A 106,555-nucleotide genomic window follows, 5' to 3' on the forward strand; every position below is an offset into this window, starting at 1 on the left:
CATGCCGACTAGATATGCCAACCTAATAGAGTCCCATTTGCCAGCACTTGGCACACATCCCTCAACCCTTCCTATTCATATATCCATCCAGATGCCTTTTAAAATGTTGTAATTGTACCATGCACCACCCTCTGCGTGAAAAAGTTGCCCCTTAGCTCTTTTGTATCTTTTCCCTCTCACCCTAAACCCTCTAGTTCTGACTCCACCACGCCAGAGAAAAGATCTTGTCTATTTATCTTATCCATGCCCCTCATGATTTTATAAACCTCTATAACGTCATCCCTCAGCCTTCAGTGCTCAAGGGAAAACAGCCCCAGCCTGTTCAACCTCTCCCTATAGCTCAAATCCTTCAAGCCTGACACCATCCATGAAAATCTTTTCTGAACCCTTTCAAGTTTCATAGCATCCTTCTGATAGGAAGGAAACCAGAACTGCACGCAATATTCCAACAGTGGCCTAACCAATGTCCTTCTTAGACAAAATCAAGACCAATCCCATGTCCAGCTGATATATGATGACTGGCTCTTGATTTCAGGGCAGGTCCTCAGAACATAACATGCGAGAGAGGAAAGAAATGAGGGGAGAAACAACTCATCTGGAGGTATATCACTCAGCCTTTAAACAGGACAAATAGGCTTGCTGTCCATATGGTTCTTGTCAATTATGAAAATTATTCCAACGTGACAGCCCTTGTTCTAAATAAGAAAAACAGCAAGAGGTAGAAAGTTACAACCTGCTGTTTATCAAGGAGGATGGAAATGGAAATCATGAGAGAACAAGTAGGCGGAGGATGCGCTCCCCTACTTTTCTCTCCACTTCCTCCCTTCCCACCCCCTCTCCTCCCTACTACCCCCAACCTCCCTCACCCCCCTCCCCACTCCCACACTCCCCCCCCCACCCCCCCACTCCCCCCACCCCAACCCCCCCAATCCACCCCCACCACCCCACCCCACCCCCACCCCCCCACCCCCCACCCCCCCCACTCCCCACCCCTCCCCACCACCCACCCCACCCCCACCCCACCCCACCCCCCCCACCCCCACCCCCACCCCCCACCCCCACCCCCACCACCCCCCCCCACACCCCACCCCCCCACCACCCCACCCCCACCCCCCACCCCACCCCCCCCACCCCCACCCCCCCCCCACCCCCACCCCCCCACCCCACCCCCCACCCCCCACCCCACCCCCCCACCCCCACCCCCCCCCCCCCACACCCACCCCCCCACACCCCACCCCCACACCCCACCCCCCCCCCCACCCCCACCCCCCACCCCCACCCCCCCCACCCCACCCCCACCCCCACCCCCCCCCACCCCCCCCCCACCCCACCCCCCCCACCCCACCCCCCCCCACCCCCCCCCACCCCCCCACCCCACCCCCCCACCCCCCCCCCACCCCCACCCCCCCCCCACCCCCCCACCCCCCACCCCCCCCCCACCCCCCCACCCCCCCCCCACCCCCCACCCCCCCCCCCACCCCCCCACCCCCCCACACCCCCCCCCACCCCCCACCCCCCCCACCCCCCCCCCACTCCCCACCACCCCCCCCCCACCCCACCCCCCACCCCCACCCCCACCCCCCCCACCCCCACCCCCACCCCCAACCCCCCACCCCACCCCCCCCACCCCCACCCACCCCACCCCCACCCCACCCCCACTCCCCACCCCCACCCCCCACCCCACTCCCCACCCCCCCACCCCCACCCCCACCCCCCCCACCCCACCACCCCCACCCCACCCCCACCCCCCCCCACCCCCCCCAACCCCCCCCACCCCCCCACCCCCCCCCACCCACCCCCACCCTCCCCACCCCCCTCCCCACCCCCACCCCCACCCTCCCCACCCCCCCTCCCCACCCCCCCACCCCACTCCCCACCCTTCCCCACCCCCTCCCCACCCCCACTCCCCACCCTCCCACCCCACTCCCCACCCTTCCCCACCCCCACTCCCCACCCTTCCCCACCCCCTCCCCACCCCCACTCCCCACCCTTCCCCACCCCCACTCCCCACCCTTCCCCACCCCCTCCCCACCCCCCCACCCCCACCCCCACCCTTCCCCTCCCCCTCCACCCCCACTCCTCCCCACCCCCTCCCACGCCCCCCACCCCCTCCCCACCCTTCCCCACACCCACCCCACCCCTCCCCACCCCCACTCCCCACCCTTCCCCACCCCCACTCCCACCCTTCCCCACCCCTCCCCACCCTTCCCCACCCCTCCCCACCCCCACTCCCCACCCTTCCCCACCCCTCCCCACCCCTTCCCCACCCCTCCCCACCCCCACTCCCCACCCTTCCCCACCCCCACTCCCCACCCCCCACCCTTCCCCACCCCCACTCCCCACCCCTCCCCACCACCCCCACCCCACCCTTCCCCACCCCCTCCACCCCCACCCCCTCCCACCCTTCCCCACCCCCTCCCCACCCCCACTCCCCACCCTTCCCCACCCCCTCCACCCCCACCCCCACTCCCCACCCTTCCCCACCCCCTCCACCCCCACCCCCACTCCCCACCCTTCCCCACCCCCTCCACCCCCACCCCCACTCCCCACCCTTCCCCACCCCCTCCACCCCCACCCCCACTCCCCACCCTTCCCCACCCCCTCCACCCCCACTCTCCCCACCCCCTCCCCACGCCCCCCACCCCCACTCCCCACCCTTCCCCACCCCCTCCACCCCCACTCTCCCCACCCCCTCCCCACGCCCCCCACCCCCACTCCCCACCCTTCCCCACCCCCACCCCACCCCCTCCCCACCCCCACTCCCCACCCTTCCCCACCCCCACTCCCCACCCTCCCCACCCCCTCCCCTTCCCCACCCCCACCAGTTCCAAAACCGTACAACCCAGATGGCCTCCTTCTTCAAGGACCGCAATTTCTCACCAGACTTGGTCGACGATGCCCTCCACCGCATCTCTTCCACTTCCCGCTCCTCCGCCCTTGAGCCCCACCCCTCCAACCGCCACCAGGACAGAACCTCACTGGTCCTCACCTACCACCCCACCAATCTCCATGTACAACGTATCACCCGCCGTCATTTCCGCCACCTCCAAACGGACCCCACCACCAGTGATTTATTTCCCTCCCCTCCCCTATCAGCGTTCCGAAAAGACCACTCCCTCCGTGACTCCCTCATCAGGTCCACACCCCCCACCAACCCAACCTCCACTCCCGGCACCTTCCCCTGCAACCGCAAGAAATGCAAAACTTGCGCCCACACCTCCCCCCTTACTTCCCTCCAAGGCCCCAAGGGACACTTCCATATCCGTCAAAATTCACCTGCACCTCCACACACATCATCTATTGCATCTGCTGCACCCGACGTGGCCTCCTCTATATTGGGGAGACAGGCCGCCTACTTGCGGAACATTTCAGAGAACACCTCTGGGACACCCGGAGCAACCAACCCAACCACCCCGTAGCCCAACACTTTAACTCCCCCTCCCACTCCACCAAGGACATGCAGGTCCTTGGACTCCTCCATCGCCAGACCATGGCAACACGGCGGTTGGAGGAAGAGCGCCTCATCTTCTGCCTGGGAACTTTTCAACCACAAGGGATGAACTCAGATTTCTCCAGTTTCCTCATTTCCCCTCCCCCCACCTTGTCTCAGTCAAATCCCTCGAACTCAGCACCGCCTTCCTAACCTGCAATCATCTTCCTGATTTCTCCGCCCCCACCCCACTCCGGCCTATCACCCTCACCTTGACCTCCATCCACCTATCGCATTTCCAAAGCCCCTCCCCCAAGTCCCTCCTCCCTACCTTTTATCTTAGCCTGCTGGGCACACTTTCCTCATTCCTGAAGAAGGGCTTATGCCCGAAACGTCGATTCTCCTGTTCCTTGGATGCTGCCTGACCTGCTACGTTTTTCCAGCAACACATTTTCAGTTTTTAATTTCTGTGCCAACATGTTGTCTTTCACTGACTTGTGTACAAGGTCACCCAAGTCCCTTTGGACATCAACAATTTCCAATCTCTGCCCATTGAAGAAACATTTTTCATTTTTCCCACCAAAGTGGATAACCTCACATTTATCAACAGTATTATTTAATTTGCCATTCTCTTGACCACTCGCTCAGCCTTCATAATTCTCCCTTGAAGTATAGCACTGGATAAAGCACAGCAGGTTAGTCAGCATCCGAGAAGCAAGGATCCTGTCCAAAATGTTTGATTCTCTCATTCCTTGGATCCTGCCTGACCTGCTGTGCTTTTTCCAGTGCCATGCTTTATCAACACTGATTCTCCAGATCTGCAGTCCTCACTTTCTCCTAAATCCTTTTGAAGCTTCTTTGCATTCTTTTTACAGCTCACATTCCCACTCAGTCTTGGGTCATCTGCAAACTTGAAAACCAATAACTCACCAAAGGTTCCTTCTGCAAACCACAGCTTCTACCACTGGTAAGGAAATGGGCAGCAAAGCCAGTAAGAGGTAGAAAGTTGCAACCTGCTGTTTTATCGAGGAGGATGGGAAATGGAAATCATGAGAGAACAAGTAGGCGGGAGGATGGAGCTGAGGGGAGACTCACCGAGCAGCAGGAGCCGGTGGGTTTGCTTGTACTCGCGCTTCTCCGCCTTCAGGCTCTTGTCGATGCTCCGGCTCCGTTTCTTGTCGGCTTTGAGGCGGGCTTTCTCCTCGGAGCGGAGCCGCTCCCTCAGCTGGCCGTCCGGCTGCTCGTGTTGGCCAGCTTCGCCTTCCCCTCCGCCGGCGAGCGCGTTGGCCGGCCGGCCCCCGGAGTACGAGATGCTGGAGGCGCTGTGGGGACCGATGAGCCGCGACCTGAGGCTGTAACACGTCCCCATGGCTGTCACAATGTAACCGAGGAAATGGATACAAACAGCTCCCGGGCCAGGGGCAACCAGCAACTTCAGCGGCTGCCTGTCACCATCACAGCCCCTGCTCCCTCTCCTGAACACTAAAGGAATGGCCCAGAGATCCCCTGGCCTCGATTCCTCTACACACTTTCCCCACTCCTCCTCTGGCTTTTTTAAAAAAAATATAGAAAGATAACAGTTCCCTCACTGCCACGTGATCAGGAAATGGACCTTCTTTTAAAACACATTGCCGCAAATGACTGGCGCACCGAACTAGGTGGGAGGGTTCTGCCTCTCGTTGTGACTTCCCACGTTTTAAATCACCCCTTTCCCTATCAATATTTCCTTCCGATCTCCCACCCACCCAAACACCAACCTTTCCAGTTCAAGCAGGGGGTGGCATACTGCATTGGTCTTTCTTAAAAACTCTTGCCAGACCATAAAACGTGTGAGCTTTAAGGGCACGGCTCAGTATAACGCACTCCATTATTAATCTCAATTTTAAAATATTAAGACAGTAAGTGTACAGCCCAGGGAAGCGTTTACAAATCTTAACAATTCCTCAAAACAAGCTTCAGTCGCTGAAATCTTCAACCATAGCCTGGTACTGGATAGCAAGTTTCTCTCTTATGACCATTAGTTTTGAAAAAAAAATGTAGAGTTTCCATATCACTATTTGTGAAGTCCTGTCGCTGCTTTAATGTAGTGGATATGACCGCCCATCCGCGCCCGGCCGGCTCCCTCACACAGTACGGTATTCTGTTTACCGCTATAGACACTGTATTCTGTCAGGTTGATCAAGGGACAAATATTCGCAAGACACTGAGGGAACTCCCCTGCTCTCCTTCAAAAAAGGGGCGATTCATCACTTGAGAAGGTAGATGGGGCCCTCAGTTTACAATCTCATTCACAATCTCATGCATCTATGATTATTTACACAGGAACCAGAGTAAGCCATTCAGCCCCTCAAGTCTGTTCCATCATTCCAGATCACGGCCCAATATCTGCCTCAGCACCATTTTCCAGCACTGTCTTCACATTCCTTACGAGCAATCGAAATAACCGAGGAAGTTCACCGGACCCGAAACATTAGCTCTGATTTCTATTCACTGATGATGCCAGTCCTGCAGAGCTTTTCTAGCAATTTCTATCTTTATTTGATATTCCTTCAGCTCATTTGTACTTAGAAATCTAGCGACCTCAGACTCAAACATGCTCAACGATTGAATGTTCCTGCCCTCTGGAGTAGAAAATTCCAAAGATTCACAATTCTCTGAGTGAAGAAATTCCTTCTCACCTCTGGCTATAGTCATCCTCTTGTTCCGACACCATGTCCCCAAGATCTGAACCTCTCAGGAGAAGGGGAAGTATCTTTTCTGTACCTACTCTGTCTAGCCCTGTAATAATATTTTGATGTTTTTAGGAGATCAACTCTCATCTTAACCCTCTACCCAAATCTCTTACAGTAAAAGAGATTATTATTTGCCTTTTTAATTTCTGTGCCAACATGTTGTCTTTCACTGACTTGTGTACAAGGTCACCCAAGTCCCTTTGGACATCAACAATTTCCAATCTCTGCCCATTGAAGAAACATTTTTCATTTTTTCCCACCAAAGTGGATAACCTCACATTTATCAACAGTATTATTTAATTTGCCATTCTCTTGACCACTCGCTCAGCCTTCATAATTCTCCCTTGAAGTATAGCGCTGGATAAAGCACAGCAGGTTAGTCAGCATCCGAGAAGCAAGGATCCTGTCCAAAATGTTTGATTCTCTCATTCCTTGGATCCTGCCTGACCTGCTGTGTTTTTTCCAGTGCCATACTTTGTCAACACTGATTCTCCAGATCTGCAGTCCTCACTTTCTCCTAAATCCTTTTGAAGCTTCTTTGCATTCTTTTTACAGCTCACGTTCCCACTCAGTCTTGGGTCATCTGCAAACTTGAAAACCAATAACTCACCAAGGTTCCTTCTGCAGCACCTTCCAAACCACAGCTTCTACCACTGGTAAGGAAATGGGCAGCAGATGCAAGAGAACACCACCACCTGCAAATTCCCCTCAAATCACGCACCATCCTGACTTAGAAACATATCGCCATTCCTTCACTGGGTCAAAAACCTGGAACTCTATTTAGCACCCCCGAGGATGTCTCTACATCCCGAGGATAGTAGTGGTTCCAGAATGCAGTTCACTACAACCTTCTCCAAAACAATTAGGGATGGGCAATAAGTGTTGTAGCTAGTCAAATTACATTCCTTTCCGTGCTGTCTGACTCTATGACTGTATGCAAAAAAAATCACATTTGGTTCCCACTTCCTCAGTTCTACGCTGGAGCACCAAGTGTGAACCTTCATTTTTAGACTGTAAAACATAGGAGCAGATGTAGGCCATTCAGGCCATCAAGTCTTCTTCTCCACCCTTTAATGAGATTATGGCTGATCTCATAATCTTCAACCCCATCACCTCAGATTCCCTCGGTGATTAAAATTTTTCTATCTCAGCCCAGCCTCTACAGCCTTTTGCGGTAAAGAATTCCAAGGATTCACTACCCTCAGAGAGAGGAAATTTCACTGCATCTCCATCCCCTTACTCTAAGATTAAGCCCTCTGGTTCCTGACCCTCCCACAAACTGAAACAACTTTTCTGCCCCTACGTTGTCAAGCTGTCTAAGAATCTATGTTTCAATAAGATTGCCTCTCATTCTTCTAAAATTCCAATGATTACAAACGCAAAGCTAGTCAGACCTTCCTTGTAAGAGAATTCCTTCATACTTGTGATCAATCTAGTGCACGTTCCCTGGACTGTTTGCTATGCCAGTATACCTTTCCTTAGATGAGGGGGCTAGGAAATTGTTTCCGTTAGGCGAGGAGACTAGGACCCGTGGACACAGCCTTAGAATTAGAGGGGGTAAATTCAGAACAGAAATGCGGAGACATTTCTTCAGCCAGAGTGTGGTGGGCCTGTGGAATTCATTGCCGCGGAGTGCAGTGGAGGCTGGGACGCTAAATGTCTTCAAGGCAGAAATTGATAAATTCTTGATGTCACAAGGAATTAAGGGCGACGGGGAGAATGCGGGTAAGTGGAGTTGAAATGCCCATCAGCCATGATTGAATGGCGGAGTGGGCTCGATGGGCCGAATGGCCTTACCTCCGCTCCTATGTCTTATGGTCTTACGGTCTTAAAACTGTTCACAACATTCCAGCATTGGTCTAACGAGTGCCTTGTATAGTTTTTAACCTCCTTGTTTTTACACTTCATTTCCTTTGAAATAAAGGCCAAAATTCCATTCGCCTTACCAATTACCTGCTGCACATGTGTGATAGCTTGTTGTGATTTGTTCTTGGGGTCTCCCAAATCCCTCCACTGACCACCTGAGAGGATGGAATCCCTTCCATTGGAATAGGGGAAATAGGAGTAATATGAGATCACATGCGCCCTCAAACCTGCTCCACCATTCAACTAGTTCATGGCTGATCTTCTCCCATAACACCATTTTCCTGCACTTTTCCCATATCCTTTGAAATCATTATTGCTCAGAATGCTAATGTTCTCTGCATTAGACATATGTCAAGACTGAACATCTATAGGCCTCGGCGGTAGAGAATTCCAAAGATTTACCTCCTTCTAAGGGTAATATCTCAGTACTAAATGGCCTACTCCTTAGTCTGAAATTGTGTCCTTGTTTCTAGACCACAATCTCTTCCAGGCAACATATAAACATCCTTTCTGCACCCACCGTTTCAATCCCTGTGTGATTTTTGTTTGTTTTAATGAGATTACCTTTCATTCTTCTAATTCTAGAAAGTATAGGATCAGTTTCCTTGATTTCTCCTCAAAAGACAATCCCACCATCACAGGAGTCAGTTTGGTGAAACTTCATTACATTCTTTTTATTGCCAGTAAATCATTCCACAAGATGGCTTCATTAAAAGGAAATCAGGCCAGACAAATATATTAGAATTCTTTGAGGAGGTAGCAAGCAGGATAGATTAAGGGAAACCTGTAGAAATAATGTGTTTGGATTTCCAAAAGGTGTTTGATGAGGTACCTGATGAAAATGGCATTATGTAAGTGCAATCCCACCCAGCTGGAGAACACGAGAGAGGGATTTCACTCTAGACCAGCTGCTGTCCTTCTCTTGAAGGTTCTCATTAAGTCTACTATTCCAGGTCTTTTTTGCCGGCCACCTTGTTTGTTTCTATCTGGTGATATCCATTCTACAGCTGTTCTGCAGAGCATGCCTGTAGGGCAAAAAACATTGACACTGGTAAGGCTGCACCTGGGGTATTGTGTACAGTTCTGGTCACTGTATTATAGGAAGGATGTGGAAGCTTTGGAAAGGGTTCAGAGGAGATTTACCAGGGTGTTGCCTGGTATGGAAGGAAGGTGTCTGATGAGGAAAGACTGAGGGACCTGAGGCTGTTTTCGTTGGAGAGAAGCAAGTTGAGAGGTGACTTACAGGGAAAATTAGCCATTTGGATACAGAACTGGCTTAAAGGTACAAGACAGAGGGTGGTAGTGGAGAGTTGTTTTCAGACAGGAGGCCTGTGACCAGTGGAGTGGCACAAGGGTTGGTGCTGGGTCCTCTACTTTTCGTCATTCATATAAATGATTTGGATGCGAGCATAAGAGTTATAGTTCGTAAGTTTGTAGATAACACCAAAATTGGAGGTGTAGTGGACAGCGAAGAAGGTTACCTCAGATTACAACAGGATCTGGACCAGATGGGCCAATGGGCTGAGAAGTGGCAGATGGAGATTAATTCAGATAAATGCGAGGTGCTGCATTTTGGGAAGGCAAATCTTAGCAGGACTTATACACTTAATGGTAAGGTCCTAATGAGTGTTGCTGAACAAAGAGACCTTGGAGTGTAAGTTCATAGTTCCTTGAAAGTAGAGTCGCAGGTAGATAGGATAGTGAAGAAGGCGTTTGGTATGCTTTCCTTTATTGGTCAGAGTATTGAGTACAGGAGTCGGGAGGTCATGTTGCGGCTGTACAGGACATTGGTTAGGCCACTGTTGGAATATTGTGTGCAATTCTGGTCTCCTTCCTATCGGAAAGATGTTGTGAAACTTGAAGGGTTCAGAAAAGATTTGCAAGGATGTTGCCAGGATTGGAGGATTTGAACTATAGAGAGAGGCTGAATAGGCTGGGGCTGTTTTCCCTGGAGCGTCGGAGGCTGAGGGGTGACCTTATAGAGGTTTATAAAATCATGAGTGGCATGGATAGGCTAAATAGACAAGGTCTTTTCCCTGGGGTTGGGAGACCAGAACGCGAGGGCATTGGTTTAGGGTGAGAGGGAAAAGACTTAAATGGGACCTAAGGGGCAATGGTTTCACGCAGAGAGTGGTAAGTATATGGAATGAGTTGCCAGAGGAAGTGGTGGAGGCTGGTATAAATTGCAACATTTAAAAGGCATCTGGATGGGTATATAAATAGAGGGATTTAGAGGGATATGGGCTAAATCCTGGCAAATGGGACTAGATTCTGGTCTGGACAAGTTGGACCTAAGGGTCTGTTTCCATGCTGTACATCTCTATTACTCCATGACTCTATTACAGAAATTTCAACAGTATCAATATAGTTGGGTACAGTAACCATGCCTAAACACCACTTTGTTGTTTTAATGACGAGGGAAGTAATACCAATTCTTTTCATTTCTGCAAACGAGCTTCTCAACTTGCTTTATTAAGGGATGGGCTGCCTTCCTGAGTAATAAAAGCATAAGTGTTTCACCTTTTTCTTCAGTGTAATGCTGAATTCAGTTATTAACCTTTAAACAAATTGGAATGTACTTTTTCAAAGGAACTCTTTAGTTTGAGTTACTTACCTCTTCCACCTTTTGAATGAGATTGATGTCATTATGTGCCTTCTCCTCAGGAGTGAGAATGTCTCGTTGTGAAGTACATATAAGTTTTGTAGTACCTAGTACTCCCAATGTTGGAAAGTTTTATAATAAAGCTTTAACATCAATTATGATGCTCCCTGGACCATGTAGTCGAACTTCTGTCGGCTGTAAACAGTATTTTGTCAACAAAGATTTACTATTTGATAATATTGTGACACTAGCTTCTGAGGTATCTATTCACATAAATGATTGGTTCTCTAAGTGCTTGCCTGGCTCGCTGATGTTCCAAATGAAAACATTAGGCTTGTCTTTTATTGACCTTTCTACTTGTTTATCTCTTTGTATGGTTAGTTTTTGTTTTTTTTTGTTTTGCTTTTTTGTGACTGTGATGTGCTCTGACACATGTTCTGAAAGTATTCTATTGTTTTACAATAAAATCATTTGGTTCCAATAACTGGTCATTCTTCACATCGGTGAGGTTTCTTTGTTCCACAACATTGACAACTACTCTGGCAAGTGTTCAATGTCTGTGCTTCACACTGCATTGGTTTATTCAGAGTCTTTTGTGGTTTTCTACTATGAAAAATGAATGTATTCCAAAGATTCCTCCATCAGTCTGTTGAGATCATTAATGAAGTCATCAACTGATTCCCCTTGGCACAGTTTTCTTCCGTTAATCCATGATCTTTCAAGCATTTTATTTGTTCTAAGCTGAAAAGATTGTCAAGAGCTTTCAGACCACTTTGATTATATCTGTTGCTTATTTTACCTTTTACCTCTTGATGAGCAACAGCATCAACTGCTATACTCCCAGTTATATGTATTTACAGAAATGTGTTTACTTGTTCAGCTTCTGATTTAGTATCAGTTTAGAAGCTCTTCTAATTCAAGAACAGTTATCTCCATGATGTCCAATTTGTATTTTCTTCAGTGTTTCTCTGAAATTAAATCTTCCTGGCATACAATTTCTGATGTCCTAAAATAGTTTTTATTTTGTAGTAATAGTATTTTTTCTCTGCTTTGCTACTTTACTGATGGTTTTCCCTCTTTTTGTAGTTTAATGTAGTTTTTTACAACTTTCCTGGATGTAATGGAGTCTCACAAATTCAACTTGTTTGAGAACAGAATTGTTCAATTCTTTGAATTGTCTAACTCAATTCTACATTACGTGAGTGGATTCATGGTTTCCCCGTCTCACTGCTTCCAGATTCTGTGAAATTCTCCTTTGGCTTTGATAATTCCATTTTATTCCCCGAGCCATGACTTGTATCTGTGTCCAGTTGTGGTAATTGCTAATCTGAGCTGGAACTAACTTTTAAAAAAATTCTTGCCCTTTCAGCCTGAGTTACTGTGTTCAATAAAATTTCCCCTATATACCAGGGAATTTGAGTTTAGACTCACAGAGTCTCCAATTTGTGTTCATTCATTGGCTAAACTGGGACATGGAGCCATTCCCACAGACCACCACCTCTCAATGCAGCATGTACCTCTGCCCTGGAGCTGCAGATTGCTTCCAGTCCAGTGTATCTCTGATCAGGTCTGAAATGCTTTTGGTCATTTTTAAAAATGTACTTTTATTATTAGGTGGTTGGGCATGATTAACATGCTGGCTGCTGCAAATAGTCATTATTTCCTGTATAAGTTTTAGATGTCTCAATAACTTAATAAATCTTTTCCAAGAACAAAAACACATCTAATGTCAGACTTTGATACAGTCCACCAGTCAATGGGACGTAATGCCTACATAACTTGCATCAGGCTAGTATTGAAGTTCATACAACACATCACTCATGTGTAGTTGGCAAAATATCTTTTTCGCTTGATGGTTGTCAGTCGAGAAAACCACTTATGGATTTGTGTGAGACTATAATTTTACCTGTGGTTCAATTTTTTGAGACCCCTTCCCCTTCTGGTGTATTCTGAGGTAGAGAGGGCACCACTCAGGGCCAAAACTGGTGAAGAGAGACACTTTCTTGAGTTTTTGTGATATAAAGCAAGTGATGATTTGATCGCGGAGCCATCACACAGGATAGTTTTGTGTTACCCTATCTCAACATTGAACTTACATAGTAAGCAAATGGCTAGGGCCCTTTCATTCAAGATTGATCTTATGGCGGAACAATGTTTACTCTGATCAGTGAATGTAGGCTTTTGGTAGACAGTAGTTGAGAACCAAAAACAGAAGTTTCTGGGAAAGCTCAGCAGGCTGGCAGCATCTGTGAAGAAAAGTCAGAGTTAATGTTTCTACCTGGCGACCCTTCTTCAGTAGTTGTGAACCTATTGGTAGGTACCTTAACTAACACGTCGAGGAAAGGGAGCTTGTTTGATTACTGCATTTCACTGGTAAATTTCAGTACAAAATGGATCTCATTAAGTTGTGTAAAGAAATTCTTTGATGAAGCTGGTGATTTAAAGATTGTAAATGTGTCATCTATGAACTGGAAGTATGCAAAGGGTAGGAAGATTAATGCAGACACTGCAAACCATTTATTATTTTCAACTTCATACAAAGTTTAATGAAATGATCTTTGTGTATGCTATTATTTCCTTATACTTTTGTTATTTAACAAATATAACACTTTAAATCAACATCTAACAAAGTGTTATTCTGGTATCATTTGAAGACGGAGAACATCACATGAAGGCATGTGACTAAACCCAGCTGAGAAGGGTTTTTGTTTGATCCTTGAGTACACTAATTGATTGAATTAGCAGCAGAAGTGAAACTCCTTGGGACATGAGAAATTAAGGATCACTCTAATAGTAGCCTGAGATAGAAGCCAAGAATAAATTTAACATAAGAATGAAGATGCACCAAAGTTATAACAGTCTCGATGGCAACAATGTCCCTGATAGCAAGGTATTGCCTTCAACTCTTGAGTCATAGAAAGTAAGTGAAATTGGTTTGTGAGCTTTTCATTCATACAGAAACAGGAAAATGTATCCCCACAGTTGACTCTTAAGCTTTGCTTAGCTTTGGTCACATTGTAATCAGACTCATGTCTGTCACCAGGGCCTTGAGGACACTTATCATATAGAAAGTGGGGAAATAGATGGTGACATCTTGAAATATGTCCATATTACAGAGGAGGGAATGCTGGAAGTCTTGAAACACATAAAAGTGGACAAATCCCCATGACCTGATCAGGTGTGCCCTCGAACACAGCGGGAGGCAAGGGAAGTGATTGCTGGGCCTCTTACTGAAATATTTCTGTCACTGATAGTCACAGGTGAGATGCTGGAAGACTGGAGTTTGGTGAACATGGTGCCACTATATACAAAAGGTGGTAAGGACAAGCCAGGAATTAGAGACCAGTGAGCCTGATATCAGTGGTGGGCAAGTTGTTGGAGGGAATCCTGAGGGACAGGATGTACATGCATTTGGAAAGGCAAAGACTGATTAGGATAGTCAACATGGCTTTGTACGTGGGAAATCATGTCTCACAAACTTGATTGAGTTTTTTTGAAAAAGTAACAAAGAGGATTGATGAGGGCAGTAGATGTGATCTATATGGACTTCAGTAAGGAGTTCGATAAGGTTCCCCATAGGAGACTGGTTAGCAAGGTTAGATCTCATGGAATACAGGGAGAACTAGCCATTTGGATACAGAACTGGCTCAAAGGTAGAAGACACAGGATGGTGGTGGAGGGTTGTTTTTCAGACTGGAGGCCTGTGATCAGTGGAGTACCACAAGGAAGGGTGCTGGGTCCACTTCTTTTTGTCGTTTATATAAATGACTTGGATATGAGCATAAGAGATATAGTTAGTAAATGTGCACATGACACCAAAATTAGAGATGTAGTGGACAGCGAAGAAGATTACCTCAGATTAGAACGGGATCTTGATCAGATGGGCCAATGGGCTGAGAAGTGGCAGATGGAGTTTAATTCAGATAATTACGAGGTGCTGCATTTTGGGAAAGGAAATCTTAGCAGGACTTATAGACTTAATGGTAAGGTCCTCGGGAGTGTTGCTCAACAAAGAAACCTTGGAGTGCAGGTTCATAGCTCTTTGAAAGTGGAGTCGCAGGTAGATAAGATAGTGAAGAAGGCATTTGGTATACTATCCCTTATTGATCAGAGTATTGAGTACAGGAGTTGGGAGGTCATGTTGAGGCTGCACAGGACATTGGTTAGGCCACTGTTGGAATATTGCGTGCAATTCTGGTCTCCTTCCTATCGGAAAGATGTGAAACTTGAAAGGGTTCAGAAAAGATTTACAAAGATGTTGCCAGGGTTGGAGGATTTGAGCTATAGGGAGAGGCTGAATAGGCTGGGGCTGTTTTCCCTGGAGCGTCAGAGGCTGAGGGGTGACCTTATAGAGGTTGACAAAATTATGAGGGGCATGGATAGGATAAATAGACAAATTCTTTTCCCTGGGGTTGGGGAGTCCAGAACTAGAGGGCATAGATTTAGGGTGAGAGGGGAAAGATATAAAAGAGACCTAAGGGGCAACGTTTCCACGCAGAGGATGGTACGTGTATGGAATGAGCTGCCAGAGGAGGTGGTGGATGCTGGTACAATTGCAACATTTAAAAGGCATTTGGATGGGTATGTGAATAGGAAGGGTTTGGAGGGATATGGGCCGGGTGCTGGCAGGTGGGAGTAGATTGGGTTGGGATATCTGGTCGGCATGAACGGGTTGGACCGGAGAGTTTGTTTCCGTGCTGTACGTCTCTATGACTTTATAAGATAATCAGAGGGTTAGATAGGGTGGACAGTGAGAGCTTTTTTCCTTGGATGGTGAAGGCTAACACGAGGGGACATAGCTTTAAATTGTGGGGTGATAGATTTAGGACAGACATTAGGGAAATTTTCTTTACTCAGAGAGTTGTAGGGGCGTGAAATGGCCTGCCTGCAACAGTAGTAGACTTGCCGACATGAAGGGCATTTAAATGGGCATTGGACACACATATGGATAATAATGTAACAGTGTAGGTTAGATGGGCATCAGATTAATTTCAAAGGTCAGCACAACATTGAGGGCCGAAGAGCTAGTACTGCATTATAACGTTCTATATTCTATGTTCTATGTCATAGAATTCCTACAATGCAGAGAGACCATTTTGCCCACTGACCCTCCAAAGAGCATCCTAGCCAGACCCACCTGTAACTCCACATTTCCCATGGCTAATCCATGACACAGCTGCGTAGCATGGTGCCATACATCAACACATCCACTCCCTTTCGCTGATCACTACTGGCAACCAAAACAAGCTGCCTGGGTTTGTGTCTGCATTAAAAAAAACAAGGTAAGACAGAGTTATTGGGAGTCTTTGAGGCAGAGATTCTGTGAACATCCAATTAGGTGCAAAGAACTGAGAGAGCAAATAAGGAGCCTTGAGATACAACCTGGTCAGTCCCATTATCTCTCTGCATGCAAAGTGTCCTGACAGTAACATTACACTGAAAGTGTTTGTATGCTCACAGTGAAAAAACATATTGGAAATGGATAAAATCAGTGCCATGAGAATGCAGTGTGGCTGGCACATATCTAATGCCAACATCTGTGGATAGGGGTTTTTGTGAGGCTGCGGTGGTCGCTGTTACAGAGCGTACCTCTGAGATGTTGGGGACCGCAATTAAAGATGGAGGCCTCAAAGAGTTAGCAGTGAGCTGGAATCACTTGGTACCTTCTCTGAATTTCTTGCCAAAAATTGGCTTTCTGGCAGATGGGAGAATTTAAACTGCACATAAATGAGACATGATCAGGTCATAATGGCATGCTAATGCATGCAAATGGTTTCAAATAGGCCTCTTGCTGCTCACTAGCAAGATGCTTAACTTGCCATTCATATCATGGTTGGAGAATCAGACGTTTGTTCCCTCAACATAAAGAATCTAATTTCTACCAACCTCACCCTATGTTCCCAACTGATTTGTAAGTCAACATTATTCAGGGCTGGCAAGATTCTGCCCTCTTTATTTTTTAACAGTCAATTAACTTTCTATCCACACAGTCACATTCCCTTTTATGTTAGATGCTTATATTAGCAGGTTTTGAGAAGGTTCGTAGCTTAGGTTCAGATTCTAGATGTAAGATTGCTCTTTGAGCTGAAAGGTTCATCTTCAGATGTTTCATCACCGTACTAGGTAATATCATCTGTGAGCCTCCGATGAAGCACTGGTGTTATGGCCCGCTTTTTATTTATGTATTTAGATTGCTTTGTGTCAGTGATATAATTTCCTGTGGTGATGTCATTTCCTGTGGTGATGTTATTTCCTGTTGTTTTTCTCAGGGGGTGGTAAATGGGATCCAAGTCAATGTGTTTGTTGATAGAGTTCTGGTTGGAGTGCCATGCTTCTAGGAATTCTCACACATCTCTCTGTTTGGCTTGTCCTAGGATCAATGTGTTGTCCAGGTCGAAGTGGTGTCCTTCCTCATCTATATGTAAAGATACTATTGAGAGTGGGTCATGTCTTTTCGTGGCTAGTTAATGTTCATGTATCCTGGAGGCTTGTTTTCTGCCTGTTTGTCCAATGTAGTATTTGTTACAGTTCTTGCAAGGTAATTTGTAAATTACATTAATTTTGCTTGTTGTCTATATAGGGCCTTTCAAGTTCATTAGCTGCTGTTTTAGCGTGTTGGTGAGTTTGTGGACTACCTGTACTTACCTTGTAATTTAATCCTCTTACTAAGATGGCTTTTTCAGTGTCTGTTAAGGGTCAGTCAGATAAGAGGATTAAGTTACAACTTCCAGGATGCGGACAAGAAAGATTTTTAGCAGAATCAGAAACAACACTGAAAGACAATGAATTCACAAAAGAAACCCAGCAAGCCATCAGACAGACAGTTGCACCAACATTAAGCAGGAGAAAGGAAGGAAACACACTCAATACACAAGAAAGGAAAGCACAAGAAGGACTAAAAAAAAGATAAAAATATTGTTACCCTACCCATAGACAAAGGACGCTTGACAATCATTTTGAATTAAACAGATTACATTGAGAAAGCGAACACACTGCTTGCAGATACTAACACTTACCAACAAGTGGTAATAGACCTGACCCCACAAGTAGTGAACTGAATCACAGCCCTACTCAAAAAACTTCAGAAATCTGGAGAAATAAATAAGACCGAGTTCCAAAAATGAAACCAGACAGATCCAACACACCACGCTTCTACAGATTACCCAAAATTTGCAAAGCAGGGACACCCCTCACACCCATAGTCTTGCTACCTGGAACACCAATTTACAGATTAGCTAAGGAGCTGCACAAAAGACTAAAACACTGAGTAGAAGACACACGCCACCCCATCCACTCCACCCAAGAATTCCTGAAGACCATCAAAAACACCAAGATAGAAGAGGATGAAAGAATGGTCTCCTTTGATGTAACAGCCCTGTTCATATCTTGCAACATTAACCTGGCCAAGGAAACACTGGCTACACTATTAGAAGAACCAAAGACAAATATACCAAATACCACCAACTTCATGAGCAAGAACAATATCATCAAGCTAGTGGACCTATGCCTTAATACCCACTTCAACAACAAAACCTACAGAAAACCAACGGAACATCCATGTGATCTCTGATATCAGGATTCTTAGCACAGGCAGTAATGCAGATACTCAAGCAAACAGCTCTGCCAACCATCCAACCCAAACCTTGTCATCACTAAACAAAACAAATCAGAGGAGACCTTCAAGACCATCAATAATACCCTTACTGGCATAAAATTCAAAAAAGAGGAGGAAAACAACAAGCAACTGCCATTCCTAGATGTTGCAGTAGAGCGAACAGCCAATGGGGAACTTCAAACCAGCGTCTACGGAAAAACAACACATACAGATTAAATATTGAACTACAGAAGCAATCATCCCAACACCCACAAACGAAGCTGCATCAAAACATTATTTCAATGAGCTAGCACATACTGCAGCACAGAGGAAGTACGAAGAGTAGAGGGAAATCACCTATACTGTGTATTCAAGAAGAACAGGTACCCAGTGAACACAGTCTACTGATTTCTCAACAACAGACCCAAACAAGCAGACAAAACATATCCAGAAACCCTAACCACTCTCCCCTGCATCAAAGACATCTCGGAAATGACTGCCAGACTACTCAGACATCTTGGCATCATGGTAGCCCACAAACCCACCAATACACTAAAACAGCAGCTAATGAACTTGAAAGACCCTGTACAGACAACAAGCAAAACTAATGTCATGTACAAAATACTTTTCAAGAACTGTAACAAACACTACATTGGACAAACAGGCAGAAAACAGACCACCAGGATACATGAACATCAACTAGCCACAATAAGACGAGACCCACTCTCACTAGTGTCTTTGCATAGAGATGAGGCAGGACACCAGGCAACACATCCATCTGAAGAAAAGCCAAACAGAGACACGCATGAGAATTTCTAGAAGCATGACACTCCAGCAGAACTCTATCAACAAACACATTGACTTGGATCCCATTTACCACCCCGTGAGAAAAACAACAGGAAATAACATTGCCACAGGAAATGACATCACTGACCCAAGAAAAACTAAACACATAAGTAAAAAGCAAGCCATACCACCAGTGCTTCACTGATGTTACCTAGTAAGGTGATGAAATGTCTGAAAACAAACCTTCCAGCTCAGCGAGCTAACTTACATCCAAATGCTTATATTCTTGTGTAGAAGCATCCTGTCAATCATCTTATCAAATGCCATCTGAGATATTCATATTGTAATTAATAGTTGTCCTTTCTCTATCCAACTACTCCATCCCTTTAAAAATGTTTACATTTGGCCAGAGGTTCTTGCTGGTTATCCTGACTTCTCACAAAACACCTCAATGGGGCCTTGTATATTGGATTCTAAATGTTTTCCCACCATTGGCAATGAAAATAATGGTCTGTGACTATCCCATTAATCCTCTTTTCTGTTTCTGAACAAAACTCTGCTCCAGACTCCTGGCACAATCAGTATATTTAGAGACTTTCTGACCAGAAGCTGTGATATCTCCGTTCAATGTCTAGGGACAGCCATCATGATCTAATGACATAACTATATGAATTTCATTAATTTTTATCCTAAGTAAATTCTTTTGTACAAGTATTCTTTTCTGGGACATCTATGAACTTGCTTCCATTGAAACTTATAAAAACATAGGAAATAAGAGCTAGATTAGGCCATTCAGTTATTGAGCGTGGCATATCTTTCAACAAAGATCAGGTCTGACCTCCAACCTCAGCTACACTTTCCCACACAATTCCTATATCTTTAAATTTCATTAGTGTCCAAAAGTCCATCAATTTCTACTTTAAAATCACTCAATGACTAAGCATGTACAGCTTGTTTGGGCAAAGAATTCCAAATGTTCTCTAATTGAAGAAATTCATCCCCATTTCACTCCTAATTCACAAACCCGCCCATGTTTCAAATTTCCCAGCCAGGAAAAGCATTTTTTTTTCAAAACTGGTTTAGCAGCCTGGTGGCAGTGAAACAATCTGAGAAACAGTGAGTATGTGTAAATAAAATAGATCTCAAGCAAGCTGAAAAGAAATTTCACTCCATGCCAACCACTGGAGAAATGTTGCTACAACTTGCCAAGGTCTTTACAATCCTCAATGTAATGGATACTTGCAAATGGGCTTGGATAAAAGCAGCTGTTTTCTAACTACATGCCATTCGGGAGATGTAGATGGTGTGCATGCTGTTTGGCATTACCAGAAGAGTACTGATGCAGGCAGAACAAGACAAGTCAGTGATCGTCCCAGAATGGAATCTACTGTCGATGGCCTGCCTAAGGATGTGGAGGCACAATCACATATCATGACCAGGATCTACTGTGACTGGTAGCATATACTCAATAGATGAACCTGAAGCTGTATGAGAAAGATGTCCGAAAACAAATACACAGATCATGTACTAATAGTGAAAGGACTTTTCCTGGATCCTGACAAGGTTTCTTTTTAATTCATTCATAGATGAGATATACAACACGGAAACAGACCCTTCGGTCCAACCTGTCCATGCTGACCAGACATCGCAACCCAATCTAGTCCCAGCTGCCAGCACCTGGCCCATATCTCTCCAAACCCTTCCTATTCATATACCCATCCAAATGCCTCTTAAATGTTGCAATTGTACCAGCATCCACCACATCCTCTGGCAGCTCATTCCATACACGTACCACCCTCTGTGTGAAAAGGTTGCCCCTTAGGTCTCTTTTATATCTTTCCTTCTCACCCTAAGCCTCTGTCCTCTAGTTTCAGACTCCCTGAACACAGGGAAAAGACTTTGTCTATTTACCCTATTCATGCCCCTCATAATTCTATAAACCTCTATAAGGTCACCCCTCAGCCCCCGACGCTCCAGGAAAAACAGCCCCAGCCTGTTCAGCCTCTCCCTATAGCTCAGATCCTCCAACCCTGGCAACATCCTTGTAAATCTTTTCTGAACCCTTTCAAGTTTCACAACATCTTTCCGATAGGAAGGAGACCAGAATTGCACGCAATATTCCAACAGTGGCCTAACCAATGTCCTGTACAGCTGCAACATGACCTCCCAACTCCTGTACTCAATATTCTGACCAATAAAAGAAAGCATACCAAACGCCTTCTTCACTATCCGATCTACCTGCGACTCCACTTTCACAGGTGGTAGTGAGCTGCGTTCTTGAACCTCTGCAGTCTACATGCCGTAGGTTGACCCGCAATACCCTAAAGGGAGGAAATTCCAGGATATTGATCCAATGACACCGAAGGAATGACAATATGTTTCCAAGTCAGGATGGTGAGTGGCTTGGAGGGGAACTTGCAGGTAGTGGTGTTCCTACATCTGTGCTGCCCTTATCCTTCTAGATGAAAGTGGCTGTGAGTTTGGAAGGTGTTGTCTGAGGATCTTCAGTGATTTCTGCAGTGCACCTTATAAATAGTACACACTGCTGCTACTGAGCATTGGTGGTGGAGGGAGTGGATGTTTGTGCAGTTGTCATTTTCTTGATGACTAGTCTTGAATGTGTGCTAATCTATTATATACAATTCCACGAGTCCTAATGTTATGAAATGATCTCTCCTGAGGCACCTTAGCAACATTTTTTAAAAACTCACTGATCACTTGTTATGCAGAAAATTTGATAGAACCTTGAAATACTTTTATTCAATTGATTAAAACTTAATTTATCTTTTATAAACAGGCACTGAATATTTACCGCAAATCACCATCGTCTTGGATAGTCTAAAGCGCATTTTTCATTATTGAACAGTCCTACACTCCTTTTAATTTTGTTTTTAATTTTAAAATGCTTAAAGTACTTCTTATCTCCCATTATATGATCAGTGAATTATTTTTATATATCCGTGCTGAGTCTTTTTAGTTTTGTTCTTCATGATTTCCTTTTGTAAAGACCGTATATATTTATTTTTGTTATGTTTAAAACTGTGGACTGAAATCAAAACAAACTCTTTTGAAAGCCAGGAATTTAGAAGGATGACTGCACATTTTGAAAACAAGACATTTGATGACATTGTAGCTGTGTCAAGTATTGTATAGCTTGACCTGGTGCTGAGGAATTGCTTACAAGTGAATTGGTTTGTGGACTAGTGACCAGTTTAGGTTTAGATTTTATTATCAGGTATACTCAAGAACAAAAGTACAGGAGTACAGTGAAAAGTTTTCAATGTCGCCGCATATGACATTATCTTAGGTACAATTACCTAGGTACAAAAAAATTAAGAACAAGGTATAAAGAAATAAGGAACATAGAACATTACAGCGCAGCTCAGGCCTTAATGTTGCACTGACCTGTGGAACCTATCTGAAGCCCATCTATCCTACATTATTCCATTTTCATCCATATGTTTATCCAATGACCATTTAAATGCACTTAAAGTTGGCAAGTCTTCTACTGTTGCAGGCAGGGTGTTCCACGCCCCTACTACTCTCTGAGTAGAGAAACCACCACTGACATCTGTCCTAGATCTATCACCCCTCAATTTAAAGCTATGTCTCACCATGCGAGCTATCACTATCTGAGGAAAAAAGCTCTTACTGACCACCCCCATCTAACCCTCTGATTATCTTAAATGTCTCAATTAAGTCATGTCTCAACCTTCCTCTCTCTAACAGAAACAGTCTCAAATCCCTCAGCCTTTCTTCATAAGGTCTTCCCTCCATACCAGGCAACATCCTAGTAAATCTCTGAACCCTTTCCAAAGCTTCCATATCCTTCCTATAATGCAGTGACCAGAACTTTACGCAATACTCCAAGTGCGGCCGCACCAGAGTTTTGTACAGCTGCAACATGACCTTATGGATAAGTTTAAAGTTCAACATTACAGTCACTCCTAGTATAGTGTTAAAAAAAATAAAATTAAAGGCTGAACATAACTGTCCCTCTTCGTATTAAGTCAAAAAATAAAGAAATAAAGCCAAAACTTCAACTTCGCAGTCTTTCTTATATCAGAAGTGGCAACTGTTGCACATACTAGACTGTAGATCCTGAAATAACTCATACACTTAGAATTTATTGATGACAGTACACCATAACAATGATAATCATATGCCTCTTCCCAATACTGCAGGAAGGCACACCCAAGAAGCCACAATAAGTGGAAAAATATTACCATAACAAGGTATGTGGAAGGTTTAATATGAGAGCATCTTGATGGTACTTATCAGGAAAAATGCACCTCAGATTGCATTCTAACCCTGGGACTGCACTTCCTATAAGGACTCGATCGCTGTCACTTTGGCATGCTTTCCTCATGGTGATTCGGTGTCCTCTGGTCTCATAGTCACTTTAGATACTGGGGGGTTCCTCCATTGCCATGTGTGGACTCACTCCTGGGATTTCAGACCGCCAAAGTCCCGAACCGAGTGCCATCCGCACTGGACCTCAGCCTCGCCTTCGGTCTGAGTGCCGATCCTCGGTTTCACCTTCGGTCCGCCTGCAGGGCATTGGGAATTCACTGTGTTCTCTGGTCAGACCCCCATCCACTGCCTCACACTGGACATCCCAGCCGACTACCAAATTCAATGAGCCCAATACTGCCGCCGTGACTGCCTCTCTCTAGAAAGTAACTTAGTAGGGAAAGAAAACTAAGGAAATACTAAAACAATCAATGACAAACTTTCTCTGCTGCCAACATAAACTATGTCATTGGTTTTCAGGTAGCTGAACTGCTTGGGCTGTGAACAAAAGAGAGAAAAGCTCATTCAGACCAGAAGAGAAAAATGCTCTCCATTTCCTCCAGTTAGCTGTTTTAAGTATGAAGAAAAACAGCTTTTCTTTCCTTCAGCATATGCTGCAAGTTGTGATTTTGAATTGGATGAGTCACAGACTTTTGTTAAGAGAAACAACCCCTACCATGCCTCTTGCAAATCCATGGAAATATTGAGAAAAACGAGGATCAAGGAGGAACAGCCCAATGGATCTTGTGAATGAAGGCTATGGAACTGTTTTCCCAGCCTTTCCTCTGCCCACGTGTTTTCTTTCTCTGTTTCTGTTTGCCTATCTTTGTGTATGTGTAAAGGAGAGTTTATAAGGCGTTTAGAGTTTTAATTAGTCAAGTTTACTTAATTTAGTTTAACTGTTTACCTGCAGCTTGAATCTAATGACCAGTGATAAATAGTGATTTCTTGTTAAGAACAAAGCTGATCCATGCTCTCTATCAACCTGGGTCTGAAAATCAGGGAGCTTAGAGATTCTGCATATTTCTTTTAAACAATTAAAATTTATGATAATTCCTGGAATAACAGGATAACTTATCCATCAAGCTTATCCCTCCATGTGTTCCCATTTGTTTTTTGCAAATACATCTATTCTAAGTTAGAAATCACACAACACCAGGTTATAGTCCAACAGGTTTAATTGGAAGCACTAGCTTTCGGAGCGCTGCTCCTTCATCAGGTGGTTGTGTGGTTTTTAATTTTGTACACCCCAGCCCAACACCGGCATCTCCAAATCATGATATTTATTCTTAACCTTGTCCATTTCCTATTTAAATGTTCCCTGCTGCTGATCCATTATCTTGCTTGCTATCCTTTCTATGCATAATATGAGCCTATTTTGTTTTGTGAATCTTGCACCTTTCCTGCCCAACACTCTTATTTCTGACTGTGAAGTACCAGTTTCTATTTTTCTCTTTGAGCTGTTGCAGGATGCAGTTGCACTGCTTTCTCTCTCTTGTATTAACTATCTGTCCGACCTCATTTCTCTGAATGAAAGGAAGCATGAACCTAAAAGTGGATTCTCCACAGCAACCAACTGTTGAAGTGCTGCATTGCATGCAATAGGGTTAGAATGCAATCTGAGGTGCATTTTTCCTGATAAGTACCATCAAGATGCTCTCACAGTAAACCTTCCACATACCTTGTTATGGTAACATTTTTCCACTTATTGTGGCTTCTTGGGTGTGCCTTCCTGCAGTATTGGGAAGAGGCATATGATTATCATTGTTATGGTGTACTGTCATCAATAAATTCTAAGTGTATGAGTTATTTCGGGACCTACAGTCTCGTATGTGCAACAGTTGCCACTTCTGATATAAAAAGAAGAATTTTGTCATGTAAACAAGACATAGTTTATTGTATCTCTCCAACTATTTGCAGGTTTAGGAATAGACTGGACATTACTCTCAAGACAGTTAGGAAGTATATCCTTAGGTTCTGCATCCCTTGAGATCTTACTCTTATTTCCCACCCATTCTTTCTGACATCATTACATGGGTGGGGCTCATTGCACTCAATCAAGTGTAACCCGTTCAGATCTTTCCAGACCCAGGTAAAACATTCTCCCCCCCCAAAATTTTCTTTGATATCAATTGTCAGTTTATATAATTACATTTACACAGGTTCAATCAGCTCCCAAACTGATAAAAATATAGATGATTTTGGTGTTTTGCTATTCTTCCTGAGAGTGTTCTCTTTAGACTTGGATTGTATGTTGGGTGGGAAGTAGTTGCCTTGGTCTGTCTTTTGATGGCCTGAAGTCTGAGTTGCTGCTCTATTAGTTCCTCACAATCAAGCTTCTTCTTAAGCAGCCCCTCAAGATCAAGGATAACTTTCTTCCATTCCGGAGTTGTGAGTCCTGAAATGACTAAATTGTCCAATGCTGGATCTATATTCCCTGCCACATGTGAGGCAGATGGTGTTTGAAGAGGTTGGTGGGTCAAATGCCTGGGCATTTGCTGGCTCCGTCTACTGTTGTGCTTAGCCTCCATCTGGGCCTATCGGGGAGGTTTGAGAGGGTTGGCACTTTCATGGACACATCTTCTCCAGCGTGGGCAGTCTTGGGCAGGAGATTCTTACACGTCGGTGGGGCATGGATCTTGCATTTTTGCCATTCCAGTTGGGGTCAATCTAGTCAGATTCTGAGGATGGCCCAAGCATAATGGGAAAAGCTTCCAGTGGTTCCTTTGTATTTTCGCAGTGTGAAGGAATGTTCGATTTCCATTTGTTTGCACTTCCATGGACAATCATATCCTGTTTCTCTGCTTAAATTCCTGATCCCTTTCCGTTGCACTGTTCCTTACTCGGCATTATTGTAAACTGTTGATCATTGAGCACAATGAGATAGCCCTTCATCGTGTACTGCTTGGTGTTATGGACCAGACTAAACCCCTTCAAAATAAATAAGGAAATAGCCTGGACTGCAACATTTCTTATTTTTAAAGATAACTGAAAGGCGTTGTGTTCCGGATGCAATTTGATTGGTCAAACCACCAGGATTGAAGCAAAACACACTTTATTTTTATAATATAAGTTTAAAAAAAGTAATTGAAATAACTTTACTCTGGTGAAAAAAACTTAACAGAGTAATACATTATTTAGTTACTAAACAGCATCTATTTCAATATAGTAATATCCTATAAACACACCCTTGGTAAAGGCAAATTCAGTAACATAGATTGTAATTTAAACAGCAGAGAGAGAACCCAAGCTTAGTACACTATAATACGTATGCATTACATTGTCTCTAAGCATGCAAACACTCAATACTACAGTCTATTTCTGTCCACTTTTTTGCCTGTCACTGAACACCTCTATCTTCACTTACCAAAGTCGCAACAATTTGTTGGCAATTATGTTCTTTTGTATTGCCACACATAATTTTTAAATTGAATGGTTGCGATAATAAGCACCATCCAAGTAGTCTGGAAATTTTAATCCTTGATTTTTTCCAAAAGCCTTAAGGGATTGTGATCAGTACATACAATTGTCTCAGATCCATTACTGGCAATATAAATGTTGAAATGTTGCAACACCAACACCAAACCTAAGGTCTCTCTCAATTGCGGAACATTTCTGTTGATGAATATTTAGCTTTTTGGAAAAACACCCAACAGGTCTTTCTAGTCTCTCTTTGTCGCCTTGTCAGAGTACAACATTAACACCCACATCACTCACATAATCAGGCACCTTGAATAGTTTCTCATAGTTAGATGTGGCTAACGCTAGGGCAGTGGTTAAAGCAGCTTTCAGGCTGTCAAATGCCTTCTGACATTCTTCTGTCCTCTGAAATTTTCTTCAGTCAGTGGAGCAGCAACACTGCTAAAATCTGGTTCGAATTTACCAAATTTTGGTATGAAAACACTCAGTCCCAGGAATTGTAATACTTCCCTTTTCATCGATGGTATGGAAAATTTCTCAAAAGCCTTTGTTTTCACATCCCATGGGGCCATCTGTCCATGTCCAATGACCTTATTACCTGACACCTATGACACACCCTCCTCATTCCTGAAGAAGGGCTTATGCCCGAAATGTCGATTCTCCTGCTCCTTGGATACTGCCTGACCTGCTGCGCTTTTCCAGTAACACATTTCACACCCACAAAAGTCAACCCCATGCTAATGCTGTCCGGGCCAAATGAAATGTCGTTGTACTTTAGCTTTAGTTTTCCTTACTCTCGAATGACCTCCTACTTTTAATTCATGTGCCACCCACAACACTTCCTTTCTGTAACCCACTGATAATGCAACTTGATGGACTTCTGTCCATTTTTCATCTGGCTGAATATGTGATGGTCTCCATTTTCTCATCAAAACCTCATTTTAAATATAATAACACTCTGGGATATACTCAGATATTCTTCTGTGTATACGTTTTGATACAACTGCCTTAGTTTTTAATCTTTTTGTTGTAATTCAGCTAGCTTCCCTGAACTAAAAATATCCACTTTGTTCTCCACCTGTTCTTTTTATTTTCCCAACCATTTGATCAAGCATAGTTTCTGCTATGGAAGTACCAGCATTGGACTGGGGTGGACAAAGTTGTGACAATGCTGCCCTTTTAACAAGGTTATTTGGTCTTTAGATTTTTTCAAGAGCGCTTATAAAGTCAGTTGTGCTGAAATGGCCAACAGACTCTGCCTAAGTCAACAATCAAAGGAGGCCTTTAGGTTTTTTAAATCAATGAAAGGGGAATGGCCAGTACTCCCAGTTCAGATTGTTCCAGCAAACTTAAATGCCAAGCTATTGCTACAATTACATTTTATTTTCTCATGGATGAAGGTAACTCCATCAGATTGATGGTTTTAGCAGGCAGTCAAAAACTGCTGGGGACCTAGAGAAGCAGCTACAGTGGAAAGAGGTTCAATGCTTCAACAGATGTTTCTTGTCTGACATTCCTATTTGAAACCTCTCCTGCTTGTAAGAACCTGGATCTGAATTTACCTTTTGCCAAGGGATGTGTTTATGGGATGTTGTGGGAATTGGAACAGCTTTGTTAAGTTGCAATTTTGAGTGGATTGGGTTTTCAAATGATTAAGTTATTCTAAATTCTGTTTACTTTTGTTTGCGTTTCAACAATAGTGTGTAAATAAATTCTGTTTTGCTTGAAGCCAAGTGGTTTGACGAGCTGCATCACTCGGGCGGCACGGTGGCACAGTGGTTAGCACTGCTGCCTCACAGTGCCAGAGACCCGGGTTCAATTCCCGCCTCAGACTGTGTGGAGTTTGCACGTTCTCCCCGTGTCTGCGTGGGTTTCCTCCGGGTGCTCTGGTTTCCTCCCACAGTCCAAAGATGTGCAGGTTAGGTGAATTGACCATGCTAAATTGCCCGTAGTGTTAGGTAAGGGGTAAATGTAGGGGTATGGGTGGGTTGCGCTTCGGCGGGGCGGTGTGGACTTGTTGGGCCGAAGGGCCTGTTTCCACACTGTAAGTAATCTAATCTAATCTAATCTAATCACTCCTGGAATATGCACTTTCCATCTGCCTTTTGAAAAATAAAAGTTAGGGTCTGGGCTATCTTCTTAAAATATTTAGATGTGGTCTGGCCTGGTCCATAACAGATTGGGCATTCTTGGCGAGATTTGTTCTATAGTTCCAATTTGGGATTAGAGTTGTTGGACTCAAAGGCAGCAAGTGTTTGGTCATTGTGTCTTTTGTTCTGGGTGTTGAATTCGGTTAGCTTAAGCAGTGCTTGTGTAGTAATGGCTCTTTTCTGGGGACGGAAGAAATGACTTTAGAGGTTTTACCACAGGTGAACAAAGTAAAGCTGATGGAAATGGCAGACTAGCTGGAGTTGGAGTTACCTTCATCCATGAGAAAATAAAATGTAATTGTAGCAATAGCTTGGCATTTAAGTTTGCTGGAAATGCCATCAGAATCTTTGCAAATGGCTAAAATCCAACTGAAGATGAAACAGCTTGAGTTAGACGCAAAAGGAAAAAAAGAGAAAAAGAAATGAAACTGTTTGAATTAAGTTTAAAAGCAGAGGAAAGAGGAAAAGAACAGGATAGAATTGCTTTAGCAGAACAAAAAGAAAAGAAGAGAGAGATAAAAGGGAGAAAGAGAGAGAGGAAAAGGAGAAAGATTGAACTTCATAAATTGGCACCTTAGACAGAAAAGTTGGTTTAAAAGGCTGGAGGTGAAGATAGAGGAGTGAGGAAGGTAGTGAGGATGAACAAACCCATCGTCACCAAAGGCTTGGTGGGAATCTGCTTAAATCTTTCCAAGCATTGCCTAAATTTGATGAGAAAGATGTAGAAGACTTTTTCTAGAAGTTGGCTAAACAAATGAAGTGGCATTTTGTTAATCTAAACAAAGTTGGTAGGTAGAGCTGGTGAGGTCACAGTCAGAGGAGGTATCCAGGCAATATGAGGAGGTGAAAAAAGCCAACTTAGATGCATATGAGCTAGTGCCAGAAGCCTCTTGTCAATATTTCAGGAATCTAAAGAGGGACTCTGGTCAAACACACTTTGCGTTTGAAAGGATGAAACAAAGCAATTTTGATAAGCGAATAAGGGCATTAAAAATAGAGCAAACATATGACGCTCTTAGAGAGGCAATTATTTTGTAGGAGTTCAAAAATTCACTTCCTGTGGCAGTGAGACCTAATGTGGAAGAGCAGAGAGTTAAAACAGCAAGAATAGCAATTGAAATGGCTGATGATTAAGAGTTGGTTTATTTCAATTTCAATCCATGAGGGATAGAAATTAGGGAAAAGAGAAATCCTCAAGTGGTTAGGGAAAGGTAGATCTCAGTGAAGGTCATAAGGATAACTTACCACAGGACAAAAAGGAAACCCATGAAGGGGAAAGAGAAGTTAAAAAACTCCGGTGTTTTGAATGCAATAAAGTAGGCCACATGAAGTTAGTATTGGTGGGTGGGTTAGAAAAAGCACTGGGAAGACAGCTGTGGGAAAACAGGATAAGCCATTTTGTTGGAGTAGTAAAGGAAAGCACAGTAGAGGCTATAAAGCTGCACAGAATGTACAACCTGGTCAGAAGTTGGTTAGGAAGGAAGTACCAGATCTTCTTAAGCCATTAACATTCAAAGGTAAGATTTACTCGCATAGGTCAGGAACAACAGGTAAAGAAGTTACGGTATTAAGAGGTATGGGATCATTTCAATTTTTGATATTGAGGGGTGAGGGAATATGTAACCTGAAGAATTATTGCCAGAAAAAGTGCCAGTACATGGAATTCATGGTGAGACAAGAAGTGCACAACTATATCAAGTGAGATTAGAATGTAGAGTGAAAAGTGGAGAAGTGGTGGGAGGAGTACTGGAAGAAGTCTCAACTCCAGGAATCCAATTTGTCCTTGCTAACAACATAGTTGTGACACAGGTTAGAGTGCTGCCTACTGTGGTTGAAAAGCCAATGGAAAATCAGGCAACTGAGGTATTATCAGAAACATATCCTGGGATTTTTTCTGACCCGTGTGATAATGAGGTCACAAATTCACTAGTAGGAGGAGAAATCAAAGAGTACAGATAAGAAAGTTGAAGTAGAATTATCCAAGACCATATTTGACCAAATGATTGAGACAAAACAGGAACAGGTGGAAGACAATATGGATATCTTTAGCTAAGAGAAATTAACTGAGTTACAACAGAAGGATGAAAAACTGAGACAATTGTATCAAAAAATCGTACACAGAAGAAGAATCTGAATGTATCCCTGAGTGCTACTATCTTTAAAATGGTGTTTCAAATAGGAAACGGAGACCATCACATATTCAGGAAGATGAGAGATGGGCAGAAGTTCATCAGGTCGTATTACCAGTGGGTAATGGGAAGGTGTTGTTGCAGGTAATGCACGAACTCTGGGTAGGAGGCTACTTAGGGGTAAGAAAACACAAGTAAAATACAAAAGCATTTTAACGGACTTGGAGTGCATAAGGATGTGGTTGAAATTTTAGTCATACATGTCAGGGAATTTGAAAACCGCATGCAGTAATAAAACCTTCACCTTTAATACCCATTCCCACATTTGAGTAACTTTTTACAAGAGTCTTAATTGATTGCGAAGGACCCCTACCTAAAGCAAAAATTGGAATCAGTATTTGCTAACAATAATGGATATGCACACTAGATTTCCAGAGGTCATTCCATTACACAATATCACAGCTCAAAGGATTGTAGAAGAGCTACTCAAATGTTTCACTGGATATGGACAATCCACAGAGATACAAGCAGGTCAACGGTCAAACTTTACATCAAAATTATTCAAGGAAATTATGGACAGCTCAGGAATAAAACAATTCACATCCACTGCGTACCATCCAGAATTGCAGGGAGCACGAGAAAGGTGGCATCTGACATTAAAGCCCATGTTGAGGTTTGTAGTCAATACTAGCCAGATGATTGGAATAAAGGAATTCTGTTTGTACTTTTTGCTGTTAGAGATGCACCAAGTGAATCAACCAAATTTAGTCCATTTAAACCAGCTTTTGGGCATGAGGTGAGAAGACCACTAAATTTAATTAAAGAGAAAATGGTGAGTCAGAATTCAGAGACCACTTATTTGGACTAGGTGTCCAATTTTAGGGAACAATTGAATAGAGCGGGGGAGTTGGCTAGACAGCATTTAAAAATATCACAGCATACAATGAAACAGGAAGCAGAGAGGAAATCCATAACTCTCAATTTTGCTAACGAAGATAAAGGGTTAGCGTAACTTCCAGTGCTGGGTGAACTTTTAAAAGCAAGTTCGAGTGAGCCTTATCAAATTGAAAGGAGATTATCAAGTTGAAGTGAGGTGAGCTATTTGGTAAGGACTCAGACAGAAAGAAATCTTACAGAATGTGTCATGTGAGTATGCTCAAAACTTATTTTGATAGGGAAGGAAAACAAAAGGAGAATGTGTTACTGTTTGCAACACAGAGTGAAGAACCAAGTTCAAAGGATTCTGAATTGGACATTCCTCAAATTAAATTGGACAATGAGCAAGTTCAAAAATTGGGAAAACTATTGAGTTAACTTCCAGAGGAAAATCAAAATGACATGAAAGAGCTTTTGCTATCACATCGGGAGAAATGTGGAATTAAGCTGGGAAGTACTAATCTAACTATGCATGATGTGGATACAAGAAATGCTGTTCCAATTAAGCAACATCCTTATAGACCCAACCCTCTAAAGTTGCCACAGGCTCAAAAAGAGATTGAACACATGCTCTAAGATGACATAGTCAAAGTGAGTTGCAGTGACTGGAGCTCACTCATAGTAATGGTGCCAAAACCAGATGGTACTCAACAGTTATGTGTGAACCATTGCAAAGTCAATGCAGTCACAAAGTCTAATTCATTTACGATTCTGCATTTAGAAAGCTGTATTGAAAAGGTGGAACAAGCAACTTTTATTTCTGAGTTGGACATACTCAGAGGATACTGGCAGGTCCCTTTATCTGAAAGAGAAACCGAATGGACTGTATCAATTTAAAATCATGCCATTTGGTATGGAAAATGTGCCAGCCACATTTCAGAGACTAACCAATACAGTCATTTCTGGATTACCCAACTGTGTGGTTTACATCGATGACCTGGTTATTTTTAATCATACATGGAAGAAATGTTTGCAGCCTTTATTTGATTGACTTTGGGAGGCAGGCGTGGTGATAACGTGGCGAAGAGTGAATTTACCAAAGCCCAAGTGACCTTTCCGGGCCATGCTGTACATCTCTATGACTCTATGATCCTATGTTATTGGACATTCTGTGAGGCCATCTGTCCAAGGGTTATTGTGGAGTTTGCCATACCATCGATGAAGAAAGCAGTATTATGACTCCTGAGATTGAATTGGTTTTAATGGAAATTTTAGCAGAAGGTCTGCTCCATTAATTGAATTACTAAAGAAGAGAAAGAAGTTTCAGTAGACAACAGACTGTTAAAAGGCATTTGATAGTCTGAAGGCTGGTGTAGCCACTGCCCCAATATTAGCCACACTTAATTACGCAAAACCATTCAATGTGGCTATCGATGCGAGTGATGTTGGTGCTGTGCTCTTACAGGAAGACGACGAGAAGATAGAAAAACCTATTGTGTATCTCTCCAGGAAATTGAACATTCTAAACAGAAATATTTGACAGTTGAGAAGAAGACTTTGAGCTTAGTGTTGGCGTTGCAACATTTCATTAATGTTGCCAGTAATGTGTCTGAGACAATCATATATCATGATCATAACCCATTAATGTTTTTGGAGAAATTTAAGGATGCAAATTCCAGACTGTTTAGATGGAGCATATTATTGCAGTCATTCAATTTGCAAATTGTGCATGTGGTAGGGTGAGAAAATGTGATTGACGTCACATTGTCGAGACTGGGATTAGTAATGGAGGCATTCGGTGGCAGGAGTAAACAGACTGATTTACAATGTAATAGTGCATGTTTGTGTGGATGTCGTGAATGTAATTTATATGTACTGTAGTGTACAAACAGTGGACGACTCAGAGGTTTTAAAACAAAGCCATCTTTGTCTATTGATGGCTCCTTTTTCTTAAGAGGAAGGTGTGCCAATGCTGCCCCTTTAACAAGTTTATTTTGTCTTTGGTTTTTATCAAGAGCGGTTGTAAAGTCAGTGGTGCTGAAATGGCCAACAGACTCTGCCTAAGTCAACAATCAAAGGAGGCCTTTTGGTTTTTTTTAAAGCAGTTGCAAAATGAAAGGGGAATGGCCAGTACTCCCAGTTCAGATTATTTCTAGTTTGGTTTGGTTTTAGCAGGCAGTCAAAAACTGCTGGGGACCTAGAGAAGCAGCTACAGTGGAAAGAGGTTCAATGCTTCAACAGATGTTTCTTGCCTGAACTTTCTCTTTGAAACCTCTCCTGTCTGTAAGAATCTGGGTTTGAATGTACCTTTTGTCAAGGGATGTGTTTATGGGATATTGTGAGAATTGGAACAGCTTTGTTAAGTTGCAATTTTGAGCCGATCGGGTTTTCAAATAATTAAGTTATTCTAAATTCTGTTTTCTTTCATTTGCGTTTCAACCATAATGTGTAAATAAATTCTGTTTTGCTTGAAGCCCAGTGGTTTGACCATCTCGGAATATCCACTTTATATCTGCCTTTTAAAAATAAAAGTTAGGGTCAGGGCTACCATCTTAAAATATTTAGAGGGTTTCTGGCCTGGTCCATAACAAAGTTAAAAATCACACAATACCAGGTGATAGTCCAACAGGCTTCTTTGAAAAGACAAGATTTTCGAGCACTGCTCCTTTGTCAAGTAGCTAGTCAAGGGCACAGAATTTATAAGTAAAAGATCAAAGTGTCAAACAACTGATGCAAAGTATTAGACAAATCTAGATTGCTGTTAACTCTTTAATCACTGAGAAAGGGGATGCAGATTTCAATTGATTAATATGTAAATCCCAGAATATCTTTGAAGTCACAGCTCCAAGATATTTTAAGTGGATAGAAAAAGGTGACATTTCAGGTCAGAAAATGCATTAAAGGTGTGAGGTTAGAAAATGTCTCTATCCCAACCTTGAGTCAGGCTGGGTTTATTTCCAAAGTAGGAAATTATAAAATGTCACATTGACTGACTGCATACTTTTTGAACGAAATAGAAATGATCTATTTTGCGAATTTGCAAATGAAAATTCACCCCATAAACATGTGTGTGTGTGTGCACGTGTGTGCGCTTGATAGAGTATGTGTGCATGTGTAACAGAGTATATGCATGTGAGAGTGTGCGCGGGTGAGTGTGTGTGTGTGAGAGAGAGAGCGGGTATATGAGAGAGGGTCTGTAGGAATGTGTGAGTGTGATCGTTTGTGAGAATGTGAGTGTATGCATGCTTGTGGGTGAATATGTGTGTGAGAGTGTATAGTGCACAGTGTAGTGGGGTCACTTCTAATGTGACACAAACCATAGGTCCCGGTTGAGGCCATCTTCACAGGTACTGAACTTGGCTATCAGTCTCTGCTCAGCCACTCTGCGTTGTTGCATTTTCTTCAGTCTGCCTTGGAGGATGGTCACCCAAAGATCTGAGGCCGAATGAGTATCTGCTCTATACATGGTGGGTGGTGTCCCCACATGTAATGGGGGTATTCACATTGACACTCTGATACGTCTTGCAGTGATTGCTATGGCAGGGTTGTAAAGTGTTGTGATCAATGTTGTCCTGGAGGCTGGGCAGTTTGCTGTGAACAGTGTTTCTGATAATTAAACTTCAACTTCCTTATCTTAATTCCTTGTTTTCTCCATTTGTTTCAACCTGTAGCTTTGTGACCTTGTTACCACACAGTCAGGAAAAAAACCTGTATACTTCCTGTAACACCTCAGTTATCTGACTTTCCACTGGCTCTTCAACCACAGGAGGCATTACTCCCGTTTGTGATCCAGCTGTATCATTACCTAGGATAAACTGAATTTCCGGAACCGAGAATTACTCCTACCACCATTTCATCACTTTTCACTGGACTTTCCAACCTCACTTTATATAATGGAACATTATTCTTCTCACCATGAATTCCACATATTACCATCTTTTCTGGCAATACACCTTCAGAATTGCGTATCTCCTCATTTTTCACCATCAAAGATTGACTTGCTCCTGTATCTCTTAAAATTTTAATTCCTTTACCACCTCCTTCTGGCATACATGAATAAACCTTACCAACACAAGTAAATTCTTTCTTCTCAACCAACCCCTAACCAGGTCGTAGATTCTTTTGCAACTTGGTAGTTTCCACTGTTTTTTCCTTTACTTCAACAAAACTCACTGGCTTATCCTGTTATCCCACATCCATCTTCCTAGCATTTTTTTCTAAACCACCAACACTGCATTTTCATGTGGCCTACTTGATTAGAATGGAAGTACCTGAGCTTGTTTACGTCACTATTTCACTCATAGGTTTCCTTTTTACTCTGTGGTAAACTATCTTTACTATCTTTCATGAGATCCCCTTTTCCCTTACCACCTGAGGATTTCTCTTTTCTTCAGTTACTATCCCACACAGATTGAAATTGATGCCAGAAGCCAAACTTTGATTTATGAACCAAGTCAGAATTACCTACCATTTCTGCTGCTAATCTTGCAGTTTTAACTCTCTGCTTTTCTACATGACTTCTCACTATTTCAAAAATTTGTTAACCCCTCCAAAATAATCGACCCTCGAAAAGCATCATATGTTTGATCTATTTTCAATGCGCTTATCTACCTACCAAAATTACTTTGTTTGATCCTTTCAAAGGGCGGCATGGTGGCTCAGTGGTTAGCACTGCTGCGTCACAGCACCAGGGACCTGGGGTTGATTCTGGACCTGGGGTCGATTCCAGACCTGGGCGATTGTGTGTTGTCACATTCTCCCCGTGTCTGCGTGGGTTTCTTCCGAGTGCTCTGGTTTCCTCCCACAGTCAAAGATGTGTAGGTTAGATGAATTGACTGTGGTAAATTGCCCCATAGTGTTCTGGGATGTGTAGGTTAGGCGCATTAGTCAGGGGTAAATATAAGGTAGGGGGGATGGGTCTGGGTGGGTTACTCGGCGGAGTGTCGGTGTGGACGTATTGAGCCGAAGGGCCTGTTTCAACAATGTGGGGATTCTAATGTAAAAACTCAATGTATATTTGACGAGGTTCCCTCCTTAGATTCCGAAAATGTTTGTAGGCTTCTAGCACTAGTTCATATATACTTAAAATGGCTTTTTTCGCCTCATCATACTTCCCAGATACCTCTTCTGATAGTGATGCAAATACCTCATAAGCTCGATCTACCAACTTTGTTTTGCATCAATAATATCCATATGGTCACTGGCCATTTCATTTGTTTAGCCACTTTTTCAAATGAAGTGAAATAGATTTCAACAAACGTTTCATCGAACTTCGGCAATATTTGTGATATTTAAATATGTTCCCCATCAAGCCTTTGGCTAAGTTGTGATGGCTCCCAACACTGTCCTCATCACTACTCCTCTTTTCCCCCCTACCTCCACCATCTTAAGTCAGCTTTGAGTTTTCAGTTCCAACCTCCAAAGTTCAAAAACTCTCTCTTTCTCCCTTTCTTTGCTTTTAATTGTTATTCAAACTGTTTTGTTTCCTTGTCTCTTTTTTTGTTTTGCCAGTGTTATTCTTTCTTTTTCTTTTTCTCTTGCCATTGCCTCAAATTCAAACTGCTTCATTTACAATTAAAGTTTAGCCAGTTTGAAAGATTCCAAGTGCATTTCTTGCAATCGTAAATGTTGAGCTATTGCTGCAATTATCTCTCCTTTTTGCACAGATAAAGACAATCCCAACTCCAGTTTGTCTACCAATTCCCAAAGCTTTGCCTTGCTCACTTTGTCTAAAACTCCTGAAGTGACTTCCTCCACTGACTGGAAGCTCTTAGTGACTGAAAGCGCCATTATTGCACAATGTTTATCAACTGAATGCAATACCTGAAAAGAGAACATTAGCACTCACCACTCACTCTCTTTGAATCCAATAATTCTAAACTCAATCTGAAATTGGAGACTTTGATCTCAACAAGAGCCACCAATTTATTTTGGACCAGACCAAACCCCCTCAGTATATATTAAGAAGATAGCCTAGACGTCAACTTTTCTTATTTTTAAAGGCAAGTGTAAGGCATTGTGTTCCAGCTGCAATTTGATTGGTCAAACTAAGAGACTTGAAGCAAAACACACTTTATTTTTACACTATAGTTAAATACAAAAGAAGAATTGGATTAACTTTACTCTACTGAAAAACTTAGCAGAATAATAGATTATTTAGACTACTAAACTGCAACTCGCTCTAATATAGTAACATCCCATAAACACACCCTTGGGAAAGGCAAATTCAGAAAAATAGTTTGTCTCACATGCAATTCTAGCAGCAGGAATAGAACACAAGCTTTTAGCTGAAACAGCTAGGGGAATGACAGCTTTAATTACAGCTTCAAAACCCCAGAAACTACTGAAGGCTAAAACTGAAATCTTGGTTCTGTCAGAGCTTGATCCCACCTATCATGCTGCTTCGATTGTTCCAACTTTTAAAAAAATTTTAGCTTTCTGGTCTCAGAGTGGACAGCCCTGTTCTAAGTTCACAATACTTGCTTTCAAAAGAACATGACAGAACAAATCCTTCTTAAAGGCAAGTCTTGTAATATCAGTAATCATGAAGCATAAATGCAGAGCTAATTTCCAAGGCAAGATGGGGGTTAATTCTTCAGCTTCCTGCCCATCGGTAACTCAGATCACATTAGACCAGAGTGGAGGTATAATTCAATAGCATTGTGTAGAAATTGGAACTTATCTTTGAGAGCAATTTAACCATTTGAGTCCCTATTCAACATAAATGTTAGGTTGTGGATACTACAGGGAGATTGTCACATGCTCAGATTTAGCCGGGACTTAGCTCACTTGCCTGTTGACCGAACCAACCAAATCATGGATACCTTGCATAGAAGGTACCGTCTGAAGAGAGTTATTTGTTTTATGGTAATTTCTTCAACACTACCCTTGTGGATAAGTAATTGATGACCTTACATCGAATGCAAACAAATCTATCTGTAATGTTCCCAAGGTTTGCTTGGGAACTTGCTGGGTATTAATGAGCTCCTTGATTTTAGCTGCAGATGGCAGATGTCTGACAATTGGCAATGAGTTCCTCAATGTCCCTGAAGATCTCAGGCCACTGTATTGGTGTCTGAGCTCTGACCTTTCATTGAGTTATTCCCAAGTGTCCAGGATTCAATTTCCCCAAGGTGTCCTCTCAAACTGAAGCTGGGAAGACCAGTTATTCATCATACACTATATATTAATATCAATGGTAAAATGTTTCCTGTGCTCAAAATACGTTTCCATGGCCACACCACTGGCCCTTTGATGTGCCGATTAATTGGTGCAATATCTGTACTACTAGGTGTATGACCTGACTTCTTGGATGAAACTGATATTAGGATGGGTTAAGCAGTCAACAATTGTTCTGGGGAGCACATCTATGCAGCTTCCCCTGAATATTGATTGGTGAAGTAAGTTGGACAGGAAAACTTACTTAATGTTAAAACATCTGTAAATATCAATATTTTCTTAAACTTCTGAAAAGCATTCAACGATGAGGTTTCCAACACCAGCCTCCTTTCTTCTTGACCATTGTTGCAAGGTTCTATAATGTTGTTGGGTTGGACAAAATGTTTACCTCTGATTTACCAAACACATGAACCTTTGAAGATCCTGGATTGAGGAACTCAAAACTGGTTTTAGTTTTCTTAAGATCAAACAATGTACCTTCACTGTTGACAACATGTCCCAAAATATTAGTAGATTCTTTGGAGAATTCATGTCATTATCTATGAGAGCATCTTCTTGTGGAGACTTTAACACAGCATACAGTCTCTGATCATGATCTTGAACCATAGTCCAAAAGATTAGTATGTCTTCCACGTGGTGTACGACTCTACAAAGATCTTACAAAATGTTTGGCATTGTTCATTGGAATATGCCTGCAGGAAAAGCAAAACAGCAATCTGTTCAAACAAAACCTTCAAAAAGAAGCTGTAAACATGGTAAGAAATCTTAATTATTCATCCAGTGACACTTAGTCAAAATCCTCCATTTGCATTGAGTGTCATCAAAATTATAATTTTGAATAGTTTAGCCTTTAGTTAAACTCTCATCAACCAGGAATATGGATGAATTTCTCTTATTACTGCCTTGCTCAGTTGTGTAAGGTCGAACAGTGCTGTGCCACAAGGATCAGTGCTGGATCCACTGCTTTTCATCATTTATATAAATGATTTGGATGTGAGCATGGGAGGTATAGTTAGTAAGTTTACAGATGACACCACAATTGGAGGTATGGTGGATAGCAAAGAAGGTTACCTCAAAGTACAATGAGATCTTGATCAGATGGGCCAATGGGCTGAGGAGTGGCAGATAGAGTTTAATTTAGATAAATGCGAGGTGCTGCATTTTGGAAAAGCAAATCAGAGCAGGGCTTAGACACTTAATGGTAAGGTCCTGGGGAGTGCTGCTGAACAAAGAGACATTGGAATGCAGATTCATAGTTCCTTAAAGGTGGAGTTGCAGGTAGATAGGATAGTGAAGAAACGTTTGGTATGCTTTCATTTATTGGCCAGACCATTGAGTACAGGAGTTGGGAGGTCATTTGTGGCTGTACAGAACATTGATTAGGCCACTTTTGGAATATTGCATGCAATTCTGTTCTCCCTTCTATTGGAAAGATGTTGTGAAACTTGAAAGGGTTCAGAAAAGATTTACAAGAATGTTGCCACGGTTAGAGGATTTGGGTTATAGGGAGAGGCTGAATAGGCTGGGACTGTTTTCCCTGGAGCGTCAAAGGCTGAGGGGTGACCTTATAGAGGTTTATAAAATCATGAGTGGCATGGATAGGCTAAATAGACAAGGTCTATTCCCTGAGGTTGGGGAGTCGAGAACGAGAGGGCATTGGTTTAGGGTGAGAGGGGAAAGACTTAAACGGGACCTAAGGGGCACCACACAAGAGGGTGGTGTGTGTATGGAATGAGTTGCCAGAGGAAGTGGTGGAGGCTGGTATAAATTGCAACATTTAAAAGGCATCTGGATGGGTATATAAATAGAGGGATTTAGAGGGATATGGGTTAAATCCTGGCAAATGGGACTAGATTCTGGTCTGGACAAGTTGGACCTAAGGGTCTGTTTCCATGCTGTACATCTCTATTACTCCATGACTCTATTACAGAAATTTCAACAGTATCAATATAGTTGGGTACAGTAACCATGCCTAAACACCACTTTGTTGTTTTAATGACGAGGGAAGTAATACCAATTCTTTTCATTTCTGCAAACGAGCTTCTCAACTTGCTTTATTAAGGGATGGGCTGCCTTCCTGAGTAGATAAAAGCATAAGTGTTTCACCTTTTTCTTCAGTGTAATGCTGAATTCAGTTATTAACCTTTAAACAAATTGGAATGTACTTTTTCAAAGGAACTCTTTAGTTTGAGTTACTTACCTCTTCCACCTTTTGAATGAGATTGATGTCATTATGTGCCTTCTCCTCAGGAGTGAGAATGTCTCGTTGTGAAGTACATATAAGTTTTGTAGTACCTGGTACTCCCAATGTTGGAAAGTTTTATAATAAAGCTTTAACATCAATTATGATGCTCCCTGGACCATGTAGTCGAACTTCTGTCGGCTGTAAACAGTATTTTGTCAACAAAGATTTACTATTTGATAATATTGTGACACTAGCTTCTGAGGTATCTATTCACATAAATGATTGGTTCTCTAAGTGCTTGCCTGGCTCGCTGATTTTCCAAATGAAAAAATTAGGCTTGTCTTTTATTGACCTTTCTACTTGTTTATCTCTTTGTATGGTTAGTTTTTGGTTTTTTTTGTTTTGCTTTTTTGTGACTGTGTTGTGCTCTGACACATGTTCTGAAAGTATTCTATTGTTTTACAATAAAATCATTTGGTTCCAATAACTGGTCATTCTTCACATCGGTGAGGTTTCTTTGTTCCACAACATTGGCAACTACTCTGGCAAGTGTTCAATGTCTGTGCTTCACACTGCATTGGTTTATTCAGAGTCTTTTGTGGTTTTCTACTATGAAAAATGAATGTATTCCAAAGATTCCTCCATCAGTCTGTTGAGATCATTAATGAAGTCATCAACTGATTCCCCTTGGCACAGTTTTCTACTGTTAATCCATGATCTTTCAAGCATTTTATTTGTTCTAAGCTGAAAAGATTGTCAAGAGCTTTCAGACCACTTTGATTATATCTGTTGTTTATTTTACCTTTTACCTCTTGATGAGCAACAGCATCAACTGCTATACTCCCAGTTATATGTATTCACAGAAATGTGTTTACTTGTTCAGCATCTGATTTAGTATCAGTTTAGAAGCTCTTCTAATTCAAGAACAGTTATCTCCATGATGTCCAATTTGTATTTTCTTCAGTGTTTCTCTGAAATTAAATCTTCCTGGCATACAATTTCTGATGTCCGAAAATGGTTTTTATTTTGTAGTAATAGTATTTTTTTCTCTGCTTTGCTACTTTACTGATGGTTTTCCCTCTTTATGTAGTTTAATGTAGCTTTTTACAACTTTCCTGGATGTAATGGAGTCTCACAAATTAAACTTGTTTGAGAACAGAATTGTTCAATTCTTTGAATTGTCTAACTCAATTCTACATTACATGAGTGGATTCATGATTTCCCCGTCTCAGTGCTTCCAGATTCTGTGAAATTCTCCTTTGGCTTTGATAATTCCATTTTATTCCCCGAGCCATGACTTGTATCTGTGTCCAGTTGTGGTAATTCCTCATCTGAGCTGGAACTAACTTTTAAAAAAAATCTTGCCCTTTCAGCCTGAGTTACTGTGTTCAATAAAATTTCCCCTATATACCAGGGAATTTGAGTTTAAACTCACGGAGTCTCCAATTTGTGTTCATTCATTGGCTAAACAAGGACATGGAGCCATTCCCACAGACCACCACCTCTCAATGCAACATGTACCTCTGCCCTGGAGCTGCAGATTGCTTCCAGTCCAGTGTATCTCGGATCAGGTCTGAAATGCTTTTGGTCATTTTTAAAAATGTACTTTTATTATTAGGTGGTTGGGCATGATTAACATGCCGTCTGCTGCAAATAGTCATTATTTCCTGTATAAGTTTTAGATTTCTCGATAACTTAATAAATCTTTTCCAAGAACAAAAACACATCTAATGTCAGACTTTGATACAGTCCACCAGTCAATGGGACGTAATGCCTACATAACTTGCATCAGGCTAGCATTGAAGTTCATACAACACATCACTCATGTGTAGTTGGCAAAATATCTTTTTCGCTTGATGGTTGTCAGTCGAGAAAACCACTTATGGGTTTGTGTGAGACTATAATTTTACCTGTGGTTCAATTTTTTGAGACCCCTTCCCCTTCTGGTGTATTCTGAGGTAGAGAGGGCACCACTCAGGGCCAAAACTGGTGAAGAGAGACACTTTCTTGAGTTTTTGTGATATAAAGCAAGTGATGATTTGATCGCGGAGCCATCACACAGGATAGTTTTGTGTTACCCTATCTCAACATTGAACTTACATAGTAAGCAAATGGCTAGGGCCCTTTCATTCAAGATTGATCTTATGGCGGAACAATGTTTACTCTGATCAGTGAATGTAGGCTTTTGGTAGACAGTAGTTGAGAACCAAAAACAGAAGTTTCTGGGAAAGCTCAGCAGGCCTGCAGCATCTGTGAAGAAAAGTCAGAGTTAATGTTTCTACCTGGCGACCCTTCTTCAGTAGTTATGAACCTATTGGTAGGTACCTTAACTAACACGTCGAGGAAAGGGAGCTTGTTTGATTACTGCATTTCACTGGTAAATTTCAGTACAAAATGGATCTCATTAAGTTGTGTAAAGAAATTCTTTGATGAAGCTGGTGATTTAAAGATTGTAAATGTGTCATCTATGAACTGGAAGTATGCAAAGGGTAGGAAGATTAATGCAGACACTGCAAACCATTTATTATTTTCAACTTCATACAAAGTTTAATGAATGATCTTTGTGTATGCTATTATTTCCTTATACTTTTGTTATTTAACAAATATAACACTTTAAATCAACATCTAACGAAGTGTTATTCTGGTATCATCTGAAGACGTAGAACATCACATGAAGGCATGTGACTAAACCCAGCTGAGAAGGGTTTTTGTTTGATCCTTGAGTACACTAATTGATTGAATTAGCAGCAGAAGTGAAACTCCTTGGGACATGAGAAATTAAGGATCACTCTAATAGTAGCCTGAGATAGAAGCCAAGAATAAATTTAACATAAGAATGAAGATGCACCAAAGTTATAACAGTCTCGATGGCAACAATGTCCCTGATAGCAAGGTATTGCCTTCAACTCTTGAGTCACAGAAAGTAAGTGAAATTGGTTTGTGAGCTTTTCCCATTCATACAGAAACAGGAAAATGTATCCCCACAGTTGACTCTTAAGCTTTGCTTAGCTTTGGTCACATTGTAATCAGACTCATGTCTGTCACCAGGGCCTTGAGGACACTTATCATATAGAAAGTGGGGAAATAGATGGTGACATCTTGATATATGTCCAGATGACAGAGGAGGAAGACTTGAAACACATAAAAGTGGATAAATCCCAATGACCTGATGAGGTGTTTCCTAGAACTCGGTGGGAGGCTAGGGAAGTGATTGCTGGGCCTCTTACTGAAATATTTCTGTCTTTGATAGTCACAGGTGAGGTGCTAGAAGACTGTAGTTTGGTGAACGTGGTGCCACTATATACAAAAGGTGGTAAGGACAAGCCAGGGAACTATAGACCAGTGAGCCTGATATCAGTGGTGGGCAAGTTGTTGGAGGGAATCCTAAGGGACAGGATGTACATGCATTTGGAAAGGCAAAGACTGATTAGGATAGTCAACATGGCTTTGTACGTGGGAAATCATGTCTCACAAACTTGATTGAGTTTTTTGAAGAAGTAACAAAGAGGATTGATGAGGGCAGAGCAGTAGATGTGATCTATGTGGACTTCAGTAAGGAGTTCGATAAGGTTCCCCATAGGAAACTGGTTAGCAAGGTTAGATATCATGGAATACAGGAAGAACTAGCCATTTGGATACAGAACTGGCTCAAAGGTGAAAGACACAGGGTGGTGGTGGAGGGTTGTTTTTCAGACTGGAGGCCTGTGACCAGTGGAGTGCCGCAAGGGTGCTGGGTCCACTACTTTCCATCATTTATATAAATGACTTGGATGTGAGCATAAGAGGTGTAGTTAGTAAATGTGCACATGACACCAAAATTGGAGATGTAGTGGACAGCGAAGAAGATTACCTCAGATTACAATGGGATCTTGATCAGATGGGCCAATGGGCTGAGAAGTGGCAGATGAAGTTTAATTCAGATAAATGTGAGTTGCTGCATTTTGGGAAAGTAAATCTTAGCAGGACTCATACACTTAATGGTAAGGTCCTTGGGAGTGTTGCTAAACAAAGAGACCTTGGAGTGTAGGTTCATAGCTCTTTGAAAGTGGAGTTGCAGGTAGATAAGATAGTGAAGAAGGCATTTGGTATGCTATCCCTTATTAATCAGTGTATTGAGTACAGGAGTTGGGAGGTCATGTTGAGGCTGCACAGGACATTGGTTGGGCCACTATTGGAATATTGCGTGCAATTCTGATCTCCCTGTTATAGGACGGATGTTGTGAAACTTGAAAGGGTTCAGAAAAGATTTACAAGGATGTTGCCAGGATTGGAGGATTTGAGCTATAGGGAGAGGTTGAACAGACTAGGGCTGTTTTCCCTGGAGCGTCAGAGGCTGAGGGGTGACCTTATAGAGGTTTACAAAATCATGAGGGGTATGGATAGGATAAATGGACAAAGTCTTTTCCCTAGGGTTGGGGAGTCCAGGTCTAGAGGGCATAGGTTTAGGGTGAGTGTGCAAAGATATAAAAGAGACCTAAAGGGTAACTTTTTCATGCAGAGGGTGGTGCATGTATGGAATGAGCTGCCAGAGGAAGTGGTGGAGACTAGTACAATTGCAACATTTGGAAGGCACCTGGATGGGTATCTAAATAGGAAGGGTTTGGAGGGATATGGTCCGAGTGCTGGCAGGTGGGACTAGATTCGGTTGGGATATCTGGTTGGCATGGACGGGTTAGACCGAAGGGTCTGTTTCTGCGCTGTACATCTCTATGAATCCATGATTCTACATAGCATGGGAACGGACCCTTCAGTCCAATTTGCCCATGCTGACCAGACATCCTAATCCGATCTAGTCCCATTTGCCAAGATGTGGCCCATATCTCTCTAAACCGTTCCTATTCATAAACCCATTCATACGCCATTTAAATCTTGCACTTGTACAAGCCTTATCTGGTAGCTCATCCCATACATGTACCCCTCAGGTCCTTTTAAAATCTTTCCCCTCACCTTAAACCTATGTTCTCTAGTTTTGGACACCTTACACTGGAAAAAGACCTTGACTATTCATCCAATGATTTTATAAACCTCTATTCTTCTGTGCAAAAGAGATAGAGGCTTATCTTTCAGGTGAGTCTTTAAACCAATATCCTGTTTGCCTTCTCTAGTGGATGTAAAAGGTTCCATGACACTGATGGCAGTAAAGCAGAGAGATTCTCTCCATCCTCCTGACCAATACTAACCCTCAAACAACATTACTAACGTAGATTATCTGGTCATTAATCTGAGTTGTCCTTCTGTGATCTTTCTGTACACAATCTTCAGTAAGGCGTTCGACAAGGTTCCCCATGGGAGACTGATTATCAAGGTTAGATCTCATGGAATACAGGGAGAACTAGCCATTTGGATACAGAACTGGCTCAAAGGTAGAAGACACAGGGTGGTGGTGGAGGGATGTTTTTCAGACTGGAGGGCTGTGATCAGTGGAGTGCCACAAGGATCGGTGCTGGGTCCTCTACTTTTTGTCATTTACATAAATGATTTGGATGCGAGCATAAGAGGTACAGTTAGTAAGTTTGCAGATGACACCAAAATTGGAGGTGTTGTGGACAGTGAAGAGGGTTACCTCAGATTACAATAGGATCTGGACCAGATGGGCTGAGAAGTAGCAGATGGAGTTTAATTCAGATAAATGCGAGGTGCTGCATTTTGGGAAAGCAGGACTTATACACTTAATGGTAAGGTCCTAGGGAGTGTTGCTGAACAAAGAGACCTTGGAGTGCAGGTTCATAGCTCCTTGAAAGTGGAGTCACAGGTAAATAGGATAGTGAAGAAGGCGTTTGGTATGCTTTCCTTTATTGGCCAGAATATTGAGTACAGGAGTTGGGAGGTCATATTGCAGCTGTACAGGACATTGGTTAGGCCACTGTTGGAATATTGCATGCAATTCTGGTCTCCTTCCTATTGGAAAGATGTTGTGAAACTTGAAAGGGGTCAGAAAAGACTTACAAGGATGTTGCCAGGGTTGGAGGATTTGAGCTATAGGGAGAGGCTGAACAGGCTGGGGCTGTTTTCCCTGGAGCGTCAGAGGCTGAGGGGTGACCTTATAGAGGTTTACAAAATTATGAGGGGCATGGATAGGATAAATTGACAAAGTCTTTTCCCTGGGGTTGGGAGTCCAGAACTAGAGGGCATAGGTTTAGGGTGAGAAGTGAAAGATATAAAAGAGACCTAAGGAGCAACTTTTTCACGCAGAGGGTGGTACATGTATGGAATGAGCTGCCAGAGGAAGTGGTGGAGGCTGGTATAATTGCAACATTTAAGAGGCTTTGGTTGGGTATATGAATAGGAAGGGTTTGGAGTGATATGGGCCGGGTACTGGCAGGTCGGACTTGATTGGTTTGGGATATCTGGTCGGCATGAATGGGTTGGACCGAAGGGTCTGTTTCCATGCTGTACATCTCTATGACTCTATTATTCTAAATGAGCTGCTGCATTTGTGTTACAGTCATGACAATGTTTTAAATGTACCTTGTTGTCTAAGATATGTTTAGAACATACTGAGATTGTGAGAAGTACAGGATAAATGTGAGCTCTTATTTTCTTTCATTTATGGGTTGATTTGGACAAAGCCATCTTCCTTTGCCAAATAAGTTTTTCGCCAAGCTGAAGTAAATTAGTATTGAATTTGATGCTGCAAGTACATAAGAAACAACGTAATATACCCTGTAACCCATCTTTCATTGAATGCATATAAATGATTTCTGTCAGCACAAAGGTTTCAGGAACCTTTGCTGTAAGACAACCCTAGATAGTCATCATCATTGGCGGTACCTCACAGATGAGGATGACTCTCTTCCACTCTCACAGTGAGTCCGTAGGTGGCTGTACAGTTCAATGCGGCTTCTGCAAACTGCCAAACTTAGGTCAAAAGGTGGTCGTGGGAAGGGGTAGGTGGGACATTTTTGTCATAGCTGGTTCCTTGTGCTCTTTTTGCTTGGCTTCCCTTTTTACCCAATGGTAAGTCTCAAGGTGCTCAACGCCTTCCCGGACACTCCTCCTCCACTTTGGACGGTCTTGGACCAGTAACAGACAATGACCAATATGCTCCACATGTGGTACATTTGGTACACATCTCTTCCTCTCACAAGGATACGTTCCTGGTTTCCAGACCAATTATCCATTCTTATGTTCATCACCAGCTTGCCCACGTGTTTCCCATATGTGAAAATATTTAGCACCTCCTAAAGTATTATTACACTGAATTTAATGAATTGTACATGAGATACAAGTTTACAGATTAAGCCTCTGAAATAGAAGGGACTGTTTTGAATTCCCAATCCAGATTGATCTCAGTCATATTATTAAGCTGGATAATATTACACTGTTCAGAAGAGATTTACCAGAATGTTATCGGATGTGAAAGGTTATAAAGAAAAGCTGGATAGGCTGAGACCTTTTGCACTGGAGCATCGGAGGTTGACAGGTGACCTTATAGAGGTTTATAAAATCATGAGGGGTATAGATAGGGTTAATGACAGGTATCTTTTCCCTCGGATAAGGGATTTCAAGACTGGGGGCACATTTTTAAGGTGAGGGGAGAGAGATTTTAAAAAGACATGAGGAGCAAATCTTTTACACAGAGGGTGGTTTGCAAGTGGAATAAACTTTCTGAGGAAGTGGTGGATGGGGGGACAGTTACAGCATTTTAAAGACACTTGGATAAGTTCATGAATAGCTGAAAATGTGTTGCTGGAAAAGTGCAGCAGGTCAGGCACCATCCAAGGAGCAGGAGAATCGATGTTTTGGGCATGAGCCCTTCTTCAGGAATGAGGAAAGTGTGCCCAGCAGGCTAAGATAAAAGGTAGGGAGGAGGGACTTGGGGGAAGGGCGTTGGAAATGCGATAGGTGGAAGGAGGTTAAGGTGAAGGTGATAGGCCAGAGTGGGGTGGGGGCGGAGAGGTCAGGAAGAAGATTGCAGGTTAGGAAGGTGGTGCTGAGTTTGAGGGTTGGGACTGAGACAAGGTGGGGGGAGGGGAAATGAGGAAACTGGAGAAATCTGAGTTCATCCCTTGTGGTTGTAGGGTTCCTAGGCGGAAGATGAGGTGCTCTTCCTCCAGCTGTCGTGTTGCTATGGTCTGGCAATGGAGAAGTCCAAGGACCTGCATGTCCTTGGTGGAGTGGGAGGGGGAGTTGAAGTGTTGAGCCACGGGGTGGTTGGGTTGGTTGGTCCGGGTGTCCCAGAGGTTGCAGGGGAAGGTGCTGGGAGTGAAGGTTGGGTTGGTGGGGGATGTGGATCTGACGAGGGAGTCACGGAGGGAGTGGTCTTTTCGGAACGCTTGCGCTTTTCCAGCAACACATCTTCAGCTCTGATCTCCAGCATCTGCAGTCCTCACTTTCTCCTCTAAGTTCATGAATAGGAAAGGTTTGGAGGGATATGGGCTAGGAGCAGGCAGGTGGGACTGGGTTAGTTTGGGATTATGTTCAGCATGGACTGGTTCGACTGAAGGGTCTGTTTCTGTGTTGTATAACTCCATGTTTCTATGAATCTATGAATTTCAGTCCAGCCAAATGCAGAAAACTAACACAAACGACGCTGGCTCATTAAGGCTGTCAAAAATACTTCATTTAAGGACACTCACCACAAAATAGCTCAACCACTGAGTCATAATTCAGCCAGCACATTCAATAGAATGGCTGACTATGTAGAACGCATTATAAGAATATATATTGCCTGAGTGGTCATCTAGAACCATGCATCCAACATGCTTATATGTTGGTTCAATCTCAAAGGACTTCAAAGCATCACAAAGTAAAAAGAAAAGTGAATAATTTATTGGAAGCTTGCAGTCCTCTATTGGTTGCTGGGACCACAAATCCTAACACCACATTCATTCTCATTTCCCATGTGCTCCATGCATTAAACTGCAAAAGTGCTAAAGTATCCAGCTCTCGAGGGTCCAGAGAGCATCAGCTGTGATGATTCAGTGCAGGGATTTATGTTGTCCCAAAAGTTCGCAATGGGAAATTCTCCAGATAGAGGTGAGTACGAGGTGATAAAAGACATGGACTAAGAGGCTGACTCGTAGTGAGACCAGTGGCAGAGTGACATTAGGAATCACAGTGTGACACGAATGCACAGAAAGAAACTGATTGGTGAGTTGGGCTAGTAAATACAGGTATTTCTAGTCTTTAAAGTAAAGGTAAAGTTTTCAGTTTGTTGGGTCTCCATGACTTTTGCTTCTCTCTTTTCTTAAACAAAAAGCCAGTTAAGTATAAGGTTGACACTGATGATTTATTTTTATAGATATAAAATATCATGACAGTAAAGTCTAAAGAGCAGAGAATCTCGAGTATTTAATGTATAAATCATATCGGGTACAATAGTGATGGCAGGAGCAATGGTAGATGTTTCGAAAAATAGTTCATGGTTCACAACAAATAAAGAACATAATGAGAAAGATTCAAGGAAGGGGATAATCCATCCATGGTTAACCAGTGAAATTAGGGACAGTATCAAATAAATGAAAAAAAGCACAATGTGGCAATGATTAGTGGTAAACCAGTAGATTAAGAAAGTGTTAGAGATAACAAAATATGACCAAAAACAATTAAAGAGTGAATAATGTTAAAAGGGACAGCGAGAGCTTCTTTAAATATATAAAAAGGAAGAGAGAGGCCAAAGTGAGCTTAGGCCGCTAAGTAAACAAAGCTGTGTAAATAGTAGTGGGGAATCAGGAAATGTCAGAGCAGTTGAATAAATACTTTGCATCAGTCTTTACAGTCAAGGACACTAACGGCATTCCAAAAATATTAAATAATCAAGGGCCAAAAGGAGAGAAAATAAATAACTATCACTAGGGAAAAAGTGATAGGTAAACAAATGGGGTTAAAGACAAATAAGGCCCCTGGACCTGATGGGATGTATTCTGGGATATCAGTGAAAGTAGCCACAGAGATCGTGAATGCACTGGTACAGGTACACAATCCTTGATCCAAAATCCTTGGGGCCCTTTGTTTTTTTTGAAATTTGGAATTTTTCTGATTTTGGAATAAATGATACTTTGACAGTGAAATAAAAAAAATACTGGACAGGAGACGCACGTGTGACTAGTACGAGCGCTGAGACACATTTGACACCTGCCAGTGCTGGGCCACGCCGCCGCGTCACACCTGAGTGACATGGGTCGAGTGGGTGTGGAGTTGGGTCACCTGTTTGCACACTAAACAACCTTGATATGCAGAAAAAAACTGCACGAGAAAAACTTTAGTTTCTGAGCTTTCTGGATTTCGGAATTTCAGATAAAGGATTGTGTACTCGTAGTAATCTTCCAATTCTCCTTAGATTCTGGAAAAATTGCAGACAATTAGAAAACTGTCAATGTAAAACAGCTTTATTTTAAAAAGAAATTAAACAAAAACACAGGTAAATATGTACCAGTTAACTAAATATCAATTTTGGGAAAATGTTAGATTATTATAAAGGATGTAATAGCCGAACATAACTTCATGAAGGGGAAATCTTACCTACCAAGTTTATTAGATTTGTTTGAAGCGTAACAAACAGGATACATAAAGGGAAAACATTGCATATAATATATTTGGATTTTCAAAAGGATTTTAATAAAGTACCACACGTTAGGCCACTTAATAAAAGCTCATAGAGTTGAGGGTAGTGCATTGTAATGGATTAAGGACAGGCTAACTAATAAGGCAGTGAATTGGGACATTTTCAGAATGGCAACCTTTACCTAGTGGTGTGCCACAGGGATTAATGCTGGGGCCACAATTATTGCAATATATATTATAGACTTGGATGAGGAAAGTGAATATACTATGGTCAAGTTTGCGATGACACAAAATAGTTGGAAATGCAAGTGGTGAGGATGACACAAAGTTTCACCAAAAGGATGCATACAGGCTAAGCAAGTAGAAACAAATCTTAGCAGATGGAGGGCTACAGAAAGCTACTGCACAGAAAGAGTTGGCCATAAATCACAAAAGCCAGCATACAAATTCAGCAGGTAATAGGGAATGCAGATTGAATATTGCCCTTTATTTAAAAGGGTATCAAGTTTAAAATTAGGGAGGTCTTACTAAAAATATACAATGCACTGGTCAGACCACGGATGGAAGCCTACAAACAGTTTTGGGTCCTTATCTCAGGAAAGACATAACGATATTGGAGATAGCCCAGAGATGTTTCAGTAAATTGAGCCTGAGTATTGAGGGGCTACCTTATGAGGAGAAGTTAAGTAGGTTGAACCTAAAATCATTGGAGTTTAGAAGAATGAGCAATTACCTCATTCAAGCTTTCAAGATTCTTAGGGGACTTGACAAGGTAGATTTGGAGAGGTTTGGCTCCTTGTGAGAGAGTCGAGGACAATAGTGCATAATTTCTCATTATCATCTCATAATGAGAGGTCATCCATTTAAGACAGAGATGAGGAGGAAGTTCTTCTCTCAGTGGGAACTGAATCACTGGAATTCTTTACCACAGAGGGCTGCTGAGGCTGGGTCGGTCAAGGTTTAGATAGACAGATTTTTAATCAGTAAGGGAATCAAGAATTATGGGTAGAAAAGTGGATTATCAAATCAGCCAGATTCTCATTGAATAGTGGAGGAGACTCAATTGGCTGAATAGTCTAGTTCTGTTTCTATGTCTTATGAGTTGGCAACATTCTGTTGTGGGATGGGTGTGATCCACTGAATGCGAGGAGATAGCAACAACATTCAAATGCTAACATTCTCAGAACATAGTGGGCTGATGTTGGATGTGCTGGCTGTTAGCGTGTGGGTTACATATTCAAGTGAGGTGTTAGTCATACTGCAGCTGTTTGTGATGCTGACTTGACAGCTAAACAACCTAAGTTTGTGGTCAATCTCAGTATTACGTGGCTCCCTTAACTGTTCAGCATTTATACTGTTTCTTAGCTTGAGAAAGAAAATATTGCATTTATAAATTGTCTTGGTCTATTTCCTCGTAACATTTCAAACTATTCCACACACAACAAACTACTTTGAAGTGCATTGATGGTCATTTTGCACACAGCAAGATGCAACAAACATGTCATTTATTGACAGCTTCTAGGAAACTTAATCAGGGTACTAAGTGAGCTCTCTATGGAAAACTCTGCATGGGAGAACTCTTTACTGCTCTCTAGATGATACCAGAAAATCTTTTCTGTCCACCTCAACCATATATATGTAAGTGAAAGAAAACTCCAAGGTCAGAGGTGACATGTGATTTGACCATGGGACCACACACACTGCTGCATGCAGAGAACTCTGATAACAATGTGGTTGCTGAAGTGAACGAAGGACAGCATTACTCATAGAAAAACTTAATTGCTGTGGGGATCAGTTCCTGAACATACTATCAATTCTAGTGTTAAATAAGACATATAAAATATTTGAACTGGTTGACCTTGTGTTATCTGGCAAGGCTTGTCAGGGCAATTGAAGTGACATCATTTAATATATGTTGTTCAAGGATGTAGGTTTTCTTGCTCGGCTGGAAGGTTTGGTTTCAGTTGTTTTGTCACCATACTAAGTAACATCAACAGTGAGCCTCTGGATGAAGCACTAGTGGTGTGGCCCACTTATCATTTATGTGTTTACATTTACTTGGGTTGTTGATGTCATTTCCTGTGGTGATGTCATTTTCTGTTCTGTTTCTCAGGGCGTGGTAAATAGGATTCAAGTCAATGTGTTTGTTGATAGAGTTCCAGTTGGAATGCCATGCTTCTAGGAATTCTCGTGCGTGTCTGTTTGGCTTGTCCTAGGATGGATGTGTTGTCCCAATCAAAGTGGTGTCCTTCCTTGTCTGTATGTAAAGATACTATTGAGAGTGGGTCATGTCTTTTTGTAGCTAGTTAATGTTCATGTATCCTGGTGGCTCGTTTTCTGCTTGTTTGTCCAATGTAGTATTTGTTACAGTTCTTGCAAGGTATTTTGTAAATGACATTAGTTTTGCTTGTTGTCTGTATAGGGTCCTTCAAGTTCATTAGCTGCTGTTTTAGTGTGCTGGTGGGTTTGTAGCGAACCATGATGCCAAGAGGTCTGAATAGTCTGGCAGTCATTTCTGAGATGTCTTTGATATAGGGGAGAGTGGCTAGGGTTTTCTGAATGTGTTTTGTCTGCTTGTTTGGGTTTGTTGCTGAGAAATCGGTGGATGTGTTCATTGGGTACCTGTTATGTTTGAATGCACTGTATAGTTAATTTTCCTCTGCTCTTCGTACTTCCTCTATGCTGCAGTGTGTGGTGGCTCATTGAGATAATGTTCTAATGCAGCTCCGTATGTGGGTGTTGGGATGATTGCTTCTGTAGTACAGTATTTGGTCCTTATGTGTGATTTTCCAGTAGACACTGGTTTGAAGTTCCCCAATATGCTGTTCAAGCCTGAGCAATCTCAAGACACAGGAGCATATTGGCTATGATAACTGGACCAGTAACCAAAAGGCCTGAATTAGTAATCTTGAGATATGAGTTCAATTCACACCAGAGCACCTTGAGATTGCTAATTCATTAAATAAACTGGGAATAAAAAAAAGTTTCAGTAATAGTGATGATGAAACCACTGGATTGCCCTCGTTCAGTGGAGGAAATTTGCTGAATTTAACTGTCATGGAATCAGAGAATGGTTACTGCACAGAAGGACATTTGGCCCATTGCATCAATGCTGACCTTCCAAAGAAGCAAATCCCTGTCTATTCTCCTCAGGTGTAGCTAATGTGTTACTCCAAACATACAACAATGCGCTTGACTTTTTATTGTCTTCTGAAATGGTTTAGAAAGCCACTCAGTTGTACTAAACTACAACAACAATGTATAATTAGAATATAACTGGAAGGATTGGAGCATATTCTTAGAGGGCTAAAGGAATGAAAGGATATGGGTGAAATTGGGAACGAGGTACTGAGTTGGATGAACCGCCATGATGATGTTGAATGACAGAGCAGGCTGATTGGTCTATTTAACTCTTATTTTCTATAAGAGAGAATATAGAGAGATTAGGAGAGAAATTTAAAAATGTACAAAAGTAATGAGGAACTTTGAAAATAAATTATCAAACATTATAAATAAAATATTAAAATATTTTATAGATGCATCTTTTGAAACATAAAGGTTATGAAAGCAACACATGTGATTGACTTAGTGAAGCAATCCCACAATGGAGGGATCAGATCGAAGAATCAAAGAAATACAGGAAGAGAAGACTCCTATTTATAGTCTGATCCTCTATAGTGATGGAGTTGAACATACAAGTGCAAAGGCAAGGCTGAAGCATTTACAAACACCTTAAATAATAAGTACCAAATGGATGATCCACCTCTGCCTCCTTCTGAGACCACAGCGTCACAGATGCTATTCTTTAGCCAATTTAATTCATTCAAAGGGATATCAAGAAACTTTGGAGACACTGGATACAGAAAAGGCTATGGGCCATGACAGCATCTAAGAATTAGTACCAAACTCATAGCCAAACTGTTCCAGTACAGCTACAGTACTGGCATCCACCCATGTATGTCCTTTTCTCAAGAAGCAAGATAAATCCAGTCTTATTAGTCCAATCTTGATCATTGGCGAGTTGATGGAAAATGTCTTTGATAGTACTATAAAGTAAGAATTATAACCTCCTCACTCACTTTGGGTTCTGCCAAGAATACTTGAATTTGACCTCATTACAGCCAAACCTAAAAAAAGCTGAATTTCAGAGGTCAAATGCAATTGACTGCATTTTCACAATTTTGATATAATTTGGTTTCATATTGAGCATTGAACAATACACTGTTGGGTTCAGGTTAAACAGTAGTTAAAAAATTAATTCATTAATAAGAAGTCTGAACATGGGAGATAGAGAAAAACATTGGTGGAAGCATGAGAACCAGAGGCCACTGATTTAAGTAACTGGCAATAGAAGCAATACTGCATGAGAGAAAAAAATCATGCATCAAGTATTTAGGATCTGCAAAACACTGACTGAGAGTGTTGTGGTGGCAGGATCAATTTGAGATTCTCAAAAGGGAATTGGATCAATTTGAGATTCTCAAAAGGGAATTGGAGCATTATCAGAAAAGGAAACATTTGCCAGGCAATGGGAAAAAGGCAGATGAAGATGAGTGTTGAGTGGCACTATGTTAATTGCTTCTTCAGAGAAACTGCACTGACATAGTGGGCATAATAATCTCCTCTATAGCATAACCATTCTACGGTTTCACAACAACGGGACGACTAAAGTGCTTTGTAGACAAATAATTACTCTTGAAATATAATTATTGTTATAATGTAGGAACATGCAGCCATTTCATATGGCAAGCTCAAATGTGGGAGTGACTAGACAATTTTTTTGAGATGATGTTGTTCCAGGGATAAAGAATGGCCAGAAAGCCGGGGATAACTAATTTGAATGTTCTACAAACTATATTCTTCCAAGAATCTAGAATTGGGATCTCATATTAAAATCTCAGCTAATAGACTGCAACCCCAACAGTATAACATTTCTTCATCCATTACAATGGAATGGTACTTGAATACAGAATCTTGCCACTCAGAGGTGATAGTGCAACTCTTTTAAATTCATTCATGGAAAGTGGGCATTGCTGGCTGGCAAGTATTTATTGCTCGTCTTGAGTTGCCCTTGAGAATGTGGTGGTGAGCTGCCTTCTTGATCTGCTGCAGTCCACCTGCTATGGGTTGATTTATAATGCCCTTCAAAAGGCCATTTCAGATTTTGACCCAGTGACGGTGACGGAACAGCATTATAATTCCAAGTCAGGATGGTGAGTGGCTTGGCGGGGAACTTCCAGGTGGTGGTGTTCCTATGTATCAGCTGCCCTCCTTCTAGATGGAAGTGGTTATGCATTTGGAAGGTGTTGTCTGAGGATTTTTGGTGAATTTCTGCAGTGCATTTCTGTAGATAATACACACACTGCTACTGAGCGTTGGTGTGGAGGGTGTGGATGTTTGTGGATGCAGTGCCAATCAAGTCGGCTGCTTTGTCCTGGATGGTGTCAAGCTTGAGTGTTGTTGGAGCTGCAGCCATCAAAGCAAGTGGGGAGTATTCCATCACACTCCTAATTCATGCCTTGTGGATGATGGATAGACTTTGAGGATCAGGAGGTGAGTTACATCCCTCAGTATCTTGATCTGCTGTTGTAGTCACTGCGTTTATGTAGCGGGTCCAGTTGAGTTTCTGATCAATGGTAAACCCGAAGATATTGATAGTGGGATATTTAGTGATGGCTGTGCCATTGAATGTCAAGAGGGGGACGGGCAGTTAGACTGGGTCTTATTGGTGATGGTCATGGTTCCGGTATTTGCCACTTGTCAACTTACTGACATTCAAGGATCACCCATTTTAACAGCTCCATCATTTGGGTAGCTGTGGCTCCTATCAGAAGGATGTTGTGAACCTTGAAGGGGTTCAGAAAAGATTTACAAAGATGTTGCCAGGGTTGGAAGGTTTAAGCTATAGGGATAGGCTGAATAGGCTGGGGTTGTTTTCCCTGGGTGTTGAAAGCTGAATGGTGACCTTGCAGAGGTTTATAAAATTGTGAGGGGCATGGATAGGATAATTAGATGAGGTCTTTTCCTTGGAGTTGGGGAGTCCAGAATTAGATGGCATAGGTTTAGGGTGAGAGGGGAAAAGTTTAAAAGGGATCAAAGGGACAACTTTTTCACGGAGAGTGGTGCGTGTATGAAAAGTGCTGTCAGAGGAAGTGGTGGAGGCTAATACAATTATAACATTTAAAAGCTGTCAGAGGAAGTGGTGGAGGCTAATACAATTATAACATTTAAAAGCCATGATGTGGACGTGCCAGTGTTGAACTGGGGGGGTCAAAGTTGAAAATCACAACACCAGGTTATAGTCCAACAGCTTTATTTGGAAGTACTAGCTTTTGGAGTGCTGCCCTTCATCAGATACCTGATGAAGGAGCAGGGCTCTGGAAGCTAACATTTCCAAATAAACCTGTTGGACAATAACCCAGTATTGTATGATTTTTAACATTTAAAAGGCATCAGGATGGGTATATGATTGGGAGGGTTTAGAGGGCTTTGGGGGTCAAAAAACGTGGCGCTGGAATCTCCTGATGAAGTTCTTATGCTCGAAACGTTGACTCCCCTGCTGCTCAACCTGCTGTGCTTTTCCAGCGCCATACTTTTTGACTCTGATCTCCGGCATCTGCAGTCCTCACTTTCTCCTTTGGAGGGAAATGGGCCAAGTGCTGGCAAATGGGAACTAGATTAGGTTGAGATATCTGGTCGGCATGGACGAGTTGAACCCAAGGGTCTGTTTCAGTGCTGTGTATCTCTAGGACTGTATGACTTCAGTTGCCCAGGTCACATATATCTCTGTCTCTACACCTTTCCTCTTTCATGACAGTCTTTGAAACATATTACTGCATTTGACCCAAGCTTTTGATGAGCACGCCCTAATATTTCTTTTTATGACTTGATGCTTTATAACTTACCTGTGAAAGGCAGTGAGCCCTTTGTTAGGCTAAAATCACCACGTATGTGAAATTATTATCGAACAACAAGCTCTGGTTCATAATTGCGGTGGCTGTAGTTGCTCCTCCAGTGCTGTAGATGGCACTGTAGCTGGAGGTCTGTCGTCGCTGCTGCTGGCGGCGGAGGGGGGGTCCCTGCCGCCCGGCCGTGCATCTGTTTGCGCCTCAGTCGATGGGAGAACGGTGTACTGAGCGTGCGGCAACTGGGGGCGGCGGGTGAGGAGATCTCTGGGCAAAAGGGATGAGCGAGGAGTATTTCGGCAGTGCTGCGGACTGGGAGGAGCAGGATGGCTCCATGGTGAGGATCAGGCGGCGCACCTGCACCATGTACTGTAGAGTTAGGCCGCGAATGTCGGCGAGAAGCCGTTAGAGGGGGCGGGGCTAGGGAGTTGGGCGCCTCCGGTTGAGCGGACCGGAAGTGAGGGCGAGCGCGTGGGCGGGATAATTGTGGGCGTGGCTTACCGACCTGGAGGCGGGGTCTGGTGAGAGGCTGGCAGGCAGGATGGGTGGACCAAACCCACTCGCACGTATTTAATCTTCGTTGCTCATTCCCCACAGCTCCATCTTCTAGGCATTCCTCTGTATATAATAACCTATTCCAAAAACACACACACACACACACACATATATATATATATATATATATACACACACACACACACACACACATATATATATATATATATATATATATACACACACACACACATATATATATATATATATACACACACACACACACATATATATATATATATATATATATATATACACACACACACACACTGACCTGTTTCTGAGGAATCCCTACAAATATCAGGTGACCCCTATGTCTGTATGAACATAGTCCCAAGAATCTGTTTGAATTGGGGCCTTGCCGCCATTCTCAGCTTCCCAAAAAGCATTCTGTTTTCGCAGGGCATGAGGCCATTGGAAGCTTCGCCAACATTTACAGCAAGACTCTGAAGTTAAAGTATTTCTGGTTGATGTGCAAGACTATGTACTACTAATTTGAAACTAGTGGCCTCAGTCTATAGTTCTTTAGTCTTTGTTGCCTCTGCCTTTATACCTGCAGTATGGCTCACTGCCCCCATTTTCTGAACTCTCTCTGGTACAGTATTGTTTCATGGACACACAGCACCTTGATACTTGCCAGTGGTAACAAAACTGATCGCTTGATTCATGGGAACATTGGAGTTCCTCCTATTACTTTTATAATCCGAACATATGTTTGCAGTATCAAATATTGGTCAGGATTGCAGACCCTGGCTCATTTTATCCTCGGCAATTTGAGTACTTCTGCTAATTTGTAACCAATCCGGTTCAAGCCACGATTGACTCTGAGATGCTCTGAAAATGACAATTGCTCTCCTTAATGGTGAGTTAGATGAGCTCATGATCACTATTATCATCGTGCTAAAATAAGCACTGCCGCACTTAGGTGGTAGTGTGGGGGTTAAAAAAAAAAATGGGGGAAGCACTACCGCACTTAGGTGGTAGAAAAAAAACAATAAACGGGGGAAAACTGCCAAAAAGAAAAAGAAAAAAAAACTTATCATCGTGCTGTCAGGTCACGACATTCCTCTCATTCTGGCATCTTCCAATCTTTGTCGTTGTCGCTGCCCATTTTTCTTTCAGTTGTCAAATCCCTTGGCTCTGGAAATCTTTTCGTAAGCCTTTCTGCTTCTCTGTTAGGCTTAAGGGTGGCTCACTGCTGCTTCACAGTGTCCGGGACCTAGTTTTGATTCCAGCTTTGAGTGATTGTGTGTGTGTGGACTTTGGATGCTCTCCTCATATCTGCGTGGGTTTCGGCCGGGTGCTCTGGTTTCCTCCTACAGTTCAAGGATGTGCAGGCTAGGGTGGATTGGCCATGCTAAATTGCCCATAGCGTCCACAGATTACAAGCTAGGTAGATTAGCCGTGGGAAATAGAGGGTTAAAGCGATAGTTGTTGTCTCGGTGGGATGTTCTTTGAAGGGGTCGGTGTGGACTTGATGGGCTGAATAACCTGCTTCCACACTCGGGATTCTATGATAAAAACTTGAGATCTTTGTGTTGTAATTTTGGTCACTTGTTCTAATATCGTCTTCTGTTCTTTGGTGTCAGAGTTTGTTTACTGATTCTTTCGAAGCAGTTTGGTGTATTTTACTGTTAGAGGCATCATACAAAAATATATAGATGCAACATTTTGCTCTGTCTTATCTGTACTCTTTCCTCTGTAAAATTCCTTGCTCTTGAGGGTGACTCATCCTTTTGGGTTTTAAAGCTTCAAGTTTGAAGTTTAAATCAGCACCTTCAGAAGAAGGAAAAGTAGAAAGGGAGAGAAAGAGGGGAGTTTGAAAGGAAACGTGTTCCCGGCCTGACTATTAATGTGATATTCTCACACAGCACGATGAGGATGAGGGGGATGGTGAAGATGATGCAGAGGTGCAGCAGGAGTGCCTGCAAAGATTTTCCAGCCGAGACTACATAATGGAGCCACCTATATTCAACACACTGAAAAGGTAAGAGAAACCTGTAGCTATGGACAAGTTGGATACCATCACACTCAGTACTGTTTCATTCACAACCGAGACCAGCCACACTCCATACTGTTTCACTCTCAGTGCGGACAGAAGTTTACAGATTGTTTTTGTTCTCTCTTTTGAGTAAGTTTCAGCTCTAGTAGTTAAAATGAAACAGTCTTTTGTTCAGATCCTTCATTGCAGCTTGTTTCATCTGCACCTTATTGTGTTTAGCTTGCGGTTTGTAAGCAGTACACACTTTACAAGTGTTTAGACATATACAGAGGCATTCCTGTCCTATAGGATTTAACACCAATTTATAACCAGGACCTTCAACCATTTGGATGGCACGATGGCTCAGTGGTTAGCATTGCTGCTTCACAGTGCCGTAGACCCAGGTTTGATTTCAGCCTTGGGTGACTGTGTGGAATTTGCACGATCTCTCCATGTCTGTGTGGGTATCATCCGGGTGCTCTGGTTTCCTCCCACAGTCGAAAGATGTGCAGGCTAGTTGAATTGGCCATGCTAAATTTCCCCATTGTATCCAGCAGTGTTTAGGCTAAGCGGATTAGCATATAGGATATGCAAGGTTGCAGGGATAGGGTAAGGGGGCATAGCTGGGTGAGATGCTGTTTGGAGGGTTGGTGTGGACTCGATGGGCTGAATGACCTATCCACACTGTAGAGATGCTATAAAACTTAATGTTGTAATGGAATTCCACCACCCCCCCACCCTCTCACAACCCCCCACCCCCCCACCCACAAGCCCCACAACTCCTGCCAATTATCTGTTGTTTCATAGGTGAGATCAGTTAACTTGGCATAGCAGTATTGAACATTTGTGCCTCAGTATTATATTAGCACTTTTATTCACTGGAGGATATGATGATAGAGTTAAAGGAAGAAGATTGGCAGAAGGCTGATGTGGACCAAATGGTTGCATTGACCAGTTAGACTGAATGACCTATTTCTGTGTTGTAAATACAATGTAAGAAGTCATTGGGGATCTCAATGAGTTTAAAACTAGAACAAGACTTCCACAGTCAAAAGGTGTGGTGCTGGAAAAGCACAGCCGGTCAGGTATCATCCGAGGAGCAGAAGAGTTGACATTTCGAACATAAGCTCTTCATCAGAAATCTTCCTCAATCCTGATGAAGAGCTTATGCTCGAAATGTCGACTCTCCTGCTCCTTGGATGCTGCCTGACTGGTTGTGCTTTTCTAGCGCCACTCTTTTTGACCCTGATCTCCAGCATCTGCAGTCCTCACTTTTCTCCTAGTTGATCAACTTCCACAGCTAGGGATGATTATAAAGCGTGCATCAACTGCCGACTATCTGCGTCACGACAAGGAGAATATACCCACTCCGGGATCTAACTTAGATGTAACACATTCCAGGTCAGGTGAAATAAAATGTTTCCTTTCACAAGTATAAATATTGAAGGTATTCTCACTCCTTTAGGTATTCCTGCATCCACAAAGGAAGTCTCTTTTTACTGTGCAAAAAAAACTGCAATGCTGTAAACCGAAAAGATGTCTGTTGTGTAGAAACTCGGAAGGTCTTGCAGCATCTGTGGAAAGAGAAGTAGAGTTAGTATTTTGAGTCCAGTATGACTCCTTTTTAAGAACTGGAGAGGTGGAACAGTGATAGGTTTTATATTGTAGAGAAAAATGGGGAGGGGCAAGTGGAGCAGAAGGGAAGGTCAGGGAAAGGTTAGAGGGTAAAGTAGGTAGGAAATCACAGGTGTCACAGAACAAAAGTTGTAAGGAGTAGCAACAGTTGTGTAGAATAGAGATAGGTCTTAGTAGCAGTTGGACAGTTCTGCTGAAAGCAAACTGAGTAAACCAGATTGTGGGGTAGGGTGGGGAGGGGCACAAAAATGGAGAACAAACTTCATGCTCTGACATTGTTGAACTGAATGTTGAATCCACAAGGCTGTAAAGTGTCTAAAAGGAAATTGAGGTGCTTCTCCTGTAGTGATAGTGGGTTTGGGTTGCTATGGAATGTTGTGTGATGGTTGTGGTGGGGTACTGTGTCTAATTGATGAGATGAAACGTGCTAGGTTTTGTCAACAAAGAGCAGGTGACTTCCAGTCCTTCCCTTGGCTGATGAATCAGTAATCCAGAATGTTGAACATGATGTGGAGAATGCTTTAAGGGTGGCGGGGTGTAGTGTGTACTCTGTTGGGGAACTTCAGTATTCAATACCAAGAGTGGTTCAAAAGCACCACTAATTACGAAACTGGTGAAGCCCTAAAGGATGTAGCTTCTAGACTGGGTCCATGGCAGGTGGTGAGGCAACTAACGAGAGGAAAGAACATACTTTACCTCATCCTCACCAATCTACCTGTTGCAAATGCATCTTCGCATGAGTTTAAGCAGAAGTGACCTCCACACAGTCCTTGTAGAGCTGAAAATGTGTTGCTGGAAAAGTGCAGCAGATCAGGCAGCATCCAAGGAGCAGGGGAATCTACGTTTCGGGCATGAGGCCTTCTTCAGGAATGAGGAAAGTGAGTCCAGCAGGCAAAGATAAAAGGTAGGGGGGAGGGGCGTTGGAAATGTGATAGGTGGAAGGAGGTTAAGGTGAGGGTGATAGGCCGGAGTGGGGGTGGGAGCGGAGAGGTCAGGAAGAAGATTGCAGGTGAGGAAGGTGGTGTTGAGTTCGAGGGTTGGGACTGAGACAAGGTGGGGGGGAGGGGAAATGATGAAACTGGAGAAATCTGAGTTCATCCCTTGTGGTTGGAGGGTTCCTAGGCGGAAGATGAGGCGCTCTTCCTCCAGCCGTCGTGTTGCTATGGTCTGGCAATGGAGGAGTCCAAGGACCTGCATGTCCTTGGTGGAGTGGGAGGGGGAGTTGAAGTGTTGAGCCACGGGGCGGTTGGTTGGTTGGTCCGGGTGTCCCAGAGGTGTTCTCTGAAACGTTCTGCAAGTAGGCGGCCTGTCTCCCCAATATAGAGGAGGCCACATCGGGTGCAGCGGATGCAATAAATGATGTGTGTGGAGGTGCAGGTGAATTTGTGGCGGATATGGAAGGATCCCTTGGGGCCTTGGAGGGAGGTGAGGGGGGAGGTGTGGGCGCAAGTTTTGCATTTCTTGCAGTTGCAGGGGAAGGTGCCGGGAGTGGAGGTTGGGTTGGTGGGGGGTGTGGACCTGACGAGGGAGTCACGGAGGGAGTGGTCTTTTCGGAACGCTGATAGGGGAGGGGAGGGAAATATATCCCTGGTGGTGGGGTCCGTTTGGAGGTGGCGGAAATGACGACGGATGATGCGATGTATATGGAGGTTGGTGGGGTGCTAGGTGAGGACCAGTGGGGTTCTGTCCTGGTGCGTAGCCCTGATCTTTGTCCCCGCCCTGATTCCCGCCCCCACGCCTAACCCCGCCCCCACTACCAGCTCCAGCCCCACACCAGGCCCTAGCTCCCAGCCCTGCCATGTTTTCACCATCCTTCCAGAACTATCCCTCTCTGAGGATGAAAGATCAGTCCTCAGCAGAGGCCTCACCTTCATCCCACTACGCTGTCGGATTAACGAGTTCAACACGCGGCGAGACAATGAGCATTTCTTCCGCCGCCTTCGCCTCCGCGCCTACTTCTTCAACCAGGATTCTCGCCCACCCTCTGACGGCCCCTTCTCCCGCCTCCAACACACCCCATCCACCTGGGCACCCTGTACTGGCCTCTTACCTGCCCTCGATCTCTTCATAGCCAACTGCCGCCGCGACATTAACTGCCTCAACCTCTCCACCCCTCTCACCCACTCCAACCTCTCATCCTCAGAACGTGCAGCCCTCCACTCCCTCCGTTCCAACCCCAACCTCACTATTAAACCGGCAGACAGGGAGGCGCGGTAGTAGTTTGGCGGACTGATCTTTACACCGCTGAGGCTAAATGCCAGCTCGCGGACACCTCCTCCTACTGCCCCCTTGACCATGACCCCACCTCCCACCACCAAACCATTATCTCCCAGACCATCCATAACCTCATCACCTCAGGGGATCTCCCATCCACCGCCTCCAACCTCATAGTCCCGCAACCCCGCACCGCCCGTTTCTACCTCCTGCCGAAAATCCACAAACCTGACTGCCCTGGCTGACCCATTGTCTCAGCCTGCTCCTGCCCCACCGAACTCATCTCTGCATACCTTGACACGGTCCTGTCCCCCTTAGTCCAAGAGCTCCCCACCTACGTTTGGGACACCACCCACGCCCTCCACCTCCTCCATGATTTTCGCTTTCCCGGTCCCCAACACCTTATCTTCACCATGGACATCCAGTCCCTGTACACCTCCATCCCCCATCACGAGGGACTCAAAGCCCTACGCTTCTTCCTTTCCTGCCGTACCAACCAGTACCCTTCCACTGACACCCTCCTTCGACTGACTGAACTGGTCCTCACTCTGAACAACTTCTCTTTCCAATCCTCCCACTTCCTCCAAACCAAAGGAGTAGCCATGGGCACCCGCATGGGCCCCACCTATGCCTGCCTCTTCGTAGGATATGTGGAACAGTCCATCTTCCGCAGCTACACTGGAACCACCCCCCACCTTTTCCTCCGCTACATAGATGACCGAATCGGCGCTGCATCGTGCTCCCACGAGGAGGTTGAACAGTTTACCAACGCCTTCCATCCCGACCTCAAATTTACCTGGACCGTCTCAGACTCCTCCCTCCCCTTCCTGGACCTCTCCATTTCTATCTCGGGTGACCGAATCAACACGGACATTTACTATAAACTGACTGACTTCCACAGCTACCTAGACTACACCTCCTCCCACGCTGCCCCCTGTAAAAATGCCATCCAGTATTCCCAATTCCTCCGCCTCCGTCGTATCTGCTCCCAGGAGGACCAATTCCACCACAGAACACACCAGATGGCCTCCTTCTTTAGAGACCGCAATTTCCCTTCCCACGTGGTTAAAGATGCACTCCAACGCATCTCGTCCACATCCCGCACCTCCGCCCTCAGACCCCACCCCTCCAACCGTAACAAGGACAGAACGCCCCTGGTGCTCACCTTCCACCCTACCAACCTTCGCATAAACCAAATCATCCGCCGACATTTCCGCCACCTCCAAACAGACCCCACCACCAGGATATATTTCCCTCCCCACCCCTTTCCGCCTTCTGCAAAGACCGTTCCCTCCGTGACTACCTGGTCAGGTCCACGCCCCCCTACAGCCCACCCTCCCATCCTGGCACTTACCCCTGCCATCGCAGGAACTGTAAAGCCTGCGCCCACACCCCCTCCCTCACCTCTATCCAAGGCCCTAAAGGAGCCTTCCACATCCATCAAAGTTTTACTTGCACATCCACTAATATCATTTATTGTATCCGTTGCTCCCGATGCGGTCTCCTCTACATTGGGGAGACTGGGCACCGCCTAGCACAGCACTTTAGGGAACATCTCCGGGACACCCGCACCAATCAACCACACCGCCCCGTGACCCAACATTTCAACTCCCCCTCCCACTCTGCTGAGGACATGGAGGTCCTGGGCCTCCTTCACCGCCGCTCCCTCACCCCCAGACGCCTGGAGGAAGAACGCCTCATCTTCCGCCTCGGAACACTTCAACCCCAGGGCATCAATGTGGACTTCAACAGTTTCCTCATTTCCCCTTCCCCCACTTCACCCTAGTTCCAAACTTCCAGCTCAGCACTGTCCCCATGACTTGTCCGGACTTGTCCTACCTGCCTATCTCCTTTTCCACCTATCCACTCCACCCTCTCCTCCCTGACCTATCACTTCCATGTCCTCCCCCACTCACCCATTGTACTCTATGCTACTTTCTCCCCACCCCCACCCTCCTCTAGCTTATCTCTCCACGATTCAGGCTCACTGCCTTTATTCCTGATGAAGGGCTTTTGCCCGAAACGTCGATTTCGCTGCTCCTTGCATGCTGCCTGAAGTGCTGTGCTCTTCCAGCACCACTAATCCAGAATCTGGTTTCCAGTATCTGTAGTCATTGTTTTTACCTCAGTTCCAACACCGAACAACCCAGATGGTCTCCTTCTTCAAAGACCGCAATTTCCCCCTAGACGTGATCGACGATGCTCTCCACAGCATCTCCTCCACATCCTACTCCTCCGCCCTTGAACTCCAACCCTCCAATCACCACCAGGTCAGAACCCCACTGGTCCTCACCTACCACCCCACCAACCTCCAGATACATCGTATCATCCGTTGTCATTTCTGCCACCTCCAAATGGACCCCACCACCAGGGATATATTTCCCTCCCCTCCCGTATCAGCGTCCTGAAAAGACCACTCCCTCCGTGACTCCCTCATCAGGTCCACACCCTCCCACTAACCCAACCTCCACTCCCGGCACGTTCCCCTGCAACCGCAAGAAATGCAAAACTTGCGCCAATGCCTCCCCCTTTACTTCCCTCCAAGGCCCCAAGGGATCCTTCCATATCCGCCACAAATTCACCTGCACCTCCACACACATCATTTACTGCATCCGCTGCACCCGATGTGGCCTCCTCTATATTGGGGAGATAGGCCGCCTACCTGCGGAACATTTCAGAGAACACCTCTGGGATACCCGGACCAACCAACCCAACCACCCCGTGGCTCAACACTTCAACTCCCCATTCCACTCCACCAAGGACATGCAGGTCCTTGGACTCCTCCATTGCCAGACCATAGCAACATGACGGCTGGAGGAAGAGCGCCTCATCTTCCGCTGAGGAACCCTCCAACCACAAGGGATGAACTCAGATTTCTCCAGTTTCCTCATTTCCCCTCCCCCCACCTTGTCTCAGTCCCAACCCTCGAACTCAACACCACCTTCCTAACCTGCAATCTTCTTCCTGACCTCTCCGCTCTCACCCCCACCCCGGCCTATCACCCTCACCTTTTCACCCTCACCTTATCACCCTCACCTTATCACCCTCACCTTATCACCCTCACCTTATCACCCTCACCTTATCGCCCTCACCTTATCGCCCTCACCTTATCGCCCTCACCTTATCGCCCTCACCTTAACCTCCTTCCACCTATCGCATTTCCAACGCCCCTCCCCCAAGTCCCTCCTCCCTACCTTTTATCTTAGCCTGCTTGGCACACTTTCCTCATTCCTGAAGAAGGGCTCATGCCCGAAACATAGATTCTCCTGCTCCTTGGATGCTGCCTGAACTGCTGCGCTTTTCCAGCAACACATTTTCAGCTCTGATCGCCAGCATCTGCAGTCCTCACTTTCTCCTACAGTCCTTGTAGAGGCAAAGTCCCATCTTTGCACTCCATAGTGTTGGGTGGCATTATCACCATGCTAAAGGGACAGACTTCGAACAGGTCTAGTAACTTGACTGGACCATCAGTAGCTGCAGAACTGTACTGCAATACAATCTACAACCTCTTGGCTGGGCATATCCCACACTCTACTTCATGGCTTCCTCCAGTGGTGCCCAGCATCTCAGATCCCAGTCTTCAGCCAGTTCGAATCACTCCACATGATGGACAGTTCTGCTGAAAGTAAACCGAGTAAACCAGATTGTGGGGTAGGGTGGGGAGGGGCACTGGGTACTTCAAGGACTATGGGCCCTGGCAACATTCTAGCAACAATACTGAGGGCCTGTGCTCCAGAACTTATCACATTGACTCTCCTGCTCCTCAGATGCTGCCTGACAGGCTGTGCTTTTCCAGCACCACACTTTTCGACTTGTACTTCTAAGGCTGTATAAGGCTCAGGTCGGACCACCTTTGGAGTATTGTGAGTAGTTTTGGGCCCCTTATCTCAGGAAGGATGTACTGGTCCTGGACCGTGTTCAGACGAGGTTCACAAGAATGGTCCCAAGAATGAAAAGCTTAACATATGAGGAAGGTTTGAGTTCTCTGGGTGTATACTTGATGGAGTTTAGAAGGATGACGGGTATCTTGCACATTCTTCCCGTGTCTGCATGGGTTTCCTCCAGGTGCTCCGGTTTCCTCCCACAAGTCCAAAGATGTGTAGATCAAGTGAATTGGCAATGCTAAATTGCCCATAGTGTTAGGTGCATTAGCCAGAGGGAAATGGGACTGGGTGGGCTACTCTTCGGAGGGTCGGTGTGGACTTGTTGGGCAGAAGGCCCTGTTTCCACACTGCCGGGAATCGAATCTAATCTAATCTAATCTAATTTCTATAACTAGAAGTGAGCTGAAGTGCCAAAGCAGCATACCATGGGACACTCGCTGTCCATTCCCAACTGCTCTGAGGAACTACTTAGTTTTTTACTTTCCTTCTAACTTTTATTTTATCCACACTGCTCCCCAATTTCAACTCGCAACATTTTCTAATACCTTGTTCTGTGATGCCTTATTAAAGGCCCAAGTACACCATATCCACCATATAGCCCACTACAACCATCCCTTTCTGTCACTTTCTCAAAACCACTTCCCAAGTTTGCCAAGCGCAGTTTTCCTTGCAGAAATTGATGTTAACAGTTTCTCATTCTTTTCTTCACCTATTTACATATTTATTTCTAAATTAAATTTTCTTCTCCTGTTTGTCTGGTCCATGATTACTTGTGTTGTGTTTTCTCTCCACTATTTTCTTAAAATAATTACTACATCTGTTGTTCTCCAGTTCTCTGGCAAGCGTTCAACTCTCAACCATCATTTCTTGAGGCTTTGCTACTTACTTAACTAAATCCAAGCCATTGGCACATAGTCCCTTTTGAAAATCAATATAGCCTTTTGGCACCTTTTTCTGATTTGACAGAAACCTTTTAATCATTTAAAGACACTTTTGATCAGTGATGTTCCCAGAAACAGCCCTTGTGATACTCACTTTCAACTGCTCTGAGATACCATCTGTTTTTCAGATTCACCGTGTCCTTCCTTCTGGCTAGTTTTCATTGAAGTTTCTAACATTCCCTTGTTCCGTACTCCCCTTCATTGTATCTTCTGTAGTTACTTTGTCAAGGGATTTCTGGGGGAAAAACGGTGGTGAGCTATTGAAAGTCTTATAGGTTTGTAGTATGCATTCCTCACCACAGTGTGGCACCAAACCTCTAACTAATGTATTGATGGAAGAATTTTAAATCCCAACATTCAAGAATGCTCATTTTGGAGATGTGACCTTGATATTGAATAGGTATAAATTTAACATTTGAAACTTCGGTTGAATTCCAATCACGACCCATCCATGCCGAGTAAAAATCAATCATTTACTATTTTTCCAGAACCTACAGAGTGATTCCTGTGGCACAGACAGCCAGTTCTGAGAAACATTTTGGTATTCCATTTATCATAATCATGCTGGGGTCTGATTATCCCTTTTCGTGAGTGACATAACTTATGGACTGCACCATATGCTTCATAGAAATATGAAACCTTTCAGAAAATAGACATAAAGTACAGGGCGGTCAGAGTGCGACTGTCATCTCCAAGATGCACCTACTAATCCTGAGCACTGACCCTGTGCGGTTTGGTTTGTGATGGTATCTGACCTTGATTACATTGTTTCATTTCTCCAGGTATTTCCAGGCAGGGGGCTCTCCAGAACATGTGATCCAGATGCTTTCTGAGAATTATACAGCAGTAGCACAGACTGTAAATCTGTTGGCAGAGTGGCTGATTCAGACAGGTAATGCCTGGCCTGCACTAGGTAATCCAACAAAGCTGAGCAAAACAAGTTGAATGTATTGAGGACAACTCGCTCAGCTCTTTTTGTGGAGGCTAGCTGTGGCTCCGAGTGTGCTGTGTTGGGCCTCGGTGCTCTCAGAAGCTGTCACTGATGTTAACAAGACATTCAGCTTCAGCCCTCCTCCACGGTTCTCTCCCATTAGAGGTGGTTTCTGGTTTTTACCTCACCCTGGTTGTGATGCATCTTGAGTTGACATTTCGGAGTGATTTTATTCTTTGGTTAGCTTTCTCTACCTTATCCAAGTGGCCATTGTTCCTCATGGGTGGCAGACCAATTGAACACAAAGGGGAAAATAGTCCACACTAATTCCCTTCTCACCCTTTGAACACGTGCAGCTTTGTGATTATGATTTGGGATCCTAATTGATTTTTACTCTCCTTAACCCATTGGAGGAGACTGAGGTGAAAGAGAGAGATCCCACCACCCACCCTCTCAGAGCTGGTAGGGATGTCCTCTGGTCTTATTCTTTTTGACTGGCTGGTCTGGATTATGAGGTCCAGGTCCTTTGATCTGGTTGAGTTGGCCTGTATCCAAAGTCTTTGGATTTTATTGAGCTGGATATTTTCTGTCAAATCTCTATATCGAGCAACGCTGAGTTGTATTGCTAAAGTACAGAGCGGCATGCCTGTTTTGTTTGTCTGAAATCTAGCGCAACTTGTATCTCTTTCAGGGGTTGAGCCATCACATGTTCAGGAGACTGTTGAAAATCATTTGAAAAATTTGCTGATCAAACACTTTGACCCTCGGAAAGCTGATTCCATATTCACAGAGGAGGGAGAGGTAACATTCTGAAGCTTTTTCAAAAGTAGGCTGTATATTTGTTGTAAATAACATATGAAAGAATGGTTCAAAGAGGGGAAAAAAACCACAAGGGACACTTTGCATCAGTTGGTGAATCTGAATTGTATGGTACGGTTTTAAGGCTTTATCTAAATATAGATGCTCCCAGCTCTGCCATTTTGTGTGTGGCCACAGAGGAGTTCCTAGTTAAATTGCATCATTTCACCCAACTGTTCTCAATCATTCCATGTATTTAAGCTTGTGCGATAGCTTCAGCTCATTAAATGGGCACTTGTCTTCAGCACAGACGGTACAGGAATCCAGGACTTTGCATCACTGGAAGTGAAGTAATTTAATTGATGTTAAGATTAGGAAGTGGATTAACAAAAATATTCCTGACATGTTTTCCAATATGGCAAAGATTAAAGTTTGTGAGAAGATTTGTAGCTCGGGTGCTCGTTGTTGTGGTTCTGTTCGCCGAGCTGGGAGTTTGTGTTGCAGAAGTTTCGTCCCCTGTCTAGGTGACATCCTCAGTGCTTGGGAGCCTCCTGTGAAGCGCTTCACAGGAGGCTCCCAAGCACTGAGGATGTCACCTAGACAGGGGACGAAACGTCTGCAACACAAATTCCCAGCTCGGCGAACAGAACCACAACAATGGCAAAGATTAATCTAAATTTATATGGCTTTCTGACAAAAAGGTATTTTCTAATGCTGAGAGATTTCTGTGTAGGATCACTATTATTTGTTCGCTTCCTCTGCCATTTATTATAAAAGATTGCTCTCAAGTGTAGCTTTCACCTGAGGTAGATTGGGTGAACAGGGAGCTCAAGCATAATTCAGTCTCATTGTAAAGTCATACGATGTATTTCCATTCTTAGTCCTTTCGTTCATATTTGTAATAGAATTTGCCTATTTAAACTTTGTGTGTTGTAATTTCATGCTGCTGGAAAAGGTGAGGGTGTAGTACCTCCCTTGGTGAAATAGTGTAATTTGGCAGGTTTATTTGATAAGCTATTTCTTATACTTCAAGAATTTGAATACTGCAGCACAAAATGATGTGAATCAGCCAATCAATGCTCTTGAATCTTCCACTGGTGTTATTTAGACTAAGCCTGAAAAGTACTGTGTCACCGGAGTATGTAATGGCAATGTAGAAGATCAAATGCCATCAATTTTGGCTGCTGTAATCCATCTGAGCATGTGCAGATGCACCCATGATTTCACATCATCAGGAAGTGATTTACGAACAAGGATCAAGAGTAGGCCACTCAGCCCGTCGAGGCATGCTCTGCTGGTCTGATTTTAACCTTAACTCTACATTATTGCACACCCCACAATAATCTTTCATCCCCATGGTAATCACAAATTTATTTATCTCTGCCTGAAAAAATATTTAAAGGTGGACAGATTTTTTAATTAGTGAGGGAATCAATGGCTATGGGAAAAGATAGGAATGTGCAATCGAGGATTTTCAGACCAGCCATGATCTCATTGAATGATGGAACAGACTCATTAGGCCGAATATCCTACTTCTGTTTCTTCCACCATAATTTTAAAGGACTTACTTGGCTGCATTTTGGACATCTTAAGGTTGTGCTATATATTTCAAATTTCCACTCCTCCCGTGTTGAGTTTGAGCAGCCAAGCATGTCCTATTTGATAGTCCACTTGACCTGGCTTCTGATAGTCATTTAAGCAGAGTGACGCATGGCTGATTTGCATTGAATGGCTTAACTCTCAAGAATTTCTTTTTGTTTCAGACCCCAGCCTGGTTAGAGCAGATGATTGCTCATGTGACTTGGAGAGACCTCTTCTATAAACTAGCTGAAGCTCACCCTGACTGTTTGATGCTGAACTTTACAGTTAAGGTACAGGCGTTCTTGTATTGATGTTCATACTATATAAACACAGCAACAATGCATCAATGTTTGTTCCCTCAATTACTCTTTGTAGTAGTGAATTCTACTTTCAAACCATGGTCTGGGTAAAGAGGTTCCTCCTGACTGACTTATGCTTATTAGTGATTCTATTTTATCTACAGCCCTAGTTTTTGACTACCCTAAGTGTAAACATAGAGACATAAAAATTAGGAGTAGGTGTAGCCAACTCCTCTGTAATAACTGTTTCCCTGAGGCCTACAAGGCATAAGTGAGGAGTGTGATGGAATTTGTCCCCTTGCCTCAATGAATGTAGCTCCCATAACACTCAAGAATCCAGACACTGTCTGAGACAAAACAGCCGACCTGATTGGCACCACATACAGAAACATTGACTCTCTCCACTGCTGGTGCACAGTAGCAGCAGTATACAGCATAGAAATTCACCAAGGCTGTTTAGACACTCCTTCCAAAACGTAAGACCACAATCAGTTTGAACAACAGGGATGGCAGGTACATGGGAACACCACCCCTGCAAGTTTCCTCCAAAACACTCACCATCCTCACTTGGAAATGTTTTGCTCGTTCCTTCAGTGTCATTGGACCGAAATCCTGGAATTCCTCCTCCAGCATCATTTCATGTCTACCTACATCAAGTGGACTGCTGCAGTTCAAGAAGGAATCTCATCACCACCATCTCAAGAGCAATGATGTCTGGTCAATATCTATTGACCTAGCCAGCGATGATTACATCCATTGATACATTTTTAAAAAGTACGAGGTTAGATAGAGAGTAAAATTCCATCTATGCTATTATGTCACCACTTCCAGGATAGGTACAGCACAGGTTTAGATACAGAGCAAAGCTTCTTCTGCACTGTCCCCCACAAACATTCACAGACCTGGTACAGCACAGAGTTAAATACAAAATAAAGTTTCCTCTACATTAACTCATCAGTGCTCCCAGGGTAGGTATAGCACCAGGTTAGATACAGCTAGAGTCATAGAGATGTACAGCATGGAAACAGACCCTTCAGTCAAACTCGTCCATACCGACCAGATATACCAACCTAATCTAGTCCCATTTGCTAGCACTTGGCCCATATTCCTCTAAACCCTTCCTATTCTTATACCCATCCAGATGCCTTTTAAATGTTACAATTTTACCAGCCTCCACCACTTCCTCTGGCAGCTCATTCCATACACGCACCTCCCTCTGCATGAAAAAATTGCCCCTTACATCCCTTTTATATCTTTTCCTTCTCACCCTAAACTTATGTCCTTTAGTTCTGGACTCTCCCATCCCAGGGTAAAGACCTGTCTATTCACCCTATCCATGCCCCTCATGATTTTATAAACCTCTATAAGGTCACCCCTCAGCCTTCCACGCTCCAGGGAAAACAGTCCCAGCGTATTCAGCCTCTCCCTATAGTTCAAATCTTTCAAACCTAGCCACATCCTTGCCATTAAGTGTATAGGTCCTGCTAAAATTTGTTTTCCCAAAATGTAGCCCCTCGCATTTATCTAAATTAAACTTCATCTGCCACTCCTCAGCCCATTGTCCCATTTCCCCACATCCCTTAAGAACCTTGATCAAGATCCTGTCATAATCTGAGGTAATCTTCTTTGCTGTCCATTACACCTGCAATTTAGGTGTCATCTGCAGATTTACTAACTATGTCTCTTATGCTCACATCAAATCATTTATATAAATGACTAAAAGTAGTGGACCCAGCACAGATCAGTATGTAGATTGTCCAACCAGAGGGGAGGCCATATTGGGTTTGGTACTTGGTAACGAACCGGGACAAGTGATGGGCTTGTTAGTGGGTGAACATTTTGGTGATGGTGACCACAATTCTGTGACGTTCACCTTGGTTATGGAGAGAGATAGGTGCGTGCAACAGGGTAGGTTTTACAATTGGAGGAAGGGTAAATACGATGCTGTAAGACAGGATCTGAGGAGCATAAGTTGGGAGCATAGGCTGTCAGGGAAGGATGTCGTGGAAATGTGGAACTTTTTCAAGGAACAGATACGATGTGTCCTTGATATGTATGTACCTGTCAGGCAGGAAAGAGATGGTCGTGTGAGGGAACCTTGGTTGATGAGGGAGGTTGAATGTCTTGTAAAGAGGAAGAAGGAGGCTTACATCAGGTTGAGGAAACAAGGTTCAGACAAGCGTTGGAGGGATACAGGATAGCCAGGAGAGAGCTGAAGAAAGGGATTAGGAGAGCTAAGAGAGGGCATGAAAAATCTTTGGCGGATAGGATCAAGGATAACCCCAAGGCATTTTATGCGTATGTGAGAAACATGAGAATGACGAGAACGAGGGTAGGTCCGATCAAGGACAGTAGTGGGAGACTGTGTATTGAGTCGGAAGAGATAGGAGAGGTCTTGAATGAGTACTTTTCTTCGGTATTTACAAACGAGAGGGACCGTATTGTTGAAGAGGAGTGTGTGAAACGGACTCGTAAGCTAGAAGAGATACTTGTTAGGAAGGAAGATGTGTTGGGCATTTTGAACAACTTGAGGATAGACAAGTCCCCCGGGCCTGACGGAATATATCCTAGGGTTATGTGGGAAGCAAGAGAGGAAATTGCAGAGCCGTTGGCAATGATCTTTTCGTCTTCACTGTCAAGGGGGGTGGTACCAGGGGACTGGAGAGTGGCGAATGTTGTGCCCCTGTTCAAAAAAGGGAATAGGGATAACCCTGGGAATTACAGGCCAGTTAGTCTTACTTCGGTGGTAGGCAAAGTAATGGGAAGGGTACTGAGGGATAGGATTTATGAGTATCTGGAAAGACACTGCTTGATTAGGGACAGCCAGCACGGATTTGTGAGGGGTAGGTCTTGCCTTACAAGTCTTATTGAATTCTTTGAGGAGGTGACCAAGCATGTGGATGAGGGTAGAGCAGTGGATGTAGTGTACATGGATTTTAGTAAGGCATTTGATAAGGTTCCCCATGGTAGGCTTATGCGGAAAGTCAGGAGGCATGGGATAGAGGGAAATTTGGCCAGTTGGATAGAAAACTGGCTAACCGGTCGAAGTCAGAGAGTGGTGGTAGATGGTAAATATTCAGCCTGGAGCCCAGTTACAAGTGGAGTTCCGCAGGGATCAGTTCTGGGTCCTCTGCTATTTGTAATTTTTATTAATGACTTGGAAGAGGGAGTCGAAGGGTGGGTCAGTAAATTTGCAGATGATACGAAGATTGGTGGAGTTGTGGATAGTGAGGAGGGCTGTTGTCGGCTGCAAAGATACTTAGATATGATGCAGAGCTGGGCTGAGGAGTGGCAGATGGAGTTCAACCCTGTCAAGTGTGAGGTTGTCCACTTTGGAAGGACAAATAAGAATGCGGAATACAGGGTTAACGGTAGGGTTCTTAGTAAGGTGGAGTTGCAGAGGGATCTTGGGGTCTATGTTCATAGATCTTTGAAAGTTGCCACTCAGGTGGATAGAGCTTGTAAGAAGGCCTATGGTGTATTAGTGTTCACTAGCAGAGGGATTGAATTCAAGAGTCGTGAAGTGATGTTGCAGCTGTACAGGACCTTAGTTAGGCCACATTTGGAGTACTGTGCGCAGTTCTGGTCGTCTCACTTTAGGAAAGATGTGGAAGCTTTGGAGAGGGTGCAGAGAAGATTTACCAGGATGTTGCCTGGAATGGAGAATAGGTCGTACGAGGATAGGTTGAGAGTGCTAGGCCTTTTCTCATTGGAACGGTGAAGGATGAGGGGTGACTTGATAGAGGTTTATAAGATGATCAGAGGAATAGATTGAGTAGACAGTCAGAAACTTTTTCCCCGGGTACAACAGAGGGGACATAAATTTAAGGTGAAGGGTGGAAGGTATAGGGGAGATGTCAGGGGTGGGTTCTTTACCCAGAGAGTGGTGGGGACATGGAATGCGCTGCCTGTGGGAGTGGCAGAGTCAGAATCATTGGCGACCTTTAAGCGGCAATTGGATAGGTACATGGATGGGTGTTTAAGCTAGGACAAATGTTCGGCACAACATTGTGGGCCGAAGGGCCTGTTCTGTGCTGTATTGTTCTATGTTCTAGATTCTTGTGGCACTGCTCTGGTCACAGGCCTCCAGTCTGAAAAACAATCCTCCACCACTACGCTCTGTCTTCTACTTGGAGCCAGTCCTGTATCCAAATGGCTAGTTCTCCCTGTATTCCATGATATCTTTTGAAATATCTGATCAGTATGGCTTAGCCCCATGCTCAAATGAGCATTGTAACATCTTTATTTAATACACAAATTATCCTGAACTGGATAAATAACTAAGACTGGTTTGTAGATGTCTTTTGTATCAAAGGTATGTTGAAAGTGTTAAATTCAGGTCTGTTTTTCATGGAAATGTTCAATCTTTCTGACCTCAGATTCAAAACTCAGGTTTCAAGGGTTTGGGGAGAATGTAGAAGCATTGCCAAGTGTGATACAGCACGATAAGGGTTGACCCTCCACTTTTGCCTTTCGGCCAATCTCTTTCATGCAGTAGTCGGAGTACTTGTAGCCTGCCTCAGCACCCATATGATTGGAATGGTGAGATAAGCCTTCCAGAGTTTCCATTGATATTCCTATTATCCACTGATTCCTGATGTTAATGAAACGATGTCAAGTGAAGACATAATTGAGCTCAGCTTTTCCGTGACATCAGGATAGCCAGCTGAAATTCACTGTCTTGTCAGACAAGTGGAGAGTGGCAACTTGAAAGGGAAAGAGAACACTTGCTTGAAATGTAGCCCAGCAAGAGAAAGTTAATTTGGTAGAGGAGGTTGAGGAAGGAATTTGTATCAAAGTTTTTATTTTGTTTAATCCTAGGATTACAGGAATGGTTTGGTCTAAATTTATTGCTGCTGTAGCTAGCTGCTAGTCACCAGATCATCCCAGATTAGAGTGGGACGACTGACTGATGTCTGATGGTCTTCGCTGCTGTCTCTTTGTCTCACTACAGCTGATCTCAGATGCTGGATACCAGGGTGAAATAACCAGTGTGTCAACAGCCTGTCAGCAGTTGGAAGTTTTTTCCCGTGTTCTCCGCACCTCGCTTGCCACGCTCATTGATGGAGGTGAAGAACATCTGGAGAAAAACCTGCCTGAGTTTGCAGTGAGTGTAACAGCTAATGGATGTTGTTTACAGTTATGGTCTTCAGAAATTGGGAGCAATGACAGTGGAATCTCTCTTACACCAAATTTTTTAAAAAGTGGATATGTGATCATTTTGAAAGATCATGTCATAAACAGCAAGAAGAATGATTCAGTCCTTTTCTCCTCAGTGGTAACCTTTGCAGATACTCAGCACCAGTGAAGTATCTCACCAACCTTCACTTTAAAATATCTTGCTGAACTGCTGAGGTCACACATGTTTCCTTTTGTTGACCTTCTACATATTCACCAAATGTAATTATCTCCTCCCCCTGAGACGTACAGACTAACTCTCAGACTGGTCCTTATTGAAGAAAAGTTAAGAACTTTTTCAAATGATGTCTGTTTGGACTGCTAGCATAGCTTGAGGTTTCTTTTCAGCTCTGTTGACTTCCAAAGTCAAAACTACCCTTCAGCTGGTGCAAATCTTTTCCTCTGGCCATCTGTCTCTGTAGCTCATAAAGTTTCTATTTAGTGAACACCCCAGTAAATTATCTTATTATGTAACTTATCTAGTTATTGAGCTTAAGTCACATGATTTCATGGGACACTATCTTTAGCTCAGTGTTCCAAATGACTTTCTAACCCTCTTTAAAGAGTGGATCTTTGTAGCATTGAAAACCAAAACCTGTTTACATCTACTTTGAAAGGCAAGTTCCGAAATAGTAATACACCATTATAAAGCTTCATCTCACTCATAGCATCTTGTGTAGGCAACTATTCTTCATGAATGAGCTTTGTTATTATAAGCAGGCTGTTTGCAGCGAGCTCAGGATTAACATAGAGCCTCTTGTGTAATGGATATGCATGAATCCTGTGCTTTGTGATTTCTTCAGAAAATGGTGTGTCATGGAGAGCACACATACCTTTATGCTCAGTCCATAATGTCTGTCCTGGCCCAGGAGGAACAAGGTGGAGCAGCTGTCCGACGAATTGCGCAGGAAGTTCAGAGATATGCACATGAGAAGTAAGTACATTAGAAGTCCCAAAGACTTTTATTCTTCAAATATGTGCTGAAAATTCTTTCCTCACTGATTTTCTGTTCCATTATTCCTAAAGTGCTAAGGATAAAGTTAGATGGGCACAAGTTAGCTTGCATTCCTTACATCACACAGCTATAGGTGATATGAGATCATGGACAGTGTGTCCAATTTCTGTTCAATATTCCTTTAATATCACTGTCATAGAGCAATAGAGCATGCTTTAAGCGATAGGTCATTTAGCTCTTTGAGCCTGTTACCCATTCAGTGCAATCACAGCAGATCTGCACAGTAGCTCCAAATACTCATCTTTTCCCCACATCCCTTAAGAACTTTGACAAAATTTATCAATCTCAGATTTAAAATTAACAATTTACTCAGCATCAGTTGTTATCTGCAGAAGAAAAATTCAAAAACTTATACTGCTCTTTGTGTGTAGATGTGTTTCGTAATTTTACTCCTGAGAAGTCTGGCTCTAATTTTTAGATTATGGCATCTAGTCTTCAACTCCCCAACTAGTAGAAATAGTTTCTCTTAAAAAACCTCAATGCTGTACCTCCCTTTGTTACAGCAAAGTTACCACATCTGTAGTTTGTACAATAAAAGTCAGAAAATTTTGGAATTACTCAGCGGATCTAGCGTTATCAGGAGAGAGAAACAGAGTTCGTGTTTTAGGTTGTTGACCTTTCAGTCCATGGATGTTGCTTGACCTGCTGAGTATTTCCAGCATTTTCAGTTTTTATTGCAGATTTACAACCAGAAGTATTTTGCTGTTGCATTAGGGCTTACTTTCTATAATCACTCCTCAAACCTAAATCTTAGAAGCCAGGCATGAATGCAATCATTCTGCATTTCACTTCCTTCAGGCCAGAAATCAGTGATGCCCAGAACCACACTCAGTATTCCAGGTGAGACTTAAATAGAGTTTTGTATCCCTGAATCATTACTTCCACTGTTTTATATTCTAGATATCAAGGTAATGAATACATAAGCCTATTTAATTATTTTTTCTTTCTGCTTTGACATTTTGATGATCTATGTACCTAGACTCCACATATTTTCAGACCTCCGCTATTTTTTTTTTGGGTTGTGAGTATTTACTGCACAGCCCCAATTTCCCTTGAGAACAGTTTAGAGTCAACCATGTTGCTAGGTGCGTGGAGTGACATGTGAACTTTGGTAAAGATGACAGATTGTGTTCGCTAAAGGATCTTAGAAAACCGAGATGTGTTGTTACAATAATCGACAATCGTTCCAGATTTATTCATTGAAGTTAAATCCTACAGGCTACTCTAATAGGATTTGAAACCTTTCCAGAGCATTAGCCCAGGTCTGTCCACCATCCTTCCCACCCATCCACTGCACCCTCCCCACCGACCTATCACAATTAACCCCCACCTGCATCACCTATCACCTTCCCACCTACCTTCCAGCCAGCTCCAACCCCCCACCTCCATTCATCTCTCATCTCCCTTCCCCCTCCATATCGCTGATGAAGAGTTATACTCAAAACGTCGACTCTCTTCGGATGCTGTCTGATCTGCTGTGCTTTTCCAGCACCATCTTTTTTGAATCTGACTCTCCAGCATCTGCAGCCCTCACTTTCTCCTAGTCTCTGAATTACATGTCCAGTGACATTGCCACCAAACCGTTATTTCTTCCTGGTGTGGCATTTTACCATTTAGAAGGTGCAGTGTGTCCTTAGGTCTAAAGTGGATACCTTACATTTCCTACACTGAAATTCATTTGCCATAGTTCAGCTCACTTACTTCATCTATTAATACCTCTCTATTTTACAATTCCAGCTATCAAAGTGTCAGCAGGAAATTTTGATCTGTGATTTTCTATCCTGTCAGTTGGGTCATAAATTATGTGGATATAGTTGAGTCCTCAACACAGATCCTTGTGGAATCATGCTAGTCACTTGCTTCCAATTAGGATAACAGGCAAGAATGCTTTCTCTCTGTTTCCTTCCACTCAGTCGTTTTTCCAACCATGTCAATAACTTGTCTTTACAACCAAGAATTACAGCTTTAGCTAGCAGTCTTTTATGAGGCATATTATCAAATGCCCCCTCATAAGACCAAATGAATAATATCCATAGACATTCCCCTGGCAACTATTTTAGTTACCTCTTCAAAAAGTTGTCAGTTTTGTCAACTACTGTTTAGATTTCCTTTGGGCTCAGAAGTTTTAAGGTGTTCAGTCACTAAGGTTAATTATAAAACAAACAATTTTCTGATGATAGCAGTGCTAGTAACTGACTTATAATTCCCTGCTTTCCATCTCTTGACTTTCAGCCATTCGAGATTGATAAATAATGATAAAGCATGGGGATCATAACAGTCAAACCTTTTCCCCATGTTCCACTGCTATAGTGCACTCTAAGGTGAGACCATCTGTATCAATGGCCTAGGGTCACCCAGTCCCTGGCGGTGACCCCTGAACTGCCTGGTGCCAGCCAGTGTTACATGGATTGGTGCTTGTTACCTTCTGCTTGCATAGTAGGCTTCCACTAGAATTGCAGATGAACTGATGGAGGTATTTCTGTGAGTCACTTAAATTGAGAAGCAATCAAATGGGAATGAGTAGTATATTGAAACCTGCACTCATTCTTTTGCTTTTCCTCTCTCTTGGGTTCCTTTTCTCTGGGTTACTGAGTTCAAACAGACAGCTTTGGAAACGTGAGAACTCCTTCCTTGATTCTCCCAACCCCAAAAACCTTATTCTTCCCACATTTCTCAGAGATGCCGATTGTTGCTGGGAGACAGCTTCATAAACATTGGCCTCCCTTCAGAACCTCAGAACATGTTAATCTCTGGTCAACAGAATGCTTGGTTATGAGGAATCTGGCATGAGTTAATATGTATGGAAATACATTTTTCAGCAGGGATTATTGGAAAAAGATAAATGAGAGAAAGAGAGACTTACATTCATATACCACTTTGTATGGCTGCAGGACAACCAAACAAGTAGTTCAAATAATTTTTGCTGTTGTAATGTAAGAAATATGGTAAGCTGTGACAAACAGAGATGTGATAATCTCTCTTTCTTTTGTTGATTGAAGGATAAATATTAACCAGGGAGAATTCATCTGCTGTACTTAAAAATAGAAATGATCTGATGACACTATCTGCCTGTGAGGGTAAATGAGGTCTTGTTTTCATGTTCAGCTGCATTGGCATTTCCAACAGTTCAGAACACTCTCAGTACAGCACTGGAATGGCAGCCTTGATGTCCTTCTGAAGGAGGACTTCAGTCAGAACCATCTGAGTGGTGTGAGTTTGCTACCAACTGAATTGAGGCTGACACTGAGAAATGCAAATACAGGCTGACATTTACCTCAGTAACCCTGAGACATGAGATGTACTGTCCCCCTGCAAACAGGATCAACAGACCCAGCATAGTAATGGGACCCTCTACCCACTTCTGTACCACATCCATTCCCTAGTTATATGGTAACTTCAAACACACATTCTCAGCTCTTTGCACAGTCTTCCTTTTGTGATTTTGGAAAAAATAATTATCTTCGTGCTGCCTTCTCTTAGAGGTCATGATGCCAGCCAGATCACCTTGGCATTGGGCACTGCTGCATCCTACCCCCGAGCCTGCCAGGCACTGGGTGCCATGTTATCCAAGGGAGCTCTGAATCCTGCTGACATCACTGTGTTATACAAAATGTTCACGAGTATGGATCCACCTCCTGTGGAATTGGTAAGAATAGTACTCAAAGCCATTCTCTCGAAATATTGCACACCTTTAATTTCCCAAGTAACTCCTCGTGTCTTGTCTTGAACCAAGGTATGGTTCCAGGAGCTTGCATTCCAGCCAGGCCAGTGTAGTGAGCTGTTCAATTGTGTGAAGCATCATAGCTATTCTTAGTACTGTCCGTACACGTGCAGTTTCTAGCAGGAGTCACTGAATCCCACGCAAGTCAAGAAACCTGTTTGGTTTGTTTTATTTTACAGAGTCTATATTGCTAACGTCAAAATAGCTAGCCCAAATGGCCCCCATCTGCACAGTACAGATGCCACTGCAGCCATAGCAGAGCCTTCTTTGTCAGGATGACTTGCATGTGCACAGATGTCATCAGCGAAGGAAATTTTTCTCCCAATTCATTATACTGTCCATCCTAAAAACAGTCAAAAGTCAGCAATGGGATTGGTGTGGATTTGAAAAACTCACCATTTACATATCAATGTGGGGCAACTCAGATACAGGGTACAGGATAGCAATGGCCTAGTGGTATTTTTGCTGGACTATTAATCCACAATGTAACTAATGTTTGGAGACTTGGCTTCAAACCCTGCTGTGGCAGATGGTGAAATTTGAATTCAATAACAATCTGGAGGAAAGAGTCCAGTGATGACCATGAAGCCATTGCTGATTTTCAAGGAAAATCCAGATGATTCACTAATGTCCTTTCAGGTAAAGGCAACCTGTCACCCTCACCTGGGCTTTGACTCCAGACCCACAGCATTGTGGTTGACTTAACAGCCCTCTGGGCAATAAGGGATGGGCAGTAAATGCTGGCCTAGCCAGTGTTGCCCTCGTCCCATAAATGAGAAAAAAGGTAATTGAGATAAAATAAAGATCTGTGAGTGCTGGAAATTTGAAACAGAAACAGATGTTCCTAGAGGAACTGAACAAGTCTGGCACCATCTATGGAGAGAAAGTAGAGTTAATATGTTGAGTCGAGTGACCCTTCTTCAGAACTGATAATAGCTAAGAAAAGGTGGTTATGTATGCTGAGGGCAGGAGATGATCGGGGTAAAGGAGTGAGTGGATAGACAGAGATGAAGCTAGAGAAAGAGAGAATGGTGGTTAGACAGAATTATGAATTATACTATGCCCTGGAAAGGGGATAAAAGGCTTATAGTGGGGATGATGAGTAGGTGAAAATGGGTTGGATGTGCTGAAAATAGCCCATGACATGACAGGGCCTGGGGTGAGAGAGTGGGCAAAGGACATAGGAGAAGGTGTTCAGGATCTAAAGCTATTTAATTCAATATTGAGTCTTGAGGCTGCAGGGTTCCCAAGTGAAAAATGAGATGCTGTTCTTCCAGTTTGCACTGAATCTCACTGGAGCACTGCAGCAAGAATGAGATAGAAATATTGGCTAGGGAAGACAGTGGCGTGTTGATGTGGTAGGCAACTTAAAACTTGGTCATTTTTGCAGACAGAATGTTGGCAAACCAGTTGCCCAGTTTGCGTGGATTTTTGAGATATCACTTTCAGTTGGGTCACATTGACCTGATCTGTTTAAATTCTCACAGGAACGGGAGAGTCGGGTGCCTAAAGTTATGAAGTGAGATTCAGTCCATCATTCAGACATTGATGCATTACAGACTCTAAATTTGTAAAAAGGGATTGAAAATTAAAATAAGATGGGTGGCATGGTGGCTCAGTGGTTAGCACTGCTGCCTCACAGCGCCAGAGGCCCTGGTTCGATTCCAGCCTCGGATGACTATCGGTGTAGTTTGCACTTTCTCCCCATGTCTGCATAGGTTTCCTCAAGGTGCTCTGGTTTCCTCCCACAGTCCATGGGGGAATTGGCCATGCTAAATTTCCCATAGTGTTCAGGGATGTGTAGATTAGGTGCATTAGTCATGGGAAAATGTAAAACGTAATAGGGTAGGGGAATAGGTCGAGGTGGGATACTCTTTGGAGGGTTGGGATGGACGTGTTGGGCCAAATGACCTGTTTCCACACTGTAGGGATTCTATGATGCTAGAAGTAAACAAATAAAAAGATGAGATTTTCCAGAGTTCTGATGAAGGGTTTTCTGTGGTCCAGCTTTGTAGTATTCTCTTTGTATTATTAAAGTGAAATTGTGGTATTCATTTGATTGAAAATATTCACAGAAAGATTACATTACCACAGAATACTGAAATGATTTTGTTTGCATTATAAGAAAAACAGACTTTTCCTACATCAAGAGCTGTTTGTTTCTTTGTTTTCTTGATTTTTACAAGCTGTTTTTACGTTCCTGGCTACTCTTATTAGGAACATTTTGCTTTGCCATGCTGTAATGATGTTCCAATTGATTTCATTGAGGAAATTCTCAGCGGTTTGTCTCAATCCTACAGTGTGACTATATGGACAGTGTGTCTCTGTTCGAGGCAGCTGCTGTTCCATAACTTTGCAGTGACGTGGCACTAAAAACCCAAGTTTCTGCACAGTTTGTATGCCACTTAGTGATAAGTTTGACAATAAATTAAGCCTTTGTTTGAACTCTTTAATAAATGAGATACTTGGGATGCGGGCTCCTTTACCAGCATAAAGCAGCAAATCTGACTAAATGCTATGCTGGATACCATCAGGGGAGTTACCCTTAAAGTGAAAAATGAGATGCTGTTCTTCCAGCTTGCACTGAATCTGACTGGAGCACTGCAGCAAGAATGAGACAGAAAATTGGCTAGGGAAGACAGTGGCGTGTTGATGTGGTAGGCAACTTGAAGCTTGGTCATTTTTGCAGGCAGAATATTGGCAAAGCAGTTGCCCAGTTTGCATGGATATTTGAGATATCACTTTCAGTTGGGTCACCCTTAAAGAAATAGAAATTTATTTACATTTTGTATGTGCGAATATCTCTAAGTTTGAAAATAGATGTCACAAACTGTGACCAGTGTATCTATTCTCAACTCCCTTTGATGATTAATTACCTCCCTGAAAGTGTGTTCTTTTACCCAGGCATTGTGAAATCTAATTTGATCCTTATGTGTCTCCTTCCAGATCAGAGTCCCTGCATTCCTCGATCTTTTCATGCAATCCCTCTTCAAACCAGGCTCTAAAATCAACCCTGAGCATAAACACAAATACATCTACATCCTGGCCTATGCAGCCAGTGTGGTGGAGTCATGGAAAAAGGTCAGTTGTATATTTCAAATACTCTGATATCAATTGGAATGATGTCTTCAGGAGTCAGTGCATTTATGTAATAATATGCATTATGTCAACAGACGGAATTAAAAGTCACACAACACCAGGCCATGTTGTGTGATTTTTAACTTTGTACACCCCAGCCCAATACCAGCATCTCCAAATCAACAGACAGAATGTTTGTGCAATAGTGCATAAACTATTCTTTGAACATATCTAATTCATGAACAAATTAAAAGGAAAACCTAGTGATTGGTTATTGAATCCTACAAACTGTCTTCCATTGCAACCTTTTTCATCTCTTCCTATTTTGTCTTTGTTATGTGGATTATTATTCCTTTAAATTTTACTTGCGTTTTCCATCTGTACTTATTTCCAAGTGCTTTCAACTGAGGTGAGGCCATGGCCCATTCCTGGTCTTTCATTGAACCTCATTCCTTTCTCAGATTTTAAAATTGGCATACTCCTGATCTCCCAATAATTGGCATTACCAATTATCAATTTATTTCACCTCTTGTAGTCCAACAGAACTGGGCAAAAGAGGAAAAATGAATGAATAAAGGTCTTTGTCTATGGGATGTAGCCAGCCACTACTAAGATGGAGCTGAAAAATGTGTTGCTGGAAATGCGCAGCAGGTCAGGCAGCATCCAAGCGCAGCAGGTCAGGCAGCATCCAAGGAGCAGGAGAATCGCGTTTCGGGCATAAGCCCTTCTTCATTCCAGCAACACATTTTTCAGCTCTGATCTTCAGCATCTGCAGTCCTCACTTTCTCCTACTACTAAGATGGATAATACCTTGGCAGTAAATTGGAAGCAGCAAGGAAAGGACATTGTTAGGAAGTTTGTTGTAGGCAGCCTGTATATTTTATGTATACACATATATGTACTGTGTCTGGCAGCCTCTCACAATTCAGACATCGTATTTAATGCTGAAGCAAAACAGTCTTTAAAAATCAAGTTCACTTGTTGACCTAGAGTAAAACATTTTTCAAACAAGTTCCAAGTGACTGAGCAATTTAAAAACAACAGTGAAGAATAAACTATCAGCTAACCATCATCAGGGTGTTCCAGACTACCCAAATCCTTGGGAAATCTGCTAGCTTATTTATTTGCTTGTTTTAACCTAATATGATCTGAAATGATTTTGCAGAAAGACTGGGAAATCAAGATATAAGAGTAGATTCACTGGCAGAAAAAGCAATTTTGAATTTTTTATATTTGTTAGCAACAAATACTTGGGAGTGCACTTCAATTGATATTAAAGCTGCATTTCTGTATGGAGACCAGCTTGAGAGGAAAGTATGTCTTTATCCTCCAAAAGAGGCAGAAAATGCATTGAAGACGCTGTGGGAGTTAAATACATGTGTATATGGCCTAAATAATGTGTCTACAGCTTGGTATTTCCCAGTAAGGTCTGATTCATTAGAATTGGGTTGTCTTCAGTTAAAAGCAGACTCTGCCATGTTTTACTGTCATCATAACGGGGAGCTTTCAGTTCTTTTTGTAGTGCATGTAAATGATTTTGTTTGTAGATGGGAACAGTGAATTTGAAAACTTTCTCAGAAATGAGCTTAAAGTTGAATTCAAAATTGGAAATCAGGCTTTTGGGGCTTTTATACGTATTGAATTGGAAATCAGGCAGAATGGATCAAACCTTATGTGGAATATGTTAGTCCCAGTGCTATTCATCAAAGTGGGACTTCCAAAACAGAAAAGAAGGAGTTCTGAAGTTTGAGTTTTCTTTTAAATCACTCATGGAACATGTGTGTTGCTGGCTGGACCAGTATTTATCACCCATCCCTAACTGCCTTAGAGAAAGTGGCGATGAGCTCCCTTCTTGAACTGCTGTAGTCCAGGCCAATTGGACAGCAGAATTGACTGGCCATCTCATAAGGCCAGATTCCATTTTTGAAGTATTAGAATAGAGTACAACTATGAAAAATCTCATTAAAAGTTTATTTGGGTGTACAAAGCATTAAAAAAACACAGCATTGTGTTAGGAAGCTTTCATCATTGGGTGATACCGGGAACGTGAAACTTCTTGTTTTCCTTATGCAAATCACTGAGATGGGTTCTTGAATGCAAGGAGGATTTATATCTTGTGGGAGAAATTATTGGAAGAGATTCCAAGCAGGGAATTAGCAGCAATATCCATTGAGTGCTTCATTGATAATAAGTCATGATGGGATAATGTGCTCTCATCATGATGTGTGAATGCAAAAAGACAGAAAATTGGTACTGCAATGTGAAAATAGATGGGGGAGAATGGAGAGATCTCCAAATAGGTGGATAGCAGCAGTTAGCTATTGATTTGTTTCATAGAGAAAGCATCAAGTTCTAAGAAAATGTTAGGTATACCAGCGAAAGGATTCTTGGAACTTAAATGTGCAAAGAACAAATGGGAATGTAATCTGTTGTCACGTCTTATTTTGTTTTATTTTAATCATCCAATGTGTTCTGAACGAATACTGAGACCTAATGGATAATAGTTGAGTTTGAATTGGTTATAAGATAAGGGGAGATAGTAATCACTGGGCTATAAATGTAGCTCTCACATAAAAGTATGGACTTGAGTTCTGTTTTAGCACAGTTGTCTTTTGGAATATAACATTTTTAAAAGAACAAATAAATTCTACTGATTAAATATCATGACATTGTGACCATGTTTTGGAAGTATTCATCCTGGAGTCAAAAGGTCATAGGGTCAAGCCCCACTCCTGTACTTGAGAATGTAGCCTTGACTGGCACTCTGATATAGAACTGTGGGACTGCTGCATCGTCAGAGATGCTGTGTTTCACTTCAGACAGTTAAACTGCTTCAGTGATCATAGTAACATTTTTGGATGTAAAGGAGATTTTTGGACTCTCCCTATTGGAGATGGTAATTGCTTAGCATTTGTGTGACATAATTATTAGTCACCACTTAACACACCAAGCCTGAAAGTTGACCAGGTCTGGTCGAATGTAGGCATGGATTGCTTCAGGAATTGAGGAGTAGAATGGAAATTTTCAAATCACCAGCAAATGGCTCCACTTATGATAGAGAAAAAGTCATTGATGTTTGCAACAGAACAGAGTTGGATCTAGGATGCTGCCCAGAAGAACTCTTACTCGTGCTGAGATGATTGACCTCCAATAACGACAGCCATCTTCTTTTCGGTTGGGTATGGTTACAGCTAATGTGGCCTTTTCCTGATTCCCAGTGACTATAGTTTTGCTAAAGCACCTTGGTGTCACATGTGATCAAGTATGGTGTGGATGTTGTGGGCAGCCACTCCCATATAGAGTCAGAGTCCTACAACATGGAAACAGGCCCTTTGGCTCAAACAATTCTATGCTGACCAACACATATCTGCAGAATTCAACTCTGTTAACAGTCTATTTTTGGACTGCTGAGTGGTCCTGTTGGAATGGAAACTGAGCATTGGTGAGCAGGTTATTTTCTTATTAACCCCCACACTACCACCTAAGTGCGGTAGTGCTTATTTTATCCCCAGCACCCATGGTGTGTGTGTGCAGGTGGGAGACACAGTGGAAGACACAAAGTGCACCAATCTTTATTCAATTTCCACCACCAGGAAGATAGGAAAACACCCGGGTGGCCAGTGACAAACACTGCCCTTCACATCAAAGGGCAGTGTTGTGTGAATCCCTATTTATTTATTTTTTTTTTGACACAGTGGAAGACACAAAGTGCACGAATCTTTATTCAAATTCCACCACCAGGAAGATAGGAAAACACCCGGGTGGGGTGAGCAGGTTATCCGTGTCTAAGTGCTAATTAGGAGTTGATTGGTGGAATGGTAATTAGAAAGTCTGAAAACAATTTGGTACCAATGCATTAATTTTATGATGAAGTTCTCTTGTGGCTGTATCCCTAACCCTGGACTGAGAGACCCAGTTCCAAGTTCCACCTGCTCCCGAGGTGTGCAATAACACCTCTGAATGGTTGATTAGAAAAATAGGTTACATTTTTTAAAAATTAAAAGTTTAATTTTATGATGAGGGCCTTCTTGTAGTTCAATGGTGGTGTCCCTACCTCTGGACTGAGAGGCCTGGGGTGAAGTCCCACATGCTCCAGAGGTGTGTAATAACATGTCTGAACAGGTTGATTAGAAACATTTTATGATTAGGGCCCTTTTCAGATGCAGTGGTAGTGCCCCTATCCCTAGACTGAGAGACCTGTGTCCAAATCCCACCTACTTCAGTGGTGTATGATAACATCTCTGAATAGGTTGATTAGAAAATAGGATAGAAAACTGCAACATTTACAGAGAGAACAAGACAAATTTGGAAAAGGCCAAGGAATGTTTGAGTCCAGAATGTACAAGCTGTAATATGTCTCAGTATTTTGTATCTCTATAACTCAGATGTGCTGTTGATATCGACAGAACAAAAGATTTAATATCAACAAAGATGAGCTGAAATCAACATCAAAGGCCATCGAAACCGTTCACAATTTGTGCTGCAATGAAAACAAAGGGGCTTCAGAGTTAGTTGCAGAGCTGGGGACCCTCTATCAATGTATTCGGTGAGTTCCACGGGATATGTTGGAGTCTTGAGGCTCCTCTATCATTATATGCAGTGATTGTCATAGGGTATGGGACCCATCTGTACAACGCTGAACCTCTACCTACTGCCATTTCCTCATCGCCATTCTCTACACAACACCCATCCCCTGCATTATTTCTATGAGAGCTTTCACTTCTTCTCCTCTTCTCTATGGCCTACTTTACTATAAATACTTGCGCTCTATTTCTATAAAGCACTAAATTTCTATCCACAGCCCCATCTTATCAGCTATGTGAAACTGTCAGCCCACAAAGCTCTGTATACCTTTTAACCTCAATGCTTCTTTGCATAAAGCTGAAAGATTTGTGTTTATGTTGAGAGACATCTAGTGATTGATCTGTAATGGAGTGCCCTGACATGGGAGTATTTGATTAGAAAGTGCAGAGCTTTACTCTTCATTTAAACCTGCGCTATACACAGCCTATGGCAGAGTATAATAACATCCATCACTTCTGTTGGTGTGCTGGGCAGTGATCCTGCATGTCTGAGGTACTGGCGGTTTGATGGGCTTTGTCCTTTTTTTATCAGATACCAAAATTAGCCAGATATATTAAGAAATGCCAAGATATTCTGGGACTAAAATTTAGTACGTCAATGGGAACTGTTGGAATAGTGATGATTGAATTCTTTACCAGTCTAAGTGCAAGCAATACTTGCCTTTGTATTTTTGCATTATGATACCTGATTATTTTGTTCTGATTATTAGGTTCCCAGTGGTAGCAATGGGAGTGCTGAAATGGGTTGACTGGACAGTATCAGAGCCCAGCTATTTTCAGTTGCAGACTGACCATACACCTGTTCACCTAGCACTACTGGATGAGGTAACTGAAATAAATACAATCTCCATCCCGTATCATTAAGTTAACTTAAGATTTTTTTTGTCGTGTTGGAAGATAGGAGCTCTTTTCCCATGAAGAAAGACATAACAATTAAATCTGTGTTTTTAAATTCTTTTGAGAGATAGAACATAGAACAGTACAGCACAGAACAGGCCCTTCAGCCCACGATGTTGTGCCGAGGGAATGCCTAATTGCCTTGAGGAAGAAGGAGGTGAACTTCCTTCTTGAATGGTTGTAGTTCTTGGGGTGTTGGGACACCCACAATGCTGTTAGGGTCAGAGATCTAGGGTTTCGATGCAGTGACACAATGGCAATGAAGTCTGAAGTCAGGATGGTATGTTGTTTTGAGGGAAACTTGCAGGTGCTGGTGTTCCTTTGTAGATGTTGGCCTTGTCACTTTCTAGGTGGTAGGGATCTTGGGTTTGGAAGGTGCTGTTGAAAGAGTCTTAGGGGTATCCACAGACTGCTGCTACTGGATGTCATGGGTGGAGAGAGTGAATGTTTGTGAATGTGCTCCCAGTCAGGCAGACTGCTTTGCCCTGGATGGTGTTAGGCTTCTTAAGTTGTACCTTTCTAGGAGAATATTGCATTGCACTCCTTGTAGGTGTAAACAGGCTTTTGGGTGTTAAGACAGGAGATACTTACTGCAGGATTCCTAGCCTCTGACCTGCTCTTGTAGCCACAGTATTTATATGGTTACTCCAGTTCAGTTTCTAGTTAATGGAAACTTCCAGCATGTTGATAGTGGGGAGATCCAGCAATGGTAATGCTACTAAATGTCAAGGGACGATGGTTGCACTCTGAAGATTGTTGGAAATGGTTATTGCCTGGCACTTGTGTGCCGTGAATGTTACTTCCTACTCATTAGGTTGAATTTGTCTAGGTCTTGTTGCATAAAGACATAGACTGCTTCAGTATTTTGAGTTTTGAGTGGTGTTGAACATTGTGTAATCATCAGTGAACAACTTACCTGGGACATTAAACTGGAGAGAAGATCATTGATGAAACAGCTGAAGATTGTTGGACCTCAGACCCTACCCTGAGGAAAGAAGGGCTCTTGTAATGGACTGGTAGTGGTCTTACCTCTGAGCAAGGAGTCTTGAGTTTAAAGCCCACCTACTCCAGAGGTGTGTAATAACCTCTCTGAACATTTGATTAAAATATCTACACTGTGGAACTCCTACATGGATGTCATTGAGCTGAGTTGACTGACCTCCAACAACCACAGCCATCTTCCTCGGTGCTAGGTATGACTCCAGACAGCAGGGATTTATCTTGCAAATTCCCATTGAGTTCAGTTTTACTAAGGCTTCTTAATGCCACACTCAGTTAAATGCTGCCTTGATGTCAGAACAGTTACCCTAATTTGCCATCAAGTTCACTGTGTTGACCAGGTTTGAGGCAAGGCTGTAATGATGTCAGGAGCTGAGTGGCCCTGACTGAACCCAAACTGGTTGACAGTAAAGAGGTTATTGTTAAGGAAGTGTTGTTTGACATCACTTTCTTGATGTTCGAGTAGATTGGGGCTATAATTGGCAGGGTTTGATTCTTCCTGCTTTCTGTGGACAGGACATATCTGGGCAATTTTCCACATTGTTGGGTAGATGTACCTATAGTGAGACAATTTCGCTAGTGGTGTGGCTAGATCTGGAGCACAGGCCTTTATTACCTTTGTAAAAGTGTCTTCAAGGCCCATAGTGTTTCTCCTGGAGCCTTCAGCTGTGACTTGATTTCACATGAAATGCATTGAATTGATTGAAAGCTGGCATCTGTGATGCTAGGGACATTAACAAGAAACTCAGGTGGATCATCCACTTCTGGCTGGCGATTGTTAAGAATATTTCAGCCTTTTATGCACTGACAGGATGGGGTTATTCCTGACGCTGCTTCCTCCAGTCAGTTGTTTAATTGTTCACCACCATTCACAAATGAAAGTAGCAGGACTGCAGAGCTTAGATATGATCCATTGGCTGTGGAATTGCTTAGCCTTGTCTATCACTTGCTTCTCATCCTATTCCTGTTCTGAACCATGTTAGCACATCTCGGGTGGGGATAGTCATTGCTTTGTTGTTATCAGTTCTGTTAATCTAGTTCAGGTGGAAAAAAACACAAGTTACCTGGGTTCCTGCTTCTGATAGCATTTTGCTTCACAATGTATAGATATGGTTGTCTGGTGAGTTTAACAGCAGAACCATAGAAACTCAGAGCAGGAGTAGGCTATTTAGTCCTTTGGACCTACTCTGCCACTTAAGATGATTGTGGCTGATCACTGTTTCCATACTTTTATTCCTGCTTTTTCTCCCATACCTCTTGATGCCTTTAAAATCTAAAAAAATTATCAATCTCTTTCTTGAATATGTTCAAGGCTTTCAACTGTGACCCTGAAAATCAATGTATGATCATCTCAAAAGCACCTAGAACAAGTTCCAGACATTTTTGTCATGTTTTTGATAAAGGGAAAATGCTGTGGATGCTGGAAATCTGAGACAACCACACAGAATAGTGAACAAGCTGAGCAGGTCTGGCAGTATTTGTAAAGTGAGAAACAGAGTTAATGTTTTGAGTCTGTATGATTTTTTCAGAAGTGGTGTTTCTGATACCTCTTCTAAAGGTACCTTTCATATTCCGTTATTACTAGTTCACTTTTAGACATTAATTTGACTTAACCTTACCTATCTATAACTGTTAGTCTTGGTTCAGTGGTAGCTTGCTGACCCTTGAATCAAAACATTGTGTTTTCATTGACAGTGTAGCACTCACCCAGTGAACATCCTTACCGAGACACATTAAACTGAAGCCTCACTGGACGAGGGTATTGCAAAAGATTCGATGCCTTATTTTTTATTATTAAGTACCTCTGACTACCCTGACTGCCATTTATTTGCCAAGCCTCCTGTTGAAAGCAGATATTTCTCACTGTTGAGAACTGATTGAATTGGTGGCTATTAAGTTGGTACTTTCACTAATAAGAGGCCAGGAGATGTGGAAACTGAATAGTAGTGGGTGGTGCTTGTATTCTTTTTGTACCTAATCTGGAGCTGCTTCATATTGACAGAGGGACCTGGGTTGAAAAGAGTTTCATTCTTGAGCGATATGTTTCACATAAACAGTGAGACGCAATTGGAAACCAGCAGCTGTAAATGTCCCATAGAGTTTCCGAGAATTGTAGAATTATACAGTATAGAGGATACTCTTTTGCCCATTGAGTCTGTACCACCAAAAATACACGACTACCCACACTAGTCCCACTTCCCACACTAGGCCTGGAGCCTTGAATGTTATGACATTCCAAGTGTTCATCCAAGTACTTTTTAAATGTTGAAGTTACCCAGCTCAACTACTGTATCAGGCAGTGCATTCCTGGGTGAAAAAACTTCGCCTCAAATTCCCTCTAAAATTCCTGTCTTTGACTTTAAAAGTGTGCCCACTTTCCTGACCTTTTTAACTCAGGGAAACAGCTGTTTTCTGTTCACTCTGACCATGCCCCTCATAATCCTGTACATCTCTTTAACTCCCACATCCCCAACCTTCTCTGCTCCAAAAAGGAACAACCCAAGCTCATCCAGCCTCTCTGTACAGCTGAAATGCTCCACCCCAAGCAATATCCTGTGTAAGTGCTTAGCTATAGGTAAAGTTGTTGGCAGATGGATTCATGGTGGGTTATAGAATCCAGATTTGGTAGAACTGGGCCTTTTCTGGGTGTAAGTGAAGGCAAGAGATGCTGGAGATTAGAGTTGAAAGGTGTGGTGCTGGAAAGGCACAGCAGGTCAGGCAGCATCCGAGGAGCAGCAGAGTTGACGTTTCAGGCATAAACTGCCTCAATCCTGATGAAGGACTCTGGCTCGAAACGTCAGCTCTCCTGCTCCTTGGATGCTGCCTGACCGGCTGTGCTTTTCCAGCACCACACTTTTCGATCCTTTTCTGGGTGTGTTTGGATGGGAAATGATGTAAACAAGGTGTTTCCTGTAAGCTGCATGCTGCACTTGAAAGCCATACAGCTACGCAGGGTGTACCACATCGATCACTCAAGTGATCACTCTCCCTTTTAGATGTCACCTAAACTTCAGGCGCAACTGGCTCCAGGGTTGCTGATAAGAGCCAAGACATCAAAGGAATGTTCCAACCCACTGCCCTTGTGCATTGCATTACTGTGATGTAAAGATAAGTTGCTGTGCATACAAATAGCCAAATAAGAAAGAAATATTTTGGAACTGTCAGTACTAAATAGTGATAATTTTTGTTGGTTAACTTTAGGATTGCTGAGCCCATTTGTAACCTTGCTGTTGCTGTCCTAGTAGAAATCAGCTTAGATGAGATTGAGCAATATTGTGCCTCTTCTCCATCTGGGGACCTGAGCTGCAGTATTGGTGTTGTTTTTCAAAGAATTTAGGACCTGATTATTATTGTCATCCTGTGCTTTTGTGTCTTTCTTCAGATCAGTACCTGCCACCAACTCCTCCATCCCCAAGTGCTGCAGCTCCTTGTGAAACTGTTTGAGACTGAACATTCCCAGCTTGATGTCATGGAGCAGGTAATCCTTCTGTTGCTTTGGATTGGCAGAGGACTGACGGAGACAATGGAAAAACAGTACAAAACACATGACAATCTAATGTCCGTTTGCTTGTTTGTTTTCCGAATAGTTGGACTGGGGGCCTCAGGATAAAGGTCACATTCTGGTGCAGACCGGAAAACATAGTGTGAACACTCTGGCAGAATTTTAGCTGAGTTTTGTGCTTTCAGCAAAGTTTAAGGCTCCATTCTACATCTATTAAGCGTTCTCCTAATTAGTTTTGGACAATGGTCACAAACTGCAAAACCATTGGAAGAATTTATCTTGTTGTTCAACACAGTTTACAGTAATGTGGAGATTCATTATGATATAATGATGTAGTTGTGTAAGAATCAAACTCTTTCTGGTACAGTATGGATAATCTCTAGTTGAGTTTTCAAAGCTTTGTGACAGGTGCACTTCCTGCGTACTTATGATATATGGAATGTGTAACATGTACCTTAATAACATAGGGAAACTTTCCTATCTGTGAAAAAGTTCTCGTTCATTCAGTGAGAACAAGCGACATTTTGGGCTTTTTTTTTCTTGTACATCTTTGAGTCAGATACAATTAGAATAAAGATCCACACAGCTTCACATGTTGTCTGCTAATTTGTGCATTGAGACCCAAAGGGTAGGTTTTCTGCCAGTTCTCAATAAAGGTTTGCCTCGTATCTACATGCAGATGTTAGTCGGGTACTGATAAGAGAAAGGTTCATCTTTGCCTTTTCTGTTTCAAGATTTATTTCCATTTCTCCAACCCATGATAAGCCAGCGTGCAAGGTGGTTTGGAAGGTTCCTTTGATGAGCTACTCTTAATAGCAATCCTGGGGCCTGCTGTGCTAGAGTTGATAGCCCTCTCACCTCTGAATAACAAGGTTCTTGGTTCAACTCCCACTGTAGGTTTTGTGTCTGTAATAACCAAGGCTGACAGTGCAGGAGGAGCACTGCACCAGTGGTTGTGCACAGTCTCCCTGCATCATTGTAGGGTGGAAACTCCATGTTATAACCTTTACTTTAGTGCAGTACTAAAGGAGATTTTCAACTTGGATGTGTTGTCTTTTTGATGAGTTGTTAAACAGAGATCCCCATTTCCCTATAAAGGTGTATAAAACACCCCACACTGCCTTTCTGATGAAGAACAGAGAAGTTATCCCTGGTGGCTTGGCCAAACATAATCACAAAAAACAGAATATTTAGTCATTGTCACATTTTTAATATTTTCATAATAAAAACATTGGTGGAATATTAATGTGATGTCAACACAGCCAAAGCAGAAGCCTTGCAGCTTTCTCCTGACTTTGACCTGAATATCTGGTGGTGAGAGTTGGGGGTAGGTAACTGAATATTTAATGCATTTTCTCTGTCACTAATAGCTGGAGTTGAAGAAGACTCTGCTGGACAGGATGGTCCACTTGTTGAGTCGCGGTTATGTCCTACCTGTAGTCAGCTACATCCGCAAATGTTTGGAGAAACTGGACACAGATATCTCACTCATCAGATATTTTGTCACAGAGGTTAGTAGCTTGCGCACTGATTTCCTGCAGCTGGATGCTCAGTGAATGATTGTGTGAGGCAGAGACCATAAGTTCTGGGTTTACAAAGTGTGTTATGCTTCTTTCATTAGGCATGCCCTTGCTGTGCAAATGGTGCAGAGTCATGGCAGGGATGCTGTTCTGTGGGCACCACTGCCCTCAGCCAATCCACTCATAGCATTCTTGTATCAAATAGCGAGTTTTGGCACAGGCTGAGTTCCCTTAAGAGTCCCACAGCCAAACCGGACCCTGCTGTACCATGCAGCAGGCAGCAGTGAGCCTTGCCTAATTGGCATCCCTGCACAGCAGAAGCTTGGACCATCAGCCCCTTGAGATGGGACTGCGGGGGGTTGTGCTCTACTTGAGAGAGTACGTTTTCTCAGGAGCAGGTAGCACAAAATACGGGAAACTGCAAAGGTAATAGCAACATATATTAATGGTGTAGGCAGACTGGTGAGCTGGGTAGTTTATGGCAGATAATGCAGAGAAGCATGGAGTGATATTTTCCATGACAGATGAATGATTTGGGGAAATATGAGCTTACTGCAGTTTTAAATGGGATGCAAAAGGAGCAGTGCTTGGGGTTATACATATACCAATCTTTGAAGGTGGCAGGACAAGTTGAGAAAACTATGTTTATAACCACATGAAATCCTTGGCTTTATTCGTAGAGGTGTAGAGTGCTGAAACATACTAAATCTACTGGGGTTTTGTGTTCAACTGAGGTTCAAGGGTGTTAATGCTTTGGAGAGGACACAGAGGTGATTTCCTATAATAGAAATATTAAACACAATGTTGCATAAAAGAAAGCAATTCAGCTTATTGTGTCTGTCCTAGTGCTAAGAGTTCTGCCACATAGAAAGTCTGGAGAAACAGGGTCGTTCTCCTTAGAACTGAGAACGTTAAAAAGAGATTTGACAGAAATATTCAAGATGATGAATGGTTTTGATAGACAAAGTAGGAGAAACAATTTCCCTTGGCAAGAGGGTCAGTAACCAAAGGACATGGATTTAAGGTATTTGACAAATTAACTGGAAACAACATGAAGAAAGTTTTCTTTGCACATCAAGTTGTTATGTATTTGAGTGTACTACTCAAGAGAATTTCAAAAGTATTTTTCGAAAGGACATTGGTGTTTACTTAAAGGGGCATATTTACAAACTATGAAGAAACAGCAAGGGAGTGGGACTGTTTAGGTAGCTAGCACATGCACTATGCTGAATGACCACCTTCTGTCTTATATCATTCTTGAATTGTGTTGTGTGCTTGCAGGTACTGGATGTCATTGCTCCTCCATACACATCAGACTTTGTCCACCTTTTTCTCCCAATCTTGGAGAATGACAGCATTGTTGGCACAATAAAAACAGAAGGGGAGTGTGATGCTGTGGCAGAGTTTATCGGTAAGTAGGGAAAAGATTTAACAGATGTGGAGAGAGAAACCACAAGTACTGGAAATTTGAAGGAATGGAAACGGGAGGTTTTGGAATGTAGGGCCATCCCTAGGCTGACATTCCAGTACAGTACTGAGGGAATGCTGCACTATCTTTCAGATATGATATTCAACTGCGCAGGTTTCTGTTTGGAAGAAGAGCAATTAAGTTCTCCCTGTCTCCTGACCAATGTTTAATTATTTATTCCTCAGCTAGCATAAGTTCATCTGCTCATTATCACATTGCTGCATGTGGGAGGTTATGATGTGCAAATGTTTATTATTCTTTCACAGGAGAGTGTATTGCTGGCTAGGATTAACTGTTGCATTACACTAGTAACTGTCCCTGACCAGCATCTTGAGGTTATGAAAGGTGCTCCTTCACATTATGGAGCTTGACAGCTCTATTCTATTGTACTTCCATATCACTCTGATAAGTATCCATGTTCACAGAAGCAGATCTGACTGGAAGCTGAGTGTACACTGTATTGTTGAGTCAAGGCAAATTGGTCTTCTCCTCTTGCGTCGACAACATTTTTTGTTGAGTTGTATTTTGATTTTGTTTACTCAATGGGGTTTATTTGAAGTGTGAGTTTCTGCCATGCCTGAATACATTTGTCCTGTTTCTCCTGAAATTGTTTGGTAGACCATTCCTCTCACACTGGCAAGTGGCCTTGCTCCAAAGATACGTTTATCCATTGAGTGTTGTCAGGCCAGTAGCCTGGCTTGTATAATATTTACAATATTGTACAAAATGTGCACTTTTCAGCAATGACGATTGGATAGCACACGTCCAAGTTACTGTGGTCTCAGTTAAACGCAAAATCCCTTCCCAGGAGGATAAAAGAGCAGACACAATGGGCTGAATAGTCTCCTGTGCTGCATTATTGCATGATCTGCCACAGACTAGGAAAAACTATGGCCTGCTAGCCACGTCGAGTTTGTAGGAGCTTCTACTGTAGTCTGCAGCTGCAACAAGATATCCAGAGGAAGCACTTCAAGGTAAATTGGAGTTGGACAGTAATTGGAGGCATGCCTTTCTTGGAGAATACGTGTAACATGAAAAGTGATATGAGTATGTGGAGGAGCGGTGAGCACAAGGTATGTGCATAGGAGATTACCCATTAGGCTACTGCAGTTTTGATTTGAGTTTTGGTTTTACAAGTGAACACACAGTAATTTCAAAACTCCCTCTCACTTCAGTTTTAATTCACTTCATGTAAAAATAAGTCAACCCTTTGTTATCCCATTTATCTTGTTCCCTCACTTTGATGCCGATTGTTGCTGGGATTTGGTGCCATGGATGCTGACAGTCCAAAATTTCAAACTAAAATTTTCAGACCCGTCTTGACAAAGTATTGCACTGAAGGGTGTCTTTCCCCACTGGAGTATTTTTGCATCAGAAATCTATGAAAAGTATTGCTTTTATGGATATGTCCTGTCAATTTTTTCACATTGTAAATTCTTTAGACATATAAAAATGATTCACTATATCAGGCACTTCTCCTTTGGGAATGATTATCCAGGAATCGTGCATCCCCTGGCTGGAAGCAATATCACAACACAACAAGCCTTTTGTGGCAGGTTAGTTGGCGGCTTTGGCAAGATAGCAAGAACGGGCTGTGCATGGTATGGTGGCAGCCTCTCAACAGTCTGAGGTGGCGGACGCAGTTCCTCCTGGGTGCCTCTTGTTGATTTGGATGTGGCAGCAGCTCGGCATCAGCAGCGAAAAGGGGCTATGTATGGAGTGGCGGCAGCCTCTGGCGATTGGAGGTTGCAGCAGCAGCAAAGATGTCGTTCCTCCCAATGTTTAGGACTGGTAGCAGCAGCAGTAGTGGCAAAGCTTCTCAAGCAATGTGAGGTGGAGGTAACAAGACCTCCTGGCTCCTCCTGGTGATCGGTGTGAGACCTGCAGGCCAAGTGAGAGTTCAGGCCAGGACTAGGCCCAAATGCCTGCGTCGGTGGTTCCAGACATCTTTATGGAGATAAGATTTAGACTTTAAGATCTGGATGTTTTTCTTTCCTTTTAGCTTTCTTTTATTCCTGCTGTTTTTTTTAAAATTCTTGTTTTGTAACCAAAATGACACTTTTTACCGTACTCATGTATTCCTAGATTTGAGTACACATGACGATAAGATTAATTCTATTTCTATAATAATATAATTTATAATAGTACCAGAAATGGGGGTATAAAAGCTGGAGTTGTTCTCCTTACAACAGAGAAAGTTAAGTGTGGACTTACTAGAGATGTTCAAAACTGTGAAAAGTATAGATTAGGTAGATAAGAAAACTTGTTTCTGAGGCAGAAGTGTCAGTAATAAGGCAACTCAGGTTTAAAGTAATTGGTGAAAGAAGCAGAGTATAGACCCAGTAAAACCTAGATCAACATTTCTATTAGTTGAACAAAGATTGAAATATTAAAACATAAATGCAATTAGTTGCAAAATATATTTGCCTGAAGGTCTCTGAGCAGACGTTTTGAGATGAGCATCTGATTGCTCAGTTGTTTATGTGCTTCTGCATCTTCACTTTGAAAAAATTCTCCTGTTCTTGCCACAGATGTGCCGTATGGTGCAAGGTGGCATGGTGGCTCAGTGGTTAGCACTGCTTGATTCCAGCCTCTGGTGACTGTGCAAACTCAACACAGATGTTCTCCCCGTGTCTGCATGTGTTTCCTGCCGGTGCTCCAGTTATCTCCCACAGTCCAAAGATGTGTAGGTTAGGTGGGTTGACCATGCTAAATTAACCCATAATGTCCAGGGGTAGGTGGATTAGCCATGGAAAATGGAGGCTTACAGGGGTAGGGTAGAGGGGGTTGGGTCAGGGTGGGATGCTCTTTGAAGGGTTGGTGTGGACTCGATGGGGCGAATGGCCTGCTTCCACACTATAGGGACTCCGATGAAATGTAGTTATGGTTGAGAGTTTGAAAGAAGAATGATGAATTTACTAGTAAGTAAAGTGTTTGGTTTCAGGATAAGTGATGTATTTTGGGAATATTGAAAGGTTCTTCGACAGTGGGAACAGATTTCAAAATTGATAACACCTCTTTTACAATGTGTTGCGAGGTTATTACATCCCAGCTCTTGGAATGAGAGCAGGAAGGTGAAGGTGACTCTCTTCATGATACCTTTTGATTTTTGCTCTTTGCTTAGTAGTTCCAGCACTAACTCATGGTAGATCACAATAAAAGCGACATTTATGTTGGCAAGACAAGCAAAATGTTGTCTCTGATGGGAAACTAAAATAAAATCAAAAATGCTGGAAATAAATATATCAGGTAGCATCCGTAGAGAGAGAAAAATGTGACACCATATTTCAAGGTTGTAATGAAGCAGAGCGACCAACTGCATTATGCACATTTTAGCGAGAGAATGTGTAAAAGAGGATTTGGTCTGGTTTTGTTATTGTGTGTGAAGCATTGTTAATAACAGTATAATTATCATAATAAAGGTTTTATTTTTATTTGTAGCAAATCCTATCTTGCAATTGCCTCTTTCTTGAATATTGGATAGCCACCACCAGTACAATTTCCATGTGGCCTTTTGACTGAAAAGCTTGTCTTGCCCAGAACACCCTTAAGATGCACATGTTCATAAGTGTTCAAAGTTTGTGCGAAGATTTGTAGCTCGGGTGCTCGTTGTTGTGGTTCTGTTCGCCGAGCTGGAAGTTTTTGTTGCAAACGTTTCGTCCCCTGGCTAGGCGACATCATCAGTGCTTGGGAGCCTCCTGCGAAGCGCTTCTTTGATGTTTGCTCCGGTGTTTATAGTGGTCTGTCCCTGCCGCTTCCGGTTGTCAGTTTCAGCTGTCCGCTGTAGACATCCCACTCAGACCCATAGTATCACTACCAGGGACACCATCATACAAACTGGCCAAAGAACTACAACAGAAACTGAAACACCTGGTCAGCGGATCCAAACACTCTATACAATCAACACAGGAATTCTTGGACATCATCAGAAATATACACATAGACAAAGAAGAAACCATGATATCATTCGACATGACGGCACTGTTCACTTCGATTGACAAAACCCTAGCCAGAGAAACAATAGCCAACCTACTGGACATACAGAACAGAAAACAGGACGCTGAACCTATCACCAAAGACGGCATACTTAAACTACTGGACTTGTGCCTCACAACACACTTCACATTCAACAACCAGATATACGAACAAATCAACGGAACACCCATGGGATCTCCAATCTCTGGACTCATAGCAGAGGCAGTTATGCAAAGGTTAGAACAAACAGTCCTACAACAAATTCAACCCAAACTCTGGGTCAGATATGTCGATGACACGTTTGTAATCATTAAAAACACGGAAATAGAAAAAACACACTGGATCATCAACGCCACACTCACAGGAATCCGATTCACGAGAGAAGAAGAAAAGGATAGCCAACTCCCATTCCTAGACGTGATGGTACAGAGAACACCGAACGGAGAATTCACTACAAGGGTATACAGGAAAGCCACACACACAGACCAAGTCCTAAACTATGAAAGTAACCACCCCAACACACACAAACGAAGCTGCATCAGGACACTATTCAAAAGGACCACAAGACACTGCAGTACACCAGAACTGCAAAAAGAAGAAGAGGAACACCTATACAAGGTATTCGCCAAAAACGGATACCCGCGCAACTTCATCAACAGATGCCTAAGAGAAAGACCACGGAACGAGGACATACCACAACCAAAAGGACTAGCCACACTACCATACATCAGGAGCATCTCGGAACTGACAGCCAGACTACTGCGACCCCTAGGACTCATAACGGCACACAAACCAACAGCCACGCTCAGACAACAACTCACCAGAACGAAGGACTCGATACCCAACATGAGCAAAACTAATGTAGTGTACAAAATACCATGCAAGGACTGCACAAAACACTATATAGGACAAACAGGAAGACAGCTAACAATCCGCATACATGAACATCAACTAGCCACGAAACGACACGACCAGCTATCCTTAGTAGCCACACACGCAGACAACAAGCAACATGAATTCGACTGGGACAACACTACTATCATAGGGCAAGCCAGACAGAGAACAGCCAGGGAATTCCTAGAGGCATGGCATTCATCCACAAACTCCATCAAAAAACACATCGACCTGGACCCAATATACCAACCACTACAGCGGACAGCTGAAACTGACAACCGGAAGCGGCAGGGACAGACCACTATAAACACCGGAGGAAACATCAAAGAAGTGCTTCGCAGGAGGCTCCCAAGCACTGATGATGTCGCCTAGCCAGGGGACGAAACGTTCGCAACAAAAACTTCCAGCTCGGCGAACAGAACCACAACAATGCACATGTTCAATCCAGCGCACCATGGAGTATTGGGGTTTGGCTTTCTTCTGATATATTCCACCTTCTCCAACCAATCCAAAGGGACATTATGAATGAGGTCAAGGCAGAACTCATATTTCTTAATGGCTGGGTCAAAACAGGATTGACTTTGAATTTGTGAACAGATCCCCATATTGTATCTCTTGGGTTGTTAGGGATTGGGGCGGGACGTGATGGGTTTATAATGTTAACTACCTGTAAACACTGAATTAAAGTTTTGTGTAATGTACTTCCAGCACACTGCAAATCCAATTTCATCATGATGAACTAGCACTGTGAAAGAGACACTGGAATGGTGATGAGACCAACAAGCAACCTGATTCTGACCAACAGCAAGATGAGAGAGCCGCTCTGAGCAGTAAGACTGATTGGAAATGGTGAAATATCCACAGAATGCCTGTGGCATTCGCCCACACTATAAATCTGATGGCAGGAATTATTGACAGAGCAATTACCAATCTGCAAGAAAAATAATGGGTTTATATATTTTTACATAATAGAAGAAATGTAGAAACAGATATTTTGTGTTTTTTTAATAGGTCTCAAAATTATACAGTATTTGGAAGTGGTGTTGTCAAAATAAATATTTGGACCTGCCTTGTTTTCATGAATGACTTGCCTTAAAGTTTTCTTTATTGTGTTTATTTCATGTCTTCTCTTGTGTACAGTTTGGGCTGCTAAAACAGGCTGTTCTTCTGTGTGTCCCTCGCAAAGGTTGATAGAAAACTGGTTATGTGACTTTGCTGTAATTGTTCTCCAGGCTAAGAATAAAATACATTAGAGCCAAATAGCAGCATCCATAATAGCAAGAATTCTGACACCAGACACAAAGACATCTCTGGGGCAACGCGGTGTCTCAGCTGGTGCTCCAGTTTCCTCCCACACTTTAGAAGATGTGCAGGTTAGGTGGATTGGCAATGCTAAGTAGACCATGATGTCCAGGGATAGGCAGACTAAGTATATGGTAAACACTGAATTAAAGTTCTGCCATGGGAAAAGCAGGGTTGCAGGGATAAGGTGGGGGCTGGGGTGGATCTTGGTGGGATGCTATACAGTGGGTCGGTGTGGATACAAAGAGTCGAAAGGCTAGCTTCCACATGTAGAGATTCTATGATCTATGATTCTGTGATCTTTAATATCTCATTTGCAAGCCCTAATAATTTCTGTCTATTTAGATATTAAGTGCCCTTTCTATTTCTCTAATAAAAATGGATAACCTCACACTTATCCATGTTAAACATCATCTGCAATTTTGCTCCATTCATCTAATGTATGTGTATCCATTTGTAAATTTCTTGTTTCCTAATTACAACTTATTTTCCCACCTATTTTAGTGTCATCTGCAAATTTGGCTGTAGTGCTTTCCATCACTGCATCCAAGTCATTAATATAGATTTTAAAGAGTTGAGGCCCCAAGGACCAAGCTCTACTTATATCTTGCCAATCAGAAAAAGAACTGTTTATCCTGACTATCTGCTTTCTGTTGATTAGCCAGTTCTGTATCCAAGCTAATAAATTACCCTTAGCCCCATGTGATCTTACCTTGTTTATTAACCTTCCATGCGGCATCTTATCAAAAGTATTCTGAAAGTTCAGATATACTACACCTCAAGGATCCCCATTATCCATTTGTTTGTTATATCTTCAAATAACTAGCAAATTAGTCAAATATGATTTATTCTTCATAAATATGTGCTGACTGTATTGTGACTTTCCAAATGTTTTGTTACTTCCTTGACAATAGATTCTAACAATTTCCCAGTGAGACATGTTAAACTAAC

The 106,555-nt window shown here is 42.9% G+C and overlaps 2 protein-coding genes and 1 long non-coding RNA gene across 3 annotated transcripts in view; 1 reads left to right on the plus strand and 2 right to left on the minus strand.

Moving 5' to 3' along the window:
• The window catches only part of LOC122559992 (guanine nucleotide-binding protein G(s) subunit alpha), a 316,490-nt gene extending 311,531 nt beyond the window's left edge, over positions 1-4,959 (minus strand). The window contains exon 1 of the mRNA XM_043710125.2: positions 4,526-4,959. Within this exon, the coding sequence (XP_043566060.2) occupies positions 4,526-4,799 (274 nt within the window). The 5' untranslated portion in view covers positions 4,800-4,959. The remainder of the gene's footprint in view (positions 1-4,525) is intronic.
• A 33,786-nt stretch (positions 4,960-38,745) lies between these two features.
• Positions 38,746-58,859, minus strand: LOC148147670 (uncharacterized). The gene is made up of 2 exons (XR_015759619.1): positions 58,654-58,859; positions 38,746-39,749 (listed from the first exon to the last, which is right to left on the minus strand). It is a non-coding gene; the product is annotated as an uncharacterized LOC148147670 (long non-coding RNA).
• nelfcd (negative elongation factor complex member C/D) lies at positions 58,851-105,385 on the plus strand. Its single transcript, XM_043710123.2, has 15 exons — positions 58,851-58,990; positions 61,080-61,195; positions 70,646-70,755; positions 71,486-71,595; positions 73,356-73,463; positions 78,427-78,579; positions 79,454-79,584; positions 83,146-83,311; positions 86,333-86,467; positions 90,871-91,010; positions 91,758-91,872; positions 96,326-96,421; positions 97,816-97,956; positions 99,247-99,376; positions 105,011-105,385. Exons 1-15 carry the CDS (start codon positions 58,934-58,936, stop codon positions 105,043-105,045), a joined length of 1,743 nt encoding a protein of 580 aa, XP_043566058.1. The 5' UTR covers positions 58,851-58,933; the 3' UTR covers positions 105,046-105,385.
• The last annotated feature ends 1,170 nt before the right edge of the window (positions 105,386-106,555 follow it).

The sequence above is a fragment of the Chiloscyllium plagiosum genome, unplaced genomic scaffold, assembly GCF_037043375.1.
Source record: "Chiloscyllium plagiosum isolate Xiang-an unplaced genomic scaffold, Cpla_swu_hap1 HiC_scaffold_15, whole genome shotgun sequence".
NCBI lineage: Eukaryota > Metazoa > Chordata > Chondrichthyes > Orectolobiformes > Hemiscylliidae > Chiloscyllium > Chiloscyllium plagiosum.

What these genes read in the sequence shown, in the direction of transcription:
- nelfcd (XM_043710123.2), top strand. Translation starts at nt 58,934, where the DNA reads ATGAGCGAGGAGTATTTCGGCAGTGCTGCGGACTGGGAGGAGCAGGAT. An exon ending in AAAACCTGCCTGAGTTTGCA is followed by an intron (nt 78,580 to 79,453) that starts GTGAGTGTAACA and finishes TGATTTCTTCAG; the next exon opens with AAAATGGTGTGTCATGGAGA. An exon ending in ACCCTCTATCAATGTATTCG is followed by an intron (nt 91,011 to 91,757) that starts GTGAGTTCCACG and finishes TCTGATTATTAG; the next exon opens with GTTCCCAGTGGTAGCAATGG.